General features: G+C 41.2%; 1 protein-coding gene across 3 annotated transcripts; it reads right to left on the reverse strand.

The window, feature by feature from the left end:
• Positions 1-10,196: 10,196 nt before the first annotated feature.
• Positions 10,197-77,893, reverse strand: TAPT1 (transmembrane anterior posterior transformation 1). Of its 3 annotated transcripts, none has more exons than XM_087434129.1 (14): positions 77,815-77,893; positions 65,437-65,567; positions 49,283-49,401; positions 38,091-38,253; positions 35,249-35,384; positions 33,776-33,873; positions 33,536-33,605; positions 27,958-28,038; positions 24,992-25,101; positions 23,265-23,324; positions 22,827-22,895; positions 19,793-19,869; positions 15,442-15,602; positions 10,197-12,744 (listed from the first exon to the last, which is right to left on the reverse strand). In XM_087434129.1, exons 1-14 carry the CDS (start codon positions 77,876-77,878, stop codon positions 12,527-12,529), a joined length of 1,557 nt encoding a protein of 518 aa, XP_087290255.1. In that variant the 5' UTR covers positions 77,879-77,893; the 3' UTR covers positions 10,197-12,526. The 3 variants fall into 3 exon arrangements, with proteins under 3 accessions (XP_087290255.1, XP_087290254.1, XP_087290256.1); XM_087434128.1 differs by lacking the exon at positions 77,815-77,893 and adding an exon at positions 76,811-77,015; XM_087434130.1 differs by lacking the exon at positions 77,815-77,893 and adding an exon at positions 66,153-66,777.
• Positions 77,894-144,179: the final 66,286 nt, after the last annotated feature.

Below are 144,179 nucleotides of genomic sequence, written 5' to 3' on the forward strand. Positions count from 1 at the left end.
TTGCAGGCTCTTGGTGAGTTGTAAATGGCTATTTAAAAACAAAAGCTTGTTGTCATTTGATCAAAACAGCAGAGAGGGAAAAGGGCCAACTCGAGGATGAAACCAGGGGTCGGGAGTCCAGGCCGAGCTCCTGAATACGTGGGAGAGGATTCTGACTCCCAGTGAGGACACTACTTCTGCACTGAGATACAGCCTCACCTTTCAAACCGGGTCAGCAGCTTGCTGGGGGCTTTATCTCGTGGCCTAATTAAATAGTTGGAAGTAAAAGGACTTCTGCAAAGTGGAGGAAAGACGGCATCAATATCAGTCATCTATGTTAAAATGACGGAGCTAATTAAGGCCATTTTAATAGGAAATCATAGGAATTTAATTGGCAGTGGCAGTGGGGTGCTCACCTCAGGGGGTGTGGTGGCACCAGCCCCAAGCTGCGGGTCAGAGACCTGCACTCGGGGAGTCTTGTCTTCCTCACTAGTCAGATGTGTCACCTCGGGCAGGTTGCCTACTTTCCCAGGTTTTGTGTTCCTACTCTGAAAGATGAGTATAATTAAACCTATTTCATCTACTAAATAAGATAATTGATGAGAATACAGTCCAGAAAGTATTAGGTCCTATAAAAATGCAAGGTTTTATTATCATCACATCATGATCATTTCTCTCAGTCCACAGGAGCCCAACTTGAGCAGAGAATGGAGATTTTGTTTCTTTGTTCATTAGTTCTTTATTGACCACCATTTTCCAAGAAGGACTTGAGGTAGCATATAGAAACATATATAGTACAGCATCATTCCCATAAATACCACAATGAGTTTCAGAAGGCTATTTTTTACAGGCAATGCTGTGCAGTAAAAGTGATTCTTTGAGAGTCTTCTTCCCACTTGGTTTGTTGAATGAATGAATGAGTGAATGGAAGATAATGAGTTGAGATTCCCTTTAAGTAAGATTCCTCCATACAGGGAATACATTCTGTTGCAGTGTCCATGATAACCTGTTAGATGATCTCTCCCTTACAAGCATAATCCAGTCACAAGGCGTCACGGGAATGGATCCCTTTTCTGTCCATCATCACTGACCATCACCTTTATGACAAAGAAGCCGACACTCCAAACTGACAGGAGCAGGACTTTCATTAAGATAAGTATCAGGATGTGACATGATCAAAGACTTGGTGACGCACTCCTCCAACGTGGAAAAGTGGAAAAGAACCACCGGTAAAAACAAAGATGCTTTATTTCTGAACACAAAGGAGACTGAGCAAAGCCCTCCTTTTGGGGGGGATGTTGTGTCCAGTCTAGAAAGAATGGGGATCATTTCATACCCAGTTGCTGTGTCCTCAGCCTATTGGGGCAACAAGGATGGAGGGAAGTGAGAGGACGCCGAGGGCTGTTTCCCGGAGGTTGGGTCCCACTCACCAGATGCTCTACACACCGTGGCTCAAGAGGATGTGGGCCACGTCGAAAATGATGTTCTGCATGACACAGTTGTCCAAAGCCATTTGGGGAAATATCTAGATGATGAGTTTAAACAGAACCTTGGGGGAGCATTTGTGGTGACTGTGTACTTGAAAAAACATTAGGAACATTTATCCTACATGAGGAAAAGAACGTAGAGGAAACCTGAGCACCCCTGGAGAAGCAGCACTGGGCTTGGCGAGTAGCCCTGAGGTGGGTCAGCCTGTTGTTAGAGAAATGAATCCTGGGAAGAAAGGCTGCTGGGGATCTGAGAACTCCTGCCCAGGATAACTCTCTGTTATGGATTGAATGTTTGTGTCCCCTCAAATTCATATCCTGAAATCCTAACCCCCAGTGTGATGGTAATAGGAGGGGGGACTTTTGGGTGTTGATTAGGTTGTGAGGGTGGAGCCCTCATGAATGGGAATTATGCTTGTATTAGTCAGGGTCCTCCAGAGAAACAGAACCAATAGGAGATATATAGATATATAAGAGGAGATTTATTATAGGAAGTGGCTCCCACAGTTATGGAGGCTGAGATATGCCGCAATCTGCAAGTTGAAGGCCAGGAAAGCCGGGACTATAACTCAGCCTGAGTCCAAAGGCCTGAGAACTGGGGAGGCTGCTGGTGTAAGTCTTGGAGCCCAAAACCCCTAGAAGCAGGAGCTCCGATGTCTGAGGGCAGGAGAAGATGGTCGGCTCAACTCAGGGAAACAGAGAAGGAAAGACATACCCTTCCTTTATCTTTTTGTTCCATTTGAACCTTCAACAGGTTGGAGGATGCCCACCCACATTGGTGAGAGCGGATCTCTTTACTCAGTCTGCTGAATTAAATGCTAACCCTCATGGGCACACCCGGAAATAATGTTACCAGCTCTCTGGGCATCCCTTATCCCAGGCAAGTTGACACATAAAGTTAACCATCACAGAGCCCTTATAAGGAGAGACAGGGGAGAGCTTGCTCTCTCTCTCTCTGCTCTCTGCCATGTGAGGACACAATGAGAAGACAGCCATCTGCAGACCAGAAAGAGAGTCCTCATCAGACCAGATCTGCCGGCACCCTGATCTTGGACTGCCAGCCTCCAGAACTGAGAAATAAATGTTTGTTGTTTAAGACACCTAGTCTTTGGTAATTGGTTATAGCAGCCCGAGCTGACTAGGACACTCCTTGAAGGGTCTCCTGTAGCCTGGTAGTCAAGGTCCTGTGTAGCAGGCAGGGCTCAAACACCTTACCCTGCCAACCTCCCTCCATCCATCCCAGAGCCCAGCGGACCTGGTGCTGGATGCAGGGACACCTTCTGCCTTCCACCCTTCACGCCCACTGTGGCTCTCCCAGCCTTCACATGTTCACACCTGCCCATCCTTTCAGGTCTGATGGTGGCTCTGTTATGTGCCTGTCGGTTTAGCTACCTTCTCTTTATTCTGCACTGCTAGAACTCTGATTTTGTTCAGGACAAATACGTTCCAGGCAGGTGATTATGCTTGGTCTAAGCCAGTGTTTTTCAAACTGCAGGACACAATCCATCACAAGATTATGAAATCAATTTAGTAGGTATGGTATGACCAGCATTTAAAAAATATACATACAAAATATTTGAATAAATCAGAGTAAAGGTAAGTATTGTTTGGTGAAAGTTTACTTTTCAGTTATTTATGTGCATGTACACTGGGTTTCAATGTGAAATGCACTTCCTATGATGGCTCTCCATCAAAAATTTCTTAAAACACTGGTCTAGGCCGATCAGGAGGCTCTCAGGTCCCCATCTCCCAGCCCCACTTGCAGCTTACACCAAAAAGAAAAATTAAAGATATAAATACATGTTACTAAAATGAAAAAAATCTAATAAATATCTTAAAAATATTTAATCATACTCCTAAAACTAGGTACTCTTTTTAAAACCCCAGTAAGTTTGGCAAGGATTAGGAAGCCATCCCAGCCAGGGCTGGTGACAGCATGGGGCTCGGGGCACGCTCATACACTATGCACCTCTGGAATGTAATTCCATAACACACATCAAAAGGCATTTGGAGGCTTTGTGCAAGTAATTCCAGCTCTAGGAATTTATGCTAAGGAAATAGACAAACGCCCAACAGAAAGGAATTGATCAAAATAATTATGAGATGGCCATATATGGAATTCTAGGCAGCCACTGAAAATATTTTAAATTGTTGACATGGAAAAATGCCCATCACAGGTAAAGGAAATGAAGCGTTATAAACCAGCACGTAGAGTCTTATTGAAATAGATCTACGTGTGGAAAGCTCTCCCTGTGCATATATTATCAGAAACAGTTTGAAAGAACATGCACCAAATTAGATGGTGAAATTATATCCCTCTCCCTGCCCCCACCTTTTTCTTAATAGTCTTCAGACTTTTCTATAACAAATGTATATTACTTGAGGATTGAAACTAATGATGTGTGGTATCTGCCCTGGCTCGGGCCAGGAAGGGGGATACTCTCCCCACCCTCCCTCCTTAGCACAGGGACTGCAGTGTTGGGCATATTATGACTACGTGTCTAGCAAGCACATGCCCGACCTTTGGTGGGGAGCCCTCCTCTCCCGTCCTGGCACTGCACCCAAACTCTTGGAAAACCAGGGCCTTGGTTTCCTGGTTGGTACATGGACATCACGATGCTACTGCACCCACCTTGCAGGGGTGAATGCGAAGCCAAGGAGAGACTATTTGAAAAGTGCCAGCATCACATAGATCCACGTTGTTATGCCTTCCGCTGTCATGATTCCTCGGGCAGAAAAAAGGTGACTCAACAATCAGAACCGGAACAATCCATTCATCATCCAAATTCTAAAAACAGCACTCAGCAAAGCCAATCTATGGAGAATTAGTCATACGAAAGTCTGGAAAATGTGAACCGAAAGCAGGTCTGAAGGAATGGAAAATTTGTTAACTGTGCATACTTTTGTTAGAAAACTACTTGATTGAAGAAACTAACCTTGTGTGTGTTGGTAAGCGCTCTCATGCAGGGCTGTCCTGAGGTCCACGCACCGTGCAGTGGTGAAGGGCCGGTGCCCTGCCGTCAGACGGACCAGGTTCTCAGTCTGGGCCCTGTTGCTCCCTAGCTGGGTGACTGTTGAGAAAAGAACCTCTTGAGCCTTGGTTTCCACATCTGTAAAATGGGGGCCTTGCAGGGACATTGTGCAGATTAAATGAGGTAGTGAATCCTTGTATGATGGTTTGTGGTAGACGTCTAATAAGCACTGCTTTTTAAATTATTCTTATTATTGTTATAGTTCTTATTTCCAGCCACAGCTAGACGACAACTTATCAGGGATACAGGAGACAAGTAGCTTGGGAGAGAGTTTGGACCTGGGACAGAGGCTGGTGCCTTGTTAGAGCCCCTTCAAGGCTAAAATTCCATCATTCTAGGACCTAAGTCGTCTTGAAACGTGTTACCTTTGAAGCAGAAATGAACAGTGCACTTATATCCATTATATTTACAAAGGAAAGTCATATTCTTTCCTGCCGTGTTTTTTTCAGTTAAGGACAGATAGAACTTGAAACCACGTGACTTTATCCTGGCCCACAGCGTCTTCCTGTTTCTGGTTCTCAGCCCAGTCCCGTCAGCGGGGGAGCTGGGCCCGGCTTCCTGCCACTCAGCATGGGGCTCACGGGCGGGCGCTTCCTTCCATTGGAAATGCGGTTTCCATCGTGGGCCCACGAGCGGGTCCCAGCCTGCCTCTGGGAACCATTTCAGAAGGTAGCAGATCTGGAGGCCGCTCACCACCACCATCCATCATCCAGTGAGAAACAGAAAATCAGACAAAAACCAATTTTGCCTGCTCTGCAGGGTCAGCCTTAAAGAAACAAAGGAATCAGTCCACGTTGAATCCTGTCCTGTGTCTACTGCCAGCGGAGGTTTAAAGGTTCCTGCAGAGGGGCTGCTCTGCCCTTCCCAGGTGGAGACAGAGCCAGGTCGACCTGAGGGGCTCCTGGCACTGACCTGGCATGACTCCAGGCCTGTCTGACCTGTTTTTTTTCCATAAAAACAGCTCCCTCACTGGTCTTCCTGATTCCATGCTACCTGCCTTGCAAACCATTCTTCACACAGCAGAAAAAAGCAATATCCTACCTCCTTACCTGGTCCTGGGACCGGGAATATCCTCACTCCTCCTGGTCCCTGGGCTTGGATGACCTGGACCCTCTCACCCCTTTACTGCATTTCAAGCTGCAACCTGTCCCCGTCCGCACGTCCCCCCAGCCCCACCAAACTTCTTTCTGCTGGTAGAATACACCCTGCTCACTCTCACCTCAGCGGCTTTGAACTTGCTGGTCTCTCTGCCTGAATGAGGTTCCTTCTAGCCCAGGTCACAGCTCACACACCACCTCTTCGAGGCCTTCCCTGACTATCCAGGTACGAGAAAGCATCACATCCCTGTCACATTACCTTGTTTTTTCTATAGCACCCATCACCCTCTGCAATACTCAACTGTTCCCATGTTTATTATCTGTTTTCTCCACTGGAATGTAAGCTTCCAAAGAGAAGGAGCCTGCCTGCCTTGTCTGCCATGTCACCAGCTCCTAGAACAGTGTTGGTGCTCTGTAAAGAGTGAAGGAACAGCCCACAAAGGGTTTTGGTGCTCAACTGCACCACTTAGTGGACAGTGTGTCTTTTCTCCTTTCCTCAGCTTTGGTGATTAGAGCTTTGGAGTGTCATGAGATACCCTGACCCAGTGCTCTCTGATTTCTCCATGTCTCGTCTGAAAGGCTCTATTGTTGGAGGATGATGGCACTCAGGTGGAGCACTGACATTTGAGGAAGATCTAGAAGCCCCTGGTTCTAACCCTGCTCTGCCTTATCTAGCTGGCTGGCCTTAAGCAAATGACATCAATAAAATGCAGATTTTAAATAAAATGTAGATGTGTGCTACAGAAATCTGGCCTCCAAATCCTATTTGTCTCTCGCATTTTTACCTTCCAATTTTAGTATATGTGCTGCCGAAGTGAACACTCCAATTTTTACCTTGGGAAAAGCAGACAGAGTTGTCTTTGGCCCCATAATTCTGAGGTCCAGATCCTAGAGAGTGATGATTCCAGGCCAGCGATTCTCAAACTTGAACATGCATGAGAACACCTGGAGGCTGTTAAAACAGACGGTCGGACCCCACCGTCAGAGTTTCTGATTCAGCAGGTCTGAGTGGGGGCCAAGAAGCTGCATTTCTAACATGTTCCCAGGTGATGGGATGCTGCTGGTCCAGGGACCACTTTGAGGACCACTAACCTAGGCTCTAAGGCATCAGGAGATGGTAGTCAACACAACTTAGATTTATACAGAGCTTTATCATTTAAAAACCAAGTTTTAGAGGCACTATCTTGTTTGCTCCTCCCTGAGAAGTGGAAATTATCAAGTTGGATTCACAGAAGAGCAGACTGAGGTTTGCAGTGTCACACAGAGCAAGTCCTTGACTCCAACATCACACAGCCAGCTGGCCCTCCCTGAAGTTCCTAGAGGGGCAAACGTCCTCGACATGCCACATCCACAAGGTCGCCACGCCCTACATCCCCTAAGTCCTGGTACTCTGGTGCCAATGACCGCAGTCACCTCCATAAGGGGTCTCCTTGCCTCTGCTTCTCCCTCTTTCCACAAAGAGCAGGTAGCACAGAGGTTGAGAGCACAGCTTTTCCCCCTATTGAAGGGGTTTAACTTTCTGCTCTGCTACCTGCCACTTGTGTGATCTTGGACAAGGTTTGTAACACTATAGTTTACAAACTGGTTTTTTTCATGCATCGTCTCATTGGACAGTTACAACAATCTAACTTAAAATTCCCTTTAAGCTCCACTGATTGCTTACAGGATCAAGTCCAAGATTCTTGGTAAGGCATTAAAAGCTCTCCAAGATCTAGCCCCTCCACCTTCTCCAGTTTCCCCCTGGAACGTCGCTGTTCTCTCAGCAAGATGGTGGGAGCTTACGAGGCACTCAGACACGCATCCAGTGAGTGGACGAACCCTCTGCTGTAGGTGTGCTATGCTTGTTCTTCCTTTCTTCCTGTCTGGCTTGCCCTTCCCTTCCCTTCTTACCCATTTAATTCCTACTCTTTTTTCAAGGCAGCCCAAGGGCACATTTTCTCCAATGGCTCCCATGCTTATTCATCCAATAAGTATTTATTTTTTGGCCTCCATGTGCCAAAAGAGCCGCAGTGGTCAACATGCTGGAACCCATCTGAATTCGATGCTCTGCTGTAACCAGCACCCACGTTTATGGTAGCACCTGCCTCAGGGGACCGTAACTGCCCAGTTTAACCGTCATCCTCCAACTAGACTATGGATAAGCTTTGTGAGCAGGAGAGCACAGCTTACTCATTTCTGTGCTCTGCACAGCGACTGTGCAATTGATATTTGCTAACTGAAGCCCAAGAAGATATTTACGCATTTTTCTTGTATTTCACTTATCTGGTTAACCTTGACATTATAGCCACTTCTGACCTTCCCCAGCATTTACATTCTCATGTAGACATATGTAAAATGAAATGAGAATACGCTTGTCGAAAATAATTGCAGTTTCAAAAATAACTACCCATTTTGCAGGTGATTCACCCTTCTCGAGTTTGTGTTCTCTAATTCCTGAGCTAATCCCTTTAAAAAGGTGTCACATGTACCCTCAAGATCCCCTTAGCTTCCTCACCTGCCAAAAAGAAAAGTTGTACGTTAAAAGCAAAATACATCATGCAGATACCGACCCTTTTTTCCCATTACTTTAAATATCAAACCTCAAATACAACTTTACTACACCATGCCAAAACGCGCGTCTTACTAACACATTAACGTGTTGACTATCTTTTCTTACTGAAATTTAGAACAGCAACGCTGTGTTCGCTCAGCACTGCTGAGCATTAGCTACTCCCTATAAGAAAACTTTTCAGATCACTCAAACTTAGAATGCCAATTTCTTCAACAACTGTCCCTCTCAACTGAACACGTTCCCCTTAGTCATATTAAACTAACATATTCATCTGAACTTCCCAGACGTCTCTGGCGCTTCTGGGCGCCACATGTCGTACTGAACCATAACAGGGATATTTTCAGCGACCATTTCATGGCACCATTTGCCTCAAACAGGCTCAGACGATATTTTTGCTACTCTTTGGATGTGTTAACTCTTTTTGCTTCCGCTCCTCCGTGCTGTTCGGCTGGACTTAGAATCAACTCTCTTGCTGTGCACACAATGTCCTGAGAGACAAGGGGTGAGGCAGACCAGTTCTGTAGAGTACAGAACAAATGGGGCCTAGCCACTTATGAGCAAGTTTCCCGTTCATTTCCAGGTGGCCAAGGGTGCTGGAGTCTGACCTCTGAATAAAAGAGGCACGGTCATCTTTATCTTTTTCCCTACAAACAACATATAGTAAATACGAGAATTCAAAGATTATTTTCAGAAGCATGTGTTTTAGAGAGTTAGGTCTAACACCTCCTTTTATGTAACGATCTCTAAATAGGCCCTTTCAGATTTCCCAGTGTACTAATGTGGGCTGTGATAGAGGCCCTCCAGACTCAGTGACTTAGAAACAAAGGCATTTCAGGAGTCTATTTGTCTCTCATGTATAGTCTAAGCTGAGCGCACTAGTTGATGGGCAACTCTGCCCCCGCAGAAGCATTCAGGGACCAGGTTTGGTGAGGTCACACCTTTGCTGGGTTCCAGCTTGTGGGAATGAGAGAGAGAAGGTGGAGGGGACCCCCTAATGGCATACACCCCTCCAACTTCCATCCCTTGGTGAGAATTAGTCACTTGGCCACATGTTATAGCAAAAGGGACTCAGGAATGTGGTCCCCAACGAGGCAGCTATGTGCCCAGCTACAACACTATGCTTGTGGAACAGAACACATTCTGATGGATAACTAGCAGTTTTTAGTAAAAAAGCGTTTTGTTACTTCTATTTTATAGAAGCACTGTGAAAGTGCTATCCAATTATCTTAAGCAAATCCAACAGAAAAAAAAAGGCCTAAATAAAAATGTTAAAGAAGTATATTTATTTTAGAACTGAAACAAACGTGAGAGATCGTTTGGTCCTTAGACAACTTTTCCCCAGCAGATGTGATTTCCCTGACTTGTTTACTTTCAGTCTTCCCCAGAGGAGCTGGGACTCTGTTCATTGTTGATCCCAGCATCTAGAATAGTTTCTGACACATAGGGGTGATAAATCTCTGTTAAAAGAAATAGAGGGATGAAACAAACAGATCAAATGTAGTGATTTTAATTTTTTGTGTGAATTTCTCTTCTCCTCTGTTGAGTTACTAGGAGTGGGAGGAAAAATTTTGAGGATCTAATTATAACAAGTTTCTTCCATGTATATGTATAATGAATATAAAGTCTAAATGCTAGCCAAAGAACACAAGAAAATTTGGACAGGCTTGTGAATGACACTTGGTATTTTTACTTCTATTCTGAAGGAAAAGCTAGTAAGTCTGACCTATGTTGTGCTTCAGATTTTCTTTAAAAGCAAAGCACTGTCTTGAACTGACTCTCAGATGTGAAAAACACATTGTGTGACATTCAAAACACCTGTAAAATGCAAGTACCTTCATTTGCTGAGAGATATTAAATGGTCTTTGATCAAGACCCAGTCTATTTTTTTTTCAAAGACAAAAATCAAACATTTTGCCACCATTAAGACCCAAAGAATAATTCAAATTAGATAGTCCTGTCCCTTGTAAATTAGAATAAATTCTTATTACAGAGTGGAAAATTCACTCTACCAAACATAACATCAAACATTATTAAAATAAATTCAGTGACCTTTTTAAAAAAGATTACAAAATTGAATTTATTGAGTTTCACACAAGATGCACTTATAAAATTAGTACTGAATGCCATTTTAACAGACGAAATGAACACCGTTCTGAACTCCCAATATATTCTGCAAAGGAAATGAAAATCTTCCAAAACTGACAGTACAAGGACAGAATAATTCACGCTGAATTGAAAGATATACCCCAATCCTATTCTTGCTCTGATCAGGGCTGTGTTTGGCAAAGTTTTCCCCAAACTACTTCCATTCACCATGGACACTGTTCCTTTTGGTGGTGAAGAGAAGATGGAAAAAAGAATAATAATTCTAAAATGGAGCTTCATTGAAACATACACAAAGCAATTAAAAATCTTTTCATTTTTAACTTAAAATACTTTATGGTTTCACAAAAGCATTTTTGTACAGTTTCCTCTTTTACCCTCTGTGAACATTAATGTCCAGATTTCTTTAGTTAACGCAAAACATTAAAATTCACTTTTGTATTTTGAGTGAACAAGCCAAAGCATTAAATCTCGCTTTATATTTCACCCAGGAAATAGACAAATCACCTAAAATTTACCTTCTGCATATCATATGCCAGAAACAGCGGCACGAGAGCTGAACTTCAAAATGAAAACATCAAAGGAATAACAATTAACAGTAACATCTGGACATTCTGAAATTAGATGTCATAAATTTTTTATAAAAATGCAGAAAGGTCTCTCAAGATAAAATGTGGTGGAAAATAACTTGTCCTATGATGCAGGCCACAAACTAGTAATTGAGCAGAAATGGAATCTTGATCTCAAAACAAAACCAAAAAGCACCTTCTGGTTGCTGTTCCCAACATCCATACAACACAAACACCTCCCCATACCCAGTGAGCCACCACATCCCCAACACCCCATTTACTTCTCCCACCACGGGCCTGCCCACGCCCAGCAGACACGCCCCGACAGTCCAACCTCCCCACACAGACGCTCTCCCACAGAACACAGACCTCATCCCAGGCACAGGCGCCCACTGACACTCCAAACAGAGAGACTAACGCATTTTATAAGCCCAAGCATGACGGTGCAGCCCAATCTGCTTAGAGCATTTACTTTAAGAACCCAGTTAAAGTTGACATCTTTGAACTTTGTACATTGACAATTCCTCAGCCTATTCAACACCAAATCCTTTTAACTGTAATGATTTAGAAGCAATCAGTTTTAAAACGAAACCAGTTAACTACACATTCAAGTTAACACTGCTCTGCTTTTTCAGTATAAAAAGTGCCTTTTGGTATGGGAATTTCTATTCCATCCACTGCAATTAAACAATGCGTAGCTCACATTTTGCTTTAAAGAGTAAACTGAAAAATTATGAAACATTTTCTCTGTGATGCATAACCTTCATTAATTAATTTGTTTTAAATAAACGAACTGGCTTGGGGTCTTTTTTTCTATAAAACTCTACTATTCATCAAGTCTTATTTAAGGTAGCCTTTTATTCTGATTAATTCAGATACATCTTCAAGGATTATTCTGGTGGTAAGAACATTTATCTTGACTTAAGTTTAATTGATTTTTTTAATGCTTTGGCAGATGAAGTTTGAAAACTGTTGGTGAAAACAGTATGAGACTGGAAAGGTAAGCCGTGGACTGGAAAGGTAAGCCGTGGACTGGAAAGGTAAGCCGTGGACTGGAAAGGTAAGCCGTGGACTGGAAAGGTAAGCCGTGGACTGGAAAGGTAAGCCGTGGACTGGAAAGGTAAGCCGTGGACTGGAAAGGTAAGCCGTGGACTGGAAAGGTAAGCCGTGGACTGGAAAGGTAAGCCGTGGACTGGAAAGGTAAGCCGTGGACTGGAAAGGTAAGCCGTGGACTGGAAAGGTAAGCCGTGGACTGGAAAGGTAAGCCGTGGACTGGAAAGGTAAGCCGTGGACTGGAAAGGTAAGCCGTGGACTGGAAAGGTAAGCCGTGGTAAAAGCTTCCCAGTTTTCCAGGTATATCCTTATACTGAAGAGGCCTCGAGGCAAAATTCGACGTTCTGGAAGCCCAGACTGACAAAGCGAAAGTGATCTGATGTTGTTGCCCTCGGCCTGGAAGTGACTCTGCCGCTTCACCAAGCAGGAGCAAGTTTTCCTAATCCACCAAGTTTTCCAGAGTCAAGGCTGGAGGTTGCTGCTGTTCCGTGACCTGACCTTCAGCCAGACCACATTACTGGAAGGACACTAAGACCTGCTTTCCATTAATAACTTAAGGTTTTCAATAAATATTGAAGTGCCATTTTTAGCATGTGTCCGTCCTGGACATGCGCTGCCCAGGACTCAGCAGCTTCGGCACACTGAGGCGCAGAATTCAGTCAATTCGGTTTCCGCAAATTGTGAACCTGTCTATCTCTAACAAATCTTTCTTTGAGGATCTGTGTTTTAATTCAGAGTTTTCCTGTGTTATATCCTTCTCATCACCATCTGGAGTTGTCAGAAACTGATCAGAATTACTTGTCACAAGTAATGGTATGACATTTTCCTTTTGATGAACCGGCTGGCTGGTGACTGAAGCAGAAAGGTTTTCTTCTGTGGAAAAACAGATCCATTTAATTAGAAAAGGATTTCTCCTTATAATAAACATGAGCTTACTAATATAGTAGTACTGAAAAAAACTGTCCATCATCCACGCCTTTAGATAAGGCAAATGATAACCAGAGAGCATATTATATAAGCAGCCATAATTTATAGTGAAACTTAGAGGCTATGCCATTTCTGTATGCTCATCCCAAATTTTATAGGAGGGCTATTATGTGGATCACATCACAAAATAACACCATCACCTGATTTTGGAAAGATCGTAACGCCTACACAACAAACTCCCTCCTACACGACCAAACCCTAATATGATTGTCGCCAGACCTGAAAAATTACCATTCGCTCCTGTAGTTAGGATGTCAGGGCTCAACAGGCTCGAATACACTCCACCTCCATGGGCAGTCACTGTAGCTAGACTTAGCCAGCATTTCACCTCCAGGAAGTCCAAATCAGAGTAAAAACAAACCAACAAACAGACCCCCAAATGTTTATTCTGGGCCACAGGGATCCGGGAGTCTGGCCTTGCGGACAGTTGGGCTGGGGTCTGGACCCACCAATTTCTGAATCATACATTTGGTCCTTATAAGAGCAGCTTCATTGAGGTAAAAATGATATACCACACACTGCACATATTTAAAACGAGTAATTTGATGAGTGCTGACACACATATATACATGTTGAAACCATCCTCATGATCGAGATAATGAACATATTATCTCTCTCCTGGTAATCACTCCCTCCGCCCTCCCTACTCCCCCGACCCCGCTGCCATCTTTTGCCTCTTTTAGAACATGAGGAACACGATGCTGTCCTCAGAGTCGGCCCCACTTTCCATCCTCAAACCGGGCTTGAGCTGCCTGACTTGCAATACCTTCTTGCATGGTCTCTAGCCTGTGGTTTCCTCACCTCCAAGACAGCCTACACAGACACTCACATGCACATCCAAAATGCACTTCCTATAATATGGCTCTAGACCCAGGGGCCTTGAACTGCAGTATGTGCTTAAGGGTTTTATCCCTCAATTAGACTGGAGGCTACTTGAGAGCAAGATGGACACTTATTAATTTCTTAATGTGTTGAGGAGTCAGTATAACAGAACACATATGGACTGCTATGAATTATCTAGTTAGTTGAAACAAATGCAATCCTCATGTCACTAATAGTACTCATATTCTTCACAATGAAAAAATTATTTTCAAGTGATTATACAAGTTTTTATTTCACTTTATTTTAGCTCTCTGGAAAGCATACACTATGAACACGGCCCTCACTTCAGACTGGACTTTGGCCATCTCAAGTCTCATCTTCTGCCCCTTTCCAGAGCAAACTCCACAATCTCGGAATACTGAGCTGCTAGTTCTCCAGATGCTTTTCAGGCCCCCATGATTTAGCTCACACTGGTCCCTTTCCTGAAGTGCCCTCTCCACCCATCTTCACTGGGCCTACTTCTTATCATCCTTCAACGTTTAATTCAGGCATCATGGCCGCCAAGCAGGGACCCTCTCCTGTCCCCTCCTCACCTCTGTGTATAACCTCATTCACCTATCTGGATTATCCACTTGTGTTGTTTCTCCTGTCAGTCTGTGAGGCCCTCAAAGCATGATTATCTACCTTTGTATCTCCAGCATCTCATATATTACCTGGCTCATAGTTGCTCCATACATTTAAAAATAAACTATTTAAACTAAAAGACATATGGACAAATACCTATGTGAACAGAGAACTGCCATCTAATGACTTAAAAATTAAGTCAGTGTCCCTCCAAATCTTCCAGGCCAGAAACCCCAGAACCATCCTTAACTTCTCCCTCTTTCTCACAATGCACAACCTTATCAGCAAATTCTGTGCTCTTCCAGATCTATCCAGAATCTGGCTCAGTTCTCCTGCTCACACCACTAACCCCTACTCTGAGCCAGGCAGCCTCCTTCCAGCCTCTGACTCTGGGCTCACCCTTCTTGAGTCTGTTTTCCACAGAAAGGATCCTTGAGAAGGATCCTTTTAAATAAATGTCAGCTGGATCACGTCACTCTTCTGCTCTAAGCCCTACAACGGCCCCTTCCCACGAAGAGTAAAAGCCAAGGTCCTCACAACAGCCTGCAGGGCCCTGGGAGGCCTGGAGCCCTCAGCAGCCTCTCTGACTCCTCCAGCCCTTCTTCCCGGGGACAGGTCCACTCCAGCACCCTGGCCTTTGTTGTCCCTCGACACGCCAAGCATGTTCCTGCCTGGGGCCTCTGCATGTACCTGTGGGCCCTCTGCCTGGGATGCTCCTTCCCCCTCGGTTTGGGGAGGGCCCACAACTCCCACCACACTTCCCTTTCGACCCTGCTTTAGTTCTCTCTCTGGCACTTACTGCCACCTGACATAGTGCATATTTATTATTTGCGCTCTTCCCCTCTCCCCAACAATCTAGAATAAACTCTGCCTTTTCCCCACTGCTGTGTCTCCTGGACCTGCCATGTGATAGGTGCTCAATAATCATCTACTGAGCAAGAAATGAAGGTAAAAACTCAGTGCTGCATCAGTGTGTCTGTGACGAGAGCTAAAATATAAATACCAAAGAACAACAGCAACCAAACAAAGTGAAATCAGATCTTGAAAGCATTGCTAACCGTTGACAGAACAGTGATTTACTAGGGGGAGTTCAGACAATTAACTCTTTAGAGAAGCGAAGAAGAGAACCAAACATACCTTGGGAAGGTTTACATCTGTTTTGTGATTTACTGGATGGTTTGCCTGGAGTGTTGGTTGGAGGAGGGTTAAACAACTTTTCTTCCATTTTGGCTTCTTTCACATATTGGCATGATTTTCCCAATAGCACGATGCTATTAAGTACTTTCAGGGATATCAACCTAAAACCAGAGAGAAACAAACAACCTGTTGGGATTTATCTCAATCACTGCGAATGCCATCCACTACCATCGCTAATGAGAAGTTGCAGGGCATGGTGGAAAGAGGACAGGCCAGGGATCAGAGGGCCCAGAGGTCAGAGGGCTGGGTCTGAGATGTGGGAGCTCCTTATGCAAAGCCCAAGCTCCCCGAGGCTTCTTTACCACACGGGAAAACTTTTGATAAATTCCTTAGTTCTCATTATAAGAAGAAATTATACTACTTAGAAGTCTTACCTGGTACTAAACTATTTAACATTTATTCTCTCGTTATAAAACAAATACATTTAGTAAATGCAGGTGAACAAAAGAGAAAACAATAAAATAACTTATAATTCTACACCTGGTGATAATCACTGGCACATGTGGTATATGACTTTTCTGTCCTTTTTGCTGTGAACATACACCGATTTGTACTTTTTCGCTGTTGGTAAACGGGGTCTCTTTTACAAGGCAGTAGGGGACTGGAGTTCAGAGCCAGAGCACAGACTCTGGGGTCCAAGTGTCGGAGTTCACATCCCGACTCCAGTGCTTAGAACCTGAGTGAGGTTCTTACCCAGTTAATCCATGAAGGAGATGACTTCAGTAAGGTGCTCAGAACAGCGCTTGGCACACAGAAACGTCAAGCAGTTTCGTTATGTTATTATTGCAGTTGTTTCACGTAACAATATACCATGAATCTTTTTCAATACCAGTTAATGTTCCTCAGTGACGTTATTTTAATGGTCTTATAACATTTCACTGTAAGTTTTATCGTATAACAAAGCCCCCCAAAACCCTTAACTTCTGATATTTAGGTTACTTCCAATATTTTCCTTCTATTAAAAAGTTTCTGATAGGAAAACATGTTAAATCTGTATTTCCTTAAGATAAATTCCTGGATAGCTATAATTACTGAAGTGGAATTTCTGGACCAAAAGGTACATAACATTTTAAAGCAGTGGACACAAATCTGGCAGAAAATTCTGAAAACAAACAAAACTCCTCTTCATATTGATATCTTCTCGGATACAGGGCCCTTAAATGACACAGAATCAAGGACCTCACTGCTAGTTTTACAGTGAGTGAAGAAGCAGGCTGCTGTTTCTTATGCCTGAGATGAAATCCTGGCAATAAGAGGAAATTACAAGTCAGTGCGGGCAAGTCTGAGGAGGGGCCTGAGAGGAGGTCAAAGCAAGAAGCAAACAGGCTTCCCTCACAGTCCCCAGCCTCCCCAGCCCAGGAGCTAAGGATGCAAAGACCGAGGGCCTCACACAGACCCACAGCCACAAGGACTTCTGCGTGCACACACTCTCAAATTTACCCCTACCCCCAACTTTCCTCTGAACTCCTTCCTCACACCTTCCACTGCTTCCTTGATACCACCTAGGGGATGTCTAACAGAATTTCAAACTTACTAAATCCAAACCAGAACTCTTGATTCCAACCTCAACCCTCGAGAAAACAATACAAAACAAAACAAAACCCCACATATATATCTCACAGGCTTCCCCATCACAGTAAATGGCAATCCCATTGCCCTAATTGCTTGGGCCCCAAATTTTGTAATCATACTTGATTCTTCTCGTTCCCTCACACTGCACACCCAATCAACTCATCAGCAAGTCCTGTCCAGCTCCATTTTCAAAATACACACCTAGTCGACAAATTCTTACCACTCCACTGCCACCACTACGATTCCAGCCACGGTCCCCTTTCCCTGCAATGACCGTAATGGCTTCCTGACTTGGCCTGACTTTGGCTTCTCCTCTTGACACAAGCTGGTCCATTCTCTACACAGCAGCCAGAGAGGCCTTGCAAAAAGCCAGCTGGATCTAGTCTTCTCTTGCTCAGAACCGTCCAGTGGTCCCTCCCTCCTCAGAGCTGAAACCCGGGCCCTTCCCATGGCTGCTGGGTCCTCTCCCACACACTCCACCTGGACTGCTGTGCTCCAGCTGCCTCAGCTCCCTGCTGTTCCTATGTCAGGCCTGCCCTGTGTCCCCGCTGCCAAGCCTGCTCTTTCCCCAGGCAGCCGTGTGGCTCTCTCCCTTCCTCCATCTGGTCTCCACTGAAATATCAGCTCCCCAGAGAGGCTTCCCCTGCCGCTCTAAGGCAGCCACCTCTGTCTTTCTCCATCTCCTTACACTCCATATTTTTCTTACTGATGCCTTACTACCAACTGTAACTTTATAGCAATTTGTTTTTCTGGTTGTGGTCTTGTTTTCCACTAGAATGTCAGTGACACGAAGGCAGGGCACTCGTCTGTCTTCTTGGTTGATCCCTCACAGCTCCGGAACCAGTACCTGGCACCTAGCAGGCACTCACTGAGGAGTGCTGAGCGGATCAGTGAGGGCAGGGGCTGCCAACCTTCCTTCCACAACTCAGCGAGTGAGTCTGGGGGAAAGGAGGCTGAAACTGGGAGTGGTGGGGGAAAGGCATGGCATTGTAACTCAGGAGGCCCAACTGAATTCTGACTTGTTTTTGCTGAAGGGAGATCCCTGGGCTTGGTGAGATTAAGGATAAAGAAGGCTTCACGGACAAGGCGGCTCGGAGAAAGATTTTGGAGGAGGAGAGGATAATTTGGGTATTACACTGATACAGGGATAACAAGAATCAATCAGTGGAGTGGAAAGGTCAGGGAGCAGATGTGCCCGGCTGGACTATCAAGGGGGAGCAGTGGTGAGAGGCTGGAGCGAGGTGATATGGCGGTGAGGGTTGTGGGAGGTGGTGAATTCTACATAATTCAGATTAAAGCACATGTACTTTGATGAATGGTGCACAGGCAACTGTACCTAAATAAAGGTTTTCAGATGTGGAATACGTGCTTCATGTCCTGATTTGTTTACGTCAAAAGAAAAACATGAGAATAGCTAGCTTGTTAAACAAGGATGGGAACAATTATAATACCGCTTGATGAGTAAGACACAATGCTGGGAAGAACTTTGGAGAGCAGTGTGAACATTTGCACCAAAAAGGAAGATCTTATGTTTTTTAATGTCAAAAAACTGAAGAGAGTTACCTTAATAAAGTAATGTATTTACATGTTCATTCAGATAGAAAACAGTAACTGGTGTGCAATCTGATCCAAATTCAATCTCGCCGTGGGTCTCACTGAGATCAGCAGCACTGCCTGAACATGGCTCTGAGGGTGCCAGGAAGCACATTTACACCTCATGATGCTCAGTGCAGACAATGACAAGTGACTGTGCCCGTGCCCCTGTGACAGAAGCTTCCAGAGCACCTGCCATGTGCCAGGCACCAGGTAGAGAGCAATGTAAAAAACACACTCAAAACATGAAACTGGGACCACCTCAGAAGTCTCTGGAAGGCAGACCTCATCCCGGAAGAAGACTCTCAGTACATCTACCACTGAAGTGATTACTGCTAGGCTTATTCTCTCCCCATGGTTTTCCTCATGAGATAGTCAGTTCTGACCGTCTCACAGACGACACTCCGGGCATAACTCCTATGCAATGCACCTGTCATGAATGACTGTGGGGACAGGGTCCCTTTTCTCTTTTTAAATAAGTAAATCTAAAGCTAGGCTGGGCTACTTTATCATAAATTCATTTCTTGAGAAAACTAACAATGGAAAAAATACCATTTTATATTGCTATTTTCTTCATACCACTTATTACTCTCCTAAATTGAGTTGTTTACTTGTTACCATTTGTCTCCCTAGCCAGAGTGTAAGCTATGAGATCACCAAATTTGCAGAGAAAAGTCCAGCCAGTCATACACAGAGAAACTACATTTCTGCATCTTCTCTGGGTTTATATGACACAGGCCCAGAGCATGCTAAATAATTACTGTGGCAAACAGAAGAAATTCAAGACGTTTTGAACATAGAAAAATGTCTGACTGCAATGGCAGATTTTATAAAAGAAAATATTGGTGAAACTTAAATCCTAAGCAAAAAGGGCTTTATGTAAATGATTTCACTAAAGATTAAAATAAAATCTAAAGGGCTATTAATACTACTACCAAATAGCAGCATATTTAATTTAACCAGAATTCAAGGAGTCAAAAATACATGTGGAGGTACAAGCTGTTAGGGAGCCCCCAGGACAGTTAGAGTGGGTGCAGTATGATTTGGTTGATATTAACTTCCATGACATTTTGCATTTATACTTTACTGTATAACCAAAAACATATTCAAGAATATTTAATCTTACCCAAAATAGAAGAGTATGACACAGGCATAAGACAGGATTCCTTGCACTTTAATTGAGCTTGTTACAACTCTGATGAGCTAGCCAGAAACAAACCAAAACAACAAAACACACAAACAAAACACACAACCACAGAATTATTAGTTAATATTTAAATAAAGATTTCTCCATGCTGATTTTAACACTATAGGCACATCTCTGAGCCTTTGTCTAAATCCAAGTAAGCAGTTCTAGATTTGTTGATTCATATCACAACCTGGCTGCTTGTGCGTCTTCTGTGGTAGATTTGGGTTTGATCAAGCAAACACAGCAGGCCTGTGGCTAAGGCAACATTCACCTGCTATGGACTCTATGAGGTCAGACACTACACCTAGTGCAGGAATGACATGCACTTGTACCTAACAGAGATGCAAATCCGCTGGTTTTTAAACAAAAAATTATTCTGGGAAGTACAAACGGATTCATCTTGTACACACGTCCTTACCAGAGCTGGAACCACTTCGTACACACGTCCCTTATTCTTGCTTTTTCTCTCTTTTGTTCTCTGACTCTTTTTAAGCACCCCCAATGACTCATAGGGAGCAGAGAGAACAGGGAAACTTAGGAGGTTTGTACTGTTTAAAAAAACTAAATACTATCACAAAATTAATTACTTAAAGGTCAGAAAAGTTGTTTCAGAGAGTTATGGTTAAACACCTATTTCTTACTTATCTCACAGAAATATAGGAGCAACAGCACTATCCATGTAAGTCTGCTGAATAAATCTGATGGGATCTATCACTGGAAAATGTTTATACATGATAGGTTGAGCTTAATAATGTGCCCATGTATTAGGGTCTGGGGGATGCTCTATGGAAATGGAAGTCAGGGAAAATAAGTGATCTGATCTAGTAATGTTATCATCGACTGGAAGGGTCTATTACGGTGTCTTAAATAAATATCATAAGACATATTTTAAACGATATTTTTAAAATGCTTTTAACAAAAGAACAATTGGGAGGAGACAGAGGGAATAGACTGTCATATGTTAAAGTTTCACTATGAGAAAACTGATCTAGAAGTCGTCTTCTCTGTCACAATCTCTAAGAGGGAAAGGACTTGTTGTACAAACATTTATGATGGAGGTTAACGTGGCTCTAAGATTTTACTCATTAATAGGAAAGGCAAACCAATTATCACCTTCAAGGCTTAAATGACTTCATTTTTATCCAGTATATTATTAAGTAACTTTAAGATACATAGGTCCAAAGTCTGATTTCCACAAGACCTTAATACATGATTTCTTTTCCTTTTTTTGGATATGAATTCATTTTAGGACCTAAGGTAACATTTAGAAAGAAACATTGCCACTCTTAATTAAAGAATTAACTTGATTACTGAGGCCTCGGAATATTCCTCAAGGCTCCTGGATGTCTGCCAAAGCTCCAGTGTCACTTTGGAGCTCTCTGGGAAAAGTGCTGCAGAAGAAAACCCGCTAGATCATCGCATAACTGTGTAATTCTCTTGGAAAATACAGGAGACATTCCAGAAGTGTTTTCTGTTAATCAATTACTAATTAAGCTTAAATCTTTTGGTATAACAACAATGAAAACTCATCTAAAAAATAAAACAAAAGCTGGAAGAAAATTTAAAAATATTAAATTAAAAAACTCATACTAATTATAAACAGAGTTTTTTAGCAAATAAGTTACTAGATAGTCAATTATTATTTGGAAAAGCAGGGCTACATTTAAATCTAACTACTTAACTCACGCTTTTTTAAAAAAATCAGTCAGGCAACCTAGGTTTATCCTCACACTGTATATATCACGTTTCCAGTTGCAGGAAACAGAAACAAACAGAAAAATTTAATATTCTATTTTATCTCTCTCTTAAAGCTTTAACAAATAATTTTACTCTTTAAAATCCTCTCTTTTACCAAAATTCTAAGAGTTCCTTTTCCCACGCAAAAGAAAGTTATATTATTATGTAATAAACAAGTTACTAATATAATTGAAAACATTTAGGACATGGTTAGCTGGAGAGTCACATGGAAATCTAAACAACATTAAACTGATTAATCATCCACCCTCTAAAAAATGTCAGGCAAGCTGGTCTAAAATACAGTTGGCATGACCTACAACTTCCTTATACATCTCTTAGTTGACTTCCATGAGTCTTTGCATGTATAAGAGAACTCTAGATGTCTTGGTAAGAAGATGGTTGCATTTCTTTTGATCTGAGAATAGGGTGCCAACAAGGAACATAATCAAACACAGGTACAGCCAGCAAATCTTAATTAACATCATTACAGCCTGATGTGACTAGTAACTTTTTGCAAGGCTGTTCTGAGCAATTCATTAAAATATTCAAAGTTGATGACTATTTTTTTGGTTGATCTAGTAAATTTCAGCGCTATTATTTAAAAAATATATGATATTTCCTAAGTATAACAGTAGAAATTTTCATTATAAAAATTTTAAAAAGTAGTAATTATATTGGATACAAAATATTTCTTCATTTGAGCATACCATAATTTATTTAATCTGTTTCATTTGTCTTCAAATTTTTATTACCATAAATGCCACTGCAATGTACAACCTTGTCTATAAATCATATCACTTTTTTAAACTATTTCTTAGGATAAAGTCCTAGAACTACAATACTGCATCACAGCATAATACTGTCAAACTCCCCTTTAGAAATGTAGGATCAACTTATACTTCCACCAGTATGTGTTACCATGGCCATGCCAATGCCTCCCACCAGGTATTTCCATTCAAAAACAAAAATCTTTGCCAAATGAAGAAGCAAAAATGCATATTCTCATTGTTAGGAAAGACATTATATAAAATAGTTCCTTAATATCACTTATCTACTGGATAGTTCAAAATTCAAAAGGATAATGCTATAATTTAAAACAAAATTTCCTTCCAAATCATTCACCTTTAATTTTTATATCAAGTCCTTTTCAAAAAAACTTACTGATAATCTATTTATTAATACTCTATAATGATGGCTATCTCATCATAAAAAAGGGAAAAAAGTATGGACTTACTAAAACAGCTAGTGGGAGAGGAATAAACCCCATCCTCCGTGCCACAGAGTCACTGTAATCAGTATACGCCTAGAGAGAGAAAGAAGAAAAGGATTTAAGAGATTTAAACAGCATTTAAAAAGTACTATTCACTCATCATCAGCAAATGTTCTCAACAGGTGAAGCTAGGAGCAAGCAGAGAACCTGGCACCTATCACGTAATTTAGTAAAATGATATAGAAATCTAAATGTTCATAAGAAGTTTTAAATACAAAGTTGTATAACTGTTACAATGTTGTAAAAATCATACCCTATTCAATGTTAAGTATTATTTTTATTAATTTCCAAAGATTTAGAATGGAGATAAGTAGGAAGTTTACGCAGCTTTCCCTTAAGTAATATTCCATGCTAAATTAAACCACTGTTCAGTTAATTTCAGACTGTTTTTATAATGCTCACATTTTTCTGTCGGCTGCTAACAAGATCAAAAGCGAGGCTGGCTCTATATTCGCTGTAGACCTAAGGACAAATAAGAATGCAATATTAAGTAATACAGTGCAAATATATAACGAGGAAAGACTTAGACTTTGTAGATGAAAATGCTTAATAATTAACCAGGAAAAAGGTGCTAACAACCTAGCAGACACCTGGGCGGTGTTTCTCTGTTTTGCTACAACAAGGGTAAAACATAGCCTCAATTCCCCCAACTGTTATGTTGACGGGCCTTTTAAAGGTTTCTCTTCAAAGAGATAAATATTCAATGATTATGATCCTGAGAGTCTAGAATTTTGGGAAGAGTGGCCATTTTAAGTAATATAATATATATATAAAATAAATTTGAAATTTTACATTAAAAGTTTAAAAAATTTTTAGTACTATATATGTAATGATACTGATTCCTTTTTAGAAAATGGATGCCGAGCAAGATATAAAACTGAGTTAGAGAACACAGTAGTTATGTAGGCACTTGTAAATTGTCATTTCCACTAAAAACAGCACTAAGTATCTGAATCATGCCTATTAATTTTGATTTCAGATGCTGAGAAAATGATCCCATGAAAAGGGAATCATTCTGTATTAAAGGAAGCCAAGAGAGGAAATGGTGAAATTACTTTGTCAGTGTTTTACAAGAAAGTGTAGGGGCTGGCCCAGTGGTGTAGTGGTTAAGTTCACAGGCTCCACTTCGGTGGCCCAGGGTTTGTCGGTTCTGACCCTGGGCATGGACCTACACACCACTCATCAAGCTATACTGAGGTGGCGTCTCACATACAAAAAATAGAGGAAGACTGGTGCAGGTGTTAGCTCAGGGAAAATCTTCCTCAAGCAAAAAGAGGAAGGTTGGCAACACATTTTAGCTCAGGGCCAATCTTCCTCACCAAAAAAAAAAAAAAAGTGTAAAACCGTATTTTATTCAAGTATATTAAAAGTATTCAGAAACTCATAATCAAATCATCATATTGTACTAGTTGCAAATGCATTAGATTTTAAATCTTTGCCTTTTGAAATAAAACAGTTAAGTATTAGAGTAAGACCAAGTACAAGTAAAATCTAGAAAACTGCTGAAGTTACTATTCATTTTGGGATTGAAGTAGGAAGGAAGACTGCACTAGGAAACTCTCTTACGTTTAGTACACAATGAGCCTATAGCCACATATCTATTTCTGGAAATTCTACGGAATATCTGGTTACAATATAAAACAAATCTCTCAAAGTTTCATCAAATACTTTCACCAGAAAAACATAGGCCCTTGTTTTCTATAACTTACGAGAAACCTATTCATCATCACAGAAGAATCAATTTTTAAGTATAAAATATTTTAAAAATCCAAGCAGAGAGAAAAGTTTTGATAGTCTAATGTTTTAAACAGAAACAATGTGATTAAGTAAAGAGATTATGATAGTATTAACAGTTTATAATGATTCCAAATCAGTGGCACTCTGACATCAACTACTGGCCAAACTATACCTCCACCCAAAAGTATGGAACCAGGACTATTCTATATTGATATAATATACTTTCAGTAATGTAATAATTTTTAGAAATTTAAAGTTGTAATTCTAACTTTTTAAGTAGTAGTGCTCTTTTATTATCTTCATAAATGCAAACCTAAACTTATTCTACGATTTTATAAGATTAAGTAGCAGAATTCAACATTAAACATTGAATAGCTTATTAAAACACATACGTCTGCAGTAATGTCATTGAACTTGGTGATAAAGGCATGTTTTACAATATCTACAGCAATTTCTGATGCAATCACCATACAGACATCTGGAAACAACACCCAGAGATGATCTATAAAGTAAAGGAAAAAAGAGACAATTAAATCTCTTAATATGAACAGAATCCATAATATCATAGGCTACCATAGAAATCTGAAATCTCCACAGGGCAAAACTATAATGTTTTCAATAAACAATAACAGAGCTAGAACTAGCATTCAATTAAATATCAAAAAAGCCATATTTTCTCAAGTTAAAGGATAATTCATTCAACAAGTATTTATCCTGTACTTTCTCTGTGCCAAGCACTACCTGATGGGCGGGACCAGTGGTGAGTGAGTCCCTGCCTTCCTTCACGGAGCCAATGTACTGGTGGGATGACTAATTAGGCAGGCTCATTATAAAATCCTTTAATTCTATAGCTGCCTCATGAGACAGTAAACAGCTGGTAGGGACATGTGCTGAAGTCAATTGAACAATTTTCCCCCTCTTTGATCACTATGACAAAGATATTGGTCAATCATTTATTTCACTGTCATAGAGATGTAATTTGTCAAGTCTGCTCACCTCTACCACATTTATTAAAATGTCAATTCACTACCAAAGACCTGATAAAAAACACAAACAGGGGGCCGGCTCTGTGGCCTAGTGGTTAAGTTCTGCATGTTCCGCTTCGGCAGCCGGGGTTCAGTTCCCAGGTGTGGACCTACACACCACTCATCAGTGGCCATGCTGTGGCAGCGACCCACATACAAAATAGAGGAAGACTGGCACAGATGTTAACTCAGGGGCAAATCTTCCTCAAGCAAAAAGAGGGAGATTGGCAACAGATGTTGCCAATCTTCCTCAGTAAAAAAACAAAAAACAAAAAAACAACCCCACAAACAGACAACCTCCTAAGACCCAGAAGAAGGATATAATAGTGGGACAGAGCCAGAAACAGGTTAGAAATGTTGATAAGGACCTACGGCAATTCAGGACCTGGATGGCCGGAGGGTGCAGTGGAGACAACACAGATGGGGCTACACATGCTGACATCGCAGGGCAGTTTAGTGAGTCTGCGTCATGTTGAGGTTTGGGGAATCAGGGGACCTCTTTCAACAATAAACTCTGCCACTAACTATATGACCTTGGGCAAGTTTCTTCATGATCTAAATTCTAGTTTCTTCATCTACAAAAGCAAAGTATCTACTTCACCACTAGGAGAATTAATTAGATGAGATAATGATGTAAAGTGCATAGCCTTCTGCCTGGCACACAAAATAGCTGGTATTCTTCTCATGTTATTCACGATCTTGGGAACTTGGGGCAAGCTTCCATAAATAGTATTTGATTTAAAAAAAAAAACTAAAGAAAGAGGAATTCACCAACTTTAAGGGCTCCTTTCATCATACTCTCTGTTACAGTAGTGATAAAGGAGACAAGATAAGTTGTGGAAAGTCAAGTACAAACGAGAATACGACTTCAAACATCCAGCTGTCAGCAGGCTTAGGGATTACTGTCCCTTGGCACAACAACCCTGCTGTGGGATCCCACATGGGCTCTGCTGGGACCAGCCACCCATGCCCACTACTCTCTCTCATGGACACCATTAGCTGACTTAGTTATAAACCAAGAATCCAGGCACACAGAGAATCTAGGTGTGTGTGTAGAGGAGGGGCTTTGCTGCCACAAGTCAGATAGCCTTTGGATCTATTCAGATTAGAACTTAAGCCACTGTAAGATATATCATTGGATCTTATAGCTTCTACAAGAAAATAACTTCTGGAAACATATTTCCAAGATCTTATATCTCATTTTACATCTGTTTCTGATTTTTCACAGGTATCTAAAAACTAGCAATGCACCAAAATAAATTAAGAGGAAGTTATCAAATGCCTGTAACAGGCATGGTATTGGGTGTAATAAATGAAATGCAAAACGTAATCTCTTTCCTTAAGAACAAGGTTGTACAAAAATGTCAGACGTAAAAAAACTCTAAATTATTTGAAAAACCTAAGCACATGACCATTTCCCACCAAGCTCACTTCAGCATTACCAGACTGCGTTCTAGTTCCCTCTTTCCTCTATTAGCCTGTGAGCCCGACACAATCTCAGTACTTTCCACACGTGCCGCAGTGCCCAGCCTTGTGCCCGGCACATAGCATCCACTCAGTGCCTGCTAACTGAATGGATGTTCATGGAGCCTTGACAACTTCCTGTCAGCCTTGTTTCAGAGGTGTATATACACAACAAAATTTACTGCTTTCCATTATATTCCTTTAACCTATCCTTATTCAAAATGCTGGTTAATAGGCAGCAACTGAGTAAAAGACAAATGTTAAGAAGGAGCAAAAGGACCGGCCCTGTGGCTTGGTGGTTAAGTGCGCGCGCTGCGATGCTGGTGGCCCGGGTTCGGATCCCGGGTGCGCATCGAGGCACCACTTCTCCGTTCATCCTGAGGCCGAGTCCCGCATACAGCAACTAGAAGGATGTGCAGCTACGACATACAACTATCCACTGTGGCTTTGGGGGGAAAAAATAAAATAAATAAAATCTTTAAAAAAAAAAAAAAAAAAGAAGGAGCAAAAGTTCTTTTGGTGAACCCCTAAAATGAAAAAGCACGCTACAGTTAAAAAAATAAATAAAGGAGTTTAGAAGCTGCAGTCTTTAGCAGGGTCCACTCCCTCACTGAGTACACAGCTCTGGAGATGCTGTGCGGTTTATAAGAAATGGTGAGCCAAAGACCACTGCATGTGGTATGGCATCCCAGCACACCACAGAAAATATATCAACCCATTCTACCGAGACAGGTGTTTCTAATACTCAGAGTGGAACAGCTGAAGTTTTTTGAAGTTTTCTGCAATACTCACTTTATTCCACGTAAAAGAATGATTTTTAGTTCAAAGAGTAAAATTAGAAGGCACTGTATTTGTTAAGAGTTACTCACCTGGATTCCAAGAAAACTGTTCCATGTTTCTTAGACACACTATTAGCAAAAGCACATAATTTGTGAATCGTTCCTTAATATCTGAAAAAAAAGACATTTAACATATAAACACTATAGTGCCTGTAAATAATACAACAAAAATATAGTGTACATATAAAATAATTTTAGTTGCAACATGAAATTATTACATTGAATATAGATGTCTATAAAATAAATATACTATATATACATAGAGAGAGAAAGAGAGTGGTGCTACATTGGTGAGCCATTTACTTCTTGCCCCAACATAATTCTAGTACGAAAATTCCAATTTTCTACAAACTTAAAAAAATATTCAAACCATCAATCTGCTAAGACTGAGTCATCAGATTCCTGCAATGCTCTTTGGGCACATACGACACTGTTTTCATTTTATAGGAGAAAAAAAACAGAAGCAGAGAGTAAAATACAAGACTGTGGGTAACATAAAACCCCTGTGGGTATCTCAGACTATTTCCCATCTGGTAAATAGTAAGCACACAAGCAGCGACCTGACGAAATCTCTAGCTAAGAGAGTACCAGTATTACAATAGCGTTTCTTAGGGTATATGTAGAACTTAGGGGGAAAAGAAAATCCCAAAATTAGGTTTCATAATGATATGTACCATAGTTACTAAGTACTCTGAGCTTAGTCTGAATGAATTTAATAAAAGCAAACAACTAAATTCCCGCTAAAGGCTAGTTTACACATTTCACTTTTTAAGCTGTTATTTTCTTACTACAGTCTAAGACACTATGTAATCAAGAAATGGAATGAAATAAATCTATGTCTGCAGCAAGTCTGGCATAGCCACATGTGTGTGTCTATGTAACGGTGGGGGGCTACGGCTAGAAGACATCACTCATATAATAACCCATCTCAATACATCTGTATACATCTGCTGACATTTCCTGAATATTCTATTTTCTATTCTACTACCTCAATAATTTGGGCTTCACCATGCCATTGAACTGTGGACCCGCTATAGCCCTCTACATTTCAGTTCCACCTTGAAGTCCTTCCTGGGATCATCTTTGCGCCTCTTTTCTGATTTCCACCTTTCCCTGTTACTCTACAGGAAACGGTCTGGACTTTTATTCTACAGCTAAACCTTGGTCTCTAAATGAGCTGGCATTTTCCATCTGGTCTTCCCTTAATCCCTAAACCTCTTTCTAGTCAGGAGCAGCACCTTCTTTTCCAGGCCAGCTCAGCTCCTAGCCCTTATTTGTGAGGGGTCTGAGCTGTACCTTGACTTCTTTGAAGGCCATTGGGCACAAACTGCTGTTCTATTATGAAACCATAGAGTTACTTCTCATGAAATACCATGTCTTGGGGTTTAAAGTCAGCATGGTGAGTCTCAAGCTGCGGGGTACAGGTATGCTCCCGTGAAAGGCATCACAAAGCTGGGAGGAAGCACGTGTAGGGTTTAAACTACACGTGTTACAGATCACATGTTCAATTTATTTTGTTTCAGAAGGGAATACAAGTTAAAGGAAGAAGCTAAGAAAAGTCTGTCCTAGAATAATTTCCACCATAATCTGAAACAAAATGTATTCTCTGCTACTTATAATTAACTGTGGAACTTAATTCATGGGATTAATTAAATTTGCCAATGTACCTTTAATTGGAATTCTATACAATTATTCACAAAGCTGCATCTCTGTGTGTGCTAAGTCCTTTGGATTTCTAATTTCCATAAACAAATTTAGCAAACAAATGTACTTATTTCTGATCCTTCTACCAAGTATGGACATATAATACTAACTTGGTTCATTACAGAATTATCTGGAAAGAAACTGTCTTGAAAAATTTAAAATATTATTTCAAATAAGCCAACATAATTTTTACGAATTCTAATATAATAAAACAAAAACAATAGCAGTGCTCAAATTAATCATATCTGATTCTTGGACATATGATAGTTACCAGCAGAGAGAAAATCTACAATCATCTCAAGTCTAAGTATACTGATAAAAGGGGAAAAAAAATCCATCTTAATAGACAGATATTTAAGGAAAAACAGATTTTAGAAAAGCAGACTATTTCAAAATACTGTAGAGATTAATAAAAACTGATGAATTTTTTTGGTGTGTGACCAGCAGTATTCTGGGGACTGGCTCTCATCTTGTAGCTGCTAATGCACGTGAAGAAGGCAACATATTCAGAGTCACCATGCAAAAAGTAGGTTTTAGGGATTCCCCACCTATCCCTTTAATATCTGAGCACCACATGCAATATTAATGAGACTGCCTAAGATAGATTTTTTTTTTCCTTACTTGGAAGTGGGTTTTATTTTATTTAATTTTCTCTCTTTTTTTTCAGGAAGATTGGCCCTGAGCTAACATCTGTTGCCAATCTTCCCCCTTTTTTCCGTTTTTATCCCCAAAACCCCAGTAGATAGCTGTATGTCATAGTTGTACATCCTTCCAGTTGCTCCATGTGGGACGCAGCCTCAGCACGGCTTGATGAGCAGTGAGTAGGTCCACACCCAGGATCCGAACTGGCGATCCCTGGCCACTGAAGCAGAGCGCACGGAACTTAACCGCTATGCCACCAGGCCAGCCCCGGGAGTGGGTTTTAAAGATTTTATTTATTTATTTTTCCCCCCAAAGCCCCAGTAGATAGTTGTATGTCATAGCTGCACATCCTTCTAGTTGCTGTATGTGGGACTCGGCCTCAGGATGGACGGAGAAGTGGTGCCTCGGTGCGTGCCCGGGATCCAAACCTGGGCCACCAGCATCGGAGCGCACGCACCTAACCACCAAGCCACAGGGCCGGCCAGGGAGTGGGTTTTAAAAGCTACCTTAGGGGGCCGGCCCCGTGGCTTAGCAGTTAAGTGCGTGCGCTCCGCTATTGGCGGCCCGGGTTCGGATCCCGGGCACGTACCAACGCAAGGCTTGTCCAGCCATGCTGAGGCGGCGTCCCACATAACAGCAACTAGAAGGATGTACAACTATGACATACAACTATCTACTGGGGCTTTGGGGAGAAAAAGAGAAAAAAAAAGGAGGAGGATTGGCAATAGATGTTAGCTCAGGGCCAGTCTTCCTCAGCAAAAAGAGGAGGATTGGCATGGATGTTAGCTCAGGGCTGATCTCCCTCACACAAAAAAAACCCAAAACAATTAAAAGCTACCTTAGGTAAAATTAAATTCTTATAAAACCTGAAGGGAGACAGAAGGGAGCACAACACAGATCACCTTGTATTGTAACGAACTATTTTACCTCCAAAAAAAAAATAAAACTTTTTCATGCTGATTACTAACCATTTTAAGCCAAAATATACTCCTGAATTTCTTGTAAACTCACATGCATTGTCTGATCAATATTCCACTGTTTTCAGAGTTTTCCTAAAACTCAAATATTAAATCTCTAATCTTTCTAAGCTAAGAGAGTATAATTTGGGGGACTTGTTTATAAAAAAAAAGAAAAAGGGATATTAATTATATCAACACGCTGGTGATAAGGTTAAAAATTGTTCACAATCTCCTCCTCATAACACATGAAGACCGAAAACCCTTAAAACTTAAAGATCTGCATGTCTAGTTTAAAGCTCTACAAACAGGGCCAGCCCCGTGGCTTAGCGGTTAAGTGCGCGTGCTCCGCTGCTGGTGGCCTGGGTTCGGATCCTGGGCGCGCACCGACACACCGCTTCTCCGGCCATGCTGAGGCCGCGTCCCACATACAGCAACTAGAAGGATGTGCGACTACAACATACAACTATCTACTGGGGCTTTGGGGGAAAAATAAAAAAAAACAAAAAACAACTTAAAGCTTTACAAAGACTGCCTACTGAAAGCAGGATATTAATATAAACTAGTAAAAAATATGAACAAATGAAAATCTTCTAGTGAATCAATATATTCTGTAATTAACTCCTGAAGCTGACAAAAAATCCCAGAATTTCGTCCCTTCCCTTCTTTTCCCTCCCTCCTCTTTCATTTCAAATTCATACAGCCTTGGCAGCACACATTTGAAAGGAGAAGACTATTATCACACAGAAAGACATAGCATACACTGCGTCTCAGGGCTTTAACACCTAAGGTCCATCACTGCCCCCTAGACTCATCTAGGAGTTACTGCTAAAGTTTTTCATTTATTCTTTTTGTTCCTTGTCTAGTTTTCAAATCTCCCATAATTCTAAACATTTGTTTGCTTTAATATATTCATATGCCTTTATTTTCCTTGTCTAATATAGAGGTAAAATTTACATACAGTGAAATTACAGCTCTTAAGTGCACAATTTGATGACTGTGATTGCATAACCTGTGTGTCATCATTCCCATAACTAAAATACAGAACTGTTTCAGCACTCTAGGAAGTTCATTCCCCCACACTTCTCCTCCAGTCTATCTGCAACCCCAACAAGCAATCATTCTTCTCTTTCTAGCATCATGAACTAATTGTGTCTCATCATAAACCTCATGTAAATGAAATCACACAGAGTACTTCTTGTGGCTGGCCTCTTTTCACTCAGCATGAGGCTTCTGAGTCATCTATATAGTTAAGTTTTCTTTAATTGCTGAGTAGTGTTCCACAGTATGGACATACCAAAATTTGTGTATCTACTTTCTTCTTGATAGTAGGATTTGGTTATTTCCAGTTTTTGGCTACTATGAATAAAGCTGCCATAATAATTCTTGTACAAGTCCTTTTGTGAAAATGTGCTCTCACTGCCGACTTATAGGGTAAGTTAATATTTAACTGTTTAAGAAACAGTTTTCCAAAGGTTTTCCAGGGCAGTTGTAATATTTTACATTCACACCATCAATGCAGGAGAATGCCAGTCACTCCACATCCTCACTAACACTCGGCTCGGTCAGGCTCCAGGACCAGCCATTCTGGTGGGTGTGCAGTGATATCTCATTCTGGCTTTTATACCACAGTGCAAATGTCACCATGGTGAAAGAGATAACTAATGTCTTCATATTCTTATGAAAACAGTTTTGACTTTGCAGACTCCCTGGAAGGTTCTCAGGACTCCCCTCCAGGATTCTACTTTGAGAACCAAGACACTCTATGCTGCTCCAATTTTCATAACTACATAAGATAATGTTTCCAGGGATAAACTTTGTGCCTTCACACTTCTCAGAATTCGAAAGGAGGCAGTAAGGCATAACTGAAAAAGTTGAGAACAGAGAGACAATCTGAGGTTTGTGGTCATAATTCTCCTCTTAGTAGCTATATGAGTGACCTTGGGGAAGTCAAATTACTTTCTCTGTGTTTCACTTTCCACATCTATAAAATGGAATAATCTCATCTGCTTCCAAGAAATTTCTGGATTAATGAGAACCTTCTGAAAGTATGGTAGGCTGCTACACAAATGTTTGTAATTTTTTACAGGGGATGGGGAATGTAAGACAATAAGAATCATCTTAAACATCCTGAGATTACCATAACCAAAATAATAAGAAAACTTAGTAAAGATGTTGAAAGAATAAGAGAAAGTACAGCTTAAGTCTAAGAAACAGTGGCTCAGAGGAAATGTGACATTATAGTTTCAGAATGAATTGCAAAATAATACTGCATAAAGCTGCAAGTAGAATCTAATTGTACATACCACTATTTGACATTTGAAAAAGATTGTTCTTTTCAAACTTCTTGAAAACACTTCCTTTAATTTCAACAAACTGAAATAGTAAACAGAAATATCACCTTTATCATTATAACAGTTTTAAAAATGGACATGCTACATATAAAGCTTCCTGGAAAATAAAAAAAATAATTTTATCCCATCCAGAATACTACTGTTAAAGTACCCATATAACCTCAAAAATGTAAAATAAAATCTCATACTTACATTATTAGACATCATGATAGTAAGCAGTGACTTATTGTGTGAATTAAAAGCTACGTTGAGAGTTGTTGCTTGAACCATTATAAGAATTGCATGCAAAACTAGCAGTAAGTGATGTCAAGGAAAAAACTTAAGCCTGTTTTCATATTATATTAATAGATAATACTATAAAATTTTGAAAGTAAATAATGGGGGAAAAAGATGACAATGCTTTCTAAATCAAGTCTTACATAAGTATTTTATTATCTTTGTAATTTCTCTACTAGTTATAGTTGATATAAATTTGACAGGATAAGAGGTATGCAACCCATATGAAACAAACAAAAGCAGAAATGAATCTCTGCATCCAATCACCAAGACCTTGAGTCCTGGAACACGGCTGTCATGTTCTCTCTGGTCTCTGGCACTTGGCACAAAGCTTGGGAATTAGGACCTCAAAAAAGTTTGTTAAATAAATGGAATAAATTATGGTAAATAATGAAAGTAGAGACTTAGATATATACATTCTAAATTAAGATAATTTGCATTCTAAAAGAGAAAACTCAATGAAAAAGTTAGTCTGGAAAGGATTTTCCTTTATGGTTCTCCAGGGGATGGGGAATGTAAGACAATAAGAAATGTCTGAAAATTAAGATTCTTCTTCATATGTCATTTTTGAAGACATCCACAAGTTGCAGAATTATAGTCATATTACATATGGAATAGTTTATTTAAATTACAACAGTAACTGTTTTACTCCATTATACTTGCAACAAGCTTTTACTTTCATAGAACCTTCCCACTTAGTCCCTTAACTTCCCAAGTATTGATCCAATTCTTTCCAGTAGCACTCTCTCAGAGACAGTATGAAAAAAATCACGACACAGTTCTGTGAATGAATGGAACTTAAGTGTAGGTACACGTGTGTGTAAATATATATGTACAACTACACACACACACACACTGTGTTATATAGTAAAGCACTTACTCTCCAAAAGAAAAGCTTTGAGATGGGGGTGGAGATGGGGGGAAATAAAATATCCAAAATTCCTCCCCAACCAATTTCAAATTTTACTCCTGATGAACTGTATACATTTTAAGCCCAAGGTTATAACAAAGAATTCATAGGTATAAAGATAACTTCAAGAAAAATTCCAATATTAGTATGAAATAGTTATATAGATATATAAAGATATTTATATACTATATATAGTGTATAAATACACTATACTTTTATTCTAAAATTCTTCCTTATAATCAGTTACACTGACAATAGAACTGTTTTCTAGCAGTTCAGAGGGTCAAGCATACATGAGGCTCTTTATATTAATTTACAATTACCATTATAACCAATTTCTCAAAAGAAAGTAGACATTTCATATTAATCTTCAGGATACACACACACGGATATCTTTAAATCTGAGAAACAGCTAACCAAATAAAATAATGTAGAATATGCATTGACTCCTGGAATTTTTGATAAGTCTAAAAGGATACAGACATAGAGAACGGCCATGAAAAAGTGAGGAATCACCCCGATGTGGGCTCTTTTTCTTTCTTTAGGCTCTGTTGCTGTCCAATAGAGAGCATCTAATATGTCTTGTCCAAATGATGAAAACAGACGATCTGCTACCTAAAGGAAAAATTATTGAAAAGGTGTTTCTTAATATTCCATTTAAATACGTCACTAAAATTCAGATGCAATTCAAATACTGGAGATCTGACTGTTTAAGTCCCACTAGAAGATAAGCGCCAAAAGAGCAGGGATGTTTGTTTAGCTATCCGCTGACATTTCTTTATTTGCTGACATACAGTGAGTGCTCAAATTCTTGTATTATGTGAATGAGACTTTGTCTAATTAGCTCTGTTTGCAACAAGGAAAGTCTTACCTGGTGGCAAAAATAAAAGGAAGAGGACACATCACAATCATAGCTCCTCTGGTTTTAACTCTTTAAATTAAATTCAGGATTCAAACTTAAATCTTTTAGGACAAATGTGTCATTTGACCCACTCTACTCACAGTTAATATCTGTAAACAACAGTAGCTATAATTTGTTTGAGCTTTATTATACAGAATATGCAGATTTACTTCCTAAAGACATTTTCAGGTATTGATCTCCATGAATATAGTATGATAAATGAAAAGAAGAAAGGAAAAAGGAGGGTGCATCATTCAGGATTCAGCAGGAATGCCACATCCTGAGAGAGGCCTTTCCCAGACCATCCAGTCCGTGTGGCTCCGGGTCTCTAAGCATCCCCCTGTGCTTCTTCATCACAGCGTGTCTCATCTCCTAATACCTCCTGTTTACTGTCTCTCCCACCTGTAGGATAGAAGCTCTATAAGATCAGGCTGTGTTCCCCTCTGGACCTTCAGGGTCTAAGACAGCACTTGGCATGTAGGAAGTGTCGGTTCAACATTTGCCAAACGAAGGAAGAACAGCCACCACTTAGGAGCTCTTAGCACATATGCCTGGCATTGTGCGAAGCCCCTTCTACGTCCTGTCTCGCTTAATCCTCATAATTCCCTTAGTATCTCCATTTCACAGATGAGAAGCTGAGGACTAGAGACATTCGGCAACCAGTAGCTGCGTGCAGGATAACCAGTATCACCAGCAGGACTGGAGGTAGTGTATCTCCAGACTAGAGCCTGGACTCTTGCCCATTATGCTTAAATCACATCACCAACTGTAGTCTACAAAGTGAGTAAGTATTTAAACCATTTCGCTCAGCAATTCGTGGATCCTTTTTCTCGGCCCCTTTCCTAACGACAGTAATAATATCACCTTGTAGAGGGCTTTGTAAATCAGAAGGCAAACACATTAAGTTTGGGGGTGGGGAGAAGCCCTTATCACCCACAACCCTCTAAGAGGGAAGGCAGTAAAGGAGACTGGCAGGGCCCTGGCATAAGAGCCACTCAAACGGCAGAAGGCCAGGAGATGAGGCCTCAACTTTTCTTTCAGTGAGAGGGAGGGGAGAGCAGGATGGCTACTCGGCTCCACAAACTGCACCCACACCCACCATCCACATCCTACTTGCTGGGGCAAAGCAAGCATACAGCAACGAGCCTAGACCAGGAAGCTGCGATGTGGTTTTAAATCATCTCTGTCGTGAATTTAGGAGTAAACAGGACGGTTAGAGTTCCACGGCTTCTGTGAAGAGATGGGGAGACCTCATCTACCAGAGCAATACAGCTTCAGAGCAGAAATCTGTCCACTCATTAGGAAAAATCCATTTATGGCTAATTTAAAAGATATGTAGACCTTACTTGTGTCCCTAAAAAGAAGTATAGGAAAATGTAATTTGAATCTCAAAAGTTTATCACATAACCTAGAGTAGCTTACCATTTAAAAACTTATTAAGATTCTGCCCGTAAAGCAAAGTACTTTTTTGATTTGTGTAACTGCTTATTTTTGGTATAAATGCAGATTTTCACAAAGTGACTGCTTTAAAGTGAGATATGTTGTATTAAAAATGTTAAGTACTTAGAGAAATTGGGAAACATGTTTACTTGCTCTATGTAAAAATTTCAAAGCAATTTTTGTGTGTGTGTGTGTGAGGAAGATCAGCCCTGAGCTAACATCCACGCTAATCCTCCTCCTTTTGCTGAGGAAGACCTGCTCTGAGCTAACATCCATTGCCTAATCCTCCTCCTTTTTTTCCCCTCAAAGCCCACCAGTAGATAGTTGTACGTCATAGTTGCACATCCTTCTAGTTGCTGTATGTGGGACGCGGCCTCAGCATGGCCGGAGAAGCGGCGGTACGTCGGTGCGCGCCTGGGATCTGAACCCGGGCTGCCAGTAGCGAAGCACGCGCACTTAACCACCAAGCCACGGGGCTGGCCCCTTCAAAGCAAATTAAAATGTAAATCTATTATAGCAAATATAGATAATCCTAGCACTTTCTTCATAATTTTTAAAGTTCTGGAAAAAAGCACACATGAATTTCCAATGAATGTGCAAAATGCATTTCTCTACCATTTGACAATTTACATTCTCAAGGGGGTATTGACACAAAAATGTCCAGGCAGCAGGTTTGCTTCTTCCCTATGTGAGGACACGTCACGCCCTGAGGACCTCTGACCCTAAGTGTATCCTAGGACCAGCAGCAGACACATCATCTCGTTAGAAAGACAGATTCTCCAGCCCCAGCCCAGACCTACTAAATCAGAATCTGCATTTTAACGAGGTCTCCAAGTGACTGTGTGAACCCTAAAGGCCAGAAGCACCATCAGCAGAGCCGGAAGGAAAGTCTTGCGTATTAGAAGCTAGCGGTTGTGTGCCATCACCCAAGCCTGTGCAGGTCGAGGGCTGGACTGCTGGGCGATAAGCGAGGGCCTCACCTCGAGCATATTGTAGATGATGTAGAGCTTGATGACCGACTGCCCCCGTATCAGGTGATACATCATGGAGTAGTCGACATAGTGCATCATGAAATAGCAGATGACCAAAATGACACCCTTCAAAATGTCACACACCTGGGCAGGCTGGAGCAAACGTCTGTCCCTGAAAGATATAAGGAGGAATAAAAACATGAATTTTACTTTACATGTTCTTGAAATAAATCATCTTTACTGGACATACATTGGCATACAAAGGTAATGAGAATTAGGCTGATCTTTTAAAAACTTCAAACTAACAATGAAAGTTATACTGACACTCAACAGTGTGACATTTCCTGCCCAAGTACAGACTATAAAGATGTTAAACCAGAATTGCTATTAGAAGTGGGCAAACGTAACAAGTGATCACTGAGGGCAGGCGTCTGCTGATAGACGGCTTTACAGCAGTGAGTGGATCGCCTTGATTATGACATATGCCCTCACCTCATCATGAAGCCCTACAGCCCACTGGAGCAGCCCTTCTGACACAATGTTAGCATTCTACGCACATTGCTCTGTACTTTGTACTTTTTATTTAACAGCATAACAGATTTTTCTACATTGGTTCATATGCAACTCATATTTCTATGGCAGTGTAGTGTTCCACTGTGTGGATGCATCATAATTTATTTAACATTATCACTGACAGATTTCAAAGTCTTCTGCAACTATAAACCATGATGCAATGTACACATCATGTCTCATATATGAAAGTGTATCTGTAAAATAAATTCCTAAAATTGGAATTTCAAGGTTATGTTCACTTGACATTTTGATAGAAGCAGCTGAACTGCCCTCTGCGAGGTTGTACCAATTTATATTTCCACTAGAAAAGCATGAGAAAGCCTGCAGCCCATGTGCATCAATTCAGTGTTTGATCAACTTGTGGATCTTTGCCAATCCCACTGGTGAAAAATGGTATCTAGTATAGTTTCAATGTTAATTTCTCTCATTGGGAGACTGACATCTTCTTTACATATTTAAGTTATTTATATTTTCCTTGAATTCTCTCCTCATATCTTTTTCTTACTAGGATAGCTTTTATATTACAGAACTTAGTCCTCTGTGACTTGAGTTGAAAATAGTTTTTTTCCTAATTAATGTGAGCAGAATCATTCCTTACTTCTCAGGTCCAAGTATGAAGAGCTAAATCTAAATTGTGAATGGAAACATCTTACTAACACAGCAAAAATACATGAGAAAGAAGAAATTTAAGATTTCTTTCACTAGATATAAAATTCCTGTGACAAGAACGGGAAAGATGCTCTCTCTAAATCTATTAGAGGCTGAGTCCTCAAGACAGAAAATGCTCAGTCTCCTGTTTTGGCAGCTTTGATGTACAGTAAAATCAGTAAAAAGCCCCGAGTGTTTTCATTAGGAGCTGTAGAGTCTCTTCATTTCCACCATCGTGACAACATTCTAGCAGATACCTCAGGGGTGAGCTCAGTTTCCAGCCGGCCGTCAGTGTTCTAAGCTATCTACTTATTTGGTATTCCTTGGCTACCTATTCTCTGGAGCTCTCTCCTAACCCTTGTCCACATTCACATCAGGGACTCTTTTCCTTCAAAGACCCTTGCAGAGTTCAACAAGGGAATCTGTAAGCTTTCCAAACTGCTACCCGGAGCACTGTTTTACAAGATGACGATGATGTGTGCAGCGCCGATTCTGTGAGCAGTTGATACAGAACCTCACTCTTGTTTTCTACAATGCACACTGTACACAGTTTTCAGCCAGGTATGAACGTGATCTGGTCACAGAGAGAATATGGGATATTGCAGAAATCCTGAAAAGACACAAATTCTGTGAAGACTGTGTCCAGGAAGGACTAGGAGTACATGGGAAGCCACTGGACTGAACCACTGAGCCCAAATGGAGAGAGAGGTCAGAATCTGAGTCAGACCACATGTCTTGAGATGGGCATAATAAACTGAGGGAAATTACTCTCAGCAGTTGAAGCTGAAGTTTTGGGCAAAACTGCAGCAAGGACCAAGCTGATCAATCTCTACCCTCACTGGTCTGCCCCTTTCTTTTCTCCAGGCCATTCACCTCTCCCAGGCAAACTCTGGCCCTTTTCTCCTCAGGGAACCCAGAGGGATCCTCATCTCCCATCTCCAAACACCTTGCCCAGGACACAGATTGCTCCCCAGAGCTATCTGACTATCAAGGGAATTCCCTGTCCCCTCACCCACAAGACTGAAAATGAAAGAGGTATTACATTTGTCGAGAGTTGAAGCTAAACATGTTTTTAATTCAAACAATGAGAAGAGGAGACATTCTGAACATCCTCGGGCTCCGGGCCTGTGTGTGACTGTCTCCCCTGGGACGGCCAGGGGACAAACTGAAGCATCAGCATGGAGTACTCCATCAACCTCCTCCTCAGAAGAGCAGGCACAGCTGAAAATCACAAATCACCACAGTGTGGCCTTTGTATCTAAGCACTCTAGGTCATGGTTTATGAATTAAAGAAAATGAGAGGAACGAAAAGTAGAATGGTATTAATGGATTTGGGCATTACCCAAATGATTACCAAATCATTTGATTACCAAAATGATTTTGATAACTAATTAAAGTAGAACACTAAGAGCTTTTGGTACTAGACTGGCATCTACTTAGTTAAGAGATCTCAGTCAAAGCAATTTTATTTAAGAGATAAAAGGCTTTTATATATATATATATATATATATCCAATTGTGTTTCTTTATAAACATCTGCAACAAAGGAACAATGTGTTATTATATCCATGGAGGAATATTATATTTAATACAAGTCATCGTTAGAAGTTAGAACTACCGAAATGGGAAATGTATATCCCAAAATAAGACAGTACCACGCATTTTGAACCAAAATGATAATAAAATTTAAAAATTTAGCATAAACAATTTTAATTTCGCTTTATCTTGTGTAGGATTAAACCAGGTTGTAAAAACAATAGAAAAGTTGTAAAAACACCTTATGCTACAATCCACAGTTACCATGTGGCAGGCACCATTCTGGGCCCGTTGCAGACATCCACTTTAGCTTCCACAATAATCCGATGAGGAAGGTACTATCACCATCCCAATTTTACAGATGAGGCAAAGAGCAGCCAAGAATGTGCTTGCAGCTGTACAGCTAATAACTTAAGAAGTGGGGAAGAGGGATCTGAACCTTGGCACTCTGCTCTAGAAGACATGCTCTTCACTACCATCCATCTTTCTAGACTTTTCTTTAAAAGAACTTTGAGGGCCGGCCCTGTGGCTTGGTGGTTAAGTGCGCGCGCTGCGATGCTGGCGGCCCGGGTTTGGATCCCGGGTGCGCATCGAGGCACCACTTCTCCGTTCATCCTGAGGCCGAGTCCCGCATGCAGCAACTAGAAGGATGTGCAGCTACGACACACAACTATCCACTGGGGCTTTGGGGGGAAAAAATAAAATAAATAAAATCTTTAAAAGAACTTTGAAACTTAGAGGAATCAACAACTCAGTACCTTTTATCTTTCAGCATAATTTAATACTGTATAATTTATCACTGTACCGTCGTCCTTTGGAAAAACTGTGCTAAAAACCAAATATATCTATCATTTTTTCTCTTTATTTCTAAAGAGAGAAAAAAACAGGACTATATTCCATTGGATTTAAGGCTTTCTGTGCCCTCTCTGCTCTTGTGAAAATCTTCCATTGCTAACACCATAATTGGTTGCTACAGAGATGAATCTGATTTTCAAAATTAAGTATTATTCAAATAAACAATAAAAGAAGCAGAACTCTTAAGAAACAAGGGTCTTGTTTTCATATAAATGTCCCTCTTAATGAGAAAGAAAAGTTGCAAAAAATAAAAAATTGTTTCTAAGGTGGCATCTAAAAAGACATCTGTACGTATCACAGCTTCTCTGAATAAGAAAAGACCTAACCTCGAAACAAGTTCATCTGGTTAAAATGCCTTGAATGAGCCCCAGTATTTGTTTCCTTCTCTGCCAGGATATTTTTAGATGGCTATCTGATAGGTATTTCCAACCCCATAAGGAGCTTATGCACAGCTCTGCCAATCAACTCTGAATTGGCTTTTGAACGATACTTTCAGCGTGAACTTCTTCCTTACAAATGCCTGTTAAACAGTAGTTACTGGCAATTAGTTTTGCAAATGCTGAAAATCCCATAGGAATGCATAAACAAGTGGAGTAAACTGGTGGTGAAAGTGAAAAACCCACTAATCTAATTTACAGGTTGGCTGTGAGCTATCGCAAGACAACATGAAACGGGATATTCAACAGAACTGAAAAATTTTTTAAATTTTCAAATTAAACTATTCTTAGAGAAACAAAATTTTCTACATTTCTAAATTTTATCTTTTACTCATTCAAATACTTCCATTGGGTTTTGCACAACTACCAATTAAAGTGTTCCAGTTGTTTCAAAAGCCTCGTAGATTTATGGGAATAGAATGAGATAATAGACAAAGATGATCAAGGGTAGGCTTTTTCCTCCTCTCTTTAGAAGATAACATGCTGACTAAGATTAAAGTAAAAACTGGTAGCAGACAGAAAGATCAGGAAGGAAGAGGAGGCAACACAAATGAGCAAGAGGAATGGGATAATCCCTGCCTAGTTAAATGTGAAATATTAAATAGGGTTCCCATTTTTGAAACAAAGTCTCTCTATAATTTTGAAGTAAATTTAAATAAAGTATTGAGATTAAGATGTTTTCATTTAATTAGAAAACTGAAATGTTTAAATCTTAACTTTTCATGACATATGGTGGGGAAAAAATCATTACATGCTTAAACGGAATGATTCAAGTTTTCCTTGGGCTTTATAATAATTTCAAACTATACTAGAAAAACAAAACTGGTTTTATAAAGCTATGTTTGGTGTTTGGAGTGATACAAAATAAACCTGCTTATGTGGAAGGAACTAAGCTGAGCTGATTGCTGAGGCACTGGGGATGAAGTATTTGCTGTCAAGTCTAGACCAACATATATAATTAAAGATCATTTTATTGAGTGATTTTCCTATATTAGGTGAGATCATGGTCAAATCCTGCAGAAATACGAACAAAGCTTTACGACAAAGTAAGGATACGGAACCACATTTTCCTCAGCATGTGTCCATCCCCAAATGGTTATGTCTGCCTACGCTGTTTTGTTTTGTTATTTTTTCATTCTAATTAATATTCGTTTGTACTGATGTCAATTTGGCCAAGAGTACAGAAAGAAAAATCAGGGTTTACTCACCACAAGGAGTCCCTGTGACACCACATTCCACTCTATAAAGGAAGTGCAAGTGCTCCTCCCTTCGGTCTGATTTATGAGAGAGAAAGAGAGAGAGAAGGTTGTAATGTTGCTACGCTACTTAGAGCGTCATGGTGAGGAAACAGGGACAACAAAACCTGATGTTACGAAGACTCTCTAATAAAACAAATACACTGCTCTCCACAGATCAGCCACGAAGATCAGCCCTGGTAAGAGGAAACAGACATACTTGTTTCCCCAGAGAAAGTTACCAAGAGCTCTCCCTACATGTGCTACAGGGGTGGCCTTAATCACTTAGGGAAAAATTAAGGCTTACATCTAAAAAGAGAAAAGTCGCGCACGCGTGTGTGTGTGTGTGAAGTTAATTTTAAGTAGAATTATCTTGAAGGAGGTAAAGAATACAGAGGAAATCCAGCAGGTTAAGAAACACTCAAGCATTTGAAATTCATAATTCCTCTGAGAGATAAGAGCTTTCCTATGGGGTAAACTCTCAAAAGAAAAAGATATCATTGCCTCTTAAAAACAAAAAAGGCCATCAGGCCTCAAATAAGAGTTATGCCTAAAACTCAGGTGAGAGATCAGAAAATTTGCTTGCACGTATCTTTTTGCTCTAAAAGAAAAATACTCTAGCATTTATTACTTAAACCTACTCTACACTGATTACCGTCTAAAATGTTTTAGCAAAGTTTTTTAGAAAAAACTGTCAGTTCTTGGTACCAGATAGTATCGTTTTTCTCTATGATTTCTCTCAACTTTTAACTCAAACGTGACTAAAATTTCTAAAACACAAAATGAAGTCACAAGTTTGAGGAGGAAAAAGGATTCACAAAAATGCCAGGTAAGTTAAAAACACTTACATAATTGGTTATTCTTTATTTATTCTGTTAGTAAATATGGAAAACTGATGTCTAAAACCTCTTTAGCATAACACAGAGCAGTCTACTTTTCTAAAAAACAAAATACTTTCATTCTTCTAAGAAACACAGATACCTGTTATAATAAATCAGAACTTAATTCTGATTTCCAAGTCCTCATCATTAAAAAAATTATCCTAATTCAAGAAGTTTCTTCAATGTTTTTCTAAAATGATACTACCTCATCTAAGAAAGAGGGAAGAAATACTTGAATCTGCTTTTAAAGAATCTGGATGTATTTCTTTATTTCAGTCTACAGCAAAATATTTTGGGGCAAAGATTTTTCAAGATTGTTAATTCATTAACAACAGTTTTCCCCTAAATATTCTTGAGATTACTAAGGACAGATGTAAACTTTTTATGGAAGCAGTGCGTCCTTTGCAGACAACACACACACACACACACACACACACACACACACAACTACCGAGTCAAGATAATTACCCTGCCAACATCTCAAAATGAACAATATTTTAACAGAGTTAAAAGCTGGCAAAATGCCCGCCAGTGGAGCAATCACGATGAAGGCTGGGTCTCCTGAGGAGACGCAGAATCGCCCTGGCCCTCAGTCTTAGTGAAAGACTGCGAGTCTACTTAGTTGTCAGTACCGGCAAAAAAGCAAACCAAAAGCCATGGCAAGTTGGCAGAAGATTTAGACATAGGTTCAAAGAATAAATTCTAAAGCAGAAAATCTGGAAGGCTGTCAGCTTTCAAAAGCCTCTCACAAATGCTGTAACAGATCTAACTCTGAAAGTAGAGGAGGTGAGGACACTAATACCAAACAAGAAAAGACGGCAATACTACCGACTGCTCTACTATTACTGCGCGATTGAAACAAACAGCATCGGAGACTGCAAATAGTTCTTGTTTTCATGTCAGTACCTTGATTACTTTGACAAATATCCTGTTTTCCTCCTTTTTGGGAATAATTTCTAAGAGACCAAAAAGACAGCAAGTTTTTTTTGCAGAAAGAAGACTGAAATACAAGAGTGTGAGAAAAAGAAAACAGAAAAAAGAATACGATCAACTTCTTTGCTGGTCTTTTCAAATTCTTCTTATCTCTTTGAAAAAATAAAGTCAGACTGAAGGAAAGAGCACTTTTTGCTTGCTGAAAAAGATGGAACATGATACAGCTTGACAAGTCAAATAATCTTTAATGGAAGTAGAGAATGTTAGAAGGAAAACTATAAGAAGGCAGAATTTGGCTATTTCTGAATAATAATTTTGCAAAAATAAAATATATTTTTATATTCCTAAAACATTTGAAAGATCTTAGATTTTAAAAATATTAACAATAGCTTTGTTAATGTAATTTTTCATATTATATTTCAAATTTCAACTAAAGTTTGATGCTTTCAAAAATAATGCTTAAAAAGACATTGTTTTCTAAATCACTGAAAGAAAATATAAATTGCAACCCATATTATTCTAAGCACGCATACTCAAGGCACTAAGACAGTAAGGCAGTATTTTCATCTTCTGTGTAATCTGGCCTACACTCACACATACTACTTAAAATTGCTGAAGTTCTGTTATATAATTTTAACTGCATTTCATGTTTTATATATATTTATTTGTGACAGCATAAAATGTAATTTTTCAGTTGATCCAAACTGCAGAAATAGCAGGAACTGTCTGCATAGGAAAACTTGATGGAGTCTCAAATGTAGTGCGTAACAAGCTGCCCTCTAGTGTCATTTTAGCTATAAAACCTTAAACACAGACCACATTTTATTTAATTTTGTTTTAAAATGTGACTCAGGGCCGGCTCCGTGGCTTGGTGGTTGGGTGCGCGCGCTCCGCTGCTGGCGGCCCGGGTTCGGATCCCGGGCGTGCACCGGTGCACCACTTCTCCGGCCATGCTGAGGCCGCGTCCCACGTGCAGCAACTAGAAGGATGTGCAACTATGACATACAGCTATCTACTGGGGCTTTGGGTGGAAAAAAATAAATAAATAAAAATCTTAAAAAAAAAAATGTGACAAATTAATTTAGATTGAATAGTATTTTAAAATAATATACAAAAGCAATCATCTTTACTTTATATGCTAAAAAAAATCTTAGAATATCTAGAAAAGTTTGGCTCCAGGGACCATCAGCCACTCACAATAAAGCAAATGGAGCAGAGGACTGAAGATTTCCCAGCTACCTGCAACATCTTTTAGTTTTCAGAATGAACACTGAAAAACTTTTCTAATGCTACTTTGGTGCCCTGCTTCCCCAAGTGACAAGACATACATAGAAATGACACCATCCTAGATACCTGTATAAGATGGGTCTTCAAATAAGAGCCTAAAGTAAGATGCTCTTGGGGAATACTAGCAAATCACCACTGTGACTTACTCAGTGATGTCACCACAGTGAACATCCACTGTGATAACATACCCGAGGAAGGAACCACTCTAGAAGGAAGAGTCTTTAGGTTACATATCCTTTTCACGTTTTATCTCATCACGCCAATAGCCACATAGAACGTGATGTCTTTGAACGCCATTCTCTTAAAGATGGCTAGAACATGAACTTGCCTCACACTGTTGATCAAAGAACAACTAAAAAGTAATCTAGCTCATAGTGTAGACGTGAACACCTCTCCAAGGCATTAGTTATTTTACACTGGGTAGTTTGACCAGACTATCCAGACTATTTCCATGTGTCATCCTTGTTAGGCAGTCACACATGAAGATTTATACTTAGTAACGTTTTATTAGATGTTCTTTCTGGTCTTCTGAAAAGGTAACTGAAATAACCATGATTTTAGTGAGCTCCCAATAGTGATAAAATAGTAGAGTCATGTGTTGCTTAACAATGGGGATATGTTCTGAGAAATGTATCATTAGGCGATTTTGTAGCGCGAACATCACAGATTGTACTTACACAAACCTAGATGGTCCAACCTGCTACACACCTCAGCTATATGGTACTAATCTCATCGGACCACTGTCGTATACGCGGTCCGTGGTGAATGAAACGTCATTATGCAGTGCATGACTGTATGTGAGGTTAGGTTTTGTTACTATTAAAATACTATCCTACAAATGTCTTAAAAAAGGTTTGCTGATATGAATAAAGCTTTCTTAAAAACTTTCTCAGAGGTATAAAGGATGTACTTGAATATCTTAAAGCTGATGGTTAAATTGCTAAAAAGATTCTCCCATTTGACTAACATGTAATTAATAAAATATGTAACATAATTCTCTCATTCTCGAAGGTAAGGTTATAGAATGTAAAGTATCACATATAACAATGCTGTGATCTTACTTATAACTGTTTTACTCCATGCAATCTTTCAAAAAAGAATTTTTACTCTTTTCACAATATGATCATGATTAATAAATTCTTCCAATTTATACTGGAAGAATTTCTTCCTTATTAAAACTGATTGAGGCTCATTTTTGAAGAGATTCTCTTATTCAGTGCTTACTAAATATTAAGTATATGCTCATTTACTACTTTAAAAGAGAATCTTCCATGACTTTAGCTTTTAAAAAAAATCAACATATAATTCTGTATATTGACCAATAATTTTGTAACTCAGTTTCCATAGTTAAGTTATTGATAATAAGTTTATTAGTTATATATTTTATATACCATGGAATAGTCATCTACTTTATAGTTAAATGATGTTTCACATATTATTGTCCAGTTCAGCATTTTAAAACTTTTTGGAATGAAACGTATTTAGAAAAGTGATACATGTTAGAAATGTCACTTGGGCAACTATGCTAAGAACTACCTAAGAATGTCATAGAGAAAGCGACTACACAGAGTGAAGACATGCTGACATAACTGTACAAAAAAAGAAAACAGTAAAATCCAAACTTCTTCTGACCTCAAGACCAATAAAGCATTAAGATTCACATAAGCTTAACATTTTCATCTTACTGTTCCTAGTTTTGGTAGAAAAGAAAGGGAAGGAAACTAATCTTTGTTCCGGTCTATTATGAACCAGGCACTATGATGCGTATTCTTTTCACATCTCCCAGTCTTTGCGGTAAAAGATGCTGGGCTCTCAATATCCCCTTTTTCTGATGGGGAAACAGGCTTAGAAGAGTTAGGTGGTTGCCCACAACTCACCAGCTAATTGATGTTGGGTTGGACGGACTGATCCTTCCTACTAGACAATGGTCTTCAAGAGTTTCCCCTGGGGGCCGGCCCCTGGCTTAGTGGTTAAGTGCGCGCGCTCCGCTACTGGCGGCCCGGGTTCGGATCCCGGGCGCGCACCAACGCACCGCTTGTCCAGCCATGCTGAGGCAGCGCCCCACACACAGCAACTAGAAGGGGCGCAACTATGACATACAACTATCTACTGGGGCTTTGGGAGAAAAGGGGGAAAAAAAAGGAGGAGGATTGGCAATAGATGTTAGCTTAGAGCCAGTCTTCCTCAGCAAAAAGAGGAAGATTGGCATGGATGTTAGCTCAGGGCTGATCTTCCTCAAAAAAAAAAAAAAAAAAAGTTTCCCCTCCCACAAACCAGAGTGAGTCTCACCTGTCATCAGTAACTAAGGCTCCTAGGCCACTAAGACAGTGACCCTCAAATGGGGATAGAGGAGGAACCCCTTCAGTAAGAGCTCCTTAGGAGATTCCGAAACCACTGCCCCCCACCCTCCAGCCTAGAACTCAGTCCGCACTTTACAGAGGATGCCCAGGAGGCCAAGGGACTTCAAGAAAACAAAGGTACAGGGCAAGGTAGCAGAGTGGCAACAAGGTCCTTGACTCTGGTCCTCGCTCCTTTCTCCTCTCCCATACAGCCTTCTGCATACTTAACATTATTTTACTGGCCAAAGCAAAGTTCTGGTTCAAAAAGATTCAGAAAAAAAGTGTGCACATAAAAAGTATAATTATATAATATTCACTACAAAGATAAACATGATTAGTTTATGCATTAAAGGCCAAAGTGTGAATGAAACTGTATGAATTATGCCTATTCTGCAAAACCTATCCAAGTGATTATTTAACAACTACAAGTAGTAAAAATAATTTAAATATTTAAAATAGTTCATGATTTTAAGCTTACCTTAAGCCATAGCAAGGCAGAGTGAAGAGCCTGAACAGTGCCAGAAAAACTCTCAAAGGAAGCAGGGTGAACACATACAGAAACGCATCCAGGCACAGAAAGATTCCAAACACCATGAGCTGGATTTTAAAACGAGAGAAGAATACAAAACATAAAATAAACATTCTTTAAATAATTGTAGATGAAAATTTCAAACAATCAAGGAATTTCTAAACGTTATTAGAATGTTTAGTAAGTTACATTTTCTCATAACTTAGCTATGGAAATAACAAGTTAACAGTTCTACTTGTGTAGATGAGAGATATCTTAATGCAAAATCCCTTTTCTAAGTGCAAGTTTGTGGTTCTTCTCCCAGAGCCTTGGCTTACCAGCTACAGAAGTGAATTACTTAAAAGACAAGCTGCTCTTGGTCACAGCTATGAACATCTGATGTGGCTTTCTGAGTACTTTCTTAAACTTTAAAGACATTACAGAAAACCTTTCAGATAAAGCTTTTTAACTCCAATTTTATTCTTCATAATTTTGCTGTTACCTGTTCATCAGACTGCTTCATGGATGGGAAAGATTGTAATATATATTGACTTAAAATACTGTTTCTTTATGTTAAAAACATGTAAAATGATTACTCATCTTAACACAATTTCATGTGCCCTTGAACGTGCTATACTCAGAAGGCATTATTTTTAATTGAGGAGTAACTACTGATGTTTGTATCTCTCCCCCTTTCTCGTGTACTCACCACATCCTTCCTATTTTTTTGTAACATTATAAATTTTTACCCATTGAATTTAAGACTGTATTTCACAGAGGGACGGTGGACTCTTTTGATGGCTTAGAGAAGGAGCCACATCTAGGCTATCAAACTCTGCCACTGTAAGAGCAGTGACTTATGTCTGACACACAAATATGGTACGATATGTATGCCCTCACACAAAACATTCCATGTATCGTTAGTTAATAAATTGTCCTATATAAACATAGTAAGTAGTTAAAATCCACACCTTCTTAGTAGTTAAAATCCAGAATTGCATTCCCCCCCAAATTCATATGTTGAAGGTCTAACCCCTAGAACGTCAGAAATGTAACTATATTTGGAGATAGGGGTCTTGAAAGAACTAAGTTAAAATGAGGTCATGAGGGTGGACCTTAATGCAATATGACTGGTATCCTGAAAAGAAGAGGAAACTGGAAACAGACACAGAGGGAAGACAAAACAAAGACACAGGGAGAAGATGGCCATGTACAAGCCAAGGAAAGAAGCCTCAGAAGAAATCAACCCTGTTGACACCTTGATCTCGGGCTTTCAGCCTGCAGAACTGTGAGAAAACAAATTTCTGTGGTTTAAGTCACCCAGTCTGTGGTACTTTGTTACGGCAGCCCTAGGAGACTAATAACACATCTTTAAAAAAAAGGACACATTTTCTCAAAGAAAATTAAAAAAAAAATTATATATATATAAATAAATAAATAAATAAATAAATATGGGCCAGGTTTCTTAATCAAAATATAGACAGCCTAATAGTTTTTTTTTTTAAACAATTTAGACTCATTATGCACAACAATGGAAGTACAGTGCTAAACTACTAAGTCATGCGCTGCAGACTGTACTTTTTAGCGTTCCCTCCATGATGGTTGGTCAGTCAGCATTCTGTCTTTGTCGTCAGCAGTCACAGTTTTGTGTCTGTTTCCTTGTTTTACACACAAAGGAATGCTGTAGAAGACTGAACAAGTAAAACTAGTGGTCTTTATTTATTACTCTTCAACCAATGAGAATCCTTTCCCTGTTTGCTGGTGGACTGTTGGTTGCACTCCAAAGGCCGAAACTGCCAGAAACCCAATGCAGAAACCCAACGTTCCCAGAAGGTATTTCGGTGTCTGTATGCCTAAGGACACAGCACGCTGGGAAGGAGAGTAAGTGGTTGTCATTCTCATGACCTTACACTAGCAATGAACACATTACTCGTTCATCCAACATCTGCTGAGCTGCTACTATGGGCCAAGTAACGTGCTTAGCCCAGTGGGCACAAAGCCAGGCAGGACACCAGGATGGGGTCCCTGCCCTCAGCAAGCTTATTCATATTTTAGCAGATACAGACACCAGCATGTAGATAAAGGAGGTCAATGCAGTGGTAATAGCTGCTATGAGAGCTGGAGGGAGCCCTGGAGAGCGAATGGCCAACCCAACTTGGGGAGATTTAGAAAGAGCTCCAGACAAGAGGAGACTCTTAATGACACCTGAGGAGACAGAGCTTTTGCCACATGGAGAGTGTGGACTGGGCAGAAGAGAAGGGGTGTGGTGGGGGAGAGGAGGAAGCCCTCCAGGGGGAGGAAGCCCTCCAGGGGGAGGAAGCAGGAGCACAGAGGAGGAAAGTGCTTATGAAGACTAAAACTTTCTCTTAAAGAATAAAACTACAGTCACCCTTCTTTGGCTTAGAGGAATCTGTATTAGTACCATTTATGGTAAACAATAGTAACAAAAGTCTAACAGGCCTTCCCCTTCACATTTTAAACCAGCCCAATAAACTCAGTGGGCAAACAATAATCTGCTCCCACTGCAAGCTGACCAACCATGTAATGATCACCTGGAGCTGTCAATTCAATAGATCTCAACATTAAAGTGGAAGGAAAGCAAGTGGCTGCAATCTAAAGAAACGTCAACTGGGTGGAAAGAAAGCATTCTCGTGTGTGCGAACATACAACACAGAAGAAAAGCAACAGAAACGCCTTTCAGGGTTTGGAAATATGGAAAAGTGACCCAACTACAGTACCTATTGTTCAGATGTTACACATTCTCATAAAGTACAGCATTCTTCTAAATTCTTTACAAATGAAAATGAGAAAATTTCCTAAAAAAGTAAACACTATATAACTCTGAAAACATTCATCCTTGAAAGAGGTAAAGAAACCCATGCTGGGCTTAGTGTGAGCCTGGCACCCTTGCCGGATGCTGTAGGGCATACTCATTTAATTTACCTGGTGACCCAGGAGTTTGAAGGGGCTCTGCAAAGAATGTCTCCTAGTTCTTGGTCCTCCAGGTGAGGTGGTAAGTGCTTACTACTTAATCGTCCTAACAGCTCTTTGAGGTAGTGATTATCACCCCTGCTTGACACATCAAGAAACCACAGCTCTGGAGGTTGAAGGCTTGCCCAAGGCTGTGGGTCAGGGTACAGGCACTGGCATTCAAGCCTGGGTCTGTCTGGCACAAGGCCCTACGCGCTCTCTTTGAAGCAATTTGAGCAGAGCGAAAAGATCTTACTCGCTATTTTTACTAGGCATAGAAGTTAATGTAATTTTCTTTGTGCTAATTCATTTTTTGCCAATTTGCCTAGTGTCATAAAAAATGCAGAAATAACAAGCATTTAATGAATCAAACTTACAAAAGGCATAAACATTTCACATATTTAGATTTATTGCTAGCTTTGAAAATGTTATTAAGAATTAAAAGCTTTGAACAGTATATATTACTAATGAGAATAATGTGTGCAGTCATGCGCCACATAATGACATTTCAGTCAACGATGGACCACATACAGGTCAGTGGTCCCACAAGATTAGTACTATAGAGCCCAGGTGTGTAGTCGGCTATACTATGTAGGTCTGTCTAAGTACCTTCTATGATGTTCACACGACGACAAAATTGCCTAACGAAGTATTTCTCAGGATATATCCCTGTCATTAAGCAACACACGACTGTACTTTTCACACGTTCAGTTAACTTGTATGGTATCTTGATAAAGCAATTACTGCTTCCTTTTTATTTGGACCAAATAACCATAACGTATTCAAGCGGTCTTAAGTAACGTCTAATGAAAATTTCCCCTGAAATATACAAGGTATGACTATAAAGTAAAGAAATCGGTGTCATATGCCACTCTGTTTCCTTTTTGAGAAATACAAAAATCTGCTGCTTTCCTTTAAATGCCACTTGAAATCTCAAATCTATACAATTGGGGCTAAAATAAAAGAAGTACAATGCTTCTGAAATATGCCTCTTTAAATCACAGGTGAAAATCTATCCTTCTAGTTGACAGCCATGCCTTGTGCATGGGATCACTCTTGTCCCATTTCTCTCTCCTCCTCTAGTACTGCCATTCCAGTGTCACCTCGCTTTATCCGTTGTGTAGAATGTGGTACCTCACCTTCAGGGGGAAGGCCTTATAATGAATATGTCATCTTTTGAACTGGCAATTACATAAATAACAAAAAGAAAAACAAAAGATGCCAAAGACCAAAGCAGAATGAAAATACTTCAAAAAGAAATCATACACTGGAGTTTTTGGCTTTTACCTCTTTTCCATTCTCTGCTTTCTCCTGGGGAAGGAAGACAAAACGCTACACAAGGTTTTGTGTGAAAACCTTCCAGGGCTAACTCATTCTTAGATTCATTCCTCCTTCTCTCTCTTAACCAGACATTTATTGTACACTCTAATGTGGCAGAGACTGCAATAGCTGGATAAAATTTATGTTCACTGTTTTAAGATGTCAAAGTCCTACAAAGGAGTTTAATGACCAAAGAAGAGGATTCAAACTCTGACCACAACCCACAGTTAGAAATACACTTTACATTGCAATTCACTAGACACACTTTCACATACACACTCAAAAACCCACAAGAAAAGTTCCTCAAAATAATACTAACTTTTACTCCATGAAATACAGGTTGATAATTTTCTATTTCCTTTTAAAAAACAATACTGGTCTCACTAAATTCATGACCCACTAAAGGGTACTAACTGGCTGTCTGAAGAATACGTTCCCAGACAGGTAGGCTGGTTGGAACTTACTAGGCAGTGAAGACAGTTCAAAGTGGCTACAGGGAGCTTTGCAGAGAGTATCCGAGTTGGAACACACCAGGAAGGTCTTTACACAAAAATGAATGAAAAGCACTGAGATACAAACTGCAGATATTCAACTTAAAAATATTTCTCGTGCCCGGGTTTGGATCCCCGGCGCGCACCGACGCACCGCTTCTCCGGCCATGCTGAGGCCGCGTCCCACATACAGCAACTAGAAGGATGTGCAACTATGATGTACAACTATCTACTGGGGCTTTGGGGAAAAAAAAAAGGAGGAGGATTGGCAATAGATGCTAGATCAGAGCCAGTCTTCCTCAGCAAAAAGAGGAGGATTAGCATGGATGTTAGCTCAGGGCTGATCTCCCTCACACACACACACAAAAATATTTCTCATAAAATTCATTCTCAGAGTACAGATTTATAAAAACTTATATGGAAAAATATCTCAAAATAACCTGCTTAATTAATGAGGTAGTTCCTGTGATTCTTTACAATAAAAAAAAAAAACCTGTAAGTGAAAACAATCAAAGGACAGAAACGTTCACTGGCCTTTTCAAATGATTAAGATCCCGGGGGGATCTTGTCTGGAAGGATGCAGAAGCCGTCTACAGGCCCTGGGCAATACAGCCGGGCAGCGGCCGGTGCTGTGCGTGGCGCCTGTGCACACGGCCTCAGTGCATCTTCACCTCCCCTCTGAAAGGCAGGCAGTGCTGCCCCACCTCCCTCTGCAGGGAGACTCAGGAGCCTGCCCATCCGTGAGCAGTAGGGGCAGGGACAGACTTCAGTTGGTCTGCAGAAGACACAGCTTTGAAAACTAGAGCACTGTTTATACTAAAGACACCTGTCACTCATCCCTCCAGCTTCAACTTTGCCACTGGATTTGGCCTTATATATATTAAAAAAGAAAAAGAAAAAGAAAAAGATTTAACATAATTTTTTAACATCCGACTTCAATGCTAAGAAAACTACAAAATGGCAATGGTTCTGTAACACTGTCAGTCAACAAAACATCACATGCTAGTGACAATTTCCACAACCAGTTCTTAACACATTCATCTTGAATCTACTAATATTGCTCTTAATCATTTGAAAAATACTAGCCTCAAAAGAAATAAACAAATAAAAATGCCAGCCTCTCTCTGTGGAGAATGGAGCAGGGTTTTCTTAACCTTTTAAAAATCTGTTTGCCTTTTTGACAAAAATCTCCTGCCTTCCTTTTAACGCCATTTGAAATTTCAAAATAAATAAAATGTTATGGCTAAAATTAAGGCAGCACAATGATTCTGGAATATGCTTCTTTGAATCACACAAACCATCTTCTGGTAATTCTGAATACCATCTCCTCCACCCTGACCACCAAACAGCAGCCACTGGTCTGGATGGTGGTCGGGAAGCAGGAGCAAAGCAGGAGCGTCTCCCTTTCCTTCCCCTGGTATCTTTTTATACAGCTCTTGGTCTCCTCCTATAAGAGCAAAGCCTGTTATCTTGCTCAATTCTACACTGGGGGATAAAAGGTCATTAGGAAGGACACCTTCCCCAGGGAATTCACAACCTAGTGAGCTGGATACAGACCATGTAGTAAGTGCCAGATGATCAACATGCTCTGGAAGCATCAGCAAAGAGAGGAGGTCTATGCGAGGTGGGCGCGGGCGTGGGGGTGGGGGTGGCGGGTGGGTAGCAATGAGGAATGTGCACCCAGGGGAGGGAGGAACAGTTAGCAAAGATTCCCCACAAAAGAGACAAGATGGACACTAGATTTGGTAGGCACAGTAAGGAGAAACAGAATTTCAAACAAAGAGAAGAGCGTGCAAAGGTGCAATGAGAGTGGGAGGCTGTGTGGACAGAATGCAATCATTTTACAAGGGGGACAGAAATCATCCTCAGTTAATTATGAAGGAGCACAAAGTTTATCCTCCGTTCCAGAAGTTCTCAACAAACCCACATGCAGGGATCCATTATTAGTAGAATGTCAAGGAGAATGGCTTATCAATAAGAAAGTTTACAAATGACTAACTTTGAAAGAATTACTGCTTCAAGGTCATCCCTACCATAAAATCATTTTTCTTCACCTGAATTCAAAAATTCATACCCCTAGGAAGTTTACACTCCAGAATACAGCAAATAAAGGGATTACTGCGAGCCAAGTACTTTTATGATAGGCAAGGTTACAGAAACACATAACTAGGGAAACAAAGTAATTTTGATAAAAGGCTTCATAATAATCACAACCTACACCTGACATAAATTTAACACCAGGAATAAATTTCTTAAGAGGTAAATAAACTGAAGAACTTAATTTGTAGAAAGACTATGCACATGGAAAGGTCGTGAGATTTTCTTGCTGCTCTTATTTTTAATCCATGTTGAATATTGTTATATTCTAAGCCCTTGACCCTTGAGGCAGAGACCACTACTTGGTATTTTGCAAGGGACAAACAGGGCTGTGATGCACAGGCTGGGTGTGCCCTCAGGACCCTCTGGCACATGTGAGAGCCACGCTAAGGAACAGAGGTCTTAGCAGCTGCTGCAGGCAAAAGGGAGCTACTGGGAATTATTTCCAAAGCTAATGTGACAGAAATAAGTTACTGATCCAAAAAGATGAAGAGAACCCCATAGTACCAAGAACTGTCTTTTAACTATATCAAAGAATAGAGTAGAGGCCTGAAGTCTTTGGCTGGTTGTCCTAGAACTATCTGATGGGTCCCATATGCCCAACAGGTAGCAGGGCCTACACCAAGCCAGTGAAGCCCTGGATGCCTGGGCGGTTCCCCCAACACCTCCAAGCCCCACTTCTGGAAAAGGCCGCTGGTGCTGCTGCCAAACTGGCCCTGTCCCCTGAGAGAGTTGAGAAAGGTAAGACAGTTGCAGAAGGCACATGGAAGCTGCTGTCACCACTACTACAAGCAGGGGGTGACAAGCCTCAAAGAGAACAGTGGAATGCCATCCAAGGTTGCTGAGGTGCTGAGATTCTGAGATGTGCAGATCCCATGGCTTTCTGGCTTCTTAGCAGCCACATGGTAACACATGTGAGGCAGGATGTGGCACAAACAAGAGGTGCACCATGAGAAGAATTTAAGGGGATGATTCCCCAAACATATTTTCATGAAATTAGAAACCGAGCAGGACGTCCAAGAAATCACTGCTATAAATATGGGTCTGAGTTATTAAGTATTCTCTACTAGTTTTGCAATGAAACCCCAGGACTGTTTTATTGAAATAAAGGTGACACGTTGGCTATGACTACATTTTCTTAATATACACTCACATTGAGAAACAAAAAAAAAGCTTTATATGATATTTTGATTAAGTTCATTATTTTGAAAGGAACTTCTTGAATTATTTTTTCCTAAATGTTACACCCCCTCCAACCCTCAAAAAAGCAGAACTATGTTCCCCCACCAGTTATGTAAAATTTCCCTGTGAATCCTTCCATTTGCTCTGGTTTCCTCTGCTCCACGTAGGCAAACTCAGTCACCGTCATGGACTATTAGCCCCTTTGAGATGACCTAGTCCAAGCCTCTAATCTTAGATGGAGAAAGTCAAAGCCAAAGGAGGTTCAATGCATTGATCAGGCCACTGCGTGGTTACTTGCACACCTGACATGAGAAGCTAGTTGCTGAATCTTGACCCCCAATTTTCCCCTGTGTGACAGTAACCTTTCTCTCCTTCAATAAGAGCAATAGTCTATGCCTAGAAATACCAATATTCCTTATGTATAAGCAATACTTATATCATACCTTCAACCTGACAAATTTAAAGCTTATAAAAATTTGCTAGATTCTCTACAGATTCAATGCAATCCCAATCAGAATCCCAATGACATTCTTCACAGAAATAGAAAAAAGAATATTAAAATTTATATGGGGCAACAAAAGACCCCGAATAGCTAAAGAAATCCTAAAGAAAAAGAACAAAGCAGGAGGCATCACAATTCCTGACTTCAAAACATACTACAAAGCAATAGTAATCAAAACAGCATGGTACTGGTACAAAAACAGACACACAGATCAATAAAACAGAATTGAAAGCCCAGAAATAAAACCACACAGATACGGACAGCTAATTTTCGACAAAGGTGCTAAGAACATGCAATGGAGAAAGGAAAGTCTCTTCAATAAATGGTGTTGGGAAAACTGGACAGCCACATGCAAAAGAATGAAAGTGGACCATGTGCTATCGCCATTCACAAAAATTAACTCAAAATGGATCAAAGACCTGAAGGTGAGACCTGAAACTATAAAACTCATAGAAGAAAATATAGGCAACACACTATTTGACATTGGTTTTAAAGGAATCTTTTCGGATGACACGCCTACCCAGACTAGGGAAACTAAAGAAAAAATAAACAAGTGGGACTTTATCAGATTAAAGAGCTTTTATAAGACAAATGAAACCAGAATCAAGATGAACAAACAACCAACCAGCTGGGAGAGAATATTTGCAAAACATACATCTGACAAGGGGTTGATCTCCATAATATATAAAGAACTCACACAATTGAACAACAAAAAAACAAACAACCCGATCAAAAAATGGGCAGAGGAAATGAACAGACACTTCTCCAAGGAAGATATACAGATGGCCAATAGGCACATGAAAAGATGCTCAACATCACTAATCATCAGGGAAATGCAAATCAAAACAACGTTAAGATACCACCTCACGCCTGTTAGAATGGCTATAATCACCAAGACAAAAAACAACAAATGTTGGAGAGGATGTGGAGAAACAGGAACCCTCATACACAGCTGGTGGGAATGCAAACTGGTGCAGCCTCTATGGAAAACGGTATGGAGATTCCTCAAAGAATTAAAAATAGAGATGCCCTATGATCCAGCCATCCCACTACTGGGAATCTATCCAATGCACCTGAAATCAACAATCCAAAGAGGCTTATGCACCCCTATGTTCATTGCAGCATTATTCACCATAGCCAAGAAGTGGAAGCAACCTAAGTGTCCCTTGACTGACGACTGGATTAAGAAAATGTGGTATATATATACAATGGAATACTACTCAGCCATAAAAAAAGACAAAATCGTCCCATTTGCAACAACATGGATGGGCCTGGAGCGTATTATGTTAAGTGAAATAAGCCAGAAAGAGAAAGACAAACACTGTATGATCTCACTCATATGTGGAATATAAACCAACACATGGACAGAGAAAACTGGACTGTGGTTACCAGGGCAGTGGGGGTGGGGGGTGGGCACAAGGGGTGAAGGGAGTCATATATGTGGTGATGGACAAACAAAAATGTACAACCCAAAATTTCACAATGTTAGAAACCATTAAAACATCAATAAAAAAAAAATTTGCTAGATTCTTAAGATAACTAAGCAGTTCCATTTAAGCATTTGAATTCAATTTTTTAAAAAAATGTATTAAATAACTACAATGTACAAAGCATGGTAACAATGAAATAAAGGATTGCCAAAAAACATAATTACAAGGTAAAGAAGAGTCAAAAATAAATTTTCATTTTAGTTCCACGTCTTATGACAGGCAAGGTTACATAAACATATGCAACCACAGAAAAGAAGTAATTTTGATAAAAGCCTTCATAATAATCACAACCTATATCTGACATGTTTTTAACATGAGGAATGAATTTCTTAATAGGTAAAATCAATAAATCAATTGATTTATTGATTTTAATTTGAAGAAAGATTATGACATGGAAAGATCTTGAGACCTTCTTGCTCCTCTTATTTCTAATTCATGTTGAACGTTGCTACGCTAATTTTTCAGCAGAGCTCTGCGGGCTGGCTAACCCAATTGCCATTCTCAATCTGTTTCTCCCTTTGCTGGAAAAGCATAATATTCACTGTCCTAGTCTCCCATGCACTGGGGATGGCTGTGTAACTCCGTTTGGCCAATAAGACATAAGCAGAAGGAAGTATGCTGGGGCACTTCTGGGAAAGCTTTTAATTCTTTATACAAGCGACAGTCTGACAGTTGAAAAAGTGGCATTGCCCATCTCCTCTTTTCTCTGATGTAATGCAGATGTAACGCCTGAGGCCGCAGCTGTCATCTTTCTATTAAAAGGCAACAAGCAAGAGGACTGAAAGCCAATTAGCCTACGCTGGGGAAACAGAAAGATAAAAGGCCTTGAGTTCCTTAAGGCTTCATTAATCTGCTGCAACAATTGAGATCTCTTTCCTCTAGACTTTAAAAAAATAAAAAAACTTATTTGTCTAAGCCACTGTTAGGTATGCTGCTGCATACACAGCTAAAAGTATTTCTAAGAAATACATTTTAATAGTTTCCTTCCAAAGCTAGTCTAAACTCCATAGCCTAACATTCAGGGTAACCTGGATCCAGCCTATCCTCCCAGCATATCCATCCTTTCTTGAATGTACCTAACAATTCCCCACCTCTGGGTCTTTCTAGCATACCCACCCCCATGAGCGTGCATGTGCATGCACGCACACACACGCGCGCACGCACACACACGCCCTAAACTGCATGTACAAAGTCGATCTCTTTAGCTCATCACCTTGCCATTAGCTTCACGAGTCTCAGGTTTATCTCCGTACTTCCACACTGTAAAAGTGCCTGGAACACCATACGTACTCAAAGACTGAGAAAAATAACAAATAAGGGAAGGAGTAATCTGTATCTCTCTAAATTAGCACTTAAATATTTTTGAGCATTTTAGAAAATACTATGGTGAACATTTCTTTTCTATTTCCTGCAGTTTTGGATTCACACAGATGACAAAATTAGCCCTTGGACAAGTGATAATTTTGTACATGGTGCAGGGTAAATGGGGTCAAAACACAGAATATACACTTGCACATGTTTCCACCACAACATGGGTTGGAGGTGAGATCTGTGTGGGTGTCAGTGAGACTACCACAACAGGGCAGGTGAAGGAACCGGAACTTCGAAAGTACATATCTCATGTATCTCATGAGGCTCTTGAGATTTAATGCTAACTCATTTAAAGTGCTTAGGACAGTGCCTAGGACCTAACACTTATTTGATAAATGCTACTTGCTTTATTATTAACACAGAGCTGGATGCCGGAGGTGGGCTGTACCTGGCCGAGTCAAGGTGGGGTATGGAGCAGGGAGTACTCATTCACCAGGAATTTGCCCTCTAGGAAATTGGTGATCTCTGCCCTGACTTCACCAAGCATCTAGTGAAAGCATCCCTTGTCTGTCCTAACTACAAGCTCCAGTCACGCGCCTGCTGAGGCCAGAGAGGGCTTGGCAGAAGACGTCAGGGTGTGAAGGTGTGTCATCTCTTATGGCCATCAGCTAAGTCCTTCATGAAAGAGATAAGCTTTACTCTGAGACAGCCTGGAGGGAAGGAAAGAGGGAAGATAACAGTTTTCCCTAAAGACTCTTTCTGCCTGAGGTCAGCAATCCAAGAAGACTGAGAGTCAGAAAATCATGTCCCTTGCAGGGTTAGAAGTAAGATTAGTAGCAACTGAAGCAGGAAGATTAAACGTATGAGATAAAAGTGGGATCCAGGGAGACCTTGAGTCCAGGCCTTTCCCAATCACCTCCTGCTGTCCAGGGCACCAGGACCTGTACCCCACTGCAAAGAGACATCCACTGGACAAGAAACCTTCCAAAATGTTCTCCCAGGGCAGGGCATTCCCCAATTTGCTGAAGTGAGGATTGTAAAAGATTTTAAAATACTTACACACGGCTTACCACATCATCAATATACATATGAGAAAGCTGAGGCACATAGAAGGGAACTACTCAAGGCCTCACAGCTAATAAACTGCGGAGCCAAGAGTCAAATCCAGGCAGGTTGCCACTTCACATCCTGTCTCTCAGTTTAGAGAGCAGAGAAAGTGTAGTTCAATCTCCTCGGTCATATGGCAGAGAAAAACAGCCCCCAAGGTGGACCACAAAAGCAGTTAGTAGCAGATCTAGGATAAGAACCCAAGGGGTGTGTGGGCGCAGATGGCAAAGGGACTTGTGACGGAAAAGAAGAAATGTTCCCTAAAAGCCAACAAACCAACCAAAATTTTATACCCTTTCACGAGAACAAGAAGTTCAAATGTGAAAAAAGTGCTAAGAACTGAAAATACTATTTTAAATATATAAGCAATTCACCTTTATTAAATGTCAAGCATAACATGCTTATCCACTGACAAGATTATACAAAAATTCTGGGATGTTTTTACATTAGCAAACAGGTTTGGTAAGAGATAATAAGTTGACCTTTCTCTTGACTTTAAAGTATCAACACTAATTACATGTTTTATAGTATTTGCAACCCTTGTAGAAGCAAAGTGCTTTTTAATCAAGTTTCTCTTCCTGAAAAGCTGGGTGAAAATATCATGGAATTTACCAAAAAACAAGAAAAAAAATGAGTAAGGTATTATACATTAGAAAAGACAATGTAAACACAAATGAAACCAACAAAAAATAATTCATTAACATGAATGTCTAGATAGCTTCCCAACTCTTATAATAAAAGCCTACTCATATAAAATAAAGGCCTCAGAGATATCAGAGGGAATTTATGCTGTTTTGATACCTAAGCCTGGAATTAAACTGAAATCTAACTCTGCTTTCCCGTACATTTCACTTAGTCTTAGAAGTTAAGATGAAACTGCTCTAAACTAAAAAGCAGGACATCCTTTTGTACTTTTTTTTTTGTGAGGAGAACTAGCCCTGAGCTAACATCCGATGCCAATCCTCCCCTTTCTTCTTGAGGAAGACTGGCCCTGAGCTAACACCCGTGCCCATCTTCCTCTACTTTATATGAGACGCCACCACAGCATGGCTTAACAAGCAGTGCATCAGTGCGCGCCCGGGATCCGAACCCGCGAACCCCGGGCCACCGCAGCAGAGAGCGTGCACTTAACCGCTTGTACCACCGGGCTGGACCCCTTTTTGTACTTTTTAAGCAATAAAATTTCTGAAGTGTTGTTCTAAGACACAAATAAAATTTTCCCAAATATGCCTAAAGTCAAAAGCCTCTGTCATGGGAAACAAAGATTAGAAAATTATTACAATTGTACACAAGCAGTGTTAATTCAACTTTTCTGACGTTATACATTTTACATATACACAAACGAAACCAAAGTTTCATGAAAAAATACTTACCCTTAGTACAGGCAGGGCACTCTGATACTTTTCTATTCTTTTCCTTAAAAAAAAAAAATCCTAATTGATTGCAACTTACCGTATGAGTTACTTGACCCATCAGTGGTCCCAAAATGGACCATAGTTTGAAAAGCACTGGTTTGTACTCAAGTCTCATCAAAGCCTGTGGGCATTTTCCCCAGAAGACAATTTAATACTCACAATAACAGCATGACATGCTTACAAGATTCTGTGACAAATCTACCCAGAAACTTGCTTGTTATTTCAACGTTGCTAGTAAAGAAGAGAGAAGAATGTATGTGTTGAACCTGCCTCTGATGAGGCGACAGAATTATGAGTGGATTGCCACTGCTCATTATTTCAGCCACAGGAGGGGTAATATAAGGCGTTGACAGACACCTCCCCAATTTGAAGCAGTCCTCTGGGCGTGTCCATAAAGTTTGGCTGTGGGCTAAAGGCAAATCCCTCTATGTTCTCCCCAGAGAAAAATGGGAGCTCAGAACTGCTCAGACAGGTGGGAGAAGAAAATTCCTTGTAGAGGGCTGAGACATAAACATAAACAATGTGGCTGGCACTGTCTGGTACAAGAGTACAGGCCCCAGAAGACCACTCCTCCAACTGCCTCTGCAGTGTGTCCTCACAATTCCATCCCATGCTTATCATTGGAAGAAAAAGTGAGCTTTGAAAAGCAGGTTAAAGTGTTTTAGGAAAGACAAAAATTAGTTTAAATTTTTTTCTGGCAAGCAGAAGAAACATTACCCACCACCCCGACAACAAAATCTTACATAAATTCCGATATATAGGGCCGGCCCTGTGGCATAGCGGGTAAGTGTGCGCGCTTCACTGCTGGCAGCCTGGGTTCGGATGCCGGGCGCACACTGAGGCACCGCTTGTCAGGCCGTGTTGTGGCGACGTCCCATATAAAAAGTGGAGGAAGACAGGCACAGATGTTAGTTCAGGGCCAGTCTTCCCCAGCAAAAAGAGGAGGATTGGCATGAATGTTAGCACAGGGCTGATCTTCCTCACACACACACACACACACACAAAATAATTCCAATATACAAAATAAAGGCATTTGGACAGTAGTGCTGCAGAGCGCCCCACACACTCCTCTGTCTCCCTCCTCATCCACCAGGCCCGTGGCTCCGCCACAGAACCCTACAACTCCCTAGAAAGGCAGCAGTACAATGATAACTAAGCATATTTATTGATCCTAACCAAAGGCAACGAACTGTTTCACTGTTGTATTTGTTCTCTCTCAAATCTCTGCTTGCTCCCCAGCTCTCTAAATCTCACCCTAACACATACTGACCTTCCTAAAATTTCAGCATGTGACACGCCACCAAGAACCTATATAAAGCAACACTTCTCAAACTGTCACTCCACATCTGACTCTCTTCCTTCTACCAAACTGATGCACTGCCAGAAATAAGAGAACATCAGCCAAACCCACTGGGACCTTACTTCTCATTGTCTACCACACCTCTTGTTATTATACGCTGATAAAGCAAAGCAACAAAACTCTTCTGATGGCCACTCCAATAGAAAGTATGATTCTAAGGAAGTGATTGTGGAATATTACAAGGTCTATGTTACTACAAAAGTATGAAAACACGTTTCAATATAGCTAAAGCTGAATTATTTCTTAATTTTTTCCTTCTAGCAAGAAATTTCAGAATGACTCAGACTCCCAACTCTAGCGAAGCAGAGGAAAAAGAGCAGCCCTCCTGTCACAGCTGACTGGTCCTGATGGACTAGGACACGACCCAGGAACACGGTGCGTAAGGATCCAGTGCTGACGTTACTACGCTTATCCTACAACATGAGGCTTTCTGTGACGAATCGTCTTGTCTTTGAAGAGACTGTCCTTTATGTTTTTAAATATGAGGGCTTTCTGAGAAACTGAAACCTTAAAAAAGGCTGAAATTAAATAATTTATCATGCTGAATGGAAATAAAAAACTGCTTCTAATAAAACAAAACTGAAGAGAACTAAAGAAGTGGAGATTAACTCCTTGGAAAAAGTTATTTGGATGAGACTCAAATGGAAATATGGTAATTTTAATAAGTAGCAAAGAATCATTGGATCTTACACTAAAAATATACTTTTTAAAGCCTCTTCCTGTATGGGAATTCCTACTCCCCCAATATATTTAATTACCTGTGATCACATTATTTCCAATATTTTAAAACTCAACTCAAGCTGTTCACAATTTTTTTTTGCATAATTAACACTTGACATAACTTTCAAAATGATGCCTGGAAACAGAAAAAAATAGTACCTTTTCCAATTCTCTTGGTATTCGCATACAAGTGTATACTCTTTCTCTTCTTTCTGTATACTTGGCCTCATTATGTTCAAGGAAGTATCCTCTTGTTAATTCAGCAGTGAGGAACCTCAACAATGAAAGCTCTACAGGAAAAGAAAATGACACAAAACAAAAAGAACAGTATTTATCGAGGAACTTACACGCTAGCTGGGGCCATAGGTAATACGTATATAAAACAATAAGAGAATAAAACAAAGTAATCTATAATTCTGTGCCCCGAACCTGAACCTACACACAAATGATCAGCAAAGACTGTTGAGAAAAATGCTGCTTTGTGTGGTATAAACTGAAAACACCACAGAAATATAGAAGGGATGACGAACCAGAATAGTGAGAAAAGCGTTTTGTGAGAACCCAGTCCTGGGTCTTACAGGTGATGTAGGACTTGGACTGATACAGAGATAGAATGGAGGTAAAAAGAGTAGATACTAAGTGGACATAAAATCGATATTTTATATATATATATATGATTCCGTATATATGTGTATATATATAGATATATATATATATATATATCAAAGGGAGCCAGGTCACCTAACAGGCATTGCATCAGTCCAAGAACTATCCTGGGGGAAGTACACGGATACTGGTGCAACATATTCCTTCTTCAGCCTCAGAGATCCTGCAAAAGTGTCTAAATAATGCCATCTCCCTAGGGGAAGGCTTACCAACATGATGATGATCATCATAAGTCATACAAAGTAGAACCTCAGCCAGATTTGAAAGACTTTCCTTTCCTGGGATTTCCCCACTTGTTTCCTCTGTTCCTCCAAAGCAAATTCACCCACAGAGCCATCTCGTCTTAGAAGAAGAAAGTAAGGCCAAAGGAGGTTGAATACTTTCCACTTGGCTATAACTGGCAGACCTGAGATGAGAAGCCAAGGTTGTTAATGCCTGATCCCAACTATCTCCCACACGTCACACTTCCCTGACAGCCCATCACCTCAACGACCTCTCAGTATCTCTCACTTCACATATACCTTCCTACCCTTGCTCTTGTTCTTCCAGAATTCAGGATACCAAAGCTTCAAATCGTCCTCTTTGCCCTGAGCTGGCCTTGTGGTCCTCTGACCAAATACAGTATTGGTGTTCCCTCCAAAAAATGAGAGGGAAGGCTGATTTCATTTATGAGTATCGGCTTAAGCAGTTCCATCTTACGTGAGTGCTAGGACGCAAAGTTTGCAGGAAAGGGGAAAAGAGCATGTGGTCAAAAATACCCTTGAAAAGCCCTTAGGAAGACTCAGAAGCACACTTACTAGCTCCCAATGGATCTAAAACAGCTTACTTGCTCCAGCACTGGAACAGATTGCTAGATTGTTGAGCATCAGTTCAAGTGGCTTGCTTATTACAGAAGTTATACTATAAAAAAAAAATTACACACAAACACACCTTTCTTTAAATACCAGATTCATAATCTATCTGGAGAGTTAGTGATACCATGCGAGATGTCTGGGGATCGAAACAGATGGAGCGAAAAGCAGACCTGCACCTCCTCCAGCCTAGCGCAGGGCAGGCCGAGTCATCAACTGCACTAGGAGCACTGTACTGTCAGTACACTTACAGCTGAAGCCACATACGAGATGTGAACTGTATTATACTGTACATATTAACAGATGTTCAGATTAAAAGGCCTTAGTGTAACCAAATCCATGTAGATAAAACTTTGGGTTAGATACTTGCTCATATGTTGTAGGCTGGCTAGATCCAGAACAAGAGCTGCTGTTTGAAGGGGAGAAAAAGAAAGCCTTTTGAGCTGCAAACAGGAACAGCCAAAAGTAGTGAAAGATAAAAAATTATACTCTTACTCAGTTCAGTTAGTTTTCCAATTAGAAAGAAAAGGATGTTCTCATTAGCTGCTATCTATAAATATCAATTCTGTCATGTAAAAACTGAGAAGCAACAGCACATTCAGAAAGCAGAAGAGACTGCACTTACACAAATTCTCACTGTGCCAGTGAGCTGAGTCATGAGCCCCAAAGGTCACTTCACCATAATCCCAGCCAGCATCTGACCTGCAGCTTCCCCATTCCTGCCGGCCGCCCCCCACCAGTGGCGCTCTTCTCTCTCGAATCTCGGACTTTTCTGACCTAAGCCTCCTTGGCGGCTCCTCTCCTCCACCTGACCCTTAAGTGTCTGCTGGTTCGAGCTCCATTAACCACATCCTAACAGAACGCGAGTTACGGTAAAACGCCAGCCATCCTTCAGGGTCTCAATCTCCGATGTGCTCTCAGTCACCTTCTTTCTTTTTCTCTTCTTTTTTTCCTACACATACTCTCCTTTTAAACCATCATCTAAATCCTAAAGTCATCATATCTTCAGCTTTGACTCCTGAGCCTGGACAACTCCACCTAGAAATCCCACAGATACCTTTAACCTTCAAAACCGAACTCAGTATCTTCCCCACTAATCCCACCCTCTCCTGCAGCCCTGACTTTAGCTGATGGCATCACCAGTGACACAGTTATGCTAGAAGCTCAGGGCCAGTTCTGACCACCCCTTCTCTCCCCTCACCAAGCCCTACTGATTCTTGCTCTGGAACATTTTATTAACTTTGTCCTTTTCTTTCTGTACTTCACCCAAGTTAAATCCTCCTCCTCTCTCTCAGGTTACTGCCAAAGCTTCCTGACTGGCACCCTGCTTCCAATCTTTCCTCCCTTCAGCCGCAACTTGGCCTGGCAGCCGGAGTCAGCATGTTCACAGACTGGCTATGGACACCCTTCAGCGGCTCTTCATTACCTCCAGGTAAGGTCCAATACCTACGCAGTGGTGACACCAGATCACTTACAACTTGGCCCTGGTTGTCTTTTCAGTTGTGCCTCACACCTGCCTCCCTGAATCTCGAGGTCACAATTCTCTAGTTACACTGTTTTTCATTTCTTGCAAACACGTCAATCAGTTCACATTGTTCTCTGGCCCGAGAACTCCCTTCCCATTGTCCAGAGGTGAACACGCACAGATGTAACCTGCTCTGTGAAGGTGTGCCTAAGTTTCCCAGTAGAATCCATCTTTCCCCACTCGGCTCTCACAGCATCTGCACCTTCTGTGCCATATTACACTCATTTCCTTGCCTGGTTTTCTCCTTTACCCTCCCATCCTCGGGCACAGCACAGAACAGGTGCTCAACAAATGCTGAAAGAACATACGGATCAGAGAAGAGGACGAGAAATCACAGAGTGTGGCAAAGAGAACAAAAACAGAGTCAGAAATCTGAAGTGGCAAGAGCAGAGAACACCAGGTTCTCAAGAAGAGAGACTGACTGCGACACAAGTGACCTGAGACGGTGGAGGCAGCACGCAAAGAATGAAAAGCTCCTGGTGCCTCACCAGGTGCAGCAGCCACTGCAGCGTCTGTGTGTGTGTAACTGAGTGAGTGTGAAGGGTCACCCAACAGGTACCCGAACCTCGGCCCCTAAGAGGACAGGGTGCCATGATGCAGCCAGTGAGTGCCCTGGGGTGTCTGCAGGAAGTGCAGGGAGGGAAGCTGGGCAGCCCACGAGGATGTCAGCCGCGTTAAGGAGGTACAGAAACAGGTTATCACACAATTTTAAATTCAAAAAAGCATATTAATCAAAAGGTTGAGAGAGCTATCCCCTTGTTTATTTAGAAAATTATCCTCCTCCACAATGGTGTCTTCCCTGAGGACTGCAGACAACCAAGCTCTCTGCATACTAAGAGTTCTGTCATGATCCACAAGAAAAGCAGCGGATTAGCCATCAGAAGGAGGAGTTCTGGTCCCAGCTCTGTCACACATTAGTCCTGTGACCCTGCTCAAGCCACAGATCTCAATTTCACACAAGAGAAAACTGAGGCTTAGAGCAGTTTTATAACACCTGTTCCTGCTTGCCTTCCAGGCAGGATGGTTGAGGGCCTGAGAGAGAATCTGTATGACAACAGCAAAGCATGACACAATGTCTTGAACTACTCACTATTCATTTCACAAGATCTGCAGCATGAACCAATTCTAGTTTGGTGGTTACCTAATGTTTACCAGTGCTACTTCCGCAATCCTGTTTCCATGGATAAAAAGTAAAGTGACAAGTATATATTTAGCAAACTATATAACCTAAGTAACTAATTTTCTGTAAACAAATTACACAATATAAACCTATGAAAGTTTTTAAACTACATTATAAATACAAAACAGTGTTGTGTCAGGCAAGAATTTTAGTTATAAACACCAACTGAGATTCCACAATGGAGAATTTAAAAGCAAGCACTTAAAAAATCAAATGATAAAAACATGTTTTGAGTGCACAGCTCTCACAACTATGAGACAGGTTCGACTGTTATGCTCATTTTGTAGTTGAAGAAACCAAGGCACAGAGAGGTTAAGGAAGTCTCCAAGGTCGCACAGGAAGCAAGTGTAGGGCCAGGATTCAAAATCAAGCAGTCTAGCCCTAACACATGTTGGTACACTTTCTGGCACTAGATCATTTTGCCTATTATTGTCTCAAGCACTGTTGTACACAGGCCACAATGTTTTCTGGAAAACTGGGACCCCCTCCATCCTCCTCTTTCTCTGTGCTCCCATAGCACCCCAGGGTTTACGTCTATGAAGTTACACTGTTAATTGGTCAGCTCCCTTACCAGCCACGAGCTTTGTGAAAGCAGGCACCCTGGGGGCCAGCCCCATGGCTTAGCGGTTAAGTGCTCGTGCTCCACTACTGGCGGCCCAGGTTCGGATCCCGGGCGGGCACCGACGCACCGCTTCTCCGGCCATGCTGAGGCCGCGTCCCACATACAGCAACTAGAAGGATGTGCAACTATGACATACAACTATCTCCTGGGGCTTTGGCGGGGCGGGGCGGGGATTGGCAATAGATGTTAGCTCAGAGCCGGTCTTCCTCAGCAAAAAGAGGTGGATTAGCATGGATGTTAGCTCAGGGCTAATCTTCCTCACAAAAAAATAAATAAATAAAACTGTTTTTTTAAAAAAAAAAAAAAGCAGGTACCCTGTATCCCAATCTTCCCAATGCCCAGCCCACAGTGAGTTCTGAATCTAAGGGTAGCGTTTGTGTACAATTTACACCATTCTAACAGCTAGGGAATAGTTTTAAAAGAGACATTAAAGCAGTGCTAAGAAAAGACCTGAGCTTCCTGGGGTGAAGGATTTCGAAAGCTTTAGCTCCTTCTCCTCCACTCCCGGAGAACTGGCTCTGCCTAAGGGACTAGGATCCTCCCCCTTTACGGCAAGAAACAGTTTACCAAGGTCTTGCACATACTACTTCATAAAATTCTCACAACAATTCTGAGAGCTAAAGAGAGCAGATAATGGGGTTCACATTTTGCAAATGAAGAAACTGAGGCTCACAGAGGTTAAGAGACTTGTCCAAAGTCACTGAAAAGTTAAGAGGCAAACTGGGACTAGAACCTAGATCTCTGAACTCCAAGCCCGGTGTGCTCTCTCCTCAGTACCATAATTATCATCCATCTATCTGACAATCACAGGAGAGAAGATGACCTAGTCCTAATCTGGCTTCAACCCCGACTGAGGTTAGAAAGAGCCCTCTGATTCGTACTGAAGGAGACGGGGATTATGTTGCCCTGCAACCCGAGCTATTAAGTTAGCATTGCTGCTTTGCCTGGTCCACTCTCATCTTTCCCTGGCCCTAGATATATTTTGTAGGATGCTACTTCATCTTCTGTGTAGCTGTGTTTCAGTGTTTTTGTTTATTTAAACATTGTTCTCTAGCATTCTGCAGACTTACCTGAACTTATTTGTCCTGTGATACCGGGCACAGTGGCCTGGCTAATTATTCAGGAAGGCTATTGTTCTTTTCTCTGGGGTATCACTCTTCAAGAATTCTGCTAGCTAAGTGTACCTTGACTTTTCCCATTCTGTGGGGATATTTCATTCCTTCTTAGCAAAAGTCACTCTCATTTGTTGTGCCAAACATCTGTCTCTATGTTTTAAGAGTAAATTATTTCCCAAAATAAAATAATCCAAACGTTTATTTTCTGAACACTGACTTAACTTTTTAGATGTCAACCGATTTTAGTTCATTTATCCAGTTCTCACAATGAAGAAATATCATTCAGTAAAAGTCTTTTAAAAACAGAAGTATTTTGGGGGCCGGCCCGGTGGCATAGTGGTTAAATTTGCACGCTCTGCTTTGGTGGCCCAGGTTCGGATCCCGGCGGTGGACCTACACACCGCTTATCAAGCCATGCTGTGGCATTGGCATTGCTGTGGCTGTGGCATGCTGTGGCATTCCACATATAAATTAGAGGGAGGTGGGCAGAGCTGTTAGCTCAGGGCCAATCTTCCTCAGGAAAAAGAGGAGAATTGGCAAAGGATGCTAGCTCAGGGCTAATCTTCCTTACCAAAAAAAAAAAAAAGTGTTTTACTATTTAATTACAATATAAACAAGTGCTTCTACATTAGAAGAACTAAGTTTTGCCAACTGTGAATATTTAATATCAGGAAAATAACAGCAATCGTAAATCTAAATCAATTCCTCCAGAGTATTTTTAATCAGTATTCATCTCCTACCACAGAAATGCTCTGTGATCCAGTATCTCAAGTTGAGAAAAAGTATAGTATAAATTGCTTCTTCTTCATCCCTATAAAAATAAATATTATGTTTAATTATCTTCTGAGATAGCTTGTTTTAGATAAGATAGATAAGATAAATAAGAACCCAGGATAGAAAAGTATTAATTAAAAGTAATGAGTAATCATAAATATATTTATATGTTCAGTAATATGTCTAAATATGTCTTTCTTAAAATAGCACTGACCATTAAAAAAAGTGGAAAGTAATATTGGTTAACTGTTAGGAAAATATTATGAAACATGCAAATCTCCATAGTCTTAAATAATGTAAAACTTTAATAAACTTTACTAAGATTGCACTAAAATATTAAATGTAAGTTTATTACACTAATATGGAGACACACACACCTTTGTACAAAGCCACTAGGAATTAATACAACAGCAATTCTGCCTTCCTAAGTCGACTGTAATAAAGATATTATTCAAGTTTTTAAGACCCTCAAACTATTTATAAATAGTCTCATTTAGGGAAGTAAAGAACAGGCAGACTATTCATAGATTTATAAATTTATAGATGGAAAACAGGTACAAAAAGAGTAGTGACTTTTTCCAAGTCACAAGGTTACAAAATAAAGGACTAAAAATGAGAACAGAATACCGTTATTCTGATGGTCAATGCTATATAGTCTTTCCAAAGACCTCTTTTCTGCAAGCATTCCCCAAACTGGGCCACAAATGAGCTGCTAGGGATGAAGTTTGGACGATAAACTAGGCTGAAGTTAAACATTTTAAAAAGCCAAGATATTGAACTGGTCAAAGATCAAAATGAACAACTTTTCATTGCTTGTTTCAACTACTTGTACTAGGTTAGGTAAAGTAAGTGAGAATTTTAAAAGCAGAACAATAGTTTGCCAGAAGAGAAGCAGCCAATTTTACTTTATCTGTATCAAGGTTGTGGTTACTCCAAGTAATTTCCCAGCTAGTTTTACAGTTAGTCTTATTTTCCCTTGTAAATGAGAAATTGACTCTAGAGCATAATTTCAGAATCGCAGCCTTTAATCTTCCATCAGGATAAGTTTGCGGCCCTAAGGATAACTATGTAACATATTCTATGGAGGATGAAGACTGGTTAAATGAAAACATATTTTTAAAAAACACGTTATTTATAAGAAGAACTTCAGTTTTCAATTACACAAAGTATAGGACATAGGGAATATGAATAGTTAAAACCTTTGCCCCACTCGAAATCTTTTGTGGGAACTGCTAAAATGGAGATCAGTTGGCTTTTCTCGTCTTCCTTCCTGCTTCTGCTCATTCTCTTATGGAGGTAAAGCAAGAGATCTAAAACGGGTAAAGGCAGAGAAGAGAAGCAAAAGAGATGGATAACAAGTTTAAGCTCTAGCAGTTGAGTCACCATTTAAAAAGAAGGAAAAAAATGGGCCCCATGGCATTGTTACAATCAGAAACAATACTGTTCACCCATACCTTACTCCAGCCTTTTTGTTTTTATAAGCAATACCCATCCCTATGTATACTCCAACACCTGCATTACACAGGTATTGTTTCATCCTTGCCAGTAGGTGGTACACTTATTTTACACCAACTCATCTACTGTTAAGTCTCCACGGTCACCAGAGCCAACGTAGATACTTCAGATACTAAACTATTTAGTAACGGAGTTATGAAATAGAGCCAAATGGATTAGGCAAGCAGTCTAACCAAGTATAGAGTCTACACAGCAATTCGACAACAAATCAAGCCAAGAACAGATTGCCTAATGCTTAGTCCAAAGTTGACTTGCTGGGCCTAGACTCCTAAATGGGACAATGACTATACAGAAACTCTCCCACTCAGAACTTCCACAGATGAGGGAAGTGGGGAACAAGCACAAAAACCTGATAATATGTACTTATTATCTGGTCTTATGTCAAAAAGGACAATAGAAATTGGTAGTATTTTTAAGACTAAGAAAAAAGAAGACATGAGATGAATCTGTAGTTCTTGATGACCACTACACCATAAAACATAACAGTGGAATACACCATGACCACTCAGCGAGAGAATGAAAACAGGAATGATGAGTGGGATATCAGCGTCTAACTATGTTAAGTTTTAAGGACTAGCACCTGAGAAGAGCTTCAGTCCACTGCTAGGCAACACATAAATCAAAAAAGAAGTTCAGAGAACCATGTGATTAGAAGAGTTTGAAAACAGAAACAAAGAGAAAGCTTATACTTGATGTAGATATATGTCTATGGTATATAAAGCTGTATCTACACAAACTAATATTCATATATATTTTCTAAACATATAAATGAACAAGGACAGGTATAAAATAAAAATATGAACCTCAAGCACTATGTTTTGAATTACTGTACTCAGATGGGAAGGGTTTGGATAAGAACCTAATGTGTATGTTCATTTATGGAATCCTAGGCTGTCACGACAGGCCAATGACCATCTTATAAGTCCTAATTCCACGGGAGAAATGATAAAGGGGACTTTGGAACTAATTAACAGTTAGGCTAACAAGACACTAAGAACATGAGTTTCTAAAGGAAAGACAAAGGCTGTCCTAAGTTAGGGAGGGGCAGCACCAGAATATAAAAATGGACAAGTAGCACCTTAAGTGCAAGCACCTAGACTTGGAAGATGTTTGAGTCAGGGGGAAATGCTTCTCACACGACGCTAGGTGGCACCCCCTCAAAGGCCCTCTGGTCCTGGCCAGCCCCTAGGGAACAGTCTCCTAAATTCTGGACAGGAGAAAAAGGAAAGACTACAAAGCAGTGGAAGGGAGCAATGCTGGAGGAGCAGGGCGAATGCAGAAGACACTTCGCAGCCTGGGCGTTTAAGAACGGCTGAAAGAATTCCAGTCTCTAGTGAGGACACCTCCAACTAATGCGGCATCAGTTAGAGGGTGGACACCAGCAGCGGCAAGAGCTTTGTGACGAGCAGAGCAGAGACAGACACCGGAGGAAAGAACAAGGGGCCTGCGCAGAGGCCCAGATGGAACAACGCTGGCTGACAACTCCAAGTGAAATATTCCTGGGATTCTCACTTTAGTCCTGATTCCCAAAAGCTGACACTGTCATCTCTCCTCACACATAACTGAGGAATTGGGGAAACAATGAGGACTACTCCAACAACTAAAGCTGGGTGTGTCTCCCTGATAACGACTTTCTGCAACTATGGGTTAAACTCCAGCTTTAAACATGTTAGTAAACCATGCTCAGCAATCCATGTTGATGAAGAATGCCAAGTGTGGGGTTATGAAGTCCACAGAAGTCCATGATACCGGGTATCCAGACCCATCCTGGGAGGGCCAAGGAAAGGGTGTTAGGGGTTACTCCAAGAGCCCAACACCTGTGCTCATTAAAAGGCTCCTGACAACTTCATTTTCTGTGCATGCAAACAACAAAAAAAGGCTTTAATAATGTTAGCTTTCCTGAAACTCAGAAATATTTTAAAAAATTATAGTGAAACCTGGCCACATTTGTTTCTATGTGCACCAGAGTGCTTTTAATATTGAACTCGAAGTAAACAGACAGCTGAGAGATTTACTCACTTGGAGCCTGCCAATTCAGAAAATAAATACTCTTGCAAGCAAGTGTTTAACTGACAACCAGACCAAATAGAGTTGAGAATTTTTAAGTGCTTAATTGAAAAAGACTGAACATGGCACAGTCTGTAATTAATTTTTCAAAGATATGAACCTCTTCAAAATCTAACCTATGTCTAGTTCTGAGAATTAGCAAATCAATCAGGATCTCACCTGATCAGCCTTAAGACATTTAAGTACTACATTTTCAATACCCAAGTACCATCAATGACGTGGTCTGCCTTAGGACTTAAACATTTATTTGCAGGAACTGCAAGAAATAACGGCTAATGCAAGCCCTACTTCACATTAGAAGAGATTTGTTAGTTGGAAGAAATGTAATGGAGTTATGGTTCAGTTGCTGTTCAAAACTTAGAACTATGTAAGAATCAAAATGCAGCGGTCGATATTCAATGAAACATACATGTCAAAGTTTCCTTTTTCTTTTAAGCCTAATATACAACTGCAATAGGAATACGGATGCAATTTTAAAAAATTCTTTAACAATAAATCCTATAGCTTAAAGAAATAATATTATAACAATACGCTTAAAACTGGTCATTGAAAGTAGGATTCACAAGTGCATCTCACGCAGCCAATTTCCTTTTTAAGTGTCTTAAGTTTCGGTTTAGGAAAAGTTCCCAGGTAACATTTTGAGGAGTGCTAAACATTTCTGTTCTGGGCAAAACGTAATGAACTTCATGGTCATTACCGCATTGTTAGCTGCGGCTGTGGAACACCTACTGGGAGGGCACGTTAACAGGTTTCCGTGGCCTCAAGTTCGCTTAAAATACAGGGAAAACAAGACACCTTGGCATGAAGATAAGAAATCAGCCTTGCGCTTCTCAGTTTTGAGTTCCCTGAGACGTGGAAGGTGCTCGCCAACGGTATCGAGGCGTGAGGATACCCGATGCTTTTTTCTTTTTGTTTTGCTTGTTTCTCTTTTAAGACCTTTCGAAAGCGGTAAAGTGACCGGGACGGAACTCCCCGGCCGCAGCCCTCCTCGGACTCACCTGGCCGGGCGCCGGCGCGGGGGCCTCGGAGCCGCGCGCGGACCCCGCCCGACGAGCTGTCAGCCGCCGCCGAGCCGGGAGAGAGCGGCGGCTCCGCGCGCCCACAGCCCGGCGGCCCCGGAGAGCGGCGGCCGCGGCGCTCGCGGCCGGAGTCCCACGGCACCCCCGCCGCCCCGGGCGCCCTCGCCGCGGCCTAGCGCCGCCCGCCCGCCCGCCTCACCTGCGCGGCTGCGGCGCCGCTCCCGCCGCCGGTCGCTCTCGTAAAAGCCCAGCGTCTCCGTGTGCTGAGGCGCCGGCGGGGGCCCGTGGCCGCCGCCGCCCGGCTGCTCCGCCTCGCCGCGCCGGTCCCGCTCCGGGCCGTCCGCGCCGCCACCCTCTCCCGGGGCGGCCGCGTCGCCGACGCCCGCCATGGTCCGAGCACAACACAGCGTCCCCCCCCCCTCCCTCCACCCCCGGCCCCGCCCCCCGCCCCCGCCCGGCCCCCCCCCCCCCTCGCCCCGCCCCTCGCCAGAGCCCGGGCCGCCCCCGCCATCCGCGGCCCGCCGGCCGGCGCGCGCCATTGGCGTCAGCGGCGCGTGCGAGGCCGCCGCCGCCGCCCCGGGCGCCGCCTTTTTCTCCCTGGCCCCGCCGTGGCGGGCGGCCCCCTCCCGGGCCGCGGCGGGCTCGGCCGGGCGGGGCACTGTGCCGGGCTCCATGCAGCCAGGCCGCGCGGCCGGCGAGAGCGGGCGCCTCCGGGGCTCGGGTCGGGGCCCGGCGGGAGCGGGCCGGGCGCGGCGGCGGCGGCGGCGGCGGCGGGCGGAGGGTCGGCCGAGGAGCCCCGGGGTGGCGGCCGCTGCGCCCGCTGCTCGCTGTCTGCCAGGCGTCCGGCCGCCGGCCCGGGGCCCCTTTTGCAGGCTCGGTGCCCGGAGTGCGCCGGCGCCGCCTGCTCGGTCTTGGCACCGCCCGCGCGGCCGCGGCGCTGAGGGCCCGGCTCCAGGTCCCCGACCCCCGCGAGGCCCGGCCCCATGGGTCCGCTATTTGGCCTCCATCTCTTCTGCATAGTTATAGTCGCCCGTCACGTTCCATGGCCTCTGGGTTTCTGTTGACAGTTTCCAAAGCATTTGGGCAAGAAGGAGCTCGGGGATGCTGCCCAACAGCTGGGGGCGCGGAGGGAAAGCGACCGGCCTCCGGGACTCAGCTGGAGGAGCAGGGTGCTTTAAGCGTTTACCGCGCCCGCGGACATACCAGACTGTCTTCTCGTGTTAGGGTTAGGATACGATTGGCGGCCGCCGCGGTGCCCCTGCTCCATCACCGGGGCGTCCGCTTTACTTGGGGCGGACCGACCTTTGCAGCTCCGGCGCGTGACTGCGCCGAGCGCGGTGTGGAGTCCACCCGCCGCAGGGGTCGTGGAAGTGAAGATGCTCGGGGAAGGGGCCGAGGACCTTGACCACCCGCTTCCCACGTGGTTGCTGCACGCTCCAGTCAGGGGGACGGTGGCAGGTCGATTTCCCGTATGCCAGCTTCAGAACTCACCTGTGCCTGTTACCCTTTTGATTAGCAAAAGAAAAACTATAATTCCTCCTTGAACATTAAGCTGTCTAGAAACTCCCCTAGACCTGAACTTGAGAAGCAGATGTAAACGGGCCTAAATAGAGCAAAATCGAGCTGTGTTGATTCACCAGAGACTTGGAGGGTTTGTTGTCACTAGCGAGTACCTGGTTGGAAACTCTCAGCAAGTTTAAACAGAGTGGGCTGTTTGGGGCAGCATGCTGAGGACAGCCGCCTGACAGGATGACAGCAGGGCAGGAGGCAGGGATGAAGGATAAAGATGGACTAAAAGGCCCCACAGCTGGGAACTGACTCTCCGCCCGCCCTGTGAAAGGAGGAACTAAGATCTTGGGAACATCCTTATCCTCCTTCATAAAACAGAACAGTCCACAGGATTACATTTCTAAACATTCCTGTGACTGTCTTCTATGAAATTCTCTCTTTGGGTTATACTGGGTCAAAACTGAGACTTGAGTCAATCAAAGACAAACGCTCTGGTCAAATATTCAGAATCATTTTGAAAATCAAAAGGTTCCGAAAATTTTACGACCTCTAAGCTTCCTTACAGCTCAAATTCTATTATTCACTGATCTTTTATAGTGTAAAACCATCCCCTTTCCGTTATTTACTGATTGGCAAGAAGGAAGTAGGCTTTTATTGCTTGTTTATGTCGGTTCCCATTTACTGTCTCACCACATTTATTGGCTTATTGCCCCTGCCTTTAACTCAACAGGAGCTGGAAAGGAAGGAATCTGAAAATTCTCTTTCCTAAGGCAGCCGGTTATAGGAATGGATTTCTCTCCATTTCTCCCAGTCAGGCCGGAGGAAAAATATTATGTTCCAAAGGCTATGCCTATCCTTTTAAATAGTGAGCAAAGAGAGGAAGGGAGCAGCAGTGTCCAGGCTAGGGATGAAGGTGTTACGGCCTGAGGGGCCAAGCGGAGATCGGAAGGCTGAGGGACTTGTAGCTTCTCAGTCAGTTGGGTCTTTTTACTGGAGCTGCATTATTTTATCCAACACTTTGTAAAACTGCACAAGTTCAAACAAACCGATAATGAAGTCAAAATATTTTTTTTAATGTTTTTTTGTTTTGTTTTGTTTTTTTATTTATTTTTCCCCCAAAGCCCCAGTAGATAGTTGTATGTCATAGTTTCACATCCTTCTAGTTGCTGTATGTGGGACACGGCCTCAGCATGGCCAGAGAAGCGGTGTGTCTGTGCGTGCCCGGGATCCGAACCCAGGCCACCAGCAGCAGAGCGCGCGCACTTAACTGCTAAGCCACGGGGCCGGCCCATGAAGTCAAAATATTAAAAAGCATTTTAAAAACAAATATAATTTTTTCAGTTAACACTACTGTTCCCTTGTATAGGTATTGATAATACCTATATTATCAATAGTTTATAGGATAAGAAAAATTGTTTTCTTTAATTCAACCTATTGCAACTTATTTAGAATGCAGGAAAGGATGTTTTCAAATATGTATTCTAAATCTTCAAAATATTGTTACAAATAATCCTTTTTTTTTTCCAACGAAGATCAGCCCTGAGCTAACATCCATGCCAATCCTCCTCTTTTTGCTGAGGAAGACCAGCTCTGAGCTAACATCTATTGCCAGTCCTCCTCCTTTTTTCCCCCAAAGCCCCAGCAGATAGTTGTATGTCATAGTTGCACATCCTTCTAGTTGCTGTGTGTGGGACACCGCCTCAGCATGGCCGGACAAGCGGTGCATCGATACACGCCTGGGATCCGAACCCAGGCCACGAGTAGTGGAGCGCACGCACTTAACTGCTAAGCCATGGGGCAGGCCTCAAGTTACAAATAATCTTAAGGTGAGGAATAGTTACACAGTGTAGAAGAACCAGCAGTTCTCTGAGAAAAATAAATAGCAGTTAAAATATCATAATGTTCTTTATATCAGCTGTAAAAAGAAAATATAGGCCTAGATTTATAATACCACTGTTAGGGAACAATAGGAGTATTTCAAAAACATGACAACCCTCCCCTTAAAGAGACATCAAATAACATTCTGAGTTAACATATAAGATAAAAACAGGTTTTTGATGACAATGAGCTACAGTAATTCAACTTGAACATTAATTCAGCAAACATTAAGAAGGTATGCTGTTAGCCTGTCACTGTACCAGCTGCTCTATGCCATTGGTGGGAAATAACTTCAATAGAGGAAAACGATGAATGAGAATGAGAAGTTGAGAAGAGTCTTACTCGTAAACAATAGAGAAGGAAAAAAATTCAATGAGTTAAGAAAGCTGTCTTAAATAGGAGATTTATATGTTCAAAATTATATTTTAAATTATATATATGCATAATAACTATGACTATATAAAGTCAATTGAGAGTTTATAAAATCTATGTGTAATCTTAATTAAGTGTATATTCCATACCTTTTGGTTGTAATATCTACATCATGTGGCTATTGTATTTTGAAAATAGCCAAACACAAAATAACATTTTTAGAAAGAATGGAAATTTGATGAGTAGTATACATAATTTCTTAAAATAAATGACATAAGTTCATATTTTAGTAAAGATTTAATTATTGTGATTTTGTGACTAAACAAAATACTTTGAACCCATTGTATGTGAATCATGGATTCAAGCTCCAGAAAATTATCTTTGGAAGCCTGTAAACTCTGGTTCTCAATGTCTTTCATTGGTAAATGGGGCAATATCTATTCTATAGCAGGAGCTGGAAAAAATACTATTTCCCTTTTTCTTTCTCCTTAGTGGTAACTTTGAATGCTTCCTTTCATTTAGACTGAGTAGGTTTTACTTTTCAACTACAAAGCAATTTATCTCTTGATAGCACTTCTAGTATATTGCCCCTAAAATATGTTTGAAATTACTTCCATATACTTTTCCTGAGTAACAAAAACATCAAGTTCTGTGATGACTTGAAAGGACCCTGAATCAAGAGGAGAGTCCTCTCTCTGACTCTTCAATTAAAGAGTCTTTTGACCTAAGATAACAGTATGACCTCTCTATGCTTCATTTTCCCCACTAGAGAGTACTGGACTAGATTACCCTGATGGCCTCTTCCAAAATTTTGTGGTAAAATCCTTCCAGATTTTCAGATTCTTTTTCAGATTGTTGGACCCTGGGGTTAAAAATAGCTGGATATGCCTACACTATGAAGATTTGTAGAAAAGTATGAAATTCTTAATTACAGAATGACTTTGTAATTGGATCTAAAATTTAATGAGGGGAATTCAGATGCAGTAACTTTATTGATAACACATCAAAGGTGTTTAAGTCTTTAATGTACCTTTAATGTACCTTCTTTATGATCTGCATTAGTTCTTCATCTTTTTGCATAAGGAGAACTAATGGATTCTCCCTGACTTTTCCAGTCCTCACCCCAGGCCTCAGGGTTTCTGCATTTTAAACAAGTTTCCCATATTGTACTCATGCATACCTAAGTCTGAGAACACTGCTTCAAGGTGGCATTTAACAGCAACTGAAATGGTATTTGAGATGATTACTGTTGTACAGTTAATTTTTGTAGTATGGAGTCAGCCACCAAATAGAGTACAGTTTAAATTAATTCTGTATTTCTCAGTTGAAAATTTATTTCAGCAGTATGTGACTTCTGTTTTCTAAACCATAAAAGCCACGTGTCTTCACAAAATGTAGTGCTGAATTGAATTCATTCACTATTTTGTCTTCAAAGAGAAAAGGAAGACTTGATGTCTTGAAAAAATTGGAACAGCATTGGCACTGATGTTCTAAAGAAATAAAATATACTGCTGGGCCCAGAGCAAGCCTTTGCAGTAAATTTATGTGAGTTTATTGAATCTCTGAGTTTCAGTAATAATATTTTCTATCTTCAGCAATCATTTTTGGACTGATACTCATTATGTTTTATTCTGTCTGGGCTTTTTTCCATGGATTTCTAAAGGACATCAACTCTGTTTCTGGAAGATGTAGCACAAATTGAATAATGTGCCTTTGATTCTAATGTACCTATAACAACTTAACTAAAACGGTCATGAGCAAAATTTTATTTCTAAAAGCATTTCTCTGGCACAAGAATATAGGACTGAAACCATTCTAAATAGGACCTATTGAAAACTATTTTGTTAAAAGGGATGTTTTATACAAGATATTCTATGCTGAAGACCTAAAAGTAGGTTCTGTTTATGTAATAAAAGTGTATGAACATAAATCCTTGCTTTTTTTGACTAATAGGACATTTTATTCATGATCAGATATAAGATTTCTATTAGATTTTAAATTTCTGGAAAATTCCAAAATACTGATGAAAGGGACATGGTGATGACTTAGCAAGCTTTCCATTCCAGATTTCTCTCTTTGAGAAGAAAGAACATTGTTCATATTTTCATTATCCCCATAAAAAAATGGATGTTCATATTTAGAATGGTTTTAATCATTTAGTCAGTTAATTAACAAGAATCTATTTGCAGAATGAACTCAGACTTTCCAGTAAATTTGTTGATAACTGTCAACATCCTTCTTTCTAATTCCAGCTAGCAAAGACTTTAATTTTAGAATTCACACAGCGGTGGAGATTTTATTTATCACTTAGTTCATGTGGTAACCCCTTTGGATTTTGCCTTTCAGAATTTTTTATTGTCTTGTTTTCATTATTCTTTGGTGGTGGTGATTTATTGCTTCTTTTGGCCACTTACCAAACAGTAGTTGGTAATCAGAAGATTTTACATGATATTTAGGATAAATTTTTACTTTTTTCTCGTGTTTCTAGTTGAACTTATATGGATCAAGATAACTGAGTATTCTCTTTACTTCCATGCCCTTAAGTTCTTTTGGCCTGTAATCATGCACTCTTGCCCTTGTAATTAGCTTTCATTCTGCTCATTAATCAGTGTTTCCATTCTAATATATGTTTCTATTTCTTTCTCCTTGTTGTTTATGAGATAGTTAAGAGTAAATGTACTCTCTGGGTCTTAGAAAGATCTATTGTTTAAATTTTATCCCTTCTTGTGCAAACCTAAGTATTTTTCTCTCTCTCTTTTGTCTTTCTCACTCTCTTTTGTTTGCAAATGTGTAATAGATTTTCAGATTTTCAAAATAATCCTCCTTTTACGATTTCTGCTTTCACGTTTTAGAAATTTGTTTATCTGAGTTCAACACATTAGATTTTCAAATTGCTCTTTTATATATGCATCTATTATATTCTCCTTGTCTTTTCAGTACTCTAAGTTTTAAAGTTTATATGTAAAATCCTTATATTGTTTCTGACATTTTCTAATTTAGTATCAATTTCAAATAATGAACAGCTTTTACCCCTCATCTTCCATGTGGATGCTTAATAAATACTATAACTTAGGTGTACAGTTTCATGGAGGAGAATAGTACTGTGGCTAATTTTTCAAAATAGCAATAAAAAGAAAATATGTATTGTAGCTTTAGCAAACATTATTTTCTTGGGACAGTTTTATCCTCCTAATTATGCTTTCCCTGAGCTTGTACTAACATTAATTCACATCCTACTAAGCATATGCCCACTGATGACAGATATATGCTGAGTTAAAAATCTGGCATGTGTAATTCATACATAAATATTTGATTGATAAGAAAACTGAGGCTAAATCAGACACTGATCATTATTTATCATCTCTTAACTTTCACTCTGACCTTTCATCTATATACTTAGCTATGTAATAACACCAATTGTATAAATAAAAATTAATTTCTAGTGCTGCAAAACATTTTTAAATATTCAATTTTAATATTTATTGTGCTGGAATTTATGATCTGACATGGTTAGCTAGATATCCTTTTTCTAAACAATATTAAGTTGCACGCAATTTGATTTTATTTTTACAAGTTTCATACACTCTTTCAATTTCTGGTTTATCTTAATATAGACAATAAAATCAATCTTGGATTAAGTAATTAAAGGTACAAAAATAAATTGATTCCATTGACTTTGAGCAATTTAATGTCTACTCTAAATCTTCTGCCATTTGTTTCCCTCTCACATTTTAATAATACTCCAGAGATAAAGCCTAAAATAAAACTCCAGAGATCATTGGTATGATATGGTCTCTTCACTGGTATTTTATAGACAGTGTTCTGTTTTAGGGACAGTATGAACTGGCTTCTCCCTTGAAAGCAAATAATTTTCTTTGTATTAAGGAAACATATATATATATATCTTTAAATCACTTTATTTATTTATTTTTGTGAGGAAAATCAGCCCTGAGCTAACATCCATGCCAATCTTCCTCTTTTTGCTGAGGAAGGCCGGCCCTGAGCTAACATCTATTGCCAGTCCTCCTCCTTTTTCTCCCCAAAGCCCCAGTAGATAGTTCTATGTCATAGTTGCACATCTTGCTAGTTGCTGTATGTGGGACGCGGCCTCAGCATGGCAGGAGAAGCAGTGCATCAGTGCACACCCAGGATCCGAACCCAGGCCGCCAGTAGCAGAGCGCACGCACTTACCTGCTAAGCCACGGGGCCAGCCCAAGGATATATATTTTTAAATAATGTATCAGCAAATATTTTTCTTCTGAGTCTGTAATTTTTTAAACTAAATTTTCAGATGGGCAGGGGCTGTTAATCCTTCAGGGACCTATGTAAACATACAGATGGAATCACCCATGCAAATATTTGTTTCTAGCTAACAAATGGTTTTCTCAAAACAATCTGTTTTTTTGCTTCTGGGCCAAAGTGAGTGAAATATTTGTTTGAGACTAGACCCTAGAATTTAATCTCAAATGATGGCAGTAGACTAGAAAAGGTCTTCAGATAAAGAGACAGCAGGTTAAAATGGAGAAAGCCATACACTGGGAGTCAGGAGGCCTGGGTTAGGATTCTGTACTGGCACTTACTAGTCGTGAAACCTGAGATGAGCTCTAGGCCTTAGTTTCCTGATCCATGTAGCAGAGGGTGGGCCAGATTGTCTTGAAATTTCCTTTCAGTTCTACAATTATGAGATTTTAAGTACTTCTTGGGTTTTTTAGGCTAACGTTAAATGTTGACTTGGCATAAGTTTTTAATATTATTTTTCTTCTGATGAACTCAAGTACCCTATTCTAAATTGTAATGTTTATCTTAAATTGCTTACCTTTGATCAACAAACTTTAGTATTTCTTATCAGCAAACAGCTGCTGAATGTTTTTCGTGTGCCAGGTACTGTACAAAGGCCTAGAGTAACAAAGATAAATGAGATGTTTAGTTACTGTCCACAAGTAATGACATTGCAATGTGAAAAGTATCGCAATAGAGGAATGAATGAAGTGCCGTGATTGTTCAAAGGAGAGGTTGATTTATTCTGCTTTGGGGGGAGCTGGGACAGCTGAGAAGGAAGTGGCATTTGAAGGGGTCTTGGCAGATGTGTTTGCCGTGTAGAAAACAGGGCTGAGGAGGTAATTGAAGGGCCTTACAGGCAGACAGGGGCATGGGCAGAGTGAGGGAGGAGAAAGGTGCATAGTGTTTGAGTAAGTCTTCAAGATTGAGTTTCAGTTTCCAGGGCTAAATCATAGGGAACAAATGATGGGTGAGGCAGGGCATTGACTAAACAGAATAATGGGCAAGAATGCTCTGGAAGTGAAAGGAGGAATTAGGGAATCAAAAGGTTGCTAACACTACCTCTGGGACTTCTTCACAAGTTGAATAATAATTCATAGTTTTTTTGAGCCTCATATATAGTGAGATTTGCTTGCACTTCTACCCATAATTGTTGAGTATAACGATTAGAACATTCGTCTGCGTTACTTGAGCATTTACTATGTATTAAGTCTTATTCTCAATGTCCAAGTCCAATATCTAGTTAAAAACATTTACTAACATCATTTTTCTGAAAATTTATCTCAGTATAACATTTATAGGACAAACATTTTTAAAAAATTTGTTTTGTTTGGCTATAAGACAAAGGATTAGGTTTTGACAGGGAATCACAGATATGTTTTAATGAGAGGCAACATATTCTTCACGTAAAGATTATCACATTTCACCTCAAAATCCCAAATCAAATTGTTTCAGTCTATTGAAAGGCTAAAATGGGATGATGGCTTGGAAGCTGCTTTTTGTCAACTTTAAGGTTTAGATTATTTTAAATAATTATAACTAACAAAAAGAGGAGAGTATTTATTAAATTTTATGACTGAGTCCCAGCCTTCTTCCCCCACAGTTGTGGGGTAGGAACTGTATGTCAACTTGGAATCAGACTCTGTTTTGAGCCATTTAATTTAGTCACTTATTATTTTAATGTAAGCGCTTCTACTTTGGCAGTCGACATACAATTTTAATTAGCACTTGGAACACAGCAGAGCAGGTTGATGAGGTACAAGACATGAAGAAATACGTTCATAATGGCCTGCCTGAGGACTCGGGCAGCATCCAGGAAAGACGCTTTCGGCATAATGCTTGATGCTTCTGAGAAATCATCTTCACTGGCACTTACACTCTTATACGTTTAATCACGTTAGTGTTTTAAGATGTCAAAATATTGGCATTGCAGCCTTGTCATCTATACCACACTCAGAAAGAATATTAATTTCTTAAGCTTATTCTGATGCAGCAACTGATGTTGAAGAAAACTAAACTTGTTTCTCCATCTGCCCAGGATTCGCTTCCCAGCTTTGCCAGTCAAGCTCTTACTCATCCTTTAAATCCTAGTTCGAATATCTCCCCTCACAGTCTTCCCTCCCTTTCCCCTATGGCCATTCTCTTTTCGGTATATAGTCATTGTCCATACATCTACAACTGCCTGACCACACTGAGTTATAGTTATTTTTTAATGCATTATTCTCCCCCTGTTGACTCTCAATGCCATATTTGTGGGAACTGTGTCCCCATATCTACTTTGGTTGCATCCAATTAAAAGGCACTGCATGGTGGAATAACAGGAACATGCACCATATAGTTAAACTGTTATAGGTTAAATCTTAACTGCTGCTTACTTGCTATGGGAACTTGGGCAAGTTACTTAACTTCTATGAGCTTCTTTAAATAAGAGTAGTAACGCCTGCTCTGCAAGATTGTTGTGAAGATTACGTAAGATCCATCCATCAGTTTATCTAATACATAGAGAGATCTTATTACATGTGAGCCACTGTACTTGGTACTAAGAATATAATGGGCAATAAGGCATGATCCTGCCCTGAGAACTTTATAATTTAGTGGGAAAGACAGACAAGAAAACAGACCATTGCAGTATAATTCTTGAAAGACGAGTAGGAATTCTCTAGCAGAGGGGTTCTAAGGGCAGGATTTGGGGGGGAAGGCGAAGCATTTGCGATGCCAGAGAAAGGATGGCAAGTCAAGACACAGAGACAGGCATAGTATAGCAGTGGCCGTGGGGTTGAGGCTGGAGATGTAAATACCAGGAGGGGCCTTGCAAGCCCGGCTCAGGGCAGGGGGAACCTGTGAAGAGTAGATGATCAGGTTTGCCTTTCAGAAAGGTCTCCTTCCTTGGCAGTGTGTGGAGTGGTTTGAGATAGTCAAGGGAATCAGTATGACCAGTTAAGAGGCTTTTGCCTGGAAGGGATGATGGCCCCTAGCAGGAGTTACAGTGGGAATGAGGTGATGAGAATGTATTGAGAGGGATTAGGAGCCAGATAAGGCAGGATGTGATCCTGTGTGGTGGTGGGGAAAAAGGAGGTAAGGAAAGGAAAGGAGTCACGGAGAGGAAACAAGAGAAGTGGTTTGGGGTGTAGTGGGGAACAGAAAGTGAGTCCAATTTGGAACCTGTGGGGTTTGAAGTACCCATGAGAAGTGTGGGACATATTGAGTTCACCATTTTCAGCTCTTGTAAATGTTGACCTATCTGGTTTTTTGTTTTTGAACATAAACATTTCTGTTAGGATGATATCAACACTGATGAATTTTGTGGCAAAGATTTATTCCAGGGTGAACTCCATTAAGGCAATTTAATTCCTTGATCCCTTTTCTATATGGCATATTTAAATTGTTTCCAATTCATTTTTATTTTACCAATATTATTTGCATCAAGATAAAATCTCCTGTACATTTTATAAGGAAGGCTTAATTTTTCAACTTCTTTTTCTTCATCTTTGTCAAATTTTTAGATTATAGCTTTCTCCATGGTAAGTTTCCTTTTAGGTCCACTGTTTTTACTGTGTCAAATTTTACACAGGTAAAGTTTTACCAAATCTTTTTGACTTTTTATCTATTTATGAGCAATAAAAATTTTTATCATTTGCTGTCTTTGCTATTGTCAGCTGTAATTTACATTTCTTTTTTTTTTTTTTTACCAAGCCTAATATTTTCCTGAAACTTTTTGCATTTTTTAAATTTACCAATGACATGTGATCTTCAAGTCAGCTTTTCATCTATGCCAAATTTTACTATGTATCATTTTGGGCCTTGTCAGTTTCATTTTGGTCCTTAAGATCAAACTGCCTCCTACTGACAGAATCAAAATGGTGTACTTCAGTCTATGGATGGCTAAGGGGAGATGTCCAGGAAATAGGGTGTGGGTATATAGGTCTGGGGATTTGGAGAGAAATCTGGGGTCAAATATAGATTTGGGAGTCATTTGCATCTGGGTGTTGAGGCCAAGGGAGTGGGTGACATCTCATGAAAGGGTGTATAGCATGAGAAAATAGCACCCAGAAAAACTAGGAGGAGCACCAACATCTGGGAAAGAAATGGCCAGAGGAGGAAGAGTCCATGAAGAAGAGGCAGGAGGTAGGAAGAAATCTTCAGGAGGGCATTATCGTGGAAGTCAAGTCAAGGAAGAGCGGTGGTCCACGATGATGGATGCTGCAGAGGGCACATAGCATACATACTGAAACACGTTCTTTAGATTGAGCAACAATGACACCATCATTGTCCTCAGTAAAAGCCATCTCATGAGTGGAGAAAGAAATACCCAGCTGGGTGTACTCACAAGAGGAGTGAGAAGGAAGTGAAGAAGTGGAGACAATTGTACAGCCAACATTGGCTGTAAGAAGGGGAGTTTGTTTGCTTATTTGTTGACTGGTTTATTTATTCCCTTTTAATAGGAGAGAGACTTGAGCATGGTTAAGCACTGATGGGTTGGAGGGAGAGTTGGAACGGGACCCCCGAAGAGTGCATTAGGAGCCCACTCCTTTCCAGGAGTGGGGAGCTGACATCAGTCTTGCTGCCTAAAGCTCCATATCCAGTGAGTCATCAGCAGTCATGTGTCCCACCAGATGTAACCACCATAAATCAACCCATCCAACTGAACTTCTACTTTGGCATCCTAATTAATTCTGATTCCTTACTGGGCCTGGAGCTCTGCCTAGAACTTTCACTATTTGCTTAACACTTAAAATCCTGAGTCAAGGGGATTTTATCTACTGTCCCTACACCCACAACACTATCATCTGCCCTGATCCTTGAATATTACTGCTTTTGAGAACGTCCTGCTGCCACATATTGCCCACAACTTCAGATATCCTCACTCTCCAGTTGTGTGCTGAAGGTTCACCACATCTACTTAGAGCCACCACTCAGATGTTAGATAAAACTAAAACACAACACTCTGCTATGACTCTGCCCATTCCCTGCTCCTTCCATTTGTTCTGAGACTGCACAAGTTACAGCAGAACTTGAGTTGCCTCACAAATAATGGGGCAGTAGTTGACACACGCATCATCCGTCCATCCATTGAGCCCCCACTTAGCCATTCATCCATCTCTTTGTTTCCTATTTGTCAGGCACTTACTAGCACCAGGCTCTGTAGTAAGCAGTGGAGGTTAAAACATGAAGAGACACTGTCTCAGCCCTCTCGGAGCTCACGTTCCAACAGGTGAGTTCAACAGGTGAGTCCATCGTCATTGCAATACCGTGTGAAAGGTGGGCAAGGTGGAGAACCAGTTAGTCTAGGTAAACAGGGGCAAGTGGATTGCCTTAACTTTTTTTTTTTTTTTGTAGAATCTATAACAATCTTATGAGGTCAATGGACCATATGAAATGTGCTCTTCTTATCCTAGTGTAATCGTTTCATCTGCCAATTCACACAGCTCCAAAGGTTAACTTTGTTTTTTGAAGCTGGGTAGGTTCCAGGACTGCAATTACCTTGAAGAAAGCCTGTCTCCTTATGTAGCAATCAAGATCAGCTCCTGAACCTCCAGGATGGTGAAGAAAGGGCATTCTCTTAGAATCCCTTCATATTTTTAGCTGGCATCCTCTTCCACCCTGTCCCTGTGCTAACCCTTTTTTTTGTTTTTTTGCCTTCAGGACAAGGTGCAGGACAATTTTGTTGGCCGCTCTTGAGTCAAGCATATTTGTTTGACCTCTGTGGCATTTAGTTCTGGGCACATAAATAAAATAAAGGTGGACTGAGCGGTCATGGTCTGCATCTTGCCCTGACAAGTCCTCCAAGTCTCTGTCTTTGCTTGCTGTGACGTGCTGCTGCCTCCGGTCCCAGCACCCAGTTTGGTTAGGACGCTGAGATGGGACAGTTCTGGGGACCCAGAGACGCCTGCTTTTGTTTCCCTGCACCAAGCCGCTATTCCCCTGAGAGTCCAATCATGTCAGATTATGTTGAGAAAGAATCAGAGATATCGGGTGTATATTCCATGCCCAAAATCGAAGTGTGCAATAAACATATATTAAAATGATCTGTAAACCAATTTAATACTAACTTGAGACTAACGTTATGGTAGGCTGTTGGAAAACGGAAAGGAAAGGAAACCCTCACTCCTTCCCAGGGCTCTCTCTTCCTCCCTGATGTGTGTCACAGTTCCTAGATCTTGTCCCCTGCCAAAGAATGAGTGGGGGCCCGTCTGGTCTTTGTTCATGGTCCCCGCAGGTCCCTCTCTGCACAGCCCTTTACACTGAGTGTGTCTCCCTTTTTCTCTGTCTTGCTTGGAGCACAGAACTCAGGTGGGGCTGCCTATGGTGGGTCCTGGCCGCATGGCCATTCTTGGCATGAATCTTCCCCTCTCTGCTGGAAATGATAGATGGATCCTCTCTTCTCAGGATCTCAGATGTCATTTTCTCCCTCTTCCTCCTCGCCCTTCCCTAGGGCAGGAGGTGGGGCAGTGAATGTTAGACAGACAGGCTTTTCTGTTCTTCCCTCCACATCCACTCCCTGAGGCAAGGAACACGCAGGTACCTCCATGCTCCATTGGGGGCAGGGGAGCAGGGAAAGGAAGAAGGAATACACCCAGAGCAAAAAGACACACTTTAATATCTTAGGTTAGTATCCTGCGACACAAGCAAAAGTGCTAATAGAGAAGAGAGTATCCCCTAAATATTTAGAACAAATATTTCTAACTTAAAAGAAAAGCATTGGCAAATGACAGAGATTTCTGGCAGGATGGAGGAGAAGTTTTTGCAGATGGTGGAGGAGGTGGTTTGGGGAAGTGATGTCTTGTCTGTGCTGCTCCTCCCTTCCTGATTTCTTGTCACTTCCCCATGGCAGCTCTCTTCTTGAGCCATATTGTCTCCCTTTCTCTCACCCTCACCTGCCATTGTCCTTCAAGCTCATCTTAAAGCATCCCTGGAAGGCCGATTAGAGTGGGCTGACCAGACACTAGTAGGTTCCCCTACTTTGGGGGTTTACTCAGAGGGCCTTACGCCACGGTTTGATTTCTCCCTGTGGATTACTTCTGTAAAATATCTCCTTTTAATTTCTGCACGAGATATTTTCATTGATTTTTCACATTTAGTTTTACTTTTTAAATATTTTTAACTTTTATGTGATTCCAAAGTCAAATTATATAGTTATACCCAGCACACTGTTGCTTGCGTCCTTGTGCCCTCCATCCCGTTTGCCTCAGCTGTCTAGAAGTAGCTAATTTTGTTTCTGGTTTATTCTTCTGATATTTCTTTTTGCAAACATAAGAATATATATATGAAAGGTGGCATATGACTTACCTTACAAGTTTGCACCTTGCTTTTTGCACATAATTTATCTTGGTATCCATATTGATACAGATGGATCTTCTTCGTTTTTCTTCAAGGCTGAATAGAGAGAATTGTGGGAACATATCATAGTTTATAAGTCCCCTATTGATAGACATTTGGATTGTGTGCAATCTTCTGCTATGATAAATGATGGTGCAATGAGTAGTCTTTTGCACTTGTCAATGACTCTCTTTAAGTAAAAACAACTAGAGGTGAGGGCAAGAGGACAGGGGAGAGAGGGAGATGAAGAGACAGTGAAGCTTGATTTTTTAGAAGATGGTCCCTTGGACAAAAACCTTTTTCAAAGAAGGCCTGGGTGCTCTTGGGAGTTAGCTGACATTCCAGAGTGTTCTCTCTTCCTGATGGCCTTTGAGCCCTGTGAGAGGGCTCTGAGAATGACTCCAGTGGATCCACAGCCAGAGAATGAATGGGAGACCCTGATCTGTTTGAATGTTTGGGTTTGTCTTGGCAGGCAGGGCTAACTTTTGTCCACTTAAGCAGGGCGTGTGGTGCCAGGAAGCCTCCTCTGCAGCATGTTCTCTTGATTTTTACTGACTCCTTTGACAGAGATAAGCCGTTCGTTTATGAGCCACCAGGTATGGGAGCTCTTGCTGACATTAATGTGTAAATGGTGTCTGTACCAGGCACTTTCTTGAGAAGACATTTTGATAGAGCAGAGGACAGAGCAAGTGTGACGATGCAGAATTGCGGAAGATGGGAGAGAGTGTCTTAGGACTGAGGGAGGAAGGAAAGGCTAGGAGTAAGACACATTTTCAGACATTTTACCAGATGTCTCCCAATCTCTGTGAACTTAGCGTGCCTCACACGAAGATCGTGTTTCACCCTGAAGTTGCTGCTCCCTCTCTTACTAATTCTAATCCCCTGCCTTGGTTCGCTGAAACTAGAAACTTCAGTTATTTGTGCTTATTTCTTTGCCTCACCTACATTCACCCTGCAAATGTCATCTGTTTAGTTCCCTCTTCTCTATTCCAGCTACTCTTGCCCTAGGACAGACCCTCGACATTTTCCCCCTGGGTGATTTCAGAATAGGGGAGCAGAAAAGCCTGCAGACTCTGAAGCCTGACTCCACGGTTTAATTCATTGCTCTCTGTTTCCTAGCTTTGACTCCCTGGGCAACTTACTTAACCCCCTGTGCCTCAATTTCCTCCTGTCATTTGAGATGCACAATAGTATTTGTCACATTCAATTTAGTGGGATTAAGTGAAATAAAATGTGGAAAATGCTTGGAAGAGTGCCTGGCGTGTAATAAGTACACAATAAGCACTAGAGATCATTTCAAAAGCCTCCTAACTGGTTTCACTGCCTTCTCATCTCAACCCCCACCTCCTCTCTCTCTCTGTTTCCCATATGGTGTGCAGATTGGTTTTTATGATACTTCCAGGATGCTCTGGACCTTCTCAAGCTGATTCCAGGCTATCTTCCTGGCACAGCTCTGCAGGGTTTTGTGCTTACCTGGTCTTGCCACTGCCATCTGCATTCACATCTCTGTGCGTTTGGGGCTCTCTTCCTGGGATTTCTTTCTTTCTTCTTTTCTCCTTGGTAATAATCTACTTCTCATCCTTCCAGGCACAGATCAACTGTCATATCCTCAGTGAAAACTTTGCTGACCCTCCCCTCCTCATCACCAAGTAAAGGTGATTGTTTCCTTTCTGGCAGTCCTGTGGCAATTAGTATATCCCTCCAACTTAGCCCACCAGCCAGGGCAGTGTGAATGTGTATGCACTCCATGTCAGCCATGCCCATAGAGGGGGACGCCATGCCTTCCTGCCCATCTCGGCTCCCACGGGATTTCCTCATGACCACATCCCATTCTACCTTCCTTCATGGCATCACACATTCCTCTTTGTAGCACTTGTCACAGTCCCTAAAGGAATTGAGGGAAGTGTTCTTTAGTTTGTGGATAAAAGTGGTTGAGAAAGAAAATGAGAGAATGGGTTTGGGGAAGGACAAATTTATGAGCTGAATGGTCTACTTCAAGAGCTTTCAGAAACTTTTTAATACAAAGTGTCGGAGTCTGAGAGGTCCCTCCACCAAGGATTTGCTGTCCTCTTCTTTTTGTGCTCACTTCCTTCCCTGAGAGGCAGCTAAGAGGGGACAGAATAAAGGCCTCTGAAACCATGACAATAGATATGATATTGTCCTATTGTCCTGTATGGAGATGAGGGCCACCTACCCTGCAGTTGTTCACTCTGCTGTTCCTTGTTTTAGCAAGTAGCACTGAACTCAGATCTAAATCGTTGCTGTTCGATGTTGAGTTAGCATTCCCCTTCAAGAAAAAGTCTACTGACCCCAACTGTGGTAGGTCTGGTTCCCCAGAAGCAGAGCCTGAGACAGAGATTGTTGTGAAAGTGAAGTGTTAAAGGAGGGCTCTCAGGAGAAGGGGGAGTGAGAGAGGAAGAGCAGGGAAAGAGAAGAAAGCCCAGCATGGATGTGGCCTTGGCAGGGACGCACCTGGGCCTGATCCCACAGGGAGCTCTGGAGCATGAATTACACCACAGAGCTAGTCCCTCTTGAGGCAAAGGGTATGACTTTTCAAACCCTTGTGTCAGCCACTCATGGTCCCCTATCTTTTTTTGAAAGGGGTATTGTGGAAGCCTAACCTCTTGGATGAGGCAGCTCCTTTTGGTTGAGCACCAACAGCGTCTGCTACACCAACAATCTTGTAGCAAAGAAGTGTGGAAACAGGACAGCTTGGAGGATACACTAATGACTAGAGACACGAGCCCATTTGGGAAACTTTGGAGATAATGCTGTGGGGATGGGAGATGTGTATGCATATGGTGTCTGTATGTGTGTGCCTGTGTTGGAGGAAGGTGTTCACAGAGTTTCCTGAGGTATATGGTATGGGGCCTAGACAATTTTATTGGGATATTTAAGGAATGATGACCTGAGAAGACACCAGGACTTAGCAAACGTGAAGTGGCAGATATTTGTTTTTTGATAATGCAGGGCCTATTTAAAAAGCCATAGCTTTGCTATGTCTGTATCTTGGTCTAGCAGCAATTGACCATGGTGATATGTTATATTTTCTATTTAATTTAATTATTTGGAATTTCCATGCTGGTTTTGTAAAGTTTAACCCATATAAACAAGGCGATTCCAAGAGGAAAGTGGATGCTGCTAAGCCCTTTCATTGGGGTTACTACAGTTACTACTACTACAGCTCTGAATTGAGCTCTGCATTCCCTGAGAGCTGAGACAAAGATAGGATAAGTGTCAGGTTATAAGGTTCTTATTATTTGGGAAAAAACAAGAGCTATAATGTGACGAAGGACACAAAGCTTTATTAATCTCTCCCAATAATCTCAAGCTAAATTGGCTAGACTCCTTGCATAACTTGGTTAGCATTATTCCTAGCTAGATAGCTCCAAACATGAGTATTTCGCCCTCCCAGAGTTTCTCGAGCTGCCTAATGTCCTTAAATAAGTTCCTTGTCTATTATAACTTGGACTTTTAAGAAAGGATGAACTCAGAAAGCTGGAGGACTTGAAGACATACATGTGGCCAACTTTTGTATTTTTACATGTGTAAGCATCTTTAAAAAGAACATAGCTTGCTAGTTGACTGGATGTTTGTGGGTCTTACAGATATTTCTACTGCCGTCAGAGGGTCCAGCATTACATTTCTAAAGTTTTCTCCCATCTGGTCTTCAATGGAAATTCCTATCTCTGCAGTCATCATTTTCTAGAGGCCCAATCTAGAGTACGATCTTCCAAGAGTCGGGTTGCTTATAGTAAAAGGGCTTGAATCGGCCAAGTTTGAAAACTTTGCCCTCCAAAGAGTCAGTAGATCCTAAGAACTGTAGATATTGTGTTTTTTGTGTATATGTGTGATTGAGGTCTGTAAACATAGAAGCTGTTTCAAGAGCTCCTGAAAATGGTCTCTGGCAAACCTGTAATTATTAGCTTCTTTCCTTCTTTCATTTAGAAGTCTGGTGCAGAAGAAATAATAAGCAGTTAATTGAGAGGGTTCCTTCATTTGGGTTCTGGTTAGTCGGAGTAAGCTTTAATTTTAGTGCTATTGACCCCATGAAATGATCTGTTAGACCACCTATAAAACAGCAATAATATTATCAAGGGATGTTATCAGAAAAATCTTTTCCTAAGTAAAGATGTGAAGCTTTAAGATCTGTGTGTGTGTTTATATCTATAGTGAGTTGAATTTTATACGAATCCAATTATATGTGAGTAATGGGGTGCCAGGTGTGGTGGAATTCTTTATTTAGAGGTGAACGTGGGAAGTCATATTGGAGCAGCATCCTCATATAAATAAGAATTGAAGCGTGTCTTGACTTTGGAAAATGGTATACAGTTATCTTTTTTTTTTTTTCCCAATCCTGTGGTCTAGCAGACTTCTTAGTTTGCAGAGGTTGGGGGAGGGAGTGGATGTATTTGCATAAGGATCCTAAAAGTCTTCTGAGAGGGAAGGAAGAAAGGCATCAACCTTTTCTACCAAATGTTAAAATTAGGAAAACCTGCCACAGTGGACTATGGTGGTCCTGAGCAAAGTGTAGTGACAGAAGGACACTAAATTTCCCCAAAGGGAAACTCGCCGCAAGAAAACATGGAGTCTGGCAGTGATCTGAGCTCCACACAATAGCCCCCCAAATCAAGAGGAAGAGCTCCATCTGGCACACCAGGAGCCTCAGTTCAGAAGATCTGTAGGTAGGGAAACCAATGGTTTTTGCATGCTATGGTGAAGAGCTTAAACATTCCATATTGCCTTAATAGCTACTGAAGGATTTTAAGCAAGGCAGTGTCTGGGTTTTTGTATTAGAGAGCTCATTCCAGTGACCAGTGTGGAGGATACATTTAATAGGAAAAAGAATCGAGTCTGGGAGGCCGTTGTCATGGTCCAGGCAAGAGGAACAGAGCCTGAATGAGCCAGTGATAGAAGGAAAAGATTCAAGTAGTAGGAGGTAAATCTGTCATGACTGCTCAGGGGGAGCAGTGCTTAATTTGTTTGCTATTTGTGCTGTTTATTATTATTATGAATAGTGGGGATTGGAATAAGAGGCCAATTATTCCCTTCCTGGTTCCTCTTGTTACAGCTGTTGGTCTCTAAAAAGAAAATTAGGAAGATAGGTCTTTGATTAGCTTCACTTACTTTCATAATGACTGTTGTTATCATTTCCAGTTTATTGAGTGGAATCATTGTTTTAATTTGCATAAGTGGCTTTTGGATATGCAAAGATCCAATTACATTAAAAGCTAGATATCAATTGATATAGGAGAACAATTACCTAGATATGGCCATGACATTAAAGAGAACAAATGTCTGACTCGAGTTTGCCAACATTTCCATTGAGTTAATTCTGGCTGCCAAGAATGATGGAGGAGAACATAAAGAAAGGGAGAAGAAATATAGATGGTCTTAGCCAAATGGTACCTCTGCAGATTAGAAGAATGGAGGGCACATCTTGGTATTTTTTTTTAACCAAAATATTTAAAATTATAAAAGTAACACATTTCTTGTTGTAAAACAACAACAACAACAATAATCTAAAACAATAAAATGATGTATATGGTAAAAATGAAAAAGCATCCCACCCCCGACCCTATTGGCCACGACCCCGGGTAACCACTGTTAATAGGTTGGTGGGGATTCTTCCAGGTTGAAGGTGTCCTTAAATAGATTCTGTTCATTTTAGAATCTATGACAGCACATGTTTCATCAAGGTTATCTTTGACCTATTCCTTATCTGATGAAGTCTACTTGAAAATTCAGTTCATAGCTTGCTGATTGGCTGAATGCTAGAACTTTTGCTGGCAAGAGATGCCGTCACGTTGGGACAGTGGACATTGGAAATAAGAGAAACAGGACAGAAAGCCAGGAGAAGTGGGTTAGATGAAGGTTGAGTACAAAAGGCAGATGCCAGGCAGAAAAATAGGATGACGAGCTTGGGAATAAAGACTTGGAAGTCTACCTTCTCTTCACCTTCTCACTCCAATCCTTATCACTCTGACTTCTGCTGCTGAGTTTTACCCCTGGCCTTCTCCTAAATTTTTCTCCCGAAGGTCACGAGGGACCATTTGGTCACCACATTTGATGACCTTCCCTCCATTTCTACCCTCCTTAACCTTGCTCAGTATTGACATTGCCAGTCACAGGCTCCTTCATGAATCTTCCACTTTCCTTGGCTCCAGTGACAGCATGATCTTCCAGTTCTTAAGTGTCTCTGACTGTTCTTGCCCTGATTTCCACCCTCCTCCTCCTCTCCCAGTCCTCGAATGGTGGGCGTTGCCTACAACTCTGTTTCCTGCTCCTCTTTTCTCTGCATTTTCTATTTCTTGGACATTTAATCCACTTCCGTGGCTTCAATGATGACCTCTATGAGGGAGGCTCTGAAATATTATAGATATAGATAGACATAAAAATATGAAGCTGGACCTGACCTTCCCTGGAGTTCTGATCTTCTGTTTTCTGTCAACTTCTAGACACATCCCTTTTGTATTTCAAACTCAACATTTCTAAAACTGAACTTGTCCCCTTCCCCATCCAACAAACTTCTTTGCATGGCCAGCAGGGGCCTTGGTGATCTATCCCTGCCTACCTTTCCAGTCTCATCTCTTGCCTCTCTCCCACAAGGCCCCTCTTTTCCGTTCATACCTAAATACCTGCAGCTGCAGAAACGCGTCATGCTATCGCGTGCCACTGTGCTATCAACTGCGTTCCCTCCACCTGAACGGCCCTTCTCCTCGGGCCTGGATTTTTTTTTTTCTGCAGACAACCCTTCTTCAATCCTCAAAACTTCACTTGAGTATCACCTTCTTTAGGAAGGCTTGCTTGAACTCCTGGATCTGGTGCCCCTCTGCTGTCTCCTATAGCAACCCATGGAAACTTCTATCGTAGAACTTATCACACTACAGTGTATTTGGTGGTTTCCTTACTTGTGTTTCCAACTAAGCTGTGAGCCCTTAGAATGGAAGGACTGTGTCTTTGGTCTCTGCACCCCCAGGGCCTTGTCACACATAGTAGGACTTAATAAATACTGAATAAGTACAAGAACCAGCTTCTCCCTCCTGGCTTCTCTATTTTTGATAATGGTAAAGCCATCTCAAATTTATGTCTCTAATCCTAACTCCTCCCCCAAACTCCAGAATTGCATTCCTTTGCAACATTTCCACCTGAATGTTCAGCAGGTTTATCGAAGACAACAGGTTCTAAACAAAGCTCTTGACTCCTTGGCCCACTGTTCCCTTCTCAGTAAGGGCACAACTATTTACCCAACTGCTCAGAGCAAAGACCTCGGAAGCATCCTTAATTTCTCCCTTTTTCTTCCACTCCACATCAAATCCAATTAAGAAATCCTATAAGCCTTATCATATATTGGGAATCTGGCCATTTTTCCTCTTCTCTAACAATTTCGCATTAGTCCAGGCCACCCATCATCTCTTGCCTGGACTCCTGTAGTGACTTCTCGTTGGTTTCTCTCCATCCGCTCTTGCCCCTCTACAAATGATTCCCCCCGACAATGGCCAGAGGTCCTTAGCCCAGCTTACGAGGCCCTTCAGGATTTGGCCTTTGGCTATCCCTCTGGACTCATTTCCTACTGCCTTCCCCTGTGGCCTCTGCTCTGCCCGCACTGGCCTCCTTGCTCCTTCCTAAACACACCAGACCCATTGCGGGGTTTTCCCTTGCTGATCTTTCTGCCTCCAACACTCTTCTTCCAGAACTTTGTGTGGATCACTACTTCATTCCCTTACAGTCTCTGCTCAGAAGTCACTTCCGGAAAGAGGACTTCTCTGATTGCACTATCTAAAAAAGCACCTCCCTGACTCTCTATCCTCTTACCAAGACTTTTTTCCTTTACATCTTGATCTTTTATATTTCTTTATATATCTATTGATGATCTCTTCTCACTAGTATACAGGCTCCCTGAGGGTAAAGTCTTTGTTTATCAGGTTCTTTGCTGCAGCACAGCATCTGGAACAGTTCCTGGCATTATAGTAAGATCTCAATAAATATTTGATGAGTGAATTAATTATTCTAGTTCTTGAAGGCTATGAGTCGTCTTGACTCCCCATTTGCCTTCCTTCCTGTTCCTGTGTATGGTCACCAAGTCCTTTAAAGTCTTCCTTGTGTGTTCTCAGTTAACATTTATTGATGCAAACTGTCCTACACTGCGTCTATCACTGAGCTACTTACTTTCCACAACTGCTATATCAAACGAGGTAGTTATGCGACAAGAACTTTGTAAACTCTAAAGCACTGCGCAAATGTCTTTTGCCTTCCAGTCCCACTGAGATGACACTAATTAATGTTACCTGCGCTTCCAACCCATTCAGGAGACTCTAACTAATCTTCCTGCATCCAAACTCTCTCCGGATAATATATTCTGAACCCTGCTGCACACTTATTCTTCTTCAAGCATTGCCATAATTATGTTCCTCTCCTATTCAAAAACTTTGATTGCCTTCCAATTCCTGACCAAATAATATACAAACTCCTTGGCTTATAACCAAGATCCTTCCCAACCTGGCTTCAGACTGTCTTTTCACTGTCTCCCTCCGTTTCCCATGGAAGCTCTTGATTTTCAAGTCAATCTAGACCACTCACTTCTTCCTGAGCACAACTACCTTTCCTCCTCCTCTCCTTCACTCACTCTTTCCCTCCAACAGGAATGCTTCCTGCACACCTTCGCCTGGAAAATTCACATCTTGCAGGCCCAGAACAGATGAAAGTCATGAGGCTTTCCTCCCTGGGTTTTTCCACTTCTAAGTGATCTTTCTCTACTTTCTGCGTGTTTACAGCATTTAGTGCTTTCTGTCAAGGGGGCATTCTTATCCCCCATCCTACCTTTTTTTAAAGAAAGAAGGAAAAAGATGCAAGGAACACTTTTAGTATCTCTCTCCTCTTTCATCATTCTGATTTGGAAGGCCCAGAAAGTCTGATCTCCATTTGTCCAAGCTTCTCTGATTGTTTGCCCCTTCCTTCCAAATAAGCCACGTGGTTCTCTCTCTGGTCTGCTGCCAACAATAAGGATGCATTCATGGCTCCCACCTCCATATGGTAAGGTTCCAAAGACAGGTTTTCATCTTGCTGGATGGAGCGGCCTGCCTTTCTGGGTTGGTAGTTGGGGGAAGTTGTGGGAAGCGATGTTTGCTACAGGATAAGCTACATTCTTCAATCTAGCCATTCTGAATTATAAGGCTGATATTTTGGCCTCTATGCATCTGACTCTATTTCTTAGTTAGTTCCGAACTCTGAAGAGAAGGAGGAATTATCACCCTTCCTTAGACTCAAACATCTCCCAGATGACCCTTTTAATGAACTCCTCTATAGTACAGATTTTTATAATGTCTTATTCAGATTTGTAATCCAATATCACAAGCATATAGAAAGAAGAGGCAGTATTATATACTGTCATTATTCATAAATCTCTTTAGACTTCAGATTCATGGGCCAGTATTTATTTGCATGGAGGTCATAATGAGCTAATAAATTTGATACTAAGAAAAAAAGTTAAAAATAAAATATGTATGATGAGAAATGGGATGTTTCCTGTTGGAATTTTGGCTGAAACTCAAAGCTAGTTACAATGTATGACAAATTCCCTGCATTATAAGGAGAATACTAGACACATTTCTGTAGAACTTACTGTGAGATGAACAAACAGATTCTTTGTCAACTCCATCAACTACCTTCAACTATATGAGAAAAACTTTGGGAAGATGCTTTATATGGGATTTGTAGGTATAGGAGCATTACGGAAATTCTCTGTTCTTCACTCTGGGGGAGGAAAGAAGGGCTTGTCCACTTAAGCCAAGTTAGGGTAGTCCTCAAAGCAAACTTAGAAAGCAGGAGTATCTGCCAGGAGGGAATACTGACATCTCACCCCATGAGACTGGTGCCTTCCTCTTGGCCGGAAAATTCTGAGGGTGCGAGGCTGGCTGAAGCTGCCTGAGATGGCAGGTGAGGACTTAGGGCAGCAGGGGGACTGGCCAGGACTTCCAGAGTTTGCTAAAGTAAGCATGTCTGAGTGGACCCCATTGAAGGCATTCAGGCTTTAGTTGTCTTAGAACAGTCACACTCAGAATGAGTGTGATGGCAGTTGTGGGAGAAAAATAGAAACCAGTTGTATTAACATTCATGGAGTGCTGATCCAGGACTAGGGTACACAGAGTATTTTATTAATCCTCACAACAACCCTAAGAAGTGGTACTTTCATTCCTATTTCACAGATGGAAAATGGAGGCACGGAGAGGTTGATGTTTGCTCAAGATCATAAAATTAGCATGGTTATGACTGTACTGAAAGAAAGATCCTTGTATATATTAGCGTGGTTTTGATACTGTCCATTTGTTGGTGATATCCAAATTTACTACTTCTAGCTCCAATCTCTCTCCTGAACTTTTATATCCAACTGCTTATTTGATATTCCCATTTGGGTATTTAAGAGGCAGTGGAAAACTAATACAGTTATGCATCACATAATGACATTTTGGTCAATGAGAGACTGCATATATGACAGTGGTCCCATAATATTAGTACCATATAGCCTAGGTGTGTGGTAGGCTATACCATTTAGGTTTGTGTAAGTATAGCCTTGTGATGTGTGCAACGATGATATGGCCTAACGATGCATTTCTCTGAACATATCCCCATCATTAAGCAATGCATGACTGTATTAACAAAATGAAAATTCTTGATTGTCACCTTGTCCTATCTCACTCTCCCTATCTCATTTGCTGAAGGCAGATCCTTTCCTTCCCCCTGCCTTATCCAATACACCCAGCTCATGTAGAACTTGAATCCATTGATTTCTTTCCTTTTCTACTCCACCTTCTTAGTCCAAGCCGCCATCACCTCCTACCTATATTCTTCCCTCTTCAGTCCACTCTCCACAGTAGATAAAAATTCTTTTCATTCCCCTTCACTGGTCTTGCATTTCTCTGAGAATAAAAGTCAAACTCTGTATCGTTGAGCCCCGCGAGGCCTAGCTTCTCCTCCCCTCACACTCTCCCCATTTCCCCCGGACTTGAGCAGCACCATCCTCCTCTCTGTTCCTCAGGATCCCTGTCATTTCCTCTTGCTCCTCTCTCTGCCTAGCATGCTCTTTTCCTGTCATTTTGTGTGGCTAGATCCTCCTCATCCCTTAGATCTCAACTCAAATGTCAACTTGTCTTTGCTACTCCTAGTTACTCCATCTCTTTTCCCTGTTTATTTTTTTCATGGCCCTTCGTACAATTGGTAATTATTTTGTGCATTATTTTTTGAGTTGTTTTTTGGATGCCTTCGTCTCCACCTCCTCCCTCGACCCCTGAATTAGAACATAAGCTTCTAATTGTGTAAAGTCCCTAATTGAAAAAGGGACCTTGCTTATCTTCTTGTTCGTCACTATATTCCCAGAACCTAGAATATTGCCTCATAGGTGCTCAGCAAATACTTGTTAAATACATGAATGAATATTTCAGTAAATATTTGTTGTATGAAAGAATGAAGGAGGACCAGGTGTCAGATGCCGTGTACTGGATGTGGTGAATTTTTAACCTAGTGGAGTGGGAAGTATGTGTGGAGCTGAAGCACACCGCTATCGTAATTAAGGCAATTGTCTCTTTTGGACGCATTTAAAAAATACCACCTCTCACTCACACTTATTCTTGTGTTCAAACAATATTTGTTATTTTTCCATGTTCTTGGTGCTAGGTTAGTGGCTGGGGATACAATGGAATAGGCGCAGTCTCGGTCCTTAAAGCTCATGATCCGCAGTCCCCACTGGACATGAGTAGGGAAAAGTGGGGAGGGGGCAGGAATCGGGCAAGTCTCCAGGAACCACCCTACTCCATAACATCCTGAGGAAGTTGAAGTCTCAGTTTTTTCATCTTAAATACAATCTGTAATAAAACTGCCGAAAGAGTCTCTAAAGGATGGCAAAACGCCCACCCTTTAAAGATAAGAATTACCAACGACAAATTGGAGCAGAGCTTCATCTAGAGATCAATTGGCTGTTGGTATGAATGTGTCACTTTTCTACTGTGACAGAGATATAGCATTCCAATACTAAAGCTCAAAGTTAAAGCTCAAGATACTTTTAGCCATTTAGAAATTGCAATAGCCCTATTACTCAATACTTCTGTCAACATCAACTTCTAATGCAAGGGGACATGGAACAAGGGAGAAAGCAGTGGAAAAGTTGGAATTGGAAAACCTGGATGAGAGTCCTTGTTCTGTTTCTACCAGCTCGTTAGCCTGAAGGATGTTACTTAATCTTTTCTAGTCTCAGCTGACTTATCTAGATAGTGGGGATGAAAAAGCACATATATCATGACATGGTTGTAGATTAAATTAGCTAATTCATGTAAAGTGCTCGCATAGTGCCTGTCATCTGGCACACGGAATAATGTTAGCTAGGGCCGGCCCCATGGCTTGGCGGTTAGGTGCGCGCGCTCCGCTGCTGGCGGCCCGGGTTCGGATCCCGGGCGCGCACCGACGCGTCGCTTCTCCGGCCATGCTGGGGCCGCGTCCCACATACAGCAACTGGAGGGCTGTGCAGCTATGACATACAACTATCTGCTGGGGCTTTGGGGGGAAAAATAAATAAATAAAATCTTTAAAAAAAAAAATAATGTTAGCTAGTATTAATATGATTTTGGGGAAAAATTATTATAGTACCACCTAAATCACAGGGTTGTCATGAGGAGTAAATGATGTGTGTACAGTGTGTGTGTAAATACCTATTTCAGCACTTGGAGCATGGTTGGACTCAATAAATAGTTGTTAAGTAGGCTCCATTGTTGTTAGTGCCATCAAGTTGATTCTGACTCCCAGCAACACTGTGTACAGCAGAGTGGAACCCTGCCCGGTCTTTTAGCCTCTCCCCTTCCAGTCAGACAATGCTCCCCTGCTATTCATAGGGTTTTCATGGCCAGTTTTTTCAGAAGTGGGTGGCCAGGTCCCTCCTCCTAGTCTGTCTTAGTCTGGAAGCTCTGCTGAAACCTGTCCATCGTGGGTGACCCTGCTGGTATTTGAAATACCGGTGGCATAGCTATTAGCATCGCAGCAACACACAGCCGCCACAGTGTGACAACCAACAGATGGGTGGTGTGGTTCCCTGACCAGGAAACAAACCCAGACTGCTGCAGTGATAGCGCCGAATCTGAACCACTAGACCACCAGGGCTGGCTGCCAATTAGGCTAATGTACTGGCAAAGCTGCAAAGTATAGATTGTTATAAAAATGCTTCTGCTTCTTATTATTTATTTTTTCAACAAAAATAGATTGAGTAATTAAAAGCCTACCAATAAGGTACAATATTTAGAACATTTGGTAATCAGTAGGGCGTGGGTGCAGACAGTAGCTCCAGAGTATGGTTCCAAGGGCCCCCGCATTGCCAAGCATTGTCTGTTTAGTTAGAAATTGTGAGAAGGTCTTGGAGGAGTCCCAGGAGGGACCAGAGAAGAGGAAGAGGTGGTGTGGGGTGGCGGGGTTTGCGTAGGGTAGTAGCCATTTTCCAACAAGCACAAAACAATTTTGCTATTTTAATTTCTGGGTCGGCTGTGTTGGTGCCAATGATCTGAAGCAGCCCTGCCCCTAAAGCTAAGTCCTACGTAAACCAGAGCTGAAAGCAGAGAGAATATATCCTATGTACACTGTTGTCCCATTAAAAATTCACGCTCTGTCGATGAACTGCGTCAAAGATGAGACCCTGTTGCTCAGCGCGAGGGGAGGGTGCTAGTTTTATATTGGAGTCTGTAAAGGGAGGGTTGTTTTTGGAAATACGTGGGTGAGTTGCCAGCTGCATCAGCCCTACTGTTGCTGCTCTTGATAAATCATTATTAGTCATCATTATTCCAACAAAATCTTCATCATTCTCAATGGATTCAACGCTGAATCTCAAATCCACTTTAGTAATAATATTTACAACTGGTAAATGAATTGAGCCTTACCAGTCCTCTGTGTAACTCTTTTCAGATCTACACTGATACACTAGATATCGTGAAAATTCGGTGGCCTCTGTGGGCTTTGGAGTTTGGAAGTTATAGTTAGTGAAGAGAAATGGAGGAGGGATCACACATGTTTATGTCCTTTTCCAAGTGAAAGAAGTTTGAAAAGGCTGTGTAAGCTGATTAGCATGATCCCCCTACTGGATAGCTTCTGTAAAAGCACTTTTTATAAGGTGTATTAGCTGGGGTTCTCTGGAGAAATAGAACCAATAGGACGTCTCTATCTCTATCTCTGTCTCTGTCTCCATTTCTCTAATCTTTGTATCGATCTCTAAATCTCTCTATCTAGAGATATATTTTAAGGAATTGGCTCATGCAATTGTGGAGGTTCGGCGAGTCCAAAATCTGACAAGGTAGGCCAGCAGGCTGGAGACCCAGGGAAGAGTTGCAGTTCGAGTCCAAAGACAGTCTGCTGGCAGAGTTCCTTCTTGCGTGGGTGAAATCAGTCTTTCCTCTAGTCAGGCCTTCAACTGAAATGGATGAGGCCCACCTTCATTATGGAGGGCAATTTGCTTTACCCAAAGTCCACTGATTGAAATGTTAATCTCATCCAAAAAATATCCTCATAGGAACATCTAGAATAATGTTTGACCAAATATCTGGGCACTGTGGCCCAGCCAAGTTGATACGTAAAATTAACCATCACATAACGTAATGTGAAGAATTATTAATTTTTTGTTATTTATCTGTTTCCAAGAGAAAGCTGCCAAGATGTCAAGACGGCTGCTGCAGGCTGAGATGATGAACTGGAAAGGAGAAGACTTACGGACACACAGTAACACAAGGATAGTAACACCTTCATATTCTCACAGCTTGGAGATATAAAATGTGTGTGTAAGACAGAGCTAGATCTTCTGCATTTTCAAAATGCACAAATGCCCACATGTGAAAGGCAGCAAGCAGAATCTCGACTCTCAGAGGTGATGAATTTTGACTCAAGACTCAGGAACTGATAACTTCTGACCACAGCTGGTCCTGAGCAGACTCACTGCTGTCCCTCTGTGGTGAGCTGGTTTCCAATGCCTCATAGTGGTCCCTGTAAACTTTTTTCGCTCAAGTCCCAACCACCCTGGTCCACTTCACCTCCCACTGTGCAGAGACAAAAGGCCGCCTATTCTGTAGCATCCCCCTCAAAACACCTCTATTTTCAGCCCTTCTCCCTCCCTATTTCAATGAATGGGTTTCCCAAGGCCAGTTTCCCTGCTCGTGTGCTTGGCCCTGTCATTTCCACCTTCTCCAGGGCCTTGCTATTTGGTGAAAATACAACTTCTTAGACATAAATATGTGATGTTCTCTGCACTTCATATTTTATGGCAATTAAGCTTTTTAATCCCAATGTCTGCTATGCTAGGCTGACAGGATTTTTATGTAAACCAGATGATTTATATATATATATATATGAAAGTTACTCGTTTGGACTAGGGCAGCAGTGAGGATGATGGAAAGAAAAGCAGATGTACAAAAATGCAGAACAATAGGTGAAAGTGTGAAACCTTTGTAGGTGGAGAGACAGAATTCATTGCTGTTTGTATTGAATCCTCAATACATTCTAGTGCAGAAAGGGTGGGGTGTGGTGACCAGAATCACCCATGTATTAAAGGCAAGCTTCAGACAACAGCTACGTTGATGTGATTACTAGGCCTCCTCCCTGCCATGTCCCCCTACCCCCACTGCTGGGCCTATTAACTTGCTTATCTCTACTGAAGTATAATATACATAAAAGAATTCCCCCCTTTTAAATGCACAGTTTGATGAGTTTTGAAATATGCATACATCTATGTAATCACCAGCACAATCAAGGTACAGTTTTGATTCCATCACTCAAAAAGTCCTCTCATGCTCCTTTGCATTCAAGGTCTACTGCTCCCAATTCCAGGAAACCACCAATCTGGTTGCTCTTAGTGTTATGGACTACATGTTTGTGTCACCCCAAATTAATATATTGAAACCCTAACCCCCAATAGAAGGGTATCAGGAGGTGGGGCTTTTGAGAGATAATTAGCTTGTGAGGATGGGGCCCCCATGATGGGATTAGTGCCCTTATAAGAAGAGAAAGACAGCTAGCTCTCTGCTCTCTCCGCCATGTGAGGATACAACAAGAAGATGTCCTTCTGCCAGCCAGGAAGAGAGCTCTCACCAGACGCTAGATCTGCCTGTGCCCTGAACTTGGACTTCCCAGCCTCCAGAACTGTGACGAACAAATGTGTGTTGATTAAGCCACCCAGTCTATGGTATTGTTTTGTTATAGCAGCCCAAGCAAACGAAGACAGTATAGATCAGTTTTGCCTGTTCTAGTGTGGAATCTCAATTTAGTTTTGACTATTTATATAAATGGTACATACAATATACACTCTTTATTGTCTGGATTCTTTTCCTCAACATAATATTTTAAAAATTCTGTGTTATTACATGTATCAGTAGTTTGTTCCTTTTTACTTGTTAGTGGTATTTTATTGTATAAATATACCACAATCTGTTTATCCAATCAAACCACACATTTGGGTTGTTTCCAGTGTTTGGTTATTATGAATAAAGCTACTATAACATTCATGTGCATGGACATATATTTTAATTTCTTCTGGATACCTATTCAGGAGTGAGATGGTAAGTGTATGTTTAAGTTTATAAGAAATTGCCAAACTGTTTTCCACCAGCAATGTTGCTTCATATCTTCACCAATACTTGGTGTTGTCAATCTTTTAAATTTTATCCACTCTAATAGATGTGTAATTGTGTTTTATTTTGGTTTTAATTTTTTGTATTACTCTAATGACTAATGATGTTGCTTGTCTTTTCATGAGTTTATTGGCATTTCATATACCTTTTGTGAAGTGTCTGTTTAAATCTTTGCCCATTTTTTAGTCGATGTTTATCTTATTATTCAGTTGTAAGAATTCTTTATATATTCTGAATACAAGTACCTGGTCAAATATATTCATTGCAAATATTTTCTCCCAATCTGTGGTTTGTTTTTGCATTTTCTAAATGGTGTCTTTTGAAGAGGAGAAGTTTTTAATTTTGTTAAAGTAAAATTTTTAAAGTTTTCTTTTATACTGTGCCCTTCTGTGTTCTCTCTAAGAAATCTTTACCTATTTCCAAGGTTGTGAAGATGTTCTTTTATGCTTTCTTATAGAAGTTTTATAGTTGTGGCTTTTATGTTTAGGTCTCATCTATTTAGAGCTAATTTTTATGTATACTGTGAATTAAGAGTTGAGGCTAATTTTTGTGTATAAATCTTCAGTTGTCCAACACCATTTATTGAAAAGACTATTCCTATTGAATTATCTTGGCATTTTCAGCAAAAATCAATGGACCAATTACATTTGCCTCTATTTCTGAACTCTCTGTTCTATTCCATTGATTTATGTGTCTCTCTTTGCACCAATATCACACTGTCTTGGTTACTGCAGCTTTAGATAAGTTTGAAATTAAGTAGTGTAAATTCTCCAATTTTGTTCTTTTTTTCCAAAGTAGTTTTGGCAATTTTATGTCATTTGGATTTACAAATAAACTGTAGAATCAAACTTTAAAAGACTACCTGCTGGGATTTTGATTAGGTAGAATTGACATCTTAACAATATTGAGTCTTTCAATCTATGCATGTGGCTCTTCATTAATTTACCTCTTCCTTAATTTCCCTCATCAATATTTTGTATTTTTCAAGGTACAGATCTTATACATATACACTATTAAATTTGTTATTAATTCATATTTTTGATGCTATTATAGATGGCTTATTTTTGAAGTTTCCATTTCCATGTGTTTGTTGCTAATATATATAAGTACAATTTGTATATTGGCCTTGTATCTACAATCTTGCTAAATCCATTTATTAGTTCTATCAGTTTCTTTTTTTTTTAGATTCCTTAGGGTTCTCTATGTATGATTCACTCTAAAAATCGGCTCCACAACCGTGAATGCTTTGAGAGCTGGACTATGATCCCATTTCTTTGAATTAGTTGTCCCTCTCCATCCTCGGTGGCTGGACCTTGGCTCATTCGCTTTTGGACTCTGACCTCACCAGCTCTTCTGATCTTGGAGTCTCTCGTGATCTTGGCGGAAATGCCTCGCTCACACTCCAGCTGCAGCATGAACCTCAAAGAAGCTAACTTCCTTCCTAGTCAGTCCTGGAATGGGGACCTTAGCATCATGACCCATAAAAAATATTGAATATGGAAGATGGTTGTAGCATAATTCAGAATGAGAACAATTAAAGAAGAAAATGACTGGACAGAGACAAGCTCTGTTCATCAAGTACGGTTTACTAAGAGTTTCACCAATGTGCAATGAAGTGGAATTGAAATGTAGTGCTGATAGAGCTATATGTGGTCAAATTATGCTGTATAACAAACAATTACAAACAATTCTAAATCCTCAGTACATTCTACAATAAGAATTGGTTTTCACTCATCTGTAGTAAACTGACTGACCTACACTAGCTTTGGCTAGTGCGGCTGGGATGGTGCAGCTGTATTCCATGTCTCTCATCTTCCAACAAGCCAGCCTGGGCCTGCTCTCATGGTGATGACAGAGGCACAAGAGAGAGCAAGCCCCAGTGTGCAACCCCATTTCAAGCCTCTGCTTGTGTTATGTCTGCTAACATCCTATTGGTCAAAGACAGTTACATGGTTAAGCCCAGGGTCAAGGGGTCCAGGACAGCATCCTGCTTACTGTGTAGGGCACTTTGAAGGCAAAGGGTGTGGGTGCAGAGAGGAGCTAATAATGGGGCCATAGGAATGTACTACATTGCATTGCCAGAAACTCACTGAGTATTATTTGTAGATATATGTGAGTATGCTCAAATTAGTGGTTGAGTAAAGCACACGTGATTTTCATTCAATGGTATGCGTTCAGATATCTTCAAAAAATCAGGAGCAGATAATGCTTGTTTAATGAAGTTCTGATTTATTTCCTTCAGCTGTTACTTGAGATATCTGGAATTGGTAAACACAACTGACAGTTACCATTTTTGTACCCAGAGCCAACAAACTAACTACCTTCCACATCAGAGTAGTGAAATGAGTCCACATGTGAAGTACTTAGAGCACTGTTTGATGTATAAGTATTTTAGTCAATAAATGTTGGTTATTTGTAGTCTTAGTATTTTCTGAAACTTAATCTTACCGTGATTGTTCCCTGCTAATACTTCCAGTGGCTCCACCTTGCCTAAACCACTGGTTCTCAATCTTTAGTTTGCCTAGGAATCACCTGGGCAGCTTGATAAGCACACAATTCCGCACTCTGTTCCTATAGGTTCTGATTCCATAGGTTTGGGATGGGGCTCAGAAACCTTTATTTCTATAAGTGCACAGATAATCCTGATGCAAGTGGTACTTGCGTCATACTTTGAGGCACATGGACCCACAGGAAAAAAACCCAGGCTACTTGGCACACACACAGCCCCTCTTCTGAAGCTTTATCTCTAGCACATAGAGCTTTAATGCTATGTGCTATTAAATTTGCATATTATTATGTGCAAATCATTGCCAAATGAATGAAAGGTGGGAATGACGTGGCTATTCTTTGGTTTCTGAAGACGCTCTCTTTCAAGTTATCTTAAGCAAATGAGTGCCTTCTACATTTTAAGCATTCCTAGGAAAGGGCATATTATCTTTTTTTTCCCCTTCTTTAGGAAATATGGAGATGTATCAGTCCCATTGCCCTTCATTCCTCCAACCTGTCTGCTCTGCATCACAGAAAACTATATTTCCCAGGTTCCCTTGTCTTCTGGTTTCCTGAAACTTTGGCCAATGGGAAACACTAGTGGAAGAGGATGGAAAGAGGAGAATAGCCAGATATTTCTCTTCCTTTTCTTTGGCTCCTCGCACCAAATGGGACATCTCTGCCACCTGCTGTGTCTCTTCCATGGTCCCGGCTCTTACGAGGCAGTTCCCACTGTGCTTATCCAGCCTTGGACTCCAGGATACCGCATCATCCCAGTGTTCCTCCAGCCCACATGCTGGTACCAATTCTTCTTATCAATAATGTGATGGTCATTTTATGTGCCAACTTATCTAGGCTTTAGTACACAGTTATTCATCAAACACTAACATAGGTGTTGCTGTGAAGGTATTTCATAGATGTGATTAACGTCTACAATCAGCTGACTTTAAGTAAAGAAGATGATTTTCAATAATGTGTGTGGGCCTGATCCAATCAGTTAAAAGTCCTGAAGAGCATAACTGAGGTTTTCCTAAGGAAGAAGAAATTTGCCTATGAACTGCAGCTTCACCTCCTGCTCAAGAGTTTTCAGGCTACCTTTTCTGATAGCCTGCTGTGCTGGTTTCAGACTTGCTTAGCCAGCCTCCACAATCACATGAGCTAATTCCTTACGTCTCTCTCTATATATATACACACTATCTCTATCTCTCTATATCCATCTCTTTCTATATATAGTATATTAGTTCTGTTTCTCTGGTGAAACCCTGACTGATACAGATCATCTCTGGATTATGTTTCAACTCTCTGTTTGGATTTCAGCTCTTCTATCTACTATGTAATCAATTCCTTGTATTCAATTCCCCCTGTATAAAAGAACGAGTTCTCTTTCCCAGCTGAGCCTTCACTAGTGCCGCATATTTGAAAGAAGCTTTTTGATGTAGATTGTTTAGAGACTATGCTAACATTACATTTTAAAAATTGATGTGTGAATATAATTAATGCTTGAGGAGAATTTTATGATTTGTAAAGTACTAATACAAATTGTATCATGCAACCATCCCTCCCTATTTATATCCCAGTGGGTTGCATATTATAATGCTGAATTTCAAGGAAGACAATGAATCTCACAGCTTAAATAATTCGACCCGTGTCATGAATGTGAGAGGTGGAGGAGTTATGGTTTGAGCCCTGGTCCCTGACACCAACTCACATACGGTTTCCAACATCCCTTGTGGCCACATAAATGTTGGTCACACGATGGCCACAGAGTGTGGTATTTGAGAACACTGACTATCTACGTGAACGTGGGCAAGTTATTTACATTACTTGTGCCTGATTTCCATACCTACTAAATAAGAGTAGAATCCACTTCATAAGTAGATTATGAGGACTGAGGAGATAATGTATAAAGCGCTAGAAAAATACATGGCAGTGGCACATAATAATTCCACAAGAAAAATTAGCTATTATAACTGTAGCAATATATGTAATTTGATACTACACAGGATTTGCACTGAAAATATGTTTGATGAAAGGGTGTTATTAGCTTTGTGCCGTCAGTGGGGTGGTAGCTGTCCATGAGCAGTTTGTTACCAGTCTCTAACAAGATAAATTTTAGAAACTTTTATAGTAATTTAACACTGCTCCAACATCCAAGAACACAATCAGTGAACTCATTTTATTTCGATTGCATTTTACAAAAGTATCAGTCTGTGACAGACTGGAGGAAGAAAGCTTCTTCATCATAGATGGTTTGAGGAGCACTGGTATAGAAAAGCACACTCGCTTTGATGAGCCAAGCAATGAGCCAAGAGTCACATGAGATGCATTTTGAGAGGCACTTCATTTGTTTTCAGTGGAAATAGATTCAGGATATGGTTTAAAGCAGGGGGCACAAACTGAAACCCACAAAGGGCCCAGGTGGGTAGCAAGAATGAGTCATGAGCCTGAGTCTAAAAATGTCCACTTTATTTTCATTTGAAACGTGTAGGAATATTTTTATTGTTTTTCTTTAACTGTATGGCTTTTCTACTTTTCTTTTTCTCATCTTTTGTATAGAAACGTATGCATAGAAATTGTTCAGTTTCCTTTAAACTCTTTTCTGAAAAAGAAAATAGTACAAGTTTGATAATAAATGATAAACTGACTCAGCCACGTGTGGTAGACAGGATTCTAAGATTTCCTCTTCGAGGTGTACAGAGCCTGTATAATCTGTAAAACTGTGACTATGATGGGACATCACTCCCATGATTAGTTTATGTCACACAGCACACTTGACTTTAGGAAAGGGGGATTAACTTGGATGGGCCTGAACCAATCAGGTGAGTCCTTAAAGGGGACTGCACTCCTCCTAGAGAGAGATCTGAGGCATGAGTGGGATTTGGTGCATGATAAGTTCTCCATTGCTGGCTTAGAAGATGGAGGGGCCACGTGGTAAGGCATGCAGAGAGCCCACAGGAATTGAGAGTATCCTCACTCAGAACCAGTAAGGAAATGGGGAGCTCAGGGCTACAACCACATGGCTTGGAAGAGGATTCCAAGCTCCAGATGGGAATGCAACCTGGCTGACACAGTGATGTTAGCTCTGTAAGACCCTGAGCGGAAAATGTAGTCATGCCATGCCTAGACTTCTGACACACAGAACTGTGAGCTAACATGTAGGTGTTCTTTTCAGCTTCTAAGTTTGTGGTAATTTGTTACACAGCAATAGAAAACTAATATAGCTAGGAAATAGATAACAGAGAGTCAGAGAAAAAAAAGAAAAACTGGAGGGCTCATGCTTGGTTAAAATGAGGTGGCTACCACTTGCTCCCAGCCTCTTGTTGTATGTGAAAACATGGGCTCAGTGTCAGCAAATCTTCTGTATACTCCAGAGAAGCCAGGAGTCTGGATTTTTGTAGGAAACAACTCGAATTTGAATACGGGCAATTCTTAAAACACACACACACACACACACACACACACACACTCTCTTCAAGCCAAGCAAAACTTGTTCATGCCCTGAACCTGTAGAATGCCAATTTGTTACCTTTGGCCTTACATTTCTCAGTTGCGTTGGTGTGTTTCTCTAAAGTTAAAATTTCGATTTTCTTTTCTAGATCATCAACTGCCAAATAAAATTAAAGATGTGACTTTGAGAAAGGCTTCATTATAACTGGTGTTCTATCTATTGAAAGCTCTCTTTGCTTAGGGATGAGTTTTCACTTCCTTTAGTTAAATGCTAATGAAGAAAAGTTGTATTGGAGAATTCAATCCTTCTGTCCATTGTACTTTAGTCTCAACAATTTTTACTTTACAATTTTTACTTAAAATAGAATGTGTGAATGTGTGGAGTAAAATGATGTCTCTAACAGATCCACTGTCCTTTAAAGTTCAGCTGAAAAAGCACTGAAGTTCTTTCTATTGTTTTAGAATCTTTGTGAGGCTGACACTTGTTATTAAGTAGCTTTTCATAGCTACTGTATTGTGCATTAACCTTGTAATATCATTATTCGTTATTACATGCTGCCACCTAGTGAAACGACACAAGGGCTGTGAGAGTGATTTCAGATGTGCTTTTTGTATCTGAATTTTGTAAGTATTATGATTCCCCCAAATTACACTTTAGAGTGAAAGTGCTGATATAGGCAAGATTTCCTGGAAAATAGATGGTCTGTATAATATGTATGTCTTTAATATTTTTTAACAGAAAGTTATTTTGTTAGATTTTTGGAGGACTAAAATAAAATTCAAAAGCATGTTACATATTTTTTAAATGTTTTATTCTTACATAGAGCTTGCTTTCTTTTAAAAATTTTCATGTTTCAGTTTTTAGAGATGTGGAAGTTCAGAAAAAAGGGGAATTTTCTGGAAAAATATAGTCATCATTAGTTTGTTTAAAGAGAAGTGTTCCTGCTCCACTAGGCTCCACCCTAGTAAGTATTTTCTCATATTTATGCACCTCCCATCATTTCCCTCACTGCACCTTTTTGTGCCTAGTTTTGGGGATTCGTTTGTTTAATTTCTCAGCAAAGAACGTAGGATTTGAAATTCTCAGTATATGAAAAGCAGGTTACCTATTGCAATAAGATTCATAGATTCATAGAACTTCCCTCAGCTAGAAATGACCTCAGACTTTGAAATAATGTACCTCCCTCACTTTGTAGAAGAAACAGATACCCAGATGGGCCGTGTGTTTTTCTCTGATCTCAGAGCTTCTTCAGGGCAGAGCTGAGATGAGGCTGAAGTGTCTTGATGGCCAATGAGTGTCCTAGACACTAGGACGTGCTCCTTGTCCTGGATAAGAGAGCTTGATAAGGCTGAGCTGGGAGGGAGAGGAGATGCAATGCGGTAGCAGGTACAGGATGACCCTAGTCAGAAGAGGGAACCTCAGCTCTGGAGCATCTGGAATGGTCTCTAGCCAATGAGGAAGTGTTTATCAGCAAAGTCTTGTCCACTCAGCCTTGTGGAGCCTCCCCGTGTCCCCACCCAGGACATGCAGGGCAAGGAGAGACATGACTGAAATCATAGCGCATGCGTCTCCCTCCCTCACCAGAGGGGCTGGCTACACGCAGAGGGATGCCGAGCTCCTGGGGCTGGCAGCTTGCTTGAATGGGGTTGAGCCCAAACCACCCTCTTTAACTCCTGAAATGCCCTCTTCTATACAAGCCAAAAGAAACCACAGGCGGTTATAGCAATATTAATATTAGCCTAATTATTATAGTAATTATTAGTGATTAATATTGGCTTAATATTATATTAATAATATAAGCTTTTTCATAGCAGTATAGTCGATGTTAGAGATAAAGAAGGACATTTATAACAATAAATTAAACACCTCGCCAGGGAACTAGAATAACACTGAACTCATCTTCATCTAACAGCATTGCTTTCAAAATATTTAAACGATCATTGCAAGAACTTCAAGGAGAATTGGGTATATTCTTACCAATTGGAAGAGAGCTTAACATCTCTTTTCCAGAATTTGATAAACAAGGCAGAAGGAATTTTTTTTAAGGATTTAGAAAATTGGAATACAAGAAAATGAGGGTAAGAGAACCGCCCTGATCCATCAATTGGAGAGTTAACATATACAAAGCCACAAGAAAGTCTCAGCAAATCCTTGAAAACAAGCATACTATAGACTGTGTTGTCCTACTAAAATGCAATCAAACTAGCCATCAATGCTGCAATCCCCAGTTTTAAAAATTATAAAAATCACAGCAATCAATTAATAACTGTATCTCAAGAAGAAATTATAATAAAAATTACAAAATATTATAATTGAATAACAATAAAAACACTACAAATAAAAGATAATGGGATTTAGTGATTGCACTACTTTAAATTTATGAGTTAATATATTTACTAGAGAAGATATAAAATTACAAAATAAAGCTATTTGATTCAACAAGTTAGAAAAAGAATGGTGAAATAAACCCAAAGCAAGAGAAGAAGTTACTATTAAAGATAAGAGCAGAAATTAATTAAACAGGAAGCAAAAAATAATGGAGAATAAACAAACATTAATTAAAACAACTTATTTGAAAAGACCAACAAAATAGACATATTTCCAGCAATGACATTAATATTAATGGTAATGATAATTACTATTAGAAGTGAAAAAGATAACTGTAGATACAGAAGAGATCACAAATACAGTTACAAAAAGATTGCAAGAGAATATCATGAACAACTTTAGGCGAATAAATTTGGAAATAATTCGGTAAGCTTGTAGAAAAATGCAGAGTACGAAAATGACTCAAGAGGATATGAAAAATCTGAAAAACCCTATTAACATTAAAGAAATTGAATTAGTGTTCAAAAATGCACACACACACACACACACACACACATCCTCCCTCAACTGGATCAGACAATTTTCAGGATTAAGTCTACCAGATTGTGAAGGAAGTCTACGCACTAGCTTATGCAAGCTCTTCCAGTAACTAGAGAAAGTCAGACAGCTCTTAAATTCATTTGTGAGGCTGGTATCCCCTGGAAAACAGAATAAGGACACCAGGAGAAATAAAAATATAGGTCAATCTTCTTTCAGAATATGTACTTTTAAAACTTGAAATAAAGCATTAATACGTGTAATTCAGCATTTATATATGCGAACAAGATTTAGTAAAGGAAGGAGAAAGTGTAAAAAGTTGGGAAATAAGAAGTCTAATTTGTACCAACTTAAATTTAGCAAAGTTGTTGAAGACATGATCACTAAGGTGAAGTTTTTTGTTTTCTTCTTCTCCTCTCCTCCTCTTACTTCTTTTAGGGAACTTTTTATTCATAAACTTTATTAATCCTGAATTTATCTCAACCCATCACCTTACTATCACAGAGAATGGATCTCTTGGTTCATTCATTCAACAAACGTAACTTTTCTCCTGAGTGCCAGGCACTGTGCTAGCCCCAAATAGCTTCCCCTACCCTCTCCACCTATTAAAACCTACCCATTCTTTAAGGTTCAACTCAAATCTCAAATTTTACCAATACTGAAGCAGATCAAAAGTGAGTAAGATGCATTATTTTCCTTCTGTGAGCTTCCAAGTAGTTTGAGGACAGGGAGAGACAAGACAAATTTTGGAAATATGACAGTAGAAAGGAAAGTAAAGAAATCCTGTAAGAGAAATAAAAACAGTCTTCAAGGCTGAGGGCTGAGAGAATTTTTAGTTTTTGCTTTATACATTTTTGTATTGCTTTTATTTTTTGTGTTACTTTTAAAACCCAAACCCCAAAACAGAGAGCAAAAAACCAAAACAACCAAACCGAACTGTACCATGGGGATTTGGTGATTCAGATAAGGAGCAGATTTTACTGTGGGGGTGAGGAGGTATAGGGAAAATCTTGGCATTGGCCTTGTTTGAGACGGGCCTTTTGAGGTTGGATACAGTGAGGATGGATAAAAGACCACCATGGCTGCATATCCTTGCTTACCTCTGAACATGGTGAGGTTTCTTTTCCACAGAGCTCACTAGACATTTAATCATGTTCTATTTTGTATTGTTAGTTTTTAAACTATATTTTATATCCTTGTCTAGATTAGAAAAAAATTGGGGGAGAAAAATAAAGGATCATGATAGTCGCCATGTTTCAACTTGGAAGTAGAATGAGGCTAGTAGGACTGAAGGAGACGTCTTTCTATCGTCTGTAGTTCCCCATTGAAGACTTGAACATTTTTTTGGAACAATCCTGAGCAAATATTTATCCAGCTCCCATTGGATGAGGGACACTGCCCTGGGTGCTAGAGCTAAAATGGTAAATGGGAGACATTGTCCCTGTCTTGAAAGGAAAGGAGGGCAGGTTGGTGCTCTATATCATCTAAATTTCCTCCTACTCCAGCCCTAAATTAACCTCTGCCCCATCCCCATCCTATTTTTACATCAATGTGTGGCTGGAGGTGGTGATGTGCTCGTTCTGTAGAAATGACCCCGCTCAGTAAACGCTTACGGAGATAGGTCATTGATCCCAACATCTGCCAGTGCTCAGAACTCGAATGGCGGCTACCTGGCACATTTTGCTATCCTCTGTTAGGTACTCAGTGTCAAAACTGTGGAAGGAGAGCCACACCAACCTGTTACCCTTGAAACCCACTGGGCTCAGCCTAGTAAGTGCTGCAGAAGTCTCTACAGAGCCCTGTGCTGGGGATCTCCAATTCAGAAGCCCTCCTCCATGGGCATCCTCCGTGGGTTGTCTGCCTCACATTCAGGGACTACGCCCCCTCCCTGCACCAGCAGAGATTTCCCTCCCTGAAGCTTGTACTTTCCACAGGGGATCCCTATCTGTAGCCCTGTTTCTGAGCAGCTCTGGCTTTTGCTGAGGGGCCTACCCACTCTGTTCCCAAGCCTCTTCTCCCTCAGTGAGCTGCGCTTGGCACCCATGGCACCTACTGGCGTCAGAGACAACCTGTCTCTGACAAATGAGCTTTCATTGAAGAGCTCGACCAGTTGGGCTCAGAGCATTCCGAGGGCCCGCGTCACTGCCGAGCCAGCAGCCCACTGCCTCACCATTAGTTGCTACTGGAGGATGATAGCACCACGAGGAGACGTAGGGTCTTGGATTGGAGATTTGCTGTCAAGTTGCTCCCCAGGAGTTGGTTTCCCCGAGCCAGCGGGGCCTGTGGGAGCAAAGTTCTTCCTTCCTCACCTCTGCAGTGACCTGCAGCACTAACTTTTCAGGTGTGGTGACTGCAGCAAGGAATGGTCACACATAGTCTACAATCTCCAGTAGTTACTTTTGGTATTTAGTAACTAAATTCCTCTCTAACTGAAACAAGAGCAATCAAACCTATGAAAGGCAGGCTCTAAATAGAGTTCTAAAGGACAAATTCTGAAAAACACCCCCAAAACCAAACTACTTGAATAATGGTAATATCATGGGAATATGTGTAGCTCCAGGGGGACTCTTGGGATGCTACGTAACTCCTTGTACAGATGTCAAGTAAGGGTATGAGTCGTTATTTTTAAAATCTTATTTGCCTACCCACATAGGCTGTTTTTCAGAAGTCTTAATCACATTTTACATGCTTACAATGTTCGCCGGTGTCAGGCTCTGCTCTATGAATTCCACACGTGTAACTCGTTCATTCTCCCAGCAGTCCCAGGGGGAATGTCTTCTTGCTCTCCCCATTTTACTTGTAAGCAGTTTGCCCAAGGTCATATAGCTATGAAGAGGAGGGAGTGAGGTTCAAACCCACACAGCCTGGGGTTTGGAGCTTGGTTCTTAACCACTACCCCCACTGCTTCTGATGATGTCATCTACTCACCTGATACTTCCAAATTTAAATTGACCACAAGCAATCTTTAGAAACAGCCCCAGTTTATCAGATAATCAGGGCCTTCTTTTTCCCCCTCCATTGGATGCCATGTAGATCTGGCTTAAATTTCTTAGGAGAAGTGTGTCAGTTAGGGTTCCTTTTTGGAAAGCCACAAAAACAAACTCTGGCTAAGATCACAAAAAGGGAGAATTTGTTAGAAGGATGTTGTGTGGATCAAGAATGAGAGGGAAGCTGGAGAATCTGGCTTAAAAATGGGCTGGGAGGAGCCACAAAAAGACGTTGTGTCTGCTGTGGGAGGATAATCAGCAGGAATGGCTCAAAATTCAGGGCACTGCTGCTGGAATAATGGCCTCCATTTTGTATGAGTCTCGGGAGAATGAGTCTGATTGTCCAAGCTCGTTCATGTACCCTCCCAGTGGCTGTACAGAATGAGGAGAGAAAGGTTTTGACGGAAAGGGACTTTGGGTACTTCCACCAGGAGGTAGAAAGTGTGGGACTTCAGTAGCAGGAGGGAAGGACTTCATGCTTTACTATAGCACAGGATGGGGAAGAAGGAAGTATGGATGGGGAGGAGGAGGGAGTGAGAGGGAAACTGATTTGAAAATGATTATAGTAGAACAAGTAGGTGGTAATGTAGGATTGAAACTTGAGTAATGGAAGAGAGACTGGGGAGAAAATAGATGAATTAAAAGCATGACGTACTAGCAGTTTTCTTTTTCTCTGTCCTCCCTATTCTTCAGGTTCCGAGCCATCACATCCTGCTCCAAGCATATTTGGGCAACTCTGAGAATTAAAGATTGTCTATTTCCACATCTATCTTCTGGCCTGAAGACCCTCCACTGCTGACCTCTCCTCCCAAATCCTAAATCTCATCTCAGTATCATTTTGTCCCCAGTATTTTCAATCCAAAGTCATTTTACTTCTGATAGAGACTGCAGCAAGCATGGTTTATCCTTTTAACATAAACGTAATTTCAGAAGCAGACCAATCCCCTTGATTATAAGCAAAATCAAACTTAATATTAGTTTGGATTTATTTTACTGTTAACATTATTTACTTTCTGAAAACAGACTAACCCCAATTAGCATTGTGAATTGTCTTCCCTATAATGACCAGATATTCCACTTTATTATATTACTGAAATCATTTGCATAGTAATTATGGTTTAGCTTTATTGGTAATTGGAATTGTTTCCCTCCTGGTAATGTGGTTCAATGGTCTCTCATTAATCACATGGAAAATCTTGCCAGATGGCAGAATTAAGGAAGTACAGTAATAGACTCTCACTAAACTCATGGTCATTTTAGGTTCTAAACCAATGCTTCTGTTTGCTCCATTGTCTTTCCGCTAATGTTTTTTAGTTTCTAAACCACTCATGCAACAGAAAAACAATTTAAACTGCAAATGTGATTGGAAATTTTTAAAAAAAATTCGACAATGTGAATTACCCATCTTGTCTTCCTCCCCTCTTCTAGATTTCTCCCTCCCCAATATGACAAATGAAGCTTGCAAACCAATATCATAGGTTATCAAAGCAAGAGACATATTTATCTCTGGTCATGTGTGTGTGTGTATGTGTGTGTGTGTATAATCTGTTTTAGGTAAACTAAGGTTAGTAGAGGAAAATCTGAGTTTGCATAACAAACAGAACAAAACTGGAGACTTAGCCTTTACCTTACAAAAGGATTCTTTTAAAAAATATCTTTGAATCCCAAGCCCCCCTGGTGTAATTAAAATATTATTTAATCTCAGCATTTTTATTTTTTTCAGAAAGATTAATTCAATGAAACTTTCTAAATTCATGCACACATACACACGCACACACACTCACAGATGCATATACATCACCTAAACATTGTCTGAGGCAAGGTGGTATAATGGGAAGAATGCAGGCATAGAGCAGGCAGAGCTGGTCCATTCGTGGCTATGATTGCATGTAAGTCATTCTATCTATCTGAGCATTAGTTTCCTCATCTGTGAAACAGCAATAATAATAATTTATCAGTATTTGTTGGGGTACAGGTTCGACACTTGTAGCAGAGACTCCGAGACACTGTGTCTTAGACAAGACAGAAGGATGTTATGCCCCTCACATAACAGCCTAACTCATGCTCTATCTTGTTGCTCCCCATCCCTGGGTAGGGGGCGTACTCTTGTCCACAAGATCCAAGATAGGTCACCACCACATCCACAGTCCATACTGTAGGAAAGGGAAGGTGAGGGTGCACCCCTAGCTTTTAACAGCCTGCCTGGAAGGTACATAAGCCACTCTGTTCACCCTCATTGGAGAGAACTTAGTTGTATAGTCACATCTAGCTGCAAGGGAAGCTGGGCATTAGCATCTTTACTTTGGTGGTCCAAGTGCTCATTTAACACTGGGGGGGTTCTACTATTAAGGAAGAAGGGGAAATGGGGATTGGGCTGCCTTGCAGTCTGCCACCCCATGTCACGTGTTGGTTGGGAGAATTAAATGAGATGATACCTGGTGCAGTCCATACTCAAAAATGATAAGTCCCTCTGCACACCCATATTGATAACAGCACTATTCACAATAGCCAAGAGAAGCAATCCAAGTGTCGATTGATGGGAGAATGGATAAACAAAATGTGGTATACACATACAATGGAATATTATTCAGCCTTAAAAAGGAAGGACATTCAGATATATGATACAACACGAAAGAATGTTGAAGACATGATGCTAAGTGAAATAAGACAGTCACAAAAAGACAATACTATATGACTGCACTTATGTGAGGTACTTAGTCAAAATCATAGAGACAGAAAGTAGAATGGTGGTTGCCAAGGGCTGGGGGAAAGAGGAACGGGGAGTTGTTGTTTAACGGGTACAGAGTTTCAGTTTCGCAAGATGAAAGGAGCTCTGCAGATGGACGGTGGTGATGGTTGCACAAAATGTGAATGTACTTAAACCACTGAACTGTACACTCAGAAATGGTTATGGTGGTAAATTTTATGTTATGTGTTTTTTACCACAATTAAAAATAAAAAATAAAAAAAATAAAAGATAAATCCCGCTGGACACCGTGTTCTGCGTAGATCCTCTTGGGTCCCTTTGACTGCATCTGCGAACCCCTTTCCTGGTTTCAGAGGCTTTATTTCCAAAGCCTCTGCTTCGGGCTCTTCTTCCGAGCACTGCCCTGGGGCTTCTGGAGCCAGTCTACGCAGAGCCCAAAGTGCCTCGGACTTGAAACTCCTGGGACCAGAGCTTATGTGATGGCTGAAAGCCCAGCTCCCAGATGTCTCCCTTTGACCTCTAGTATCTGATTATCTGTCTCCGTGATATTTCAGTCGGTATATATAGTATATATAGCACTTTCTAGTTGCCCTTGAACATATCACTTGATTTCTCTGAACCTCAGTTTCCCACTTGGAAAAAGTGAGTAAAATAATGCCTCCAGCATAGGATCCCACAGGAAAGAGCTGTCACTCAGACAACCTGAGACTTTCGGGTCTGAGTTCAAGGTGAGAGCTCTTCTCTTCTCCGGAGTTCTGAGCTCAAGGAGGGATGTGACCAGATCTAGAGGGCAGTTGAGAAAAAATATGGTTCTCAAACACGTCTGGACCCTCAAAGGGCTCTGCAGAGGGGTATGTCTTTTGGGCTCTTGGGGCCACTGACTCTGCCCTGGGTGTTACATTGGTGGACACGCAGGCCCGGGGACATCTGCAATGGGTATGGCCCTCCATCTGCTCCTGCTCGGCCTAGTCAGGGCCTGGTGCTCTTCCCCAGTCCACTTGGCCTCGTGTCAGCTTTTGTTTGCACCACAGAACTCTCCGGGCTCCTGTCACTTCCACATTAGCCCTTTGCCACAGGGGACCCCCAGCAGGCAATTAGCTCCACTCAGCAGACTTCTGCATCCCTCCCTGAGGACATACGTGCTGGGACTTCTGGGTTCCATTCTTACTGCTTGGAAACCAGGGGTGTCTCAGCCTTTGCTTTCCACAGGTCATCAAATCTCTCCCTGTTGCTCCTACTCCATAGCTCCACTTGGATGACTACTAAACATTTCAGACTTTCATGCCCCAAACTGGACTCCTGATCTTCCCCCAAAACTGCTCTATGCATGCCTTTACTGTCTCTGGTAATGCCAATTTCATCCTTCCAGTTGCATAGGGCCAAGAGCACTGGCGTCATCTACGACTCTTCTGTTTTACTTCCACTGTCATATCCAATGGGACAGAAACTCATGCTGATTCTATCTTTAAAAGTGTTCCCCAAATTCGACTACTTTTCACCACTTTGCTGCTACCGCTCTGTAGGAGCCATCAGCATCTTTTACCTGGATTACTAAAATAGCTTCTGTCACTTTGGCCCCTTTGGAGTCTATTCTTAACATAGCAGCAAGAGTCATATTTTTAAAATTCGACTGAAGATTACGCTATATAGTTGACTTAGATAGTACGTTCACTGTCTGTCTCTCTCCACTAGAACGTAAGCCTCATGAGATGAGGGAACGTGGTTTTGTTTCTGATGTATTAGATCAGTGTCTGACTTGTCAAAGACACTCAGAGATTATTTCTTCAGTGGTGGTGCTGGCTCATCTTGGGAGGTGATCACCTTCCAGATCTCCAGATGCAAGTGGGGCAAGCACCCTCTTCCCTTGGCATCCCCTAATTTTTTGGATGCACCCACTCCTCCCTCAGCCAGAGACCAGAGAGGGGAAATGAGGACACCTGTGTCTCTTCGTCTGCTGTTTACTTTCACCTCCCCGTGGATTCCCCTGGGACCAGAATGGGGTGGGGGGTGGTGGTGAAGTTTTTATTATTTCCTCTCTCCCAGGACTCCCTTTGGTATGTCCAATCCAGAGATGGCAGGCACTAGTCATTTAATGTCCCTACATTTCATTCTCTTCTTAATCCAGCTCCATAGATAAATTTTAGTGATGGGTGGAGTGGATTACAAGTGTTTAGCCATATGAAATTTGGGCTGACTATTTACCTGAAATGTCATTGTTTTAAACTAGAAGAGACTTAGGGAATTTAAATTTTTCCTACTCTCCACTGGGTGCAGTTTTCTATTAAAGACAGGTATTAGACAGAATAAAGTTATTTTTCCTGCACATCTGAGTCTACACGAGAGCCTGTGATCTCCCGTCAATGAGTGAATCAGGCAATATGTAAAGCAAAGACAGTGATGTCGATATTTGGGAACCAGAGAGCTCATTTCCTATCTACATCTAAGGACAGAACCGCTGCTCAAATCCAGACAATGTCCTATGTGGAAGGCAGAAATCTGGATTATTATTCAAAATTCTCCAGTTATTTAAAATACTGTTTGGGCAAACCAAAAGGTCATAATGGTTCAATGTAACCTTTGGGATTCCAAATTTCAACCACTAGTGTAAATATTTTTAGAGGAACTTTGGGACCAGGCAATACTCCTTAAATAAAAGTCACAGAATGTGGCCTTATTAATGAATCATTATAGAATCTCCTTATGTTAATTTTCTTGTGTCCCAGCATCTAGCACCGTATTTGACTCAGAGTATATGCTCAAAAATATTTTCTTAATGGATGAATAAATTAATAGATATCTCAAGTACTCAAGAGTCAAGGCATTGCTTTTATTCATTATCCCCAATGTTGTTTCTTATTTGTTTTTTAGGGAGCTCACAAAATAACAACATACAAATGGAACTTCTTATATGTGTGTGGCACTTTACAGTTTACAATGCACTTCTGGATAAAGCGTTTCAGTCAAGAGAGGTGATTCACGCAAGAAAAATTGGTAGCTTCTTGTGAGCACAAAGAGAATAAGCATTAGGATGAAGAATTTGCTGAAATCTGTGGAGTGGAGAGGTAGCAAGATCCCTGGTCCTTAATGACATCACTGAGCCACCAAGCATTCTGTTGCATGGGTTTTGCTGTCCATGGTTTCTCTGTGTGTTTCCTTCTTATTTAAAGCAGTTCTACTTTGGGTCTTCAGCTACTTGCAGCTAAGCCCCTCCTAAGAGGCGCAACTATCACATCACAGAGAATTTACCTGGGGAAACTTTACCTGGGTGATGTACTAGAAGGAGCAAGGAATGGATGCTGGGCAGGTGAAAAGTTAGGCTATCTCTAGGACACAGTTAGCGTGGGGCAGAGATGGTACTAAAATGAATATCTTCTGATTCCAGCCTAGAGTTCTTTCCACTACCAGAGGAGCAGACAAACATTTATGTGAAGTTCAAGATAGCAAATATTTTAGGTTTTGCAGGCCTTAGGTTTCTGTCACAACTGTTCAACTCTGTTGTTTTAGTGACAGCAGCCACATGATATGTAAATGATGAGTGTGCTGTCATTCCCACAGAAGTTAACAACGAAATAAGAATTCCGGTTCTAAGTCTCGCTGTTTTCGTTGGCCTATTGTTCAACAATAATTTTGAAAATGATATTTATATATTGGGAAAACCATTAGACTGGACATTAGGAATTGTAGCTTCTTGTCCTGGATTTCTGACAATCTGCCTGTGGGATTCTGGATGGATCTTTTCACTCTCAGGACCTCAGTTTCTTTACCTGCAAATTGAATGAGCTGCAAAAGGAGACCTCGAAGGCCCTTCCCAATTCTGAATTCTGCTTCTAGGATGGCAAAGTTAATACATGAAAGAATGGGGAGTGAATGGGCAGATTTGAAAGAATTGGTGAGAGTTTGGTTCTTGGGGTGTGGGTAATGAGTTTACAGGTGTTTATCACATGATTGGAAAAATGAGTGAATAGATCAAAAATAAATAAGCAAATAAATGAAGGCTGTGCATAGACCAATGATGCCAATGTCTCATAAGCCAAAGGTTATGATTAATCCAATTCCAGGCACGTGGACTCCAAATGAAAAAAAAAATGCAATTTTTAAATGAAAAGGGCCAAATTCTAAGAGGGCAGAGTCTAAAATCATGAGAAAATAACTGATTAATAATGCTTTAAACCCTTCTGAGGTATTGTGTTGTACAGCTGTTGGCACACCCTTAACTCAGAGTCAAAGACTGTTACTTCTTCAAAGCTGTCAAGTGGCCAAAGTGTTATCAGATGCGAGCAAATGATGAAAGGTCCCATAATCTGCAGATTACAGGCACAATGATGTGATTTACTCTTTTTAGTTAAAAAATCAAAAGTCCCGTGGACGCTCATGATCATCATAATTACTTGGCCTATTCTCACCGACTTCATTTCTCTTGTGTATCACTTTCAGCAAGAGAAGTGAATGTCAACAGCTAAACTACGAGATCACACGTCATCCTTTTTACTAAGATGACTCTAGTAGCATTGTGAAGGATAATTTGAAGGGAAATGTGGGTTGAATTGTGTCCCCCAAAAGATATGTTGAATTCCTAACTCCCAGTACCTGTGAATGTGACCTAATTTGGAAATAAATTCTTTGCAGATGTAATGAAGTTAAGATGAGGTTGTACTCAATTAGGATGGGGTCCTAATCCAATAGGACTGGAGTCCTTACAAGAAGAGAAAACAGAGACACAGAGGGAATGCTACGTGAGCACACAGAGACAAGGGGAAGACAGCCTTGTGAAGAAGCAGGCAGAGATTGGAGTTATGCTGCCACAAGCGGAGGAATACCCGGAGCTACCAGAAGCTGGAAGAGGCAAGGAAGGATCCTTCCCCAGATACTTCCTTGATTTTAGACTTCTAGCCTCCAGAACTATGAGGGAATAAATTTCTATTGTTTAACGCTACTCTGTATAAATTATTGTGGCAACCCTAGGAAACTAATACAGGAAGTATGACAGGAGTCAGGAAAATCAGGTAGGAGATTGTAGCCACGTCATCATGTAGGTGAGAGATGGTGATAGTATGGACTAGGCTGATGGTAGTGGGGATGGAGGGAAGTGGGGAGGTATAATTAGTGTGACTGATGATTGGATGTGGAGAGAAAGATGAGGACTGAAAGATGATTCTCGTGCTTCTGGCCTGAGTAACTGAAAGAGTTAAGTCATTTACCAAGATGGGAAACATGGAAGGAGGGGCAAGTTTTGAGGTTTAGGACTTGCCTGAGTCAAGATGTCCACTGTATAATTAGACATACGAGTTTGAAGCTCAGGAGGGAAGTGTGGGCTAGAAATATAGATGGTAATTAACACCATGGGAAGGAATGACACCATGAACCTGGAATGGATGTTCTGAGAAGAGAACTCTGAGGATATCAATGTGAAAACAAAGGACAAAAGGAATAGAAGAAAGCAGCGAAGAGACAGATATAGAGAAAGGAGTAAACCAGAAGAGTATGATGTCACAGGAGCCACGAAAGGGAGAGTTTCAAGAAGGACATTTTCAATAGTGTCTAAAGCTGCCAAAGGAGCAAGTAAGATCAGGAATTAAAAGTATCTCAGACTTGGTAATGTTGGTAATCTCAGCAAGAGCTGTCTCAGTGGATTGTTGGGGCAGTTGTCACATTGCCATGGATTGGAGAGTATGTGGAATATGACAAAATGACGGAGAAAATAAAAATAAACAAATTATTCAAGAAGTTTGAGAACTGGAGGAGAGAGATAGGTATTAACTGGAAGGGAACTTGGTCTCACTAAAAGAATTTTTGTTTCAGGGTGGGAGAAAAGAGAGCATATAAAAATGTGGATGGAATTATCTAGCAGAGAGGGAAAATTTAAAGATAAAAAAGACGGAAAGGAAAATCAATAGGGTGAGATTCTCCTAATGGGGCTGGAGAGGTGTGATCAACAGTGTACATGGGAGGATTACCCCCGACAAGTGTTGGGGCATATTTCTATGGTCACAGAAGGAAAGAAAAGAATAGCGAGGAATGGATTCAGGTAGGTTTGTAGATTTGGTGATGAGAGGCTATAACAAATCTCTCTATGACTTCTATTTCCTCTGCAAACTAAGAAGAGAAGTGATTCCTTAAAAATGAGGAGAGAAGTAAGGAGAGATCCATGGCAAAGACTTGATATGGTTGTTGTGGAGGATGGGAGAGTGAGTTGAATAGAGAACAAAGGAAGACAGGTGGACAGAGGTGAGATATCAGAGGAGGTTGGAGACTTGTTTGTGGTGTTGAAATATTTTCTCAAGCATCTCTTAGAAGCATAGAAATAGACAGAGAAGTTATACAGAGAGGGAATGCATGGGGATAAATTCTAGGGGTTAATGAACTAGAGGTTCAGAAGGAATTTTACGAGGTCAAAGAGTAGATGTTGGAATTGGTTTACTGACTGTGCTTGAAAGATAAGGAGAGAGAATTGAAATGGGTTCATTGATGACCTCGGAAGTAGGGCAATTCTGCTTGATAACCCAAATAGGAACCCTGTGCATCTGGGGTGGGATCATTAGCTGAGATGGACAGTGACCATGTCTTAGTCATCTTTGTATCTCTAGCGCTTAGCGCATAGTAGGTGGGCCATGAGCTTGGGTTAAGCCGAGTGGGCTCTGGAGGCTCTCGGGCTCCTTGGTCATGATGATCACTGAGAAGCGTGGCAATTGGAGCTGGTTGAGTCCCTGAGATGAAGGAGCTTGCTTGAGAAGTGGGAAATGAAGGGCCACCAGCTTCGACTCTTTACAAAGAGACATGGGCATAAAAGGCTTCAAGGGTGGAAAAGCAGCCTAATGACTGACCTAGAAGCAGAATAGCGAGGCAGCTGACATCACGGCTGAGGCAACAAAGGAAGGATGCCACTAGCCAAAGACCATCTTTTGGAGTATTCGATCCATCAGAAATCCCCAGAAGCTTGGGGAGCAAGAAAAGACTATCCCAGACAGCACCGTGATGTTCTCCATGGGTTTGGAATTGGGCCATGCTAATGTTTTCCTAATATTTATTTGTCCCAATTTGGGATCTCCTAAACATTGGCCTTTAGCTTATTTGGGAGTAATTCCAGAAAGCATGGGGGTAGGACTAAGGAAACGGAGACAGGGAAGGGAGAAAACCACAAAGCGTGAGCTGATCAGCAGGTTGCAGTTGTGGGAAACTGGGGCTTAGTTCTGCTGGGGACTCTTTGAGGAACTGTGAAGAACACTTGTCAAAATAGTCCCGCTAGGGGACAGGGACGTTGGTCATTTATAGGCAGACTTCCTTCTCTCTCCCTGAAAATCTCCCTGAAGCTGTTTAATCCCTGGCTCTTCCAGGCTTCCCTGCACTTAGAGAGCCAGGAATTGCTCGCCTCTGCTGCAGGCAGATCCAGAAATGAGCAGAGGGGAGATGTGGTAATGTCTCCAATGTCTGCTGCACCGGTCCATGGATCAAAGACAGGCCACGATGAAGTTTTCGTTGGCCTGCGGCAAAAATAAGAAAATTGAGGGCAACAAAATGTAGGTATGTATGTGCATATGTGACAGATTCTATCTATACCTACACCTACACCTATATGTATATGTATATGTATATCTATATCTATACCCATATATCTATATCTATACTTATACCTATACATCTATATCTATATCATCTACATCTATGTCTGTCTTTCAAAATAAAGTTGACAGCTCTCTTTTCTTCCTTGTTGTGACAGTTAATTTTATGTGTCAATTTGACTAGGCCATGGGGTACCTAGACATTTGGTCAAACATTATTCTGGGTTTATCTCTGATGGTGTTTCTGGATGAGATTAACATTTGAATTGGTAGACTGAGTAAAGCAGATTGCCCTTCCTAATGCGGGTGGGCCCCATCCTATCAGTTGAAGGGATGATTAGAACAAAAAGGCTGACCCTCCTGAGAGCGGGAAAGAATTTCTTCTGCCTTAACTGCCTGTGAGCTGGGACATTGTTTTTTCTTGCCTTGGGATTCGAATTGAAACATCTGCTTCTTGAGCCTACAGGCCCTTGGATTGGAACAACACTATTGGCTCTCCTGGGTCTTCAATTTGCTGACTGCAGGTTTTGGTACTTGTCAGCCTCCACAATCACATGAGCCAATTCCTTATAATAAATCTCTCTCTCTATATATATACACACATCCTATTGGTTTTGTTTCTCTGGAGAACCCTGACTAATACACTTGTGAGAACAGTTGTATGTTCTAAGAATCATAGCCTTTATTTTTCATGCTATAAATGAGAAGGGTAAAAACAGAAGCTGGACTTTGAAGCAGAGAGTGGTAGGTAAAACTAATATTTATTAAGCATCTGTCTTATGTCAGTTTCATTTGTTTCATATCTTTGTCTCATTAAAACCTATCAGGCTGAAGTCACACAGTAAGTGCTGGAGCTTTGTAAAACATAGCTCTGCATGCATCACTGCCTTCCTAAAAATCCTTCCTCGATCCCCATTACCCTCAGGATAAAGCCTGACTCCTCAGCTGGGCAAGAACTGTCCTTCGCAGTCTGGTCCCTCCATAACTCATCAGCCTCTTCTGTTGTCACAGCTCCTTGACTGTGACACTCCAGCAGTTCCTAACTCCATGCCCTTCCAGAAAGAGTTCTGCTCAGGCATCACCTCCTTCTTCTGGGGGTTCCCACAGCACTATGTGCTTCTCTCTACAGGTGCCTTGAATTCTACTGGGGATGTTTGTTTATTTATTTCTCTTCTTCACTGGAGTGTGAGTTCATGGAGGGCAGAGACCACCTCTGTCTTTTTCACCATTTTATCCCAACACTGAGCAACAATGGCATAGAAGCTAGTCGGCACCCAACTGATTCCTGTGGAATGCATAAATGAACTTCAATTCCAGGTCTGTTTGCTGCAGTGGCCATTTTTGCCTCCATCAGCTTGTCTCCAAATTCCCTTCATTCTTTGGTTTCCATGAGGCAGCTACAGAATAATAATGAGTGAATTTGAGAAGTGGTATCAGAATTGGCTCTTTTCTTCTTGTATCTTGGATAACTACGCTGATCCTGTTTCCTTATCTCCAAGTTGGTAAAACAATTCCCACCTCATAGAGCTGTAATATTGAGTAAGTTTGATAATGAATGTGAAAATGCTTTTGTAAACTCAGAAAATATATACAAATATGAGTTATGATTATAATGATATTGAATATTGGAAAGTTCTTGGCATAAGCAGTGAGTTCTAGGTTTAACTTAATTTCATATCTACTAATAATAGACATCTTGAGTTACTACTGAGAGGTAATGACAGCAACAGTTTTCCTTAAATAAAAAATGGTTGCTCCTTCAGACATAATGTGAACACTAAAGACTATAAATTATTCCTTTTTATTCTGATAAAATGTTAAAGAGAACCACTAATATTATTTTAAATTCAGAACAATTGAACAACAATGAAAACTTCTAGGCTGGGTTCTGGAAAATGAAAGAGAAAGAAGTCATGTAGGTAGAACAGGAGAAGTAATCGTAGAAAATTGAACATTGTAAAAGACAATGTATTTTAAAAGCCATTGGCAATAATTCAATTCAGATCAATAGAGAGCATGATGTTGGTGATAGGCCATACCACCCTTCATGGGAGGGCCTGCTAGTGCTTCAGATAAAAAAAAATCTATAAAAAAGTTCTGAAGAGGATATGCGTATATTACTAACCAAAAAAAAGAAGAAAAAATTGGTGAATCTGAAAAATCTATTAGATAAAATTGTAAACTTCTCAAAATGCAGAGAATGATGTCATTAAATGGGAAAATGGCAAGTTTTTAAATATAGATCTGAAACTTCAGCCTGTATCACAGAGATATTTGTTTAAGCCAAAGGGGGGAGAAAATGTAATGTGACATTAAAATGACTTTTATCATTGGTTGTCTTCATTTACAAAGAAGAAATGATATAGAAGAATTTTATTTATATATAATCTCCAAAGGGAGGGGGCATCAAGATTGGGTATGTTCAGATGAATAAAATAGGTTTATCTTGGAAAGGTCCACAAAATGAAGTTTCTTATATCGAATCTCATCTTTCAGTGCTTTCCATGATATAATCCGAGACCCATTTTGATTACAGGCCAAAAATTCATTCAACAAATACTTCCTGATTTCCCACAATTTGGAGGGAACAGTCCTAGACGTGGGGTTACAACAGCAAACATGATGGATGGAACTTACTTTCCAACAGCATCTTGTGTCATTCATTGATTCATTTGGCCAATTCATACTGGGTGGCTAGTCTTTGCTAGGCTCTGGGGATCAAAGGAGAAAAAGTCAGACACAGTCCTAGCCCTCTTTGTAGTTACAGATTAGTGAGAACACAACTACCATCAATTACATCAACTGTTTACCATGTGCCAGGCACCATGATAAGCAAATTACTTTTTATAATAATCCCCACAACACTCTGACGTTGATATTATTTGACAGATGAGGGAACCAAGGCTCAGAAATGGTTAAACAACTTGCCCAAGGTCATATAGCTAATAAGTGGCAGACCTGGGGTTTGAACCCAAATCTCATTGGCTCAAAGTTTACCCTCCTTATCCACTCTGCTGTACTGCTTCCTGCTACTCGAACTGTTTCTGGGAAGCAACAAGAAGAGTGGAGAACTATGGTGATTGATGTAATTGTTGGCTAAGATACAACTCACTAAATCCAAAGGGGAAGAAGTGAGAGGAAAGGCAAAGAATTTGTCTTTGGGGGCTAATATTTATTGAACATCTATTCAAAGTGATTTACATACAGGATCTCGTTTAATTCTTTTGACATCCTTATGAATCAGGTAATCTCATTTTATAGTTATGAAATTGATTATTTCAGGTAGAAATGCTTTCAACTAAAAAATCCTGAAACTAATAAGCATTTGTTTTTCTCACGGAAGTTAGGTATTGACTCAGGAGTTCAACAATGTCAGGGTTGACGTCTGTGCAATTCTCTTGGTCTTTTCTTCCTGGTTGCAAGATGGATGCTACTGCTTCAGCCTGCATTCAAGAATGTGGAATCACATCTGCATTCAAGGCAAGAGAAAGGAGAAAGGGGTCGCGTTAGGTTCATTTGTATTTTTTTTTTAATTAGAAGAGTAGAAAATTCCCCAGAAGCTCCCTGCAACCCCAGAAGACTTCTCTATACATTGTCAGATGTCAGATCAAGCTGAGAGGGAAGTTAGGAAAGGGGGTATTTAGCCTTCCAACCATTACAATAGAGGATGAAAAAGGAGACAGGAGATGAAAATAAATATTGGATTGACCAAACAAGAATGTCTGCTAGAGTGTACCAGAGGTTAAGTAACTTGTGCAATATCACATTACCATTCACACTCTGCCTGCTGACTTCCAAAGTGTAAGATTTCACTACATCACTGATGCTGGTCACTCTCCTAACAATCCATAGGAATGCCTTGTGGGGAAATTAATACACAGGATAAGCCCTAATAGCCATTTATTCCATAGCCATGGAGTCACAGTTATGGAGTTCTCCGTGAAGGGACGACGAGAGCAGGTGTAGGAACTGGCTCAGACACGAGAAGTGCCTAAGATGGGAGTGTTCACCTCTCCAAGATGTCTACCCCTCATGCAGTTCTCCCTGGTCAGTAACTGGCTTTCCAAGCCAAGATGAAGATGATCAGAGCTAGGGAGAAGGGGAAGCTTAGGTAGAAAATAATAGCTAACATTTATTGAGCACTTGCCATCAGGCACTGTTATAAGAGTTCTACATTTTGTCTCATTTAATCCTCATAACAACCTATGAGGAGAAGCTGTCATTCCATTTTTCAGATAGGGAAAAAGACTTGGACTGGCCAGAGTCAGACGGCTGGTACACCGTGGAGCTGAAATTTTAACTCAGCATCTTAGCCACTATAATTTAATTGCTTGATGTTGCCCACACAGGTAATGGAGAGGTTCTGAGAAGCTGTACTGGTCGTGGAGAATATCTCCTCCAGCTTCTCACCAGGTCCTGAACCTCCTTCAACAGCAGACAAATGTTGGCATGTTCCGATAATAAGGATTTGTATTGCTTGTTAATTTCATGGTTTTATTTAATTCTTAAAGCAGCCCTGGAAGTAGGATTGGCAAGAGTCATGGTAATCTGAGTAAAATTAAGTCAGTTTTACAGGATCACAAGTAATAAAGACTGGAGGTGGGACTGAACTCAGGCCATTTGATTCTAGGTCCAGTGCACCCTTTACTCTAGCAGAGCAGCTGATGAGTCTAAAGGTTAAATGCAAATGCACACAGGGAGAGAAAATACAGACATGTGTAAATTGAAATAAAAGTGACCTGTATCAAAACAAGAGTGGGGGAAAAACTACCAAGCCCAAGAAAGAGGAGGGAAATGAGGTGGTGAAGGGAGGGAATGCTGGAGATTCTAAAGATAGATTTTGCCAACTTCTAACTTTGACTAGAAAAAGTATTGATGCCTGGATCAGGGATGGCACGTGGGTCTCACCACTTGCCCCCTTACATACTCATGGCAGGTATAATTAATTGACCATTCTGGGACACCGTCATTGTCATCAACCTAGTGCTCCAGGCAACCACTACCATTCAAATTTTGTCATGTGAAATTGCACCTAGTTACCATCTCTACTCTGAAGAGTCAAAAATGAAAATTTGCGAGTTCTTGGTCAAGAAAAGAAGCTTTTTTTTTTTTTTTAAAGATTTTATTTATTTATTTTCTTTCCCCCCAAAGCCCCAGTAGATAGTTGTATGTCATAGCTGCACATCCTTCTAGTTGCTGTATGCGGGACGCGGCCTCAGCATGGCTGGAGAAGCGGTGCGTCAGTGCGCACCCGTGATCTGAACCCGGGCTGCCAGCAGCGGAGCGCACGCACTTAACCGCTAAGCCACGGGGCTGGCCCCAGGAAAAGAAACTTAATGAGAGAAATCTTGGTAAGAACCAGGTATATCCTGAAAGTATTGGTCATTTTACTAAAATATCTAAGCCTCAGTTTTCTCATCTACAAAGTGAGGATAATAATACTTACTTCAGAGGGGTATTGAAGGATTTAAAACTATAATCCCTGCACAGCATTTGGTTGTGTGTGTGTGTGCTATTACTTTTATCAGTTCTAGCTGCTGGGTGGCTTCTGCCTTCTAGCAAAACCCATGAGTACCAACGTAAAGAAAAGGCAGAATGTATTCTCTAATTTGTTTCGCAACCTAGAACCCAATTCCTTTAAGAGTTACTGAGCGCCTACCATGTCACAGGCATCTTGTTGGACATGACAAATATAATGGTGAGCAACTGGTTGGAATTCAAGGTCTATCTTACAGTCAGTCTTGTGGGGGATACAACTGTGTAACAGAGTACCCATTAGGATTTTTCCTTGTCCTCTATTGTTGGTGACAAGGACCCAAGGCTGAAGACAAACAGGTATGGAGTATGCCCTGTTCTAAATAGAGCTGCCAACCTTTGATTGGGGTCTGATGGCTCCTGCTGGGGATTATATAGAGGTGGGTGAAATTGGCCTTACCACTATAAGCCATGCCCCACTCCTTCACCCAAGTCCAGGGCTGTTAGGGGAGAGAAGGATACTTCCCTCCTCCCTAAGCCCAACCAGAGGATGCTCCAAGAAAGCCATGTGTAGGGATCAGAGGTATCTGCATGAAGGACAGACTGCCATCTTGCTTCCCTGCCCATAGCTTGCCGAGGTGCAGCTGAACCTGCAGGCCCCCTCGTGCTTCCATCAGAGTGGAGTGAACAGTGGCGAGGAGATCTTGGGAGATATGGCATGTCTCCTGGAGGCACACACGATCAAAGATCCTGTTAACTGCTTTCTGCTTCCACATTCCCAAAGGCAGGAGGCTTGCTGAGCCCTCTGTGACAGCAGGACAAGTCTCTGAGAAGAAAAGAATGAGAGAAACACCTACCCCACTGTCCTCAGAGGGTGACCAAGAGGATGTAGACAAGGAACCCGTAGCCCTATCAGCTCCATGTGAAGAAAACAGAAGTTAGAGGATAAGGCAGGAGCGGAGGGGCTCCCCAGGTGACCACCAAGAGGACACTTCACTCAGAAAGGGGGCTGGGCATCCCCTGCACACCACCCTCTCCAGCAAGTGTCTCTCCTCCCAGCTTTCCACCAACCTCAGGAGAGCAAGACCAAAAAGAGGGAGGGAAAGGGTGTTTGTGTTTCAGGGCTGACCACATCTCTCCTCCCACTTCCAGGGGTCTGAGGAATGAGTAAATGATGCCCCAAACTTCTGTCTTTATCCCTTATGCCACCAGTCCAGCCTGAGTCGGGCGGTGTGAGGAGGGTGTAGAGAGGAGATGAGATTTAAATAGTGTTGAAGTCTGAAGTTTTACACTGATCTAGACTCTTTTTTTTTTTTTTAAAGATTTTATTTATTTATTTTCCCCCCAAAGCCCCAGTAGATAGTTGTATGTCATAGGTGCACATCCTTCTAGTTGCTGCACGTGGGACGCGGCCTCAGCACGGCCGGAGAAGCAGTGCGCCAGTGCACGCCCGGGATCCGAACCCGGGCCGCCAGCAGCAGAGCGCGCGCACTCAACCGCTAAGCCACGGGGCTGGCCCCGATCTAGACTCTTAATAACTGAATATGTCTAGAAAGTTATGGACTCTGCCCAAGATTTCCCTAAAAGATTTCAAAAGACATTCTAAAGAGTATAACTGAAAGCAATGATTATTGAAAACTACATGTTTCAGGTTTCCATGTGTATATCCCACCGAAATATTTCTGGTAATTGGTGTATATTGAGTTGCTGCAAAACCGAGTAACATCTGTAGGTGGAGCTGTACACCTTTTCCAGAAAGCTATCTTTTGACTTGAGAGGAACTTTGGAGCAGTTGACGCCAAATCTGTTGGCTTTTTGGGATTACCTGGCAGACTGTAAAAATATGGATTCCTGGGAACCAGAATGTCAGAGATTCCAATTCAGGTCTGCGGTGAGCTCCGGTTTGGAGATACAGTCGCCATAGGCTGTGTTTGAGAATCGTTGTCCTCAGAGGGCTTCTAGTCTACCCCCGGGGGCTGCCCCTGGGAGACATATCACTAACTCTGCCTGATGAGTTTGTTTATCATTCCCCAGAGAAGCAGGATTTGTTCCTTATGTCTCTTCATGAGAACAAACGCCGTCCTCAAAAACTTTATGTGCTCGATTTTAGATTCCTGTAAGTTGGGGCTGCCTTTTCTGATAAAAATGTAACATTGGTGTTTTGAATTATAACAACAGAAAATGCAAGACCCCAGAGACTGAGGACAGCCAAAGAGTTTTGTTTTCCTTTTAGTTCTTGTTAAATAAAACTTCAGAATCTGTCCTGTTCCTGCCTTCTACCAGAAGGTGGTGTGGGACGGCAGAGAAAATATTTTTATGTTTCTATATGGTTAGGGCTTTCTGAGCAGAGAAATCTGGGATTTGAATTACAGGACCAGCCTGGGAAGTTAAAGGGTGACTGACTAGCCAAGAGACCTGAGGAGGGTTTAAGAGGCTTATCTCTCCATGTGTTTACGTCTCAAAGGAGGAGAAAACCCTTGGTTATAAACTCTCCTTTGTCTTATCTACCCCTGGGCACATTTATTTACATTCCAAAGGGTAAAAACCCAGCAACCTTCTCTTCCCAAAGGGAATACAGGTACCTGAAGGAGATTAGGTTTCTCTCCCTCTCTCTGGAGTGGAGGGGGTAAGATGGATAGAAACTCCCACATTCATATTTTTAGGGTTCCTCCCCTGTAGTTGGAGTACTTCCGTTTGTATGTGCTGATGTGGCTCCGCTGCACCACTCCAGAAGGGAGAGGAATCGGAGCATGAGGGATGGATGCGGTCATTGCTGTAATAAGCAGTAATGATTGTCTTGATCCAGAAACCTCATGTTTGCATTCAGGATAATGCAAATAAATATAGATATTACAAGCTTGTCAGCTGGGAGTCTGAAGAGTGGTATATTTTACTCATTGGTGGGGGCAAATGGCAGATGGGGTGCCTAGCCTTACAGCTGAGCCTCTTCAAATGCAATGAAATGGCTGATGTAGGAGCGAGAAGGCAGAGAGAGGAGGTTCTGAGTGTTTTTTGTTTCAATCAGCAAAGAAATAAAGGGTCCATAGTGATATCTGATCACTATCTTCCTTGCCTTTTTTGGCATTTTTTTTTTCCAGTATTGTATTCTTCATTTCTGATTGGTTCTTTTTTATATCTTCCATTTCTCTGTTGACATTCTCACTGAGTTCATCTATTCTTTTCCCCAGATCAGTGAGCATCCTTAACACTCTTAGTTTGAACTCTCTGTCGGGTAGGTTGCTCATTTCTGTTTCACTTAGTTCCTTTTCTGGGGTTTTGTCCTGTTCCCTTACTTGGAATGTATTCTTTTGCCTCCTCATTTTGCCTCTTTCCCTGTGCTTGTGTCTACGTATTAGGTAGGTCATATACGTCTCCTGCTCTTGGATAGGTGACGTTATGTAAGTGATGCCTTAGGAGGTTTCCAGTGTGCTTCCCTCAGTTCTCAATGTTCCAGGGGTGACCTCTATGTGGGCTACGTGTGTCCTTCTATTGTGGCCTGTTAGCTCTCCCTATAGGCGCCCAGGGAGGCTGAGTTATGCTCCTGGCCAGCTGTTGTAATGCTCAGCTGTTTGTAGTTGTTGTGGGCCCTTCAGCCTCTTTATCAGGTGTGGGGATCCCCAGCACAGTTGGCTGTAAGTTCTAATACCACATTTGTGTTGCAGTATTTCTTTTAACTGAGTAGGCCCCCAGCGTGGCAGGTTGTTAGGCTCAGGGCCTTACAATTGCTGTAAGCCTCTAGCCTATTAGGTCTCTTGTCAGCTCTCTGAGGATTGCAGCTGGGTGGGGCTGGCCTCAGGCACAGGAGCACCCAATTGTTTCAGGCTTTGGAAGGTGGGGCAAACCTCCTATGTGGGTCTTTGAGAAGCACATGTCTTCTGCAGCTGACAAGCCCTGTTGCCCACAGGTCCACACACACAGTCAACACAGTCCTGCCCGGTGTGAGCGCCCCAACCCCCAAGCGGACCCAGTCTCTCCACGGCGGGAGCCCCACATACTCCGCCACCACCCCACACTCTCCACCAGCTCCTTGTGCACACCCTGCCCCACTCAAGTCGGCTCAGTTGCCAGGCTGCAGATAGTCCAGTCACCAATCTATGCAGGCCCACACGTTGCCTGAGGGCTTGTTGTTGGGTGGGGCCAGTCTCTAGGGTGGGCTGCCTGCCCTGGCTGAGCTGGATTAAATCGGTCCTCTAGCGGGTGGGGCAGACCCTGGGCTAGCAGGCCTCAGGGAGAACTCCAATGGCTTCTGTGTCAGCACGCTCACACCAGGCCACAATAATGGCCGCCACCAATGTCCCAGTCCCTGGAGAGGTCTCACCCCTCACCGAGATGCACTCAGGGCCTATTAGGTGAGTCTCTTTTCACCCCAGCACTGTGCACCTTTCTTCCTGGTGATTTTAAGATGCTTTCTGGAACGGGTGAGTTTGTGCGCGGGCCCTTTAAGAGCCAGTTTTAGTTTCTTTGTGAACCGGGTTTTCTGGGGGTGCTACCCAATGCTTTAGTAGCAGGCACAGTCAGATATTATGCCGCTGGTGTCGATTGTGCTGGGTCCACAAAATGCCCACAGCGGGGGCGCTCCCTGGCTCAGGGCCCCGCGCCTCCAGGGAGGCTGCAGACCTGTGAGCTGCTCCCGGCGGCCGTGACGCTAGCGGCTTGTGAAGGCGGCGTTTTTCCTCTCCGGAAGGGGGTCTCTGCCTCTTCTACCTCAGTTAGGATTGTCCGTTGTTGCAGGAGTTCCTCTTATCCAGTTTTCAGTTCTGTCTCAGGGGTAATTTTTCCACGAGTAGTTGTAAATTGGCTGTGTCCACGGGAGGAGGTGAGTTCAGAGTCTGCCTACGCCGCCGTCTTGACTCCACCTCTCTCCTTTTTTGGCATTTTATGTTTATCTGGCATACATATCATATAGAGATGTGCTGGTAAGTGTTTAACAACCAGCTCTTGGTGGGTGGGGTGAACCCTCATTTGTAGTGTTTGCCAATATCTGTGGTGTAAATACTCCCACCATGGTTGATTACAGACCACCAATGTATTTCAACCAGCTTGCAAAATTCCTGAAAATTTAACAATAGGCTTTTCCAAGCTGGTATGAGCCAACTGTTCCACACCACTGGCATATGGCTAAAGCAAACAAAACAAAAGAAAATAAAATGGAACATATACATCAAAAGAGCAAAGAATACAGGAGAATTCCAAATAATAGATGTAGATGGTCGCCCCTTCAAGACTTCAAGCTTAATTGCCACACACTCTCCTCCCCCTTCCCCACCATTGGGAGTGGGCTATACGTAGTGACTCCGAAGAAGAGCATAGGGAATGGGAGAAATAGGAACTTAGTGGAGAAACCTGGGGCAAGCACTACCTTGACCAGACCATGAAAGTTAACATCACGATGTCATGTGATATGATGCCATGCAAATATCATGCACACCCTAATTTGATATAATGAGAAAGGTAATTCATATCTGTAGTCTTCTTTCAAAAACCCCAGAATCTCAGGCTAATCATGAGAAAAACATCAAGTTAACCTGGATTCTGGGACGTTCTATAGTCTATCTGGCTAGTCCTCGTCAAGTCTCTCAATGTCATAAGCACCAAGGAAAGATCGACAAACTGTTACAGACCAGAGGAGACTGGGCAGACATGACAACAAAACACAATGTGGTACCCTAAGTTGGATTCTGGAACAATAAAAGATATTAATGAAAAAATATGACATCAAAAAAAAGTCTGGAATTTAGTTAATAGCAATGTACCAATGTCAGTTTCTTGGTTTTGACAAATGTGCTATGAAAATGTAAGATATTCACGAGGGAAACTGGCTGAGGGCTGAACAAGAACTCTGTGTAATATCTGCAACTTTTCTGAAAATCCAAAATTATTGCAAAATAAAAAGGTTTATTGAGATTTTTAAAAATGCAAGCACTATAGGGGAGAGAGAGATGAATAGGCAGAGCACAGAGGATTTTTAGGGCAGTGAAATTATTTTGAATGATACAATAATGGTGCATATGTGTCATTATACATTTGTCCCAACCCACAGAATGTACAACACCAAGAACGAGCCCTAATGTAAACTACGGATTTGGGTGGTAATGATGTGTCAGTGTGGGTTCACTGATTGTAACAAGTGTACCACTCTGATGTCAGATGTTGACGGTGAGGGGGGCAGGGTGTGTATACTACTTTCTGCTCAATTTTGCTGTGAACCTAAAACGTCTCTAAAAAAATAGTCTATTAAAAAAAATCAAGCATGATTTCTAAACTGAAAGGACTTTTGATGGCATTATATGTTTCCTTCCCTCATGGTAGGTGTATGGTCTCTCTCTCTCAGAAGGGGACAGCATTCTTGGCGCCCCTGTTCTGAGGCCTGGGCCTTTTTTCTGTGAGAAGAAAAGGTGGTAATTATCAGAGCTCTCAGGTCATATGTAGAGATTTTTTTTGAAGGCCTTTTATAACTCCTTCATTTTTTGAAGTAAATTCCTTAAATCAAAAGAGCACCTGTTTTTTTTTTGCTTTCTTTCAGATGTTTTCAGAATGTATTCATTCTTTATCCAAGTAGAGATTTAGACATTAGGGTCAAGTTGTGTATTTATGAATCTCATGTTACCATCAGATATATAAAACCAACTCAATTTCAAATCGTTTCAATAGGTTATCTCAACTTTCTGTGAGCTAAATAAATATGAGAGAAAATAAGAGCAAAATTTCTTAGTGATTTAGCTCCTTTATGTTCTCAGAGAAACCAGCAAAAACACAGCACACACTCTTCCCCACTTCACGACAAGCAAACACTACTTCATATTAAATTTGGTGAGAACTTGGACAGGATGTGGGTCCAACTCCTTGCTTGACAGAGAGGAAAACTGAGGCCCTGTGACCTGCTCAAGGTGACTCAGTTAGTTAGTGACAAAGGCAGGGCCCTGGGCACCTTGCTTCTCACCTCATGGCACCTGCAGTTACATGCAGCTATTCAAAGTGCATTAGAGAAGTTACCTCATTACCTCAACGAAGTATCAACTGAATAATACTGAAAAGAAAATCGCACGAATCTGTGGCCCTGTAACAAGCATGCTTTGTTTTCAACAATAACTATGTCTGGAAAACCATCATTTATCAATGTCCTAACTTTTCTATAGCCGCTTACTTTTTATTGAGCAAAAATCTTTAACTTTAAAATATATTTTAAAACCTTGCTTTTAGCTTTAATTACCTATCCATGTGCTTCCATTGTGAGACTTGTGAAAGCTCTCATTTTTTTCTTCTTCCCTAAATCAGAGATAGCTGGTGAGCTAAGGGTTGGCCTGCACACTGAGGTGTCTAGAAAACAACTTTAGACAAAGTATGATTCTGACTAGGAGCAAATGAACATGGACTATGTCTCCCTCCCTCAAAAGCAACCTTTGAAATGGGTGAAGCAATAGAGAAGGTGGTGGATCTGAGAATGTGAATAAAAACTATAATAAAGTCCCAGAGGGAAAACAACGGCTGGGCCACAATGTGGAGGAAAAATGGCGGCTCAGAATGGCGAGGGTGGGCACTGCAGGTGGAGGAAGCTCTCTCGTGTTTGTTCTCTCTTCCTTGTTTTCTGCCAAAGTAAATCAGAAAAACAGAAGCATAAGGTCAGCTGAGACCACAGAGAAATGACACTCTCATGCAGTCAGCAAATAGCAGGTGAGGGCAAACCTCCTCTTCATTCCTCCCTACATATCGAGGAGGAGATGATTAGATTATAAAACTGTAGCACTCAGGACAGAGGACCAGGAAGGTCCCTTGAAGGCTATTGCAAGTTGAAGTGTGTCTCCCAAAACTTTTATGTTGAAGTCCCAACCCCTACTACCTCAGAATGTGACCTTATTTGGAAATAGGATTATTGCAGATGTAATTAGTTAAGATGAGGTGATACTGGAGTAAAGTGGGCCCCTAATCCAATATGGCTGGTGTCCTTATAAAGAGGGGAAATTTGGACACAGGTACACACAGAGGGAGAATGCAGCATAAAGGTGAAGGCAGAGATCGGGCTGAGAATTCTACAAGCCGAGGAACACC

This window comes from Ceratotherium simum, chromosome 8 (genome assembly GCF_057802395.1).
Source record: "Ceratotherium simum simum isolate JZ-2026a chromosome 8, ASM5780239v1, whole genome shotgun sequence".
In the NCBI taxonomy this organism is placed as follows: domain Eukaryota; kingdom Metazoa; phylum Chordata; class Mammalia; order Perissodactyla; family Rhinocerotidae; genus Ceratotherium; species Ceratotherium simum.

Excerpts from the sequence above, each read along its gene's own strand:
- TAPT1 (XM_087434128.1), bottom strand. The coding sequence starts at position 77,000 with ATGGCGGGCGTCGGCGACGCGGCCGCCCCGGGAGAGGGTGGCGGCGCG. Across the intron at positions 49,402-65,436 it reads TACCAAGAGAATTGGAAAAG|CTCATGGTGTTTGGAATCTT; the intron begins GTACTATTTTTT and ends TTTAAAATCCAG. Across the intron at positions 25,102-27,957 it reads ACAGTTTTCTTGGAATCCAG|ATCATCTCTGGGTGTTGTTT; the intron begins GTGAGTAACTCT and ends TTTACTTTATAG.